This window comes from Amblyraja radiata, chromosome 6 (assembly GCF_010909765.2).
Source record: "Amblyraja radiata isolate CabotCenter1 chromosome 6, sAmbRad1.1.pri, whole genome shotgun sequence".
Taxonomy (NCBI): Eukaryota; Metazoa; Chordata; class Chondrichthyes; order Rajiformes; family Rajidae; genus Amblyraja; species Amblyraja radiata.
The window spans coordinates 87,861,127-87,983,022 of record NC_045961.1 but is presented as its reverse complement, the minus strand read 5'-3'; the positions used below and the strand labels follow the sequence as shown (position 1 = coordinate 87,983,022).

The 121,896-nt window shown below is 45.7% G+C and overlaps 4 protein-coding genes and 1 long non-coding RNA gene across 10 annotated transcripts in view; 3 read left to right on the top strand and 2 right to left on the bottom strand.

Annotated features, from left to right (window-relative positions):
• Positions 1 to 633: 633 nt before the first annotated feature.
• On the top strand, positions 634 to 48,555 carry cars2 (cysteinyl-tRNA synthetase 2, mitochondrial). 4 transcript variants are annotated; one of them, XM_033023137.1, is made up of 16 exons: positions 634 to 900; positions 3,888 to 3,938; positions 7,718 to 7,792; positions 10,813 to 10,930; positions 11,010 to 11,081; positions 12,407 to 12,512; positions 13,481 to 13,564; positions 20,835 to 20,964; positions 24,173 to 24,306; positions 26,360 to 26,427; positions 30,956 to 31,022; positions 31,113 to 31,251; positions 32,652 to 32,775; positions 34,615 to 34,713; positions 41,555 to 41,812; positions 46,934 to 48,555. In XM_033023137.1, the coding sequence occupies exons 1-16, from the start codon at positions 683 to 685 to the stop codon at positions 47,030 to 47,032; spliced, it is 1,842 nt and encodes a 613-aa protein (XP_032879028.1). In that variant the 5' UTR covers positions 634 to 682; the 3' UTR covers positions 47,033 to 48,555. The 4 variants fall into 4 exon arrangements, with proteins under 4 accessions (XP_032879028.1, XP_032879029.1, XP_032879030.1 ...); XM_033023138.1 differs by lacking the exon at positions 7,718 to 7,792; XM_033023140.1 differs by lacking the exons at positions 634 to 900; positions 7,718 to 7,792 and adding an exon at positions 1,751 to 1,858.
• Positions 47,660 to 65,697, bottom strand: naxd (NAD(P)HX dehydratase). 3 transcript variants are annotated; one of them, XM_033023143.1, is made up of 10 exons: positions 65,604 to 65,697; positions 64,417 to 64,567; positions 63,588 to 63,633; positions 62,396 to 62,484; positions 61,080 to 61,188; positions 60,523 to 60,573; positions 59,020 to 59,124; positions 55,889 to 56,009; positions 51,079 to 51,199; positions 47,660 to 48,163 (listed from the first exon to the last, which is right to left on the bottom strand). In XM_033023143.1, the coding sequence occupies exons 1-10, from the start codon at positions 65,647 to 65,649 to the stop codon at positions 48,013 to 48,015; spliced, it is 990 nt and encodes a 329-aa protein (XP_032879034.1). In that variant the 5' UTR covers positions 65,650 to 65,697; the 3' UTR covers positions 47,660 to 48,012. The 3 variants fall into 3 exon arrangements, with proteins under 3 accessions (XP_032879034.1, XP_032879032.1, XP_032879033.1); XM_033023141.1 differs by having other exon boundaries at positions 65,418 to 65,610; XM_033023142.1 differs by lacking the exons at positions 60,523 to 60,573; positions 65,604 to 65,697 and adding an exon at positions 65,418 to 65,559.
• LOC116974554 lies at positions 54,050 to 68,252 on the top strand. The gene is made up of 3 exons (XR_004412387.1): positions 54,050 to 54,236; positions 60,795 to 60,799; positions 68,241 to 68,252. It is a non-coding gene; the product is annotated as an uncharacterized LOC116974554 (long non-coding RNA).
• Positions 68,253 to 78,616: 10,364 nt separating this feature from the next.
• Positions 78,617 to 106,828, top strand: rab20 (RAB20, member RAS oncogene family). The gene is made up of 2 exons (XM_033023135.1): positions 78,617 to 78,876; positions 105,006 to 106,828. Exons 1-2 carry the CDS (start codon positions 78,705 to 78,707, stop codon positions 105,488 to 105,490), a joined length of 657 nt encoding a protein of 218 aa, XP_032879026.1. The 5' UTR covers positions 78,617 to 78,704; the 3' UTR covers positions 105,491 to 106,828.
• Positions 106,829 to 110,153: 3,325 nt separating this feature from the next.
• LOC116974732 (collagen alpha-2(IV) chain-like) overlaps positions 110,154 to 121,896 on the bottom strand; it is a 190,606-nt gene continuing 178,863 nt past the window's right edge. The window contains exons 50-54 of the mRNA XM_033023447.1: positions 121,733 to 121,879; positions 119,840 to 119,956; positions 118,156 to 118,347; positions 115,571 to 115,857; positions 110,154 to 111,845 (exon numbers count right to left, since the gene is read on the bottom strand). Coding sequence (XP_032879338.1) covers positions 111,585 to 111,845; positions 115,571 to 115,857; positions 118,156 to 118,347; positions 119,840 to 119,956; positions 121,733 to 121,879 — 1,004 coding nt within the window. The 3' untranslated portion in view covers positions 110,154 to 111,584. The remainder of the gene's footprint in view (positions 111,846 to 115,570; positions 115,858 to 118,155; positions 118,348 to 119,839; positions 119,957 to 121,732; positions 121,880 to 121,896) is intronic.

Here is a 121,896-nt window from a genome sequence, read left to right as displayed (position 1 = left end):
GCTGGAGTAATTCAGCCGACCAGACCGAATCTCTGGAGAGTAGGGGTGGGTGGCGTTTCAGGTCTGAAGAAGGGGTCTCGACCCAAAACGTCACCCATTCCTTTTCCCCCAGAGATGTCCCGCTGAGTACTCCAGCAATTTGCATCTATTCTACCCTAGGACACAATGGTGCATTCTGTGAAATGGTTATCGTTCGAGTGCATCCCCAGCGACTGCCTCGACGAACCCCATCCCCGAGTACGGATGTGTCGCCTGTGCAGGAAGGAACTGCAGATGCTGGTTTACACCGAAGATAGACACAACATGCTGGAGTAACTCGGTGGGACAGGCGGCATCTCTGGAGAGAAGGAATGGGTGACGTTTCGGGTCGAGAACCTTCTTCACACCTTACCCTTCTATATCTCCTTCTTCTCTGACTCTCATTCTCACTCTAAAGAAGGGTCTCGGACTGAAGTGTCACCCTTTGTTTCTCTGCAGAGATGCTGCCTGTCCCGCTGAGTTACTCCAGCATTTAGTGTGTGTCAGGGGGCGGTGCAGGACGCCCATTTCCGGAAGGTTGGGATTGGGGCGGCCGGTGTGTGTGTGTGTGCAAAGATCCTATAGCAGAGCCCCCCTGTGTGTGTGTGTGTGTGTGTGTGTGTGTGCGCTCGCTCGGCCTGCGGCCTCCTCCGTTTGCTGTGACATGAGCCGACTGCTAGGCCGCTGGCGTAATGTAGCCGGGCTACGGCGCCTGCTGGCCCCGGCGAGAAGGGAGCAAGCCCGAGGCCTGTGCTCGGAGCGGCCCAGCGACGGCGGCGGAGCCGGAGCCGAGAACGACCAGGCGGCCGTCTTGCGAGTCTACAACGCCCGGTCACGGAGCAAGCAGCCGCTGGTCCTGGCCGAGCCTGCCATCGCCTCCTGGTACCTGGTGGCGCGGCGCGGCGCTCCCTCATCCTCTACCCCGGGCCCTCCCACAGCGCGGCGATCCCCCACCAAAGATACTAGAGGAGCTGGTATCTTTGATCCCCCCTCTCTCTCCCCCACCCCCCACCCTCTCGCCCCCCCCACCCCCTCTCTTCCCCAACCCCCCACTCTCTCTCCCCTCCACTCTCCCCCCACTCACTCTCTCTCCCCTCCACCTCTCATCCCCCCACTCACTCTCTCTCTCCCCCCACCCCTCTTCCCCCCCTCTCTCCTCCCCTCCACTCTCTCGCTCTCTCCCCTCCACTCTCTCTACTCCTCTCCCCCCACTCACTCCTCCCCCCCCCTCTCATCCTCCCCCCCTCTCTCAATCCCCCTCTCTCTCTCCCCCCATCTCTCTCTCCCCCCTCTCTCTCTCTCTCCACCCCTCTCCTCTCTCTCCCCCCCCCTCTCTCACTCTGCCCCTCTCTCTCTCTCTCTCACTCTCTCTCTCTCTCTCCCCCCCTCTCTCTCCCCCCCCCCCTCTCTCTCTCCCCCCTCTCTCTCTCTACCCCCCTCTCTCTCTCTCTCTCCCCCCTCGCTCTCTCTCTCTCCCCCCCACTCTCTCTTTCCCCTCCCTCGCTCTCCCCCCCACTCGCTCTTCCCCCTCTCTTTCTCCCCCTCGCTGTCCCCCTCTCCCTCTCTCTCCTCTCCCCCTCTCTCTCCTCTCCCCCCCTCTCTCTCCTCTCCCCCCTCTCTCTCCTCTTCCCCCTCTCCCTCGCTCTTTCTCCCCCCTCGCACTACCCCTCTCCGCCCCCTCTCCCTCTCTCTCCCCCCCTACCTCCACACGGCGCGGATCAGCGCTCCCCCGGCTATTGATCCTAAATAGAATAGTGAGTTTAAGTGAGTGGGAATAAAGTTGGCAGGTGTTGGATAATGCGGGGGAAGAATGAAGAAAACAAATTGCTATTTAAATATTGTGAGTAAATTGTGGGACGTTGAGAATTCTGGAGCATGTAAGTAAGGAAGCTTTGAACATTTGGGATTGCTGATCAGACAGCATCCGGTATATTGTGTGCAGTTATGGTCACCTTATTTAAGGAAGGATGTGCTTGTGTTGGAGGCAAAACAGACAACGTTCCTGGGTTAATTACAGAGATTAATGTTTTGACTTTTCAAGAGAGGTTGGTTATACCTGCTGGAGTTTAGAAAAAATAGAGATGTTATTGAACCATCAAGGTTTGTGAGCGACATGCCAATACACATGCCGAGTCAGAGTGTTTGTAACTAAATGCAGTTTTTAAAATAAAGAAGAAATTGCACTATTTTTTGACAGTCCCACATCTTTGTAACTCATTACTCCAAATGATTGTTCTTGTGCAAGTGAAGCCATTGAATAAATTCAAGGTGGAAGATAAGGGGAGAGAAAAGGTAAGTGTTGTAGGATCAAAAGGCTGGATCAGTCATGACTTTATTAAATAGCCGAGAAGGCATATTGGGTAGCTTCGCCTATATCCATCTGTACTGCCTGTCTGGTGCAGAGTAGGTTATTGGCAACCAGGTATATGATGTGTTTACATTTCAGAAGGCTCTGGATAATGTACCACATAAGCGATTGGTAAAGAAGGTTGGAGTGTGTGAAATAGGTGGTATGGATTGAAAATTGGTTAACAGAAAACAAAGAGTAGGAAGAAACTGCCTTTTCCAGCATGGTAGGCTAGGCTGTGACTAGTGGGGTACTGCAAGGAACAATGGTTGGCTAAAGCTACTCTGAATCTGCATCAACATTTTGGCTGAGGGAGCAGGTGATGCAGGTGTCAGAGGTTATGGGGAGAAGGCAGGAGAATGGAGTTGGGAGGGAGGGATAGATTAGGGATTGCATGGCAGTGTAGACTTGAAGGGCCGAATGGCCTATTTCTGCTCCTCTCACTTACGATCTTATGATGACTATATCTCCAAGTTTGCTGATAAACCAGGTAGGATTGCAAGGAGTGAGGAGAATGTGAAATGGCTTCAAGGAAGTATACAGAAGGCAGATGATAGAAAATAATGTGGAAAATTGTAAGGACATCAAACTTTGCGCAAACAAAAAAGCTTTTGAACATGGAAGTTTTGGAAATATTGATATGCACAGGGGCCAAGATGTCCATGTATAAAAGGTGCATAGCTAACGTGCAGACGAAGTAAGCAATTAGAAAGGCTAGTGGTCTGTGGAATGAAAGATTCTTTTATTATAGTAATTATAGGGCAAGTTTTGGTTCCCTTACCCGAAAGATATACTTGTCAAAGAGAGAGTAACAAAAATGTATGAGATTAATTCCAGGAGTGTCATGTTTGTTCTATGGGGAGAGATTGAGTTGAATTTAAAATGAGAGGTGATCTTACTGAAGCTTACAAAGTTCTTGATAGGCTGTGTGTAAGGCAGATGTATCCCCTTGCTGGAGAGCCCAGAACTGGGCAGTGTACAATTAGGACTATGATGCAGAGGCAGTTCTTTGCTCTATAGTAAATCATCGGAATTTTTCTCCCAAGGAGAGCTGTGGAGGATTAGCCATAGTTTTAATTCAAAGTAGAGAATGACAGATTTTTGGATATTAGGGGATACATGGATAGTGCAAGACAACGAGCTGAGCTAAAAGGTCAGTTGTGATGTTGATGAATGGTGGTGCACACTAGCCCTGGAATTATGGCATGCTCCCAAGGATTATTCTTCCCTACACTGGCCCTTGCCTCTAGGACAATCCCTCCCTGCACATCCCCTCCTGCCAATAGAGCAATTCCTCTGCCCCCTGCCAGTGGTGCCTTCCTTCAGTGCTTATACCCTTCCATTAATGCCCCTGGTGGTCCCATGCCTCCCCCTACATTAGTTGGAAATGATCATCAGAAGAAATGTTAAACGTGATAATGTTTATGCATGTAAATTGTGAGTCTCTTTTTGAAGTTTGTGCTTGAAATAGTATTTGGCTTCTGCTGTTTTGGAAATGGTCTTATTGTGGGTTTTTTGACAGGTATAGCTGTGGGCCGACAGTCTATGACCATGCGCACATTGGACACGCAAGGTAAACAAAAAAAAAGACAGCTTATTGTGGAAATTCAAATTATTCCGTTGAGAAATCTATAAAGTATAAACCAGGTAGTCGGAGATTCAGGCTCAAAATTAAGCACTGTACGTGCTGGAGCTCTGAAATAAAGTGTCTGGAGAAAAGGGAAAGGCCAGTGATGGAATAGGAGGCAGGAGATGGAGGTCTAAATGATAGTCGTAAGCAGCTCTGGAAACTGAAAATTGGTCTGGAAGTGGTGTAAGTGGGAATGGTGAAATTGAATGATCTGAAATTGTTGAATTGTAAATTAAATCTGGATTACTGACAAACCTCCGGGGGGAAAAAATGAGGAGCTGTTGCTCAGGTTTACAGATTATAGGACACTCCCTGGTTCATCATTTATCCCTGCTTTCTTCAAAATGTCCAACTTATTCTGAAATTTTGAAACAAAGGTTTGCAGATGGACAAAAGGACACAAAATTCTGGGGTAACTCAACAGGTCAGGCAACATCTCTGGAGAACGTGGATAGCTGACGTTTCGGGTCGGGACCCTTCTTCAGACTGATTGTGGAAGAAGGCTCCTGACCTGAGACATTGCCTGTTCATGTTCTCTGTTTTCTGAAATTTAGAGTTTTCCCTCAGCTGATCCCAGATGAAAGCCTTTTCCATTGAGAAGAACAAGCTCGTATTTATTTATTTTTAAATATTTTTATTTATTAGAAGTACAGTAAGTTACAGTAGTACAAGCCACATAAATCTTATTACATTTATTGTACCCCTTCATTTTTTAAGCTTTAAGGAAAGATAAATATAAAGAAAGTGAGAGAGAGTTATGTTAGTGAAAGAGTGATCAAAAAGAAAAACCCATTAAACCAATAGTTAGAGAAGAAAGGTAAGAAATAGGCCAAAGAAAAGAAAGAAAGAAAAAGAAACACAAGCTCTATTATGAAAACCGCGCAAAAAGGGATATACCAACTTCGTATTTTTCATCCCCCCCCTTACCAGATCCTGACACCATTTCTTTTTTAAAGTACTGTTGCACCTTATACTTGTAGTAAGTCGATAAATGCAGACCACGTCTTTTGGAAGTGGTCTGATTTGCCTGCAAGGAGGAGTCTCATATCTTCCAGGTGTAATGTTTCAAACATATTTGAAATCCACATATCTGGAAAAACACTCCAACAATAAATATGTGGAAGCTCGTATTTATAAGTAACCAAAGTAAGAGTCCATTCAGGAATTAAAGGAAAGAAAAAAACACCATAGTAATCATCACTTTAAAGTTGTGAAAACACAGGAATGGGATGAAAATGCTGTAACTTTTTTAAAAAATGGTTAATCGTATTTGACAGAATTGATTATTTTTGGCAGGCGGTAAAACCAGTATGTGTAGTGTATTAGATTTAGATGAGTTTATTTACATCTACACCACAACAATGAAATCCCATTGTTTGTGTGAAGCTCTCAGAGCAAGCAGCATACATGGTAATTATAGGTACAACAATAAATGCAATGATGAAAGCAAAACAACAGATCACTGCTGGGATTGTAGTGTAGGTAGATTTTTTTTAAAGTACAATAGAATATGTGACAGCATTTCTTGGAAGGGGTTGTGAAATAAATGATTGGTTTAGGAGTTTGATAGCAATGTGGAAGAAACTGTTCTGTAGTCTGGACACCCAAGCTTTCAAGCTCCTGTATCTTCCTACTGAGGAAGATCGGGGTCAATGCTGCTATTTTCTTCTCTTTCTGTCTTTAACCCTACACACGTAGAAATTGTAAATTAAATGATTCACAAATCACTTGCTTGTCAGTACAATATTCGCAAACTTGCCATTCACCCTAGAATTACATTGTTGATAAGCAATATTACCGTGTGAATTTATTCAGAACTTTTCACAAGTCCTATGTTCAAAAAACGTTGAAAAATACACAGAAAATGTCTCCCAAGTGAATGGGCTGGTTTGGTCAGCGGTTGTGGAATTTACCCAAAGGAGTATAATGCTGTGGGGAAGTGGCAGAGAGAAGCATTTGAAACCTACGACAGATCGACTCTGATTATATTGAATGATTGCGGGGAGGGGAGGGTTTGGCTTGAGAGTCAGGTGGCCTATTACTATTTTGGACATCCAAGATGCCCTCATTCTTTAGGGAACAGGGGTTCCCATCTTCCATCATAGATGAGGCCCTCACACGTGTCTCCTTCGTATCCTGCAGCTCTGCCCTTGCTCCCCCTCTCCCTAGTCACAACAGGGTCAGATTGCCCCTAGTCCTTAACTTTCACTCCATCAGCCGCGCATGCAATACATAATCCTCCAACATTTTCGCCACCTCCAACAGGATCCCACCACATATCTTCCCATCTCCATCCCTTTCCGCCTTCCGCAGAGACCGTTGCCTCTTCAACTCCCTTCCCACCCAAATGGTTAACTCATCCCTTCCACTCAAACCACCCCCTCCCCGGGTACCTTCACCTGCAACTGCAGGAGATGCAACACCTGTCCCTATACCCGATACCTCCTCCCTCCAGGGACCCCGACAGTCTAGGCAGAAGTTCACTCGCATCTCCTCCAACCTCATCTACTGTATCTGTTGTTCATGATGTGGACTCTTATACATGGGCGAGACCAAACGTAGACGGAGAATATTGATTTCTCCAACTTCAAGTAACCTCTGCATTCCCTCTCTCTCCATCCCTCCCCCACCCTAGTCATACCAGCTCCTCATTCTCACCTAACAAACAGGTAACAATGGCCTGTTTCCTTTATCATCATTCCTTTCTTGCATATAGTTATTTCATTAGTTCTATGTCTCTCTACATCACCATCTATATCCCACATTTCCCTTTCTCCTGGTTCTAGTCTGAATAAGGAAATGTTAATTGCTCTGAAAATAAACACAAAGAGTATGTAAGAAGGGTCTCAATCCGAAACGTCACCCATTCCTCTCCAGAGATGCTGCCTGTCCGGCGAAGTTACTCCAGCGTTTTGTGTCTATCTTCGGTTTAAACCAGCATCTGCAGTTCCTTCCTACACATTCCAACTATTTTCTTGTGTACTTGTGTGAAAAGTAGTGCATCTTGAACTAAAAGTATCTCAGAAAGTAAAACTTCTATTTCCTGTATGAAAATTAATTGGAGTGAAAAACAAAAGATGTGAATCTCTAGTGTCCTTCACAACTGTAGTTCATCTCAAAGTCCTCCACAGCTGATGAAAAATATGAACTGTAGTCACCGTTGGACATCATAAACTCCCATAATTAAAAATTGCTCATGATTAGAAAATCTTTTAACAATTCAGACTGGGCCACTCGTTTTGACATTGGAAATTGGAGAGAGCAGCCTTGCTGTTCTTCATAAATAAAATCATAAGAGTCAGAGAGCTGTACAGCACTGAAACGGGGCCCTTGTCCAAACACGTCCATGCCGACTAAATTGTCTGACTGAGTTGGTCACACTACCTATGCATGGCCCCGTATCCTCCCAAATCTCTCCCATCCATGTATCTAAGTGTCTTAGAATACCCTGAACAGGACCCGCCTCTACCACTTCAGCTCGAGAATTCCTTCAGCACTGCCCCTCTTAAATATTTACAAGTCTGTTGGTAATCCTTGACTTTCAGTGTAGTCTGTGTAGACTGAGAAATAAGCTGGTGGAAATTCCCATTGTCTGGTGTGAGAAACGGTTAACATTTTAGGTCCATCAGTTTAAATTGGATTTTGAATGCACTGTTTGACTAGGTTTGCTCATTTCAAGTAGCAAGTTACAAACTGATACTAAGTTTTGAATTGTTTTGCAGTTGTGCAGAGCAGTATTTATGCTTCGAGTTTATCAGCAGGAAACTTGGACTCGAAGTTTGTGCGGCACGAATAAGGTTTGACAGCCCAAACTGTGCAGAGTCTTATTGTCCTCCAGGTGGAGCCCCAAGTCTTATTTAAAGTTGCTTTCACACAAACTACAGTGCCGGTATCAAACAAAATTAATTTTCTTGTTAATGCACCTTAAACGAAATATGACCTGCTGATTGAGCTATCTCTGGTGTCTCACTCCCTTTGTACTGTCACTGGAGTGTTGGCCTGAATCATGTGCTTAAATCTGTGCAGTGGGATCTGAGTTCTGTGGCCCATGACTTGGGAGCAATGCAGCCAGTACAATTTATTAACTAAATTAAAACAGTTTTACATTAAATTAAACCATAATGTATTTCCCCAAAATATTGGTGAGTGAAAGCGGCAGATTTGAATTCACCGCCAACATGGACTACTGTTTCACTAATTAACACATTTCTCCAACACTTCCGAAATAAGTAGACATTAATGTCATCAGTCAGTTACGGCACTTAAAGCTGTTATGAAGTATTGATCAGGTTAATATAGGGTTTTTCTGCTTAATGTGAAGTCTAATGAATCTTTATTGACCATGGGTATTGTATGCTGCAGGGCAGAGATACAGTGCCCTCCATAATGTTTTGGACAAAGACCCATAATTTATTTATTTGCCTCTGTACTCCACAATTTGAGATTTGTAATAGAAAACAAAATCACGTGGTTAAAGTGCACATTGTCATTTTTTTGTTTCACCATGTAGAAATTACTGCAGTCTTTATACATGGCCCCTGAATTTCAGGGCACCATAATGTTTGGGACAAAGCAGTGTCACGTTAATGAAAGTAGTCATGTTTCCACATTGTCCTCATCGATCAACCTTTGGAACTCTTTATGTTACAACTGTGCAAGACACTGGTGATTACAGCCTTTTTCTCAGGGAAGTCTAAAACAAGAGAACACAAACATTTAAATTAAAAATGATATTTAAATAGGATCTGAGGGGCAACTTCTTTATACTGTCTAGTGGGTATGTGGAGCTAGCTGCCAGTAGGAGTGGTAGAGACGGATACAAGTACAACATTTAAACGATACTTGGACAGGTATATGGAGAGGAAACATTTAGAAGGATATTGATCAAACGCAGGGAAATAGGACTAGCTCAGGTGGGCAACTTGGCCGAATAGGATGCATTGGGCTGAAAGGCCTGTTTCCATGCTGTAAAGCTCTGGCTCTATTCAGAGGATTGCGGAAATTCAGAGAGCAAGGGAAATGGAGAATCTGGGAGAGCGGATCAGCCATGATCTTAAAGAAGGAAGCCAGTGGCCCATTGCTGCCTTGTTTAATGAATGTAAAGTATAATAAAAAATAAAGGGTTGTCTGTCTTTCTGATTTTCTTTCCTCTCATGCCCTACATCAGGGGTTCCCAACCTTTATCGTCCCGTTTACCCCAGGTAACTTTTTGAAAGCAAATTTACCCCCACACTGTTTTATTCTGTAATTTGAGTTTACACTTCTACCATAATAAAGCAACCGACAAAGGGGAAAATATAAAATACTGTTTTTAACAAATCCAGAATTGACAAATTTACCCCCTTGGTAGGTGAGATTTACCCCCTGGAGGCAAATTTACCCTAGATTGGGAACCTTTTCCCTACATCTAAAAGAAAGTGATATGGCAAACAGAACCTGCCTTTTGGGCATCAGCTGGGTCATAAAATAATAAAGCATCACAGTCTTGTCAACTGGTATAATCCTTCCTTCTCACTCCTGATTTCTTGTGACTTATCAATGAAATCCAGTGAAATAACTATTACATCTTCAAATAAAGCACATCCAGTAAAAACAGCACAACGCTCTTTGCAATTGTGTCTACCAACAGATCAGTTGTTAGTGGTGATTTTTGGGCAAAACTGGGAATAATGCTCCAGAAAACCTAGCTTCAACATAACACGTAAGATTGGCTGAAACCAAGATTCTTTTATCCTATTATTAAGTTCACTTCACACAATACGAAGTCCCAGTCAGAGCAAATCTTCAACAGTACTCCAGATATAGTGCTGAGATGACTTGTGGACTGGGATGAGTGCACTGCACTTGCTGAGCAGGTGCAACTCACCTTTCTCACTGCAATTAAACTTTTTTTGCGTATCTAACCCTGATATTTTCAAATTAGACTATTCTTGGCACCGTGAATCAAAAATGAATCATATCTCATATCAGTCTAGGTCTTCCTAAACCCTCTACATTATCATATGAAACATTTTATTTTAGCTTGCGTACATAAGGCAAGACTGACATTCCAAACAGTTCGAGCTCATTTGATTTCACCTGGAAATGTGCAATGTGCCTTCAGGCATGGTAACCTGCAATAAAGCAAATTGGCTTGTTTAATCAATATCTATAGACACATCAAGCTTCCACAAGCAATAACAGGAGAAATAACCATATCAGCTGTTAAAGGATAAGCCGTGGACTAGGAGTATGACTACAATGGTGGCGCAGTGGTAACGTTTGCTGCCTTACAGCACCAGAGACCTGGGTTTGATCCTGACATCGGGTGCTGTATGTTCTCCCTGTGACCGCATGAGTTTTCTCTGGGTGCTCCAGTTTCCTCCCACCATCCAAAAACATGCAGGGTTGTAGCTTAATTATCCCTAATATAGTCCCGGGTGATTATTGGTTGGCGTGGACCCAGTGGGCCGAAGGGCCTATTTTCACGCTGTATTTCTAAAACTAAACTCTTCTCATAACTAGACCAAGATTGAAATTCTCTCCATAGTGAACATGACAACTCAGAGAGGCCCATTTGTTGGAGCCAGACAAATTGTGTGCCCAAATCAAATCCTAGTACCCAAAGCAATTCCAAGTACCTTGTGTGAGCTGCATCCTGAGCAGAACTGAACCTCCATACTGAAAATGAACCTGAGGTTTAGTACTTGAATTGAGTCCCAATACTTTGACCAACATCTCATACTTGGAGAGATCAATGTGATGTTTATACCCTGTACAACATATCTAACTGAACATTGTTAACAACAACTTCTCAGGGCTCTGCTTTATTTTTTAGCTCGTATGTTAGATTTGACATAATAAGAAGAATATTGACCAACGTCTTTGGCATCGATGTCATCATGGTGATGGTCATCACAGATATTGATGATAAAATAATAAAGAGATCGAGGGAGGTAAATAACTGAAAAGGTCCTTGCATTTAAAACCAAGCAATTGTAATGCCATGGCTGACTTCTTATTTCTTAATTGCAGTTGAATATCTCCCCGAAGGTACTTGCTTCTATATACGAACAGGATTTCAAACAAGACATGGAAAGCTTAAAGGTAACATTTTATAGCAAGTGCAGAATGTAGTTTTGGTTAGATATTTACTGTTTTTAAATGTTTCTAATCCCGGTTTCAGTTAAATGGAGAGATCAGAGAAGATGGCAGTATTCACTTCCAGCAGATATAATAGAAGTATTCAAAATTATACATGGCTTTCAAAAAGAAAACATTACAGTTGTTGATGGGATGATAATCAGCGAACACATATTGAAAGTAATCAGTGAAAGGATCAGGTTGACCTGATAAAACGCACAGCAAGTTATACCCTAGAATTGTCTGACTAGAAAAATGAACGTATGTTTGATTGTAAGATGTCTGAGAGGATGCCATGTCATGATGCCCACCTTGACAGCAACCCTTGGATGGTGCCGTGTTCCCTCATATTCCCTCCCCCTGGATGGTGCGCCGCCGCCCACCCCTCCCCCGACAGTGAAAGTCCACCTCAGATCTCACTAAACATTAACAACTTACAATTTCTCACCATTTAAAAAAAAAAATCCTGTCTAAAGCAGATGACCTCTCACTTTTCACATATTTCCAGCAGTCATGCCCCTGTCATATGCTGAGAGAATGGAGCGGCTGTGCTTGTATACTCTGGAATTTAGAAGGATGAGAGGGGATCTTATTGAAACATATCAGATTATTATGGGTTTGGACATGCTAGAGGCAGGAAACATGTTCCCGATGTTGGGGGAGTCCAGAACCAAAGGCCATAGTTTAAGAATAAGGGGTAAGCCATTTAGAACGCAGATGAGGTAACACGTTTTCCACACAGAGAGTTGTGAGTCTGTGGAATTCTCTGCCTCAGAGGGCGGTGGAGGCCGGTTCTCTGGATACTTTCAAGAGAGAGCTAAAAAGGGCGGAGTCAGGGAATATGGGGAGAAGGCAGGAATGGTGTACTGATTGTGGATGATCAGCCATGATCACATTAAATGGCGGTGCTGGCTCGAAGGGCCGAATGGCCTACTCCTGCACCTATTGTCTATTGTCAAATAGTTTGTCCATATCTCCCCGAAGCCTCTGCATTCTCTTCATAGTGAACATTGTCGAGATACTTTGTATCATCAGCAAATCTGCATATATTACTCTTGATTCCTTCCTCTTGTAGAATTGTAATTCGCCTTCTCCAATATATTTTCATGGCTTTGCTATCTCGGTGAATGTTTTAAGTGAATGAATTGTCATTCATGGTGTTAGCCCTGGTTATAGTTCATTTATTCGTTTCTGTGCCTATCAGGGTGATTATCATTCTAGCATCTTCGAAGCATGTGCTTTTAAAAATTTATTTGAAATACTTTCCAATATTTTCGATGTTGCTGCAGGTTCTTCCACCCACAGCATGTATGAGAGCGACTGATAATATTCCTCAGATTGTGAAATTCATAGAGAAAATCATTTGCAATGGCCATGCCTATTCTACCTCAGCAGGTGAGTATATGCATCATCAGTCAATTTTGGCTGTATCACTGAAAGGATTTCTTAATTTTTTATATTAATTTTAATAACAAATACATAGCTCGGTGTCATTACATTAATGGTGGTCTTTTTGGAATGTCAGTCTTGCCTGATGTGTGTGCTAAGATAAAATATTGCATATGATATAAAAATAGATAAAGTGTTAGAATAACTCAGCGGGTCAGGCAGCATCTCTGGAGAACAATGATAGGTGACACTTTGGGGTAGGGACCCTTCTTTAGACATCTACAGTCTGAAGATGGGTCCTGACCTGAATTGCCACTTTTTTTTAGTAAACCAGCATCTTCAGTTCCTTATTTCAACATTTTTGCATATTATATCATTTGTAAGCAGTTTAGGAGGACATAGACTATTATGAATTATGATGACAGAGTACCAGTAAAGAGCAATAATCTTGTTTCTAATTTTTTTTTGTGGAGAGATTTATTAGAAGCAAGTGGGACTAGCTTGTTGGACAACTTTGTCATTATGGATGAGTTGGGCTGAAGGGCCTGTTTTAATACCATATCACTCTACGACTCCAAACATCAACAGAGGCAGCTCACATTTGCTATTGGAAAACATTGAGTCTGCAGAAGGCTCCCGTCCCGAATGGTCAATTATCCATGTTCTCCAGAAATGCTGCCTAACCTGCTGAGTTGCTCCAGAGAACACAGATTTAAGATGACTAGCAAATTAAATCAAACAGAGCAATTAACTTTTTTCTGCCGACCAAATTGCCATTACCAGGAGAGCTCTATCAAAGAGCTAGCACAGGCATGATGTGCCCAATGGCCACTATTATCTTATGAATTTAATAAAACTGCACTTCAATATCATATTGCCTAAGTATTAAATATGTGATATACAAATAAATTATTAGCCTAGCCTGCTGTGATTTTAATTTACTTAGCAAGTACTTTTTCAAAAATATCTTTCAGGAAATGTGTATTTTGACATCCAGTCAATTGGTGATCGTTATGGAAAGTTTGTCAAAATAAATGATGACACCGTTGAGGAAACAAGTATGTATTTGTTTTTTTTTTACTGTTTGTTACTATTTTAAGACTTTACCTGCAGCTTCTTTCTTGGACACATGACTGTGAGCACATCGAGACCTACTGGTTATTATCCTTGCACTACAAGGGTCAGTGGTAGTTATGATATCATTTTACTTGATTGAAGTTATATGTGGGAGATTCCACACTCTCCAGACACCAGAAAATGGAGAAATAAAGTTTGGTTAAATCACCAGACAGACTTACCTGAAAGTAAAACAACACACAAATCCCACAATTAAACAAAGGAATCCTGCTCCCAATTAGCACCTGTTCAAAAGGACATTGCACATAACCCCTGCAGCATATCTGAGCATGTTGCGAAATAATCCCAATGGAATAATGTTACTCCCAGGCACGGAACTCGCTATCAAAATATGGAGGGGACCGGGGGACAGGGGAACACCATTTTTTGGCGGCTGCGCGCGTATGCGCATACTCACAAACACATGTGCGAGGCTTCGGAGACTAAATCCAGCGCTAAATGCAGCTCAACTCTGCTTGTCTCGCCGGGTTAACCTACATGCCCTGACTGGACTGACGGGATACCAGCGCTGCTTCTCCGCGCTGGTCATATTTCCCGCAAGCCCAGGCAGGTTCACCTGGCGGGACAGGCAGAGTTGGGCTGGGTTTAGCGCTGCTTCTCTGCGCTGGCTGTGGGCCTGGGGGTACAACTCCCGTCTGACTCCCGACCTCTCTGGCCACCCGTGGGGGGGGGGGGGGGGGGCACTCAGGACAGCGCCGGAGAGCCGGCCGGGATCGATCCTGGCTGCGGTCGAGGCGCAAGTCTGTGCCACGTCACCCTCCTCCAATCACCGCACTCTATCCTCAGTCCCATCCCCCCCACTCCTCCCTCCTCCAATCATCACGCTGAATCATCATGTCCCGTCCCCATTGCCTGCTGACTGACGTCTCTCGTCCAATCGGCGCCCTCGATCAGCAGACCCACCTCCACTGTCGCAGAAAGCGGAGATTTTAAAATCCGGATGACAAAAACTTGGGGGGGATGTCCCCCACCTCTCAAAACATGGGGGGGACGTGTCCCCTCTGCCCCACCCGGGTTTTCCGCCCCTGGTTACTCCAGCATTTTGCGTCTATCTTCGGATTCAACCAGCATCCACAGCTCCTTCCTACTACAAACTACTTACTCTGATAGACAGGCCTGTGGCAATTTCTGTTCTTGAATGGAAGAATTTCGTCTCCTTGAGCCTTACTGGATTTTTTAGGGGTACACTACAGCATTATAAGAAAACAACCCTATAGCTCACCTAATTTGTGCTGGCAGTCAGTTTCCTTGTGTCTCCTCTCTATACTCATCCCATTTCTCAGTACGTACCCCTTCTAGGCCACGGTGTTTCAAGTGCTCATCTAAATATTACTAACATTTTGTGACAGTACACAAAATGTGTCTCCACCAGTACTTCAGGCAGTGGATTACAGATTTAAACCACAGTCCCAAACTTCCCCTGTCCCTTCTTCAACCTCTGACTTTCTTACTGTATTGCCCTTTGCTTTTTATATTTCTATAGTGCCTCGCCTATTAGTTCTCTAAACCTGCCATAAGCTATAATTTATTTATCCAATCCTGAATACCCCTTGAAATCCAGCGTTCCATTTGTCATGCTTGCCCTTCACCCTTGTGGGGTCTTGGAACCTGATCACAATTTCACTTTTGAATGTCTGTTATCTTATCTGCAGTATCTGTTCCCAGTACAATTTTGCTAGTTCCTGCTTTTTGAAATCATATTTTTCCCAATGTAGCGCCTAATTACTGGTCTATCCTTGGTCTTCTCCATAACAACCATCAAACTTATAAAGTAGTGGTCAGTCACTGACACCCTCAGCACTTAGCCAGCTACATTCACAAAGATTAGATTAAGTAACATTGGACTCAAAAAGCTGTTGGATACACTTTATATTCCCTCGAGGCCTTGTGTACTAAAGCTCTCAGTTAGTTGGGGTGATATAATTATTACCTTGTTTGTACACTTTAAATAAATTTGCTATGTAAGTCTTCTTGCTGCTGTAGATTTAGAGGACTGTAGAGCCATAGCCTCAGAATTAGTTCCTTTAAGAGGAGACGAAGAGAAATGTCTTCAGCCAGAGGGTGGTGAATCTGTGGAATTCATTGTCACAGAAGGCTGTGGTGGCCAAGTCAATGAATATTTTTAAGGCAGAGATAGACAGATTCTTGATTAGTACGGGTGTTTGGGGTAATGGGAAGAATGGGGTTGTGAGGGAAGGATACATCAGCCATGATTGAATGGCGGAGTAGACCTGATGGGCTATAATGGCCTAATTCGGCTCCCAGAACGTGTGAACTCTGAATTTATAAAAGAATGATAACGGTACTTCTCTCCGTTCACAAATGCAAACACCCCTTCATTGCTAAGCATTACCCATATGATTTAGCTTGAATGATTTTTTTCCCATGAAACAGTTTAGAGGATTTAACTTGGCACTTATCACAGTTAACCCATTAGCTGGTTTAGCGCCTATCACTTCCCAGTTAAATTGATTCTCAGATTTAACAGCAGCTTGTATTATTAGGCACCACTAATAAAGAGAAATATCCTAAGAGAATGTTAGACCCTGAGGAACAGAAGGAGATATTAAAACAGAGGATCAAAAGCTTGGTTTGGGAACTATAGGGAATTCCCAAACTTAGGACTTAGGCTGCTGAAGGTGCTGCTGCCACTGGTGGCACAATTAAAATCGGAGGGGTTTGGGGTGTGATGATGCTAGAATTTGGGAGAGTATTGTGGGGGCAGCGTTTCTAAGTGGGAGAGAAATGAAAAGAAAGTAAAATAGAAAAGATGAGTTCATGTTCAGAGCTTCAGTGAATTACAGAGGTTATTCACATAATCAATAACTGAGACTACCCCAAAATGTGAATAAAATTGCAATAGGCAAAACTTTATTGCAAGTAAAGAGGGCTCTTATTCTGGCAGCCACTTACCACAATGACTAAATGGGGCAAGATTCCCTATGAATATCTATATAATTAAAAGTGTCATCTTGACCACTTCCTGTTTGCACTGTGCTTTGATCTCAGTCCTCCTCCGCTGCGCAGGCCCCGAGGATTTTTCCCATTGATGAAAAATAAAAGGCTTATTAGTGTTTAAAAAATCTTGAGATTCTCTCTCCTGGCAATCACTGCCGTGAAGGCCACGCCCCTTCCGGTGGTAGAGGGGGAGGGACTATAAAACCCGGAAGTGTGGGTGTGGGTCAGTCTGTCTGCAAGATTGCGAGGGAGAGGTCACGACTCTCTGTCTGAGCTGGGAAACTACAGAACACTGTGAGTATGCAATGTACTTGAATAAATGATTTGGTAGCCCTTAATGAAAATGAAATGAGTTGTTTGGCCTGCACTGTGCTTGAAACTGCAATGGCAATGGAAATGAAGTGAAAATGCAATCAGCTGTTTGGCTTGAGCCTGCCCTGTGCTTGAAAGTGCAATGGCAATGGAAATGAAGTGAAAATGCAATCTTCTGTTTGGCTTGAGTCTGTCCTGTGCTTGAAAGTGCAATGGCAATGGAAGTGAAGTGCAAACGCAATGAGTTGTTTGGCTTGGCCTGCCCTATGCTTGAAACTGCAATGGCAATGGAAGTGAAATGAAATTGCAATGAGCTATTTGGCCTGCCCTGTGCTTGAAACTGCAATGCAATTGGAAATGAAATGAGTTGTTTAGCCTGCCTGAAACCACTAATTTCGGCCCACAAGGCCCCTATTAGCCGAGAAACCAGTCCCCTTTGCCCAAAATGCCCGTATTAGCCCAGGAGGAGCATTTTGGCCCAAAAGGCCCGTGCCAGGCCAGGAAAAGTCTAGAAAAAGTGCCTTTCACAGAGATTTCACTCCGATTTTTTTTTTAAGAGCCTTTTCGGCCCATCAGGCCTGTACTAGCCCAGTAGTCCCTTTGTCCCATCAGTAAGTATTCCCCCTGCAAGTATTAAACCTCGCCCCAGTATTTTTCTCCCTCCCTTCATTTGCTCCCTGTGAGATCCAGGCCAGGATAGACTTTCCCTCTTCATTGCTGTGATCTGCAGAAAAATATTAAAAATGTCTAAAATTGATTCTCCACCCTGTCCCCCTCTCTCACAGAGTCTCTCACCTGTTTTGGGCAGAATTTCTGGCAGTTTCTGAGCTGCCAGCCCAGCAGGCCTGAGTGACTGAGCTGCCAGCCCAAGAATCCATTTGGCCCACAATGTCCATACTAGCCCTCTGGAAACCAGTCCCTTCGGCCCACAACACCCATACTAGCGCTCCAGAAAGCCCTCCCCCACCCCCACCCCCACCCCCACTGGCCAGCAACATTGTAATTGGTGGAGGTGGAATATTGCGTTGGGGGACCAAGCCTCACGTGTGAACATGGGACCCAATGGGTCCCACTTAGTCTAGTATAGATTAAATCCGATTGCAAACTGCAAGCAATGTGTATTGAATCGCGCTGGTTTTCTTACAATCCTCTCAGATGTGCACACAGAATGCTTTAGGGGCTGGAAATCTAATGTGCAAACAGTATGCTGTAAGCTCTCAGCAGATCTTCTTTCATTGATGAAGGGAATAATTTAATGTGTATTTCTAAGGAAAAATTGCACTTGGAATGTGGAAATTACTTTCAAAGCCCACACCTACTGCCCATCTTTATTGACCTTTCAGAAGATGAGAGTGAATGGCTGCCTTGAAGTACAAGTATCTGTGCCTTGGTTAGGATTTTAACACAAAGATGAAGAGGAAACAGTGAATATATTTCCAGGGAAGAAGATGTTAGGACAGCCTGGCTGGGGAAACAGAGCTAGAGAGAACGAGGAGTGAATCCTGCAGGTGAACACTGAGTCCCGTCAGCACACTGCCAGTGTTGTTGAAGGTAGTTGACCTTGTTGCTTTGAGAAATGCTATCAGGAATACCTTGTCAGTTCCTGTGAATACTGCAGTCACAGTGTAATGTGGAGCAAGTCAACATTTAAGACTGACCTTTTATTAGAGAGAGATTTAAAAGTTTATATTTGCTTAGGAAGAAAAGTAAAGAGCAAAAAAAGGTCAGCATTAAATTAGAACACAGGACTGCTATTTTCCAGCTGCTTTTATCTCTCAGATGCCTTTCAAAATTTACAATATGTTAAAGTAACATGCATCACAGCTGCCCCCTTCTCAATGATCAAAGAGAATTAGCTGGTTCGGTTATTTGGTATCATTCTTAACAGTTATTTGAATTATCTAATTTAACGTGAAATAACTTATTAATTTGGTCCAAATAGAGTTGCTAGTGCACTAATTATTCTTCTTTTATTTAAATTCAGTAACCTAGAAAGGACTTTCTTTAATCTTCACCAAAATACTGTAAAAATGTTTGACTCGTTTCACTGGCTGATATGAGCTTCTAATTTTTTGGCTGTACAGCAAGTAATTATATGATGGATGTATTGAAGTAGTTTATTATTGTCTATGTGATAACATTGTTAAAGTGGGTTGGGAATGGTGTAATCTGTTGATTTGGACCTTAATCATGTTATTTCATCTGACGGCCTCCATCTCTTCCTCTTGTGCCTCACCCAATTCCCCCATTTGTTACCCTTCTGAACCTCTTCCTGGTGCTTCTTATCTCACTTTTCCTGACACCAGCTCACTTCCTCTCCTGCTTGAGATAGCATCGTACCTCTTTCCCTTCTTATGCCTTGCCTCTTTGCTCTTTACTCTCACCATTATCCCAACTCTTCCTGATACAGTTGTTTAATTCGGAGGATGTCCTGATATGCTGCTGACAAAGCAACTTCTTCAAGACTCAAGGGAGCGATAGCGAACTGGATAGAGAATTGGCTCCATGGAAGGAAGCAGAGAACGATGGTGGAAGGTTGTTTTTCAGACTAGAAGCCTGTGACTAGTGGTGAGCCTCAGGGATATGTGCTGGGCAGATTGCTGTTTGTGGTTTACATCAACGATTTGGATGAGAATGTAGAAGGCATGATTAATAACTTTTCAGATGACACTAAAGTGGGTGGTATAGATAACGAAGATTGTTATTAAACATTATAGCAGGATCTTGGATCAGGTGTGCAAATGGCCTGAGGAACGTTTAATGGAGTTTACTGCAGATGTGTGAGGTGTTGCATTTTGGGAAGTCAAACCAGGACAGGGCCTTCACAGTGAATGGAAGGGCTGTGGGTGTGTTGCAGAGCAGAGGGATCTAGAAGTGCAGGTATATAGTTCCTTTCAGGGTATTCAGTATAGAAGTTGGAATGTAATGTTACAGTTGTACAACTATAACATTGTTGAGGCCATATTTGGAGTATTGTGTTCAGAGTTGGTCAGCCTGCGATAGGAAGGATGTTGTTAACCTGGAAATAGTGCAGAGAATATTTATGAGGATATTGCCAGGACGTGGGCTTGAGCTGTAGGGAGAGGTTAGGCAAGCTAGGACTGTGTTTCTTGGAGCACAGGAGAATGAGAGGCAGTGCTTCCACACCTCAAAAAAAAAAGAATTTCTTGCGTAGAATCCCAAATTTCTTGGAATTTGATGGTATTTCCTGAAATTTTCTAAGCCTTCCCCAACTGTGCATGTGCGACTGCCGCCCCAACTGTGCATGCGCAGATACCGGGCCCACTGCGCGCGTGCGGGTAGACGGCGTCATTTTGCGTCCCTACCACGTTATGGGCGCCATTTTCAACTGTGACGCGGCTGACTGGCCTCCCCAACTGCTCAGGCGTGGATGGTCGTAAATATACTTATTTCCCCGAATCATCCCGCGGGCCGGATTGGACCCCTTCGTGGGCCGGATGCGGAAATTTCCCGAAATTATTATTTTCCGAAATTATTATTTCCCCCTAAAATTACCCGAAGACAACCAGAATTTCCCGAATTTCGGGTAATTTCCTTCAAAGTGGAAACAAGGATGAGAGGTGATCTTATTGACAAGTATATAACCGACCCTGTGTCGGGTTGGTTCATGTGGAGAATTCAATAAATTCAGCAACACAAAGCAATGCGTTATCACCTTTATTTGTAGCATTCACAGCACAGAAATGTACCATTTGTCCTCTGCTTATTACAGAGAAATGGGGTAGAAAACAGGGGCACGACCATGGGAAGGGGAGGGAAGGCATCACAGAAGAGAATCCCCCTCATTAGTGCATTGATGTGCAAATGAGCTATGATGCAATGAGCAGAAAAAGAATTAATTCTCTGCAAATCCTTAACTATTTAATGACCTCTGCGTCTTTTTTAATCTTGAATTTCTAGGTGAAAATGATAAAAGACACAGAAGAGACTTTGCTTTGTGGAAATCATCAAAACTATTGGAGCCATTTTGGCCATCGCCATGGGGAAATGGCAGGCCTGGCTGGCACATTGAGTGTTCAACAATTGCAAGGTTAGCTCATCATGTAAGAGTCCTGGAGCGCATAAGCACAACACAGAAGCACTTGAACAAGGGCAATTTCCACTTTAACATTAATTTTCCGGTCTCGTCATGGGACTATCACCAACAGTTCTGCATTTGCAGTTCAGAGGCGATGCATTAACTGATTGAAGTTCCAGAATGAAAAGAGTAAAATTAAATAATGTGGCCTTCAGAATTTTAGAGTTAATTTCTGATATGTAATCACTTGTGTTCACTTTCTGTCTCCTGTTGGGTTTATGCATGTTCGCATTCAACAGATTAGATTTATGCAACACATTTCATGTAAAAAGTAGGTCTATGGATATAAAGGATAAAGGATGTATGACACAGAACCACATAGTGTTAGTTGTTAAGGAGATGTTAATGTGGAGCGAAGGGTTCAGAAATGGAATTCTGACATGACAATCTTGCCAGCTGAAATGTTACGCACCAGTAGGGGAGCAATGGGCGCCTTGAGTATTAGCGCGGCTTGAGTATTAGAAAGGCACTATATAAATCCCATCCATTATTATTATTAATGGAAATCAGATCTACAGTGCCCTCCATAATATTTGGGACAAAACCCCATAATTTATTTATTTGCCTCTGTACTGCACAATTTGATATTTGTAATAGAAAAATCACATGTGGTTAAAGTGAACTTTGTCAGATTTTAATAAAGTCCATTTTAATACATTTTGGTTTCACCATGTAGAAATTACAGCAGTGTTTATACATAGTCCCCCCATTTCAGGGCACCATAATATTTGGGACGCAGCAATGTCATGTAAATGAAAGTAATCATGTTTAGTATTTTGTTGCATATCCTTTGCATGCAATGACTGCTTGAAGTCTGCGATTCATGGACATCACCAGTTGCTGGGTGTCTTCTCTAGTGATGCTCTGCCAGGACAATATTGCAGCCATCTTTAGCTTATGCTTGTTCTGGGGGCTAGTACCCTTCAGTTTTCTCTTCAGCATGTAAAAGGCATGCTCAATTGTGTTCTAATCGGGTGATTGACTTGGCCACTCAAGAATTGACCATTTTTTAGGTTTGTAATAATCCTTTGTTGCATTAGCAGTGTTTTAGGGATCATTGTCTTCCTGTACAATGAGGCATTTGTAGCAGTCCTCTGAGCAGATAGGATGTGTCTATATACTTCAGAATTCATTATGCTACTACCATCAGCAGTTGTATCATCAATAAAGATAAGTGAGCCAATACCTTCAGCAGCCATACATGCCCAGGCCATAACACCCTCACCACTGTATTTCACAGATGAGGTGGTATGCTTTGGATCTTGGGCAGTTCCTTCTCTCCTCCATACTTTGCTCTTGTCATCACTCTGATATAAGGTAATCTTCGTCTCATCTGTCAACAAGACCTTTTTCCAGAACTCTGTGAAAAGTACTCTTTTAAGTACTTCTTGGCAAACTATAACCTGGCCATCTATTTTTACGGCTAACCAGTGGTTTGCATCTTGCAATGTAGCCTCTGTATTTCTGGTCATGAAGTCTTCTGCGGACAGTGGTCATTGACAAATCAACACCTGACTCCTGAAGAGTGTTTCTTATTTGTCAGACAGGTGCTGGTGGGTTTTTCTTTATTACAGAGAGAATTCTTGTCATCAGCTGTGGAGGTCTTCCTTGGCCTGCCAGTCCCTTTGCGATTAGTAAGCTCACGTGCTCTCTTTCTTCTTAATGATGTTCCAAACAGTTGATTTTGGTAAGCCTAAGGTTTGGCTGATGTCTCTAACAGTTTTCTGAGACTTGTTTCTCAGTCTCATAATGGCTTCTTTGACTTTCATTGGCACAACTTTGATATGTTGATAAACAGCAATACAAGTTTCCATAGGTGATGGAAAGACTGGAGGAAAGACTAGGCGCTGCGCTCTCTTATACCTGCATTAAGGAGGCAATTAAACACACCTGAGCAAATACAAACACCCATGATGCCATGTGTCCCAAACATTATAGTACCTTGACATGGGGGGGGGGGGGGGGGGGGGGGGGGGAGTATGTATAAACACAGCTGTAATTTCTACATGGTGAAACCAAAATGTATAAAAATGACCTTTATTAAAATCTGACAATGTGCACTTTAAATACATGTGATTTTTTTCTATTACAAATCTCAAATGATGGGTCTTTGTCCCAAACATTATGGCGAGCACTGTATGGGTCCAGTAATAGAGCCATGTAGCGCATGGTAGTGCAGCGATAGAGTTACTGCCCTACAGCGTCAGAGACCCATGTTCAATCCTGACCACGGGTGCTGTCTGTACGGAGTTTGTACATTCTCCCTGTGACTGCGTGGGTTTTCTCCCGATGCTCCGGTTTCTTCCCACATTCCAGTTTGAAAGTTAATTGGCTTCGGAAAGAATTGTGAATTGTCCCTAGTGTGTATAGGATAGTGCTAGTGCATGGGGATCACTGGTTGGCGCGGACTAGATGGGCCGAAGGGTCTGTTTCCGAGCTTTATCAAAACCAGGGGTCGGCAACCTTGTTCTGCATAGGGGCCTGGACGCATGTCTGTATACACATCTACCACGTGTACACATGGATCCCGCCCCCATCCCGCCCAAATCTTATTTGATGAGCAGGCATCAAATCATGTGTTCACAGAAGGTAGACAAAAATGCTCGAGAAACTCAGCGGGTGAGGCAGCCTCATGCAATCCTTGCATGTCTCACCTGCTGAGTTTCTCCAGCATTTTTGTCTACTTTCGATTTTTCCAGCATCTGCAGTTCTTTCTTAAACGTGTTGACAGAAGGTGCTCGGCCGTGCCGGCGGCTTTGCGCAGGATGCTGTACATCCAGAGCTCGGTGCTCCGGCAGGCCCGGATGATTAAGGGGGAAAAAATCCGCCTGCAGGCTGGATGATTTAGGGTTCTGGGCCGCATTCGGCCCGGGGGCCATAGGTTGCTGACCTCTGCTTTAAACTAAACTAAACTTAAAAAAAAAACTGAACTAGAGGTTCTGAAGGGAGAAAGTGGGAGGGATATGCCCATGGAAGGACTTTTTTTTAAACACATGATTGCTTGACAATGGACCTGTAATTTGTGTACACTAAGTATTATAGATTGACCCCTTATATATCAATCTTCAGAGTCCTTTTAGATTGCGGCACACTGGTGATTGGAAAATAACTTTACTTTCCCTGTGAAGCAGATGGGGAGCTAACTCTGTGGCATTTTCAGCTCTGTGTTTGGAAATAAACTGGACATCCATACTGGAGGAATAGACCTGGCCTTTCCCCACCATGAAAATGAGGTTGCTCAATGCGAGGCCTACCACCAGTGTGAGCAATGGGGAAACTACTTTTTACACTCTGGTATGTATCTGCAATGCTCAGGTGAAAGTCACTCCATGACTGGAAGTGAGAAAAGTGGTTGGTTCTAATTGCTAACATGCAGTTATTGTTTACTCTGCGGGTAGTTAGCTCAATATACGACTAAATAATCCCACACATCACAAGCTTGCCTTGCTGTCTACCTGCAACCCATTTACAAATGACCAATTAAGTATTGGCAGACTTTTGTTTTAGATTTACAGTTCTTCAGTTCTAAACATTTAGGTTACAGAGGTTCCTGTGCTCACTGCTGGAATTATGAAATGTTCCCCTATTTCTTTTGTTTATTCAGTTTTACACCATTACTGACACTACTGTCAATGTTTAATCAGGAAATACAGATACACAAACTTTTGGTTTCTTTGTGCTTGTGCTGATCTGATATCCACCTTTTGTTTTCCTTGCTTTCTCATTGATGGTAACAAATTATGGGAGAGAGGATCTTAAAAACATTAAGATTCCCTCCCATAATCAGCTTGAAGATACATGGGATAGAAATTTTTGGTTAGAGTTATGTATAGGCTCTCAGACATTAGAAAGACTGCAGGACATGGTATAAAGCAGGATAATAGAGCTGTGTGTAACCAAGGGGAAAATAATCTTTGTTTCTGTATTAACTGAACAAACCAAAGTAACTTTCATAAAGTGGACGGTGAATGAATGGGCATGTAAAATATGATTTTCTAGATCAGTAGGTTGAGGAACTAATTAAGGAGTAGACTATTGTAGATGTAGTATTGTGTAATGAAAAAGGGTTAATGATCTGATGAGGGGCCTTTTGGGTCATCATAATACATTAAAATTTTATATAAAACTTTGAAGCAATTTTTGTTCAATCCTAGACCAGCGTTTTAAATTTAAACAAAGAAGACTATGAAGTCATGAGACATGAGCTGGCTATGGTAAATTGTAAAGCCACATTTTTGAAAGTCAATGAACAATCTTGTTTGTTAGCCCTTATTGCAAAGAATATTGGAGTAGGAAAAGTGGGTTCGTATTACAGTTGTACATGGGGTTGGATGTCTGTTTTGGTCCCTTATCAAAAAAAGAAGACACTAACATTAAAGACAGTCCAAAGAGGATTTACCAGGCTAATTCCAGGGTAGTTCTGTCAAGAGGGGCTGGACAGTTTCTGTCTACATTCCTTGGAGTGTATAAGGATGAGGGGTGACTTTATTCAAACATAACATTGCAAGAGCGCTTGACAGGTTTGATATTGGGATGTTTTCACAAGTGGGAGAGTCACAAACAAGGGGACATAGCTATAGGGCAAAGGGCCAGTTATATAGAGAAGATCAAGAATTGAGGTTTATGGGGAGCTGGTACCAAAGAGAATTGAGACCAACATAGATACCACACGGAAACAGGCTCTTCGGCCCACCGAGTCTGTGCCGATCAGCGATCCCCATACACCACCACTATCCTACACACACTGGGGACAATTTACAATTATACCAAGCCTATTAACCTACAAGCCTGTATGTCTTTGGAGTGTGGGAGGAAACCGGTGATCCCAGAGGAAACCCACGCAGGTCACGGGACGAATGTACTAATTCTGCACCGACAAGCACCCGTAGACGGGATCGAACCTGGGTCTCTGGTGCTGTAAGGCAGCAACTCTACTGCTGCGCGACAGTATATTCTTGTTTATACAATTTTTGTTATCCTTTTTAGAAACTCCCTTAGTGGAATCAGGTAATTGATTCTGAATCATGTCACCATGTATGGCCATGCATTCTGTACTGTGATTTGTTGCTTCAAGTATTCCTAAACATTCTGTTTGTGCATTGAGCACTTAAAACAAAATCAGGATTTGGTTGGTGTTGGCTGTCTTTATTGACATTATTAGAAAATGGATGATATATGCTTGATCAATCCTTTCCTATCCCTGTAGACGGCTTTCAAGGTAAAAAGAATGTAGCGTTGCAATTGTCATCTCATTGTACTATTCATGAACATTTTCAATTGCCTTAATTTCAGTTGCTTAACTCTGAAAATAAACTCTCTTTAATGTGTGTTTCTGCTTTTGTTTCAGGACATTTACGTTTAAAGGGAAGTGAACAAAAGATGTCAAAATCACTGAAAAACTACATCACAATTAAGGTAACTATGCACTTGTGCCTCAATACCCTTTTCCCTTACTTTGTTCTTATTGGAAAAAAAGAGCTCTTCACTGCTTGCTGTACCTGCATGCTTACTTTCAGTGACTGATGTACAAGGACCCCCGGTTCTCGTTGCACCTCCCCTTTTCCCAATCTAACACTATGTGAAGCACTTTGGGGTCAATGCAAGTTGACTTAAAATGTGCTATATAAATAAAGTTTACTTACTTACCATCCAGATAATAATCTACCATCCTGTTCTTATCACCACAGTGGATCACATTTATTCACATTATACTGCATCTGGCGTGCATCTGCCCACTCACCCAACCTATCCAAGTCATCCTGCAGCCTCATAACATCCTCCTCGCAGCTCACACTGCTACCCAGCTTTGTGTCATCCGTAAACTGGGAAATGTCACATCTAATTCCCTCGTCTAAATCATTAATATATATTGTAAATTTGATTGATTGATTGATTGATAGACTTTATTAATCCCCTTATTCAGGGGAAATTCAGATGTCCTTGCAGCACACTAATAAAAATACAACACAGTATTCATAAAGAAATTCAACACCAAAACATAAAAACATCCCCCCACAGTGATTCCCACTGTGGGGGAAGGCACAAAGTCCAGTCCCCATCCTCTTGTCCACCCATAGTCGGGCTTATTGAGGCCTCCACAGTCGCCGCCACGGCACCCGATGTTCTCGCCGGGTGATGGTACTCCGGCGTCGGGAGAACCCCCAGCGGCTTGGGTGCCAGGAAATAACTGGGATCCTAACACCGAGCCTTGCGGCACCCCACTAGTCACTGCCTACCATTCTGAAAAGGACCCATTAATTCTCACTCTTTGCTTCCTCTCTGTCAACCAGTTCTCTACATAACACCACATCCACTGACTCTCCCTTATCCATTCTACTTGTTACATCCTCAAAATATTCCAGATTAGTCGAGCATGATTTCCCCTTCATAAATCCATGCTGACTTTGACCGATCCTGTCACTGCTTTCCAAATGCGCTGCTATAACATCTTTAATAATAATCGATTTAAGCATCTTCCCCACTACCGATGTAAGGCTAACTAGTGTATAATTCCCAGTTTTCTCTCTCTCTCCTTTCTTAAAAAGTGAAGTTACATTGGCTACCCTCAAGTCCACTGGAACTGATTCAGTCGGGGGAACACTGGAAAATGATCACCAATGCACCCACGATTTCTAAGGTCACCTTCTTCATTACTCTGGGATGCAGACCATCAGGACCTGGGGATTTATCTGCCTTCAGTCCCAACAGTTTACCTAATACCTCATTACCTGACCAATGTGGATTCCTTCAGTTCCTCCCTCCCACTAGATCCTCGGTTCCCTAGTATCATATTGAATGGTGGTGCAGGCTTGAAGGGCCGAATGGCCTACTCCTGCACCTATTTTCTATGTTTCTATGTATTTCTGCGAGATTGTTTGTGTCTTCCTTCATGAAGACAGAACCAAAGTACATGTTTAACCGCTCTATTGAACCTGTTCATAAATCAATTGATTAATGAACATCTCTCAGAGAAGGGAGTGTCCTGCAATCCCCACGTCTGAACTACGAACTGCGATCACTTTGCAATGTTCTAGCAGCTTTAGTACTGTTAGAGAGGGATAATGTAAGATGCTTGGATCCCAAGAACAGGCTTTCACTTGCTAATGTTTCTACAGCAGGTGTCCTTCATACATTTTACTAACAGAAACCAGATGCACAAGGTCGTCACCATTGAATGCTCTTTGAATTAAAGAATGTGATTGCACTAACAAGGGTACAGAGGATATTCATCAGGATGCTGCCTGGAATGTTTTAGCTAAGAGGAGAGACAGGTTGGGTTTGCTTTTCATGGAACAGAGGAGGTTGAGAGGAATGTTTGGGGAGCAAAGATAAAGGAGGTAGAATATTTCCCCTCAGCACAGAGACGGCACAGTGGTGCAGCGGTATAGTTACTGCCTTACCGTGCCAGAGACTGGGGTTTGATCCTGACAATGGGTGCTGTCTGTACGTAGTTCGCACGTTCTCCCTGTGATCGCATGGGTTTTCTCCGGGTGCTCTGATTTCCTCCCACATTTCAGGTTCCCATGTTTGGAGGTTAATTAGCTTCTGTAAATTGTCCATAGACTGTACTAGATGGTACTAGTGTATGGATGATCATTGGTCGGTGCCGCCTCAGTGGGCCGGAGGGCCTGTTTCCATGCTGTATCTCAAAACTAAACTAAAAGGTACACAAAAATGAAGAACGGTTTTGGCCCGAAACGTTGCCTATCTCCATCGCTCCATAGATGCTGCTGCACCCGCTGAGTTTCTCCAGCATTTTTATGTACCTTCGATTTTCCAGCATCTGCAGTTCCTTCTTAAACTAAACTAAACACAGGTATGTATAACCAGAGGGCATAATTTTGAAGTAAGAGATTTAGAGGGGAATTGAGGGAGAATTTGTTTTCACTCGGAGAGAGCAGAAACTCAGCACCTGTGGATGGAGTGCTTCGAAATAGTGCAGAAAGATACGATGACTGGCAATGATATATTGGCCCAATTGACCTACTTCATAAGTGATAGGAGCAGAATTAGGCCAATCGGCCCATCAAGCCTACTCCGCCATTCAATCTCCCTCCCAACCCCATTCTACTGCCTTATCCCCATAATCCCTGACACGTGCACTAATCAAGAATATATCTATCTCTGCCTTAAAAATATCCATCAACGGCCTCAATAGCCTTCAATAGCAAAGAATTCCATAGATTCACCCACTAGTGGAAACATCCACGCTTTCCAAGTCTTTCACTATACGGTAAGTCTCAATGAAGTCCCGCCCCCCCCCCCCTATCCTTCTGAACTCCAGCGAGTACAAGTACAGTGCCGTCAAACGCTCATCATATGTTAACCCACTCATTTCTGGGATCATTCTTGTAAACCTCTGAACCATCTCCAGCACATCCTTTCTCAAATATGGTGCCCAAAACGGCTTGCAATACTCCAAATGTCCAGAACCTTATAGAGCCTCAGAATTACATCCCTGTTTTTGTATTCTAGCCCTCTTGAAATAAATGCTATTTTGCAATTCCATTAGTTCTATGATATATAATCTTATGACATTAAATAGATAACATGTTTCTTCAAAGCCGCCTTGAAGCTGTAGTTACAAAATCTTGCTACACAACTATCAAATCACCGAGTCAGGTGAATATATAGTAATGATAGATGTTTGAAAAAGTTGTACTCTACCCATTCTCTACAGTGGGAGCCCCTCTACCCTTGAGTATGAACATTCACATTGCTATCTCCTGAAATGAAGGGCTCTCTCTGGAATTGCATATGCTGGAAATTATACATGCTGAAATATGATTTCCCCATTTCGCAAAAGCTAGGAATTCCGTCCTAAATCGTGGTTTGTTTGAAAATTTGGAGGTAACATAATTTCTAATTTGCAATTCCTTATGGTTTCAAGTTATAATGCAAGTTATCTATTTTAATTCAATATATATCTGTGCCAAGATAACCTTGTTCAATTGCTGGGTGAGAAAATATTCTAAGAGTGAATATCCAAAGCATGTCTTAAAGGGGAATATAATGCCCCTGGAGGCTTTGTGCTTGTGATCAAGTTCAAGTGAGTTTATTGTCATGTGTCGCTGATAGGACAATGAAATTCTTGCTTTGCTTCAGCACACAGAACATAGTAGGCATTTACTACAAAACAGATCAATGTGTCCATATACTATAATATAAATATATACACACATGAATAAATAAAATGATAAAGTACAAATAACAGATAATTGGTTATTGATAATCAGAGTTTTGTCCAAGCCAGGTTTAATAGCCTGATGGCTGTGGGGAAGTAGCTATTCCTGAACCTGGTGGTTGCAGTCTTCAGGCTCCTGTACCTTCTACCTGAAGGTAGCAGGGAGATGAGTGTGTGGCCAGGATGGTGTGGGTCTTTGATGATACTGCCAGCCTTTGATGATACTGCCAGCCTCATACCACAGTTTATAGGTCTCCTGGAATCTATCCAGGCTTTGTTATGATGGGCACCCCAGAACAGTAGCCAATGCAAACCCTGTATTAAGGACACATTCTAAAACAAGGGACAGGTAGGCAAACCCATTGCAACTTGAAAGACACAGGTCTGAATGGAAAGGCGTACTGGGTCAGTTGAAGGGACATGTCTCTCATCACTAGTTGATTGGAAGCAGTCTGTTACTCACCCCTTAAGCACATCAAACATTAGGACATCACTTGCCTTGTCCTGCCCTCAACTCTCTTTAAACTTTCTCCCATCTGCTACACTCAGTCTGAAGAAGGGTCCTGTTCTAAAATGTCGCCCATCCATGTTCTCCTGAGATGCTACCAGACCTGTTGAGTTACTCCAGCATTTTATGTATTTTATTGTAAACCAGCATCTGCAGTTCCTTGTGCCCAAATTGCACAGTTGCGTTGGCTGTATTGTGGGCTTAGTAGTGCCTCAAATGTTAATGTACCATTTCTTCTGATCATTTACCAGGATCTCTTGGAAAAATTCTCCGCCGATCAGTTCCGAATGTTTTGCCTTCTGTCAAAATACAGATCAGGTCTGACCTTCATAGCTTTATAAGTTTGAATAAAGATGTTGATGTGCAATGGTTGAACCTTGCTGAATCTGTGTTGCTTTTGAATTGTAGCAATGGAATTCAGCGATGCCAACATGATACAAGCCGGAATCATTCTCCACTCCATTTCTACTTTTATTCACGATGCCTCTGCTTATATGAGCGGACAGTTGAAATGCCCATCGGTTGATGAAACGTTGTTATGGGAAAGGTACATGTGAAATAAATTATATTTATACTATGCTTTCCTTGGACCCAACACGTTCTAAAGCACATCATGCCAGTAAACCTTTCTTAAAGTGTAAAGAATTGATAACAAAAAGGGGATATAAAATGGCTATTTTTCCATCCACAAATAACAATGTGATAATGATCAAATCACATTGAGTGCAGGATAAATATTGTCCAGAACTCCTCTGCTGTTCAGATGGCCCGATGGGATCTCTTCCATTGAAGATAAACATAAAATGCTGGAGTAACTCACCGGAACAGGCAGCATCTTGGATAGAAGGAATGTGTGACGTTTCGAATCGAGACCCTTCTTCCATAGAAACATAGAAAATAGGTGCAGGAGTAGGCCATTCGGCCCTTCGAGCCTGCACCGCCATTCGATATGATCATAGCTGATCATCCAACTCAGTATCCCATCCCTGCCTTCTCTCCATACCCCCTGATCCCTTTAGCCACAAGGGCCACATCTAACTCCCTCTTAAATATAGCCAATGAACTGGCCTCAACTACCTTCTGTAGAAGAGAATTCCACAGATTCACCCCTCTCTGTGTAAAAAATGGTTTTCTCATCTCGGTCCTAAAAGACTTCCCTCTTATCCTTAAACTGTGACCCCTTGTTCTGGACTTCCCCAACATCGGGAATAATCTTCCTGCATCTAGCCTGTCCAACCGCTTAAGATGTTGGTTATCCATTGATGTTGATTTAATGTCTCGTTTAAAAGAAATGTATGAGTGCGCAGGACTGCCACAGTGCTGTTCCTCTGTGCAGTGTTGCTCACCACCCCACTGACAACACAGCGCACCTTCTGTATTGCCCCATAGACAATGCACCATTCAGTCAGCACCTCATGTATAATAGAGCTGTCCCTCCAACCGTGCAGCACTGCCCCACTGCCGTCACAGTTCCTTGACCTAGATTTTTCGCTAACATTTTGAAGTGGGACTGAATCTACATCTTTTGACTCAGAGGTGAAAGTACCATCCATTCAATCATTTTTCTCTCCAGCACTGACATTGTGATCTCTTCAGCATATCTACTGTTTAAGGTTGTAGGCGTGATAACTGGCCATGGGGTGAAGCGAGGCGATTATGTGATCGGGTGTTTGCAGTTGGGGAGCATGCCCTCGGAGTGCCTTTATTTTCCTATTTCAATGAACATAATGCCACTGTCCAAGGCTTCCTAAAATCCTTGCTGAGAATTGTGGACCACACAATTATCTGTGTGGTTTCATTCCATAATAGCACCAGGTGCTGTCATTAATAATCTTTTCATTTTTTTATGGTGCCTTTGATGTCATATTTCAATGATATATTGATTTTTCTTGCACTCCGTTTAAAGGTTAAATTGCACCTTCTTTGCTTTCTTTGTTTTACATCCAGGTTAAATGCTACCAAAGACGCTGTAAAGGCTGCCTTCGCTGATGATTTTGACACTCCAGGGGCCACTAATTCAATTGTAAATCTTATTCACCATGGCAACAGACAGCTTCAAACAGTTACCAAGGTAACCCATTAGGATTTTGTGCATTGGAAGTGCATTATTCAGAGTAATGCCATGATGAGTGTATTACATTTTATGAAAGCATTATTGTTTGTTGAGATGAGGCCGAGGTTTGTACTATGATGGTGTCAGAACTCCCCTGGGATATGCCAGAGTTGAGAGAGAGACATGTGTTAGGTTTCTATATGTACCCTAACCCAAAACTAGCTCATTATTTTTTCGGAATTAAACCCCATTTTATGCGAAATGCGATTTGACTGAGGAATGCTGTAATCCGCAGGCATTCTCTGCAGAAGTATTTATTAAGGGGGAAATACCCGATGTGGAATTGGGGAAGAGCTCCTGAACTCCCCATTGAAGGAGCATCATGGGATCTTTCACATCTGCCTGAGAGAGTGGACAGCCTCTGTTGAACGCCTCTTCTAGAAGACACCATGTCTGACACATTCAGTACTACCTTGGACTTGCCCCTGTGTCAGTGCCACAAATTCAAGCCCCGCTCCTCTAAAACTGCAGCACTCTCCCAGTACTGACTGGCCAAGCATAAAAAAGGCACAAAGAGCTGGAGTAACTCAGCGGGTCAGGCAGCATCTCTGGAGAACATGGATAGGTGACGTCTCGGGTCGGGACCCTTCTTTAGTCAGTCATTCTCCAGAGGTGCTGCCTGACCTGCTGAGTTACTCCAGCACTGTCTTTTTTTGAAAATCAGCATCTGCAGTTCCTTGTCTCTAAAGTATAGGACTCTTTTCAGTTTAGTTTATTGTGACATGTACCCAGGTACAGTGAAAAGCATTTGCCGTGTGCTAACCAGTCAGCGGAAAGACAAGACACGATTACAATCGAGTTATCTACAGAGTAACATCACATGATAAAGGGAATAACGTTTAGTGCAAGATAAAATCCAGTAAAGATTAATTAACGGTAGTCTGAGGGTCTCCAATGAGGTAGATAGTAGCTCAGGACTGCTCTCTAGTTATTGGTAGGATGTGCTTGGTCTGTGTTTTCTGTACATTCTCCCAGATAATGCTTTGTCTCGTGTGTGCCAAGCTCAATCATTGTAAAATATCATGCAGTGCTTCTGTGGTAAAGTACTGTGCTCTTAGATAAAGTGGAGAAAGACCATTCAGGATTCCATTGAACCACAAATCCATGCTTTGGAAGCACACACAAATCCAGAAACAAGTGCTATGTTGATTAGGACATCTTTCTTTGTCTCTCAAAAGATGGTGGTTCTTCCATAGCCCCTGGAGGTGATGTAAAATACCAGCCACGATCACGATGAATGGCAGTGCAGGTTATAAAATCTGAATGGCCTACTTCTGCTTATGTTCTGACCACGTTCAGTAGTTGAGGGTTTGTCATATGAGGAGTGAATACGCAGACTGAGCCTGTGCACTTTAGAGTTTAGAAGAATGAGCATGATCTCCTTTAAAATAACAAAGTTCATATGTGATTTAACACTGCAGATGCAGGGCTGAAGTACACCTGCTGGCATGCCTAGAAGCAGGGATCATGGTCTCAAAATAAAGGGCCATCATTCAGGATTGAGGTGAGAACCTTCTACACCCAAAGGCTAGAAAATCTTTGAAATTCACTATGCAAGAGATTCAGGACAGATTGATAAACATTAATAACATCTGCATGTTTAAGAAGGAACTGCAGATGCTGGAATAACATCTGGATATCATTAGTGTCAAGGAAAATGAGAGCAGGGAAATGATGCTAAGGTTAAAGTTCAGCTGGGATCTTATTGACTGGCAGAGCAGGCACCATGCAGTGAGTGGACTACTGCTTCTATTTTATTATTGTCTTATATAACAATCAGCCTTTTATTTATGCCAGGAGGAAGATTACCCGAGGAGCCCGGCTGTGTTTGGGGCAATAATTGCATACATTGAACGATTCCTGGATGTTGTTGGTATTTCTCGTGATCGTGGTCAGGTGAGTAAAGTTGGTTTCCTTTTTTTAAAGAGTTGATTTAGTCTTTGCGCATTGTCAGTTAACAAAGATAATACCAACACTGACTTCCAGTCAGTGCTGCAACAGTGAGGTTGTGTGGGCCTTTTTACAGCTGCTATATTCTGCTGCTTGATGCGGGAAGAGGTGGCTGATGGAGTCCCCGTCTACACTTGCTATTTTTAATGCTGATGTGCAGTTTCAGTACACTCTGTACTCTCTGGATGGGTGAATGAACTACTGTTAACTAATGCAGCTTGAAAGACAGTGGATCCACAGGAGATAGATGACAGAAACACTGGTGATGCATAAAGTGCTGCAAGACGCTTTCTTACATTAGGACCACGTGGATCTTGGGACACCCAATGCAAAAAATTGTAGCTGAAAACCTGTCTTTTGGAACTTAGTGCTATTAAACCACGTGGGTTTAGGCGACGTTTCTTGATTCACTTGGTAATCTATGGAGATACATTATTCGCCTAGGCTGGAATTTGGTTAAGGTATATTCCATTCTCCCCACTACCCACATATAACAATTAAAGCATGGAAACAGGCCATCTCGGTCCTTCTAGTCCGTGCCGAACACTTAATCTCACCTAGTCCCATCTACCTGCACTCAGACCATAACCCTCCATTCCTTTCCCGTCCATATACCTATCCAATTTATTTTTAAATGATAAAATCGAACCTGCCCCCACCACTTCCACTGGAAGCTCATTTCACACAACTACCACTCTCTGAGTAAAGAAATTCCCCCTCATGTTACCCCTAAACATCTGTCCCTTAATTCTCAAATCATGTCCTCTTGTTTGAATCTTCTCTACTCTCAATGGAAAAAGCTTATCCACGTCAACTCTGTCTATCCCTCTCATAATTTTAAAGACCTCTATCAAGTCCCCCCTTAACCTTCTGCGCTCCAAAGAATAAAGACCTAACTTGTTCAACCTTTCTCTGTAACTTAGTTGCTGAAAGCCAGGCAACATTCTAGTAAATCTCCTCTGTACTCTCTCTATTTTGTTGACATCTTTCCTATAATTTGGCGACCAAAATTGTACACCATACTCCAGAATTGGCCTCACCAATGCCTTGTACAATTTTAACATTACATCCCAACTTCTATAATCAATGCTCTGATTTATAAAGGCCAGCACACCAAAAGCTTTCTTTACCACCCTATCTACATGAGATTCCACCTTCAGGGTGAGATTCCACCTACCCCATTGAAAGGCTGGTTCCCTGGAACAGCCCTGTGACAGGACAGCAATTCCCCTGGGATGTCATTGCAGGTAGCACTCCCTCTGGGCCGGTCCACCCAGTCAGCCCTTAACAGTGTGACACTGCCTGCACTAAAGGACACAAAGTGCTGAAGTAACTCAGCGGGTCAGGCAGCATCTCTAGAGAACATGGATAAGTGACGTTTCACATCAGGACTCTTCTTCAGACTGCTTTTATTATTTACATAATTTTTAAAACTAAATGTGTGAGGCACTTATAGTCTGAGCAGTTATTACCAACCAGACTTTTTTAAACGTGTAACTTAGTTGTTACTTCAACAATTTTTAAAAGTACACTTAAGGAGGCAAGGGGCTGAAAGATCTTAAGAGTAAGTTCTCAGCTTAGAGCATCTGCAGGTGAAAGGACAGTGACTGGTGGCCGAGTGATTCAGTTTGGAAATGAGCAAGAGACACAATTGGAGGAACACTGGCATCATTACAGCTAGAGGAGGTCAAGGACACGGTGAGAAGATGGCGCTCGTTAGGCTTGAAACGGAGGTGTTGCTTAACCATGACCAGTGCGTGTGCAGGAGTCCAGGAGTAGTGTAGGTCAGTGAATCCAGGAGTAGTCGTCTTCTTCTTATCGAGCCCACACACAAGATTAGAAGTTGTTCAGCCAGAGCTGGACACACTTCTCGGCATCTGTATACAATGGTGTCTGTCTTGCGCTTCTTGTGCATGCTGGTGGAAAGATTGGTGTAAACAGGGCTGCGACGTGAATGCTCTTTCCTTGACCCCTCCAGGAGTAGTGTGGGTCAGTGAATGCAGGAGTGGTCCAGGAGCAGTGCAGATCAGTGAGTCAGGAGTCCAGGCGTAGTGTAGGTCCATGAGTACAAGAGTCCAGGAGTAATGGATGACCTGAATATAATGGGAAATTAAAATGGGGAACCCAGCTGGACTTGCAATGGAATAGTTAAACTATAAGGTACTGTTGTGGATGTCAGCAGCAAATGAGTGAAGACAGTGGCATTGTTACTGAGTTGGAAATATGCAATACTTAATGAAGATGTGGAAATGTAGTCTGAATCTCCTGCCTGGGTGACGCATCACAGCAAGGTTGTCAGCAATCTGGTTTGGCTTCAGACAGTAGGCAGTGCGTGCAATGCATTTAATGGCTGGTGAAATTAGTTTGTGAAGTTAGCTGAAGTAATGAGCTTTGGCCTCCCTACACTTGGTTGGTAGAAATGAAATCCTTACACAGGATGTTAATTCTGCGTCGAAGGTCACTGATAACAACAACAGAGGTACACTATTGAGAGGACGCTATTAATGTAAGCTGGCAATTTTCCCAGAGAAAACGGCCTCAGAGTGGGTAATGAAGAAGGTATTCACAGGAGGCTTGATCTTCAAGGTGTTATTTTTCATGTTTATTGCAGAAAGCTAGTTTTATTTTTAATCTTGAATGAAAGAAAATGAAAAACAAAGATTTGATGAAAAGAAAGTTTTGAAGAGGATGTGTTTTGGAGTTGACCTTTATTACAGTCTACATTTATAGTTTTGATTTACTGCAGTGAATGGAGTACATCATTGGGACCAGTAGTAAGTGCAATGAAGTATGACATTAGAATGTGATGAGACACAGTCTGCAATAGCAATTATAATTCAGATATTTGATTTTTTTTGCAGCACAATTGATGTGGAAAAGCTCAGCTATTCTGATAATATACTTGGTCACCCATCCTTGGTGCCTTCTTTCCCTTAATTTCAGTCATATATTTTGCTCGCTTTTATGCACATTTTATCCTGTGTTTTTACCTCTGCACTCACCTTTTTGTGTTTCCTGCTCATCTATTCAGAGTTAGATTTAACCCTTAGGGCTAACGGAATCAAAGGATATGGGGGAAAAAGCGGGAACGGGGTACTGATTTTGGATGATCATATTGAATGGCCGAATGGCCTACTCCTGCACCTATTTTCTATGTTTCTCTTCTACTTGTGCTTTGCCTTTCAGTGTTTGTATACTTTTGTATGCTCTTTTTCTTGTATATAAGAAAGCCACAAGTACGTGTATTCTGACAGACTGTAGTAGCCTATTGTGAGAGCTTGCCACTTTCTGATTCAGAAACTTCAGGGGTGAGAGAGTGAAAGTGTGGTGTTTAATTGATGACCTTTCAATGGATACAAGTATTACAAAACCAAAATGGTAGGTGGGGTAAAGGTGCAGATCATTTGTGATTCATTTGCCTGCTTTGAGGGACTGTCTTGGACTTTGAAGAACGTTGCGACTAATGAATCCTGAGATGGTTAGGAGAGTCGATTAAATGGATACATCCTCTCTGACCATGTTAGTGAGCCTGAGTGCAATCTCCAGGGTGTGAAGGTTTGGTGAAACTGATGTACATCAGTTGCCATGCTTGCTATCCCTCACAACAAACGACTTTGTTAGCTGAAAACAATCCTGCGAATGCACAGCAGGTCAGGTAGCGTCTGTGGTGAGAGAAACAATTGATTTTTCAAGTTAATAACCTTTCACAATTGGGAAAAGTACTGACATTCCCAGTTGAGATGAAGGGCCATTGGCTGGAAATATTGACACAATTTCTCTCTCCACAGATGCGAGCTGACCTGCTGTGATTTCCCCAGGATTTTCTGTTTTTGTGCTTCAAAACTTCCAGCATCTACAGTTCTTAATTTTTTCAAACCTTACTTCTATGCTGGGCGGATTTCTTTGTATTTGCAATTAAGATCGCACTGCCAAAATTAAGTATGAGAGAAAAGCGGCATTATATATTAATACAAAGAGCAAGAACATCTATGTACTAGTAGAAACAAGTAACTGAAGATGCTGGTTTATACCAAAGATAGTGCTGGAGTAATAACTGTGCGGCTAAGGCAGCATCTCTGGATAAAAAGGATGGGTGATATTTCGGGTTGAGACTTTTTGGTCTGAAGAAAAGTCCTAGCTCGAATCGCTATCCATCCTATTTCACCAGAGATGCTGCCTGACCCGCTGAGTTACTCCAGCACTGTGTTTCTATATTTCGTTTATGCATTACATTGTCAAGAAATGAGGAAGACAAAGAGGAAATCATGGCCAATTTAATTTATTACCTGTTGCTGGCAAGAGTGAGTCTATAATCAAGGACGAAACAGCTCGTTATTTAAAGAAGTTGAATACAATTAAACCGAACCTTTATGAAAGCAATATCCTGCTTGACACATTCACTGGAGCTCTTTGAGGATGTAACAAATAGGGTGGGGGGGGTAGATGTAATGCACCTTATTTCCACAATACATTTGACAAAGTACCACATAAGATAAAAGCACAGCTCCCTCTCTTTCTATCACTACTATACTTTCTCTTCATGGTGCTCCAGCTTCTTCCGTTGCTGCATGAACTGTTCACTGAGTGAATTAAATTAACATCTCTGTTTACTGGAAACGGCCGCAGAAGAAAGCAGATGGAGAAGAAACCTTTTCCTGTCCTTTAACCTGTTCTGGTCTCTCAGTCATGAGTCTTTAACCCTGGGAAAATTGTTAAGGTGACATCGTGGTACCCTGGTTGAGTGACTGATAGTGCTGTTTTGAATCTTCTCGTTACGTCACTTTAAATGGCCAATAATCACGTTCAGTAAAGCATGAAAATTATTCTACCATGTTTCCAATTTATTACTGAATACATTCAAACTTTTAAATGCGTATCACCATTTTTGCACTAAAACAAAGATATTTACTTGAGACTTACCGCTCTCTATAAATAAATAGAGCATTGAAATATTGAGCGGACTTCTAGAGTTGGAAGTGTAATGTTGGAATCGGATAATAAATATCATTGGGTTAGGTGCAGGTGTTTATGAACAGGCTGTGCTGCTGGGGTTGGTAGTCCATACGATTGTGGCATTTAAGAGACTTTTGGATTGGCATATGGGTACACCTGGAATAGAGGGGTACAGTTTATGTGCCTCTATGTCATGTTCAGCACAGACATTGTGCCAAAGGCCCTGTTCATGTCCTGTACGATTCTATGTTCTCCAAGTCTATGGGCCTCTAGTCACTATAATGTTGCTGCCCTCCCTGTACTCCATCCAAATGTCTTCTTGTTTTTCATGCACTAACTGGAGAGTGGTGATTAGAAACATAGAAAAATAGCTGCAGGAGTAGGCCATTCGGCCCTTCGAGCCTGCACCGCCATTCAATATGATCGTGGCTGATCATCCAACTCAGTATCCTGTACCTGCCTTCTCTCCATACCCCCTGATCCCTTTAGCCACAAGGGCCACATCTAACTCCCTCTTAAATATAGCCAATGAACTGGCCTCAACTACCTTCTGTGGCAGAGAATTCCACAGATTCACCACTCTCTGTGTGAAAAATGTTTTTCTCATCTCGGTCCTAAAAGATTTCCCCCTTATCCTTAAACTGTGACCCCTTGTTCTGGACTTCCCCAACATCAGGAACAATCTTCCTGCACCTAGCCTGTCCAACCCCTTAAGAAGTTTCTATAAGATCCCCCCTCAATCTTCTAAATTCTAGCGAGTACAAGCCGAGATTGTTGAACATCAGCATGTGAGACTGCTGCAGATTTATAAAAATAACTCCTGCTAGTTTCCAGTGTTCCTTCTGGTTCCACACAGCATTTGGGTTGGTGCGCAGTGCAGCCTCATCCAGCTGATACCAGGACAAGAGCTGCAAATAGGACAGGTTTGGATCATTGATTTAATTTCACTGTTTAACCAAGGATCCGATGTAGGTTTTTTATTACTTTGAGAGTTAACAGCAAAAAATGTTGCCCATTTGCTGTCCATTCAGTTCCAGGAATGAGAGACTGAGAAGGTAGACAAAAGTGCTGGAGAAACTCAGCGGGTGCAGCAGCATCTATGGAGCGAAGGAAATAGGCAACGTTTCGGGCCGAAACCCTTCAGAACAGAAAATTAAACAAAGACAAGATATTTTCATATCAAGGGTTCTAAAACCTTAGAAAATAGAAAAAGAACTTGGGCTATTGAAAAAGACTAACATCATTTTCAGATTGGATCTGGTTCTGAACAGAGAAAAATATAAAAGGCACAAATATTAGTATTGCTGTGAAACCTGGTCAATGGTAGCAGCGGTGTGATGGGCTGAATGGCTCCTATAGTTCCTGGTCTTAGTGTGTTGTGCTGTGACCAGAGACTACAAGACTACTAAACAGCTTCCTGCCACAGGCTGTGAGGCTGCTAAACAGTCACTCTGTACTCACAGTCACCTGATTCTGCGGCTTTGCACTGACATTTTAATAACTCTGGCACTGGCCACTCAAATCAGCTGCCCTGGACATTTTAATGATTGGTTTACTGTATTTTAATGTTGCTGTTTTACCTGCTTTTAACTATTTATACTGTTTCATCAGGGACTGGATTGTTTTTTATTGTTATTATGTGTGAAATGTTTTAAGTTTCATGTGCGATGCTCCGGTATTCGCTGGGAAACGTCTTCTCATTTTGCACTGTGCAACTGTTGCTTTGCAAGATGACAATAAAGGGTGATTTGATTTGAGATCCGTTAAGCACATGCAAAGTATATAGAACGTCTTCACTCTGCCATTTTGCTCATGTTGGCTCCTTGTTTTCCAGCTGCCAATCGCAGACACGTCTTCAGCTGCTCTTTACAGTGTTGCTGAGCAACTAGTGGGTTTTCGCCAGGAGGTCAGGAACTACGCTCTGGCAGTGAACGAGCAGGATTCGGGCTCTGGTGGAGGCAGCGAGCCGAGCAAGGAAGAGGAACAGCAACAGAGGGAGCGCAGGAGACAGCTGATGGTCGAGCGGCAGCCTCTCCTGCGAGCCTGTGACTCACTGCGGAAGGACCTTGAAGCTATTGGAATAAATATCAAGGTAAGCGAGAGGAGTGGTGACACCAGGTGGTAATTGGAATGGGGATGGTAACTTCCCTGACTTCCCTGATGCACATTAACCATGAATACACAGACCAAAACCAGAATGAAAAAACATCTCCTAAACCTAGAGAAGACAATAAGATGAAATACGTGTTCCATAGAAAAGCCTCATACACCAGAAGATAGACATTGGTGTTGGTGGCCTTTAAGTGCATAAAGGTGGATAAGTTCCCAAGCCTGACCAGGTATATCCTAATATATGGTGGGAAACCAGGGAAAAAATTGCCTGGCAAAGATATTTGCATCATCTTTAGCCATGGGTGAGGTACGAAGGCTGGAATTGTGGTGATATTGTGTCTTTATTTAGAAAGGGCGAGGATAGTTACAGATATGGGTGAAAAAATTGCAGATGCGGTTTAATCTGAGTAAATACGAGGGGATGCACCTTAGGAGCCCGAATGTAATGGGAAAGTGTGCAGATGGTGCTTGAAACATAGAAAAATAGGTGTAGGAGTAAGCCATTCGAGCCAGTACCGCCATTCAATATGATCATGGCTGATCATCTAATATCAGTACTCCATTACTGCTTTCCCCCCATCTCTCTTGATTCCTTTAGCCCAAAGAGCTAAATCTAACTCTCTCTTGAAAATATCCAGTGAATTGGCTTCCGCTGCCTTCTGTGGCAGAGAATTCCACTGATTCACAACTCTCTGGGTAAAAAGGTTTTTCCTCATCTCATTCCTAAATGGCCTACCCCTTATTCTTAAACTGTGTCCCCAGGTTCTGAACTTCCCCCAACATCGGGAACATTTTTCCTGCATCTAGCCTGCCCAATTCTTTAAGAATTTTATGTTGCTATAAGATAACCCCTCATCCTTCTAAATTCCAGTGAATACAAACCCAGTCGGTCCATTCTTTCATCAGATGTCTGTCCTGCCATCACAGGAATTGACCTAGTAAGAGACTTTTAGATAGGCACATGGGTATGCAGGGTTTGGAGGGATATGGATACTTGTAGGCAAAACAGATTAATTTGGCATCACATTCAGCACAGACATTATGTGTTCTGTGTTACAGGATGTAAGTCTCGCACTAAACTTATCAATATTGAGGAGCCTCTGTCTGCCCCCTGCTGCCCAAAGTAAGGAGTGCGGACTGTAGTACAACTATTTACGGACATATTGACATAACAATCATTGAACCATAGAAAATAGCTGCAGGAGGAGCCAGCGCCGCCATTCATTGTGATCATGGCTGATCATCCAAAATCAGTAACACATGCCTGCCTCCCCATACTCCTTGATTCCACTAGTCCCAAGAGCTCTATCTAACTCTTAAATTTATCCAGTGAATTAGCCTCCATTGCCTTCTGTGGCAGAGAATTCCACAAATTCACAACTCTCTGGGTGAAAACGGTTTTTTCTCACCTCAGTCTTAAATGGCCTCCCCTTTATTCTTAGACTGTGGTCCCTGGTTCTGGACTCCCCCAACATTGGAAACATTTTTCCTGCATCTAGCATGCCCATTCCTTTTAAAATGTTATATGTTTCTATAAGATAACCTCTCATCCTTCTAAATTCTAGTGAATCCAAGCCCAGCCTTTCCAATTTTCCTCATATGACAGTCCCGCCATCCTGGAGATTAACCTCGTGAACCTACACTGCACTCCATCAATAGCAAGGATGTCCTTCCTCAAATTAGGAGACCAAAACTGTACACAATACTCCAGATGTGGTCTCACCAGGGCCCTGTACAACTGCAGAACGACCTTTTTACTCATATACGCAAATCCTCTCGTTATGAAGGCCAACATTAGCTTTCTTCACTGCCTGCTGTACCTGCATGTTTACTTTCAGTGACTGGTGTACAAGGACACCCAGGTCTCGTTGCACTTCCCTTTTTCTTAATTTGACACCAATGAGATAATAATCTGCCTCCTTGTTCTTGCCGCCAAAGTGGATAACCTCACATTTATCTACATTATACTGCCTCTGCCATGCATCTGCCCACTCACTCAACCTGTCCAAGTCACCCTGCAACCTCCTAGCATCCTCTTCGCAGTTGACACTGCCACCCAGCTTTGTGACATCTGCAAATTTGCTAGTGTTACTTTTAATTCCATCATCTAAATCATTAATATATATTGTAATTAATTGCGGCCCCAGCACCGAGCCTTGCGGCACTCCACTCGCCACTGCCTGCCATTCTGACAGAGACCCGTTTATTCCTACTCTTTGTTCCCTGTCTGCCAACCAATTCTCTATCCATGTCAATACCCTACCCCTAATACCATGTGCTTTAATTTTGCCCTGTGTGGGACCTTATCAAAGGCTTTCTGAGAGTCCAGATACACTACACCCACTGGCTCTCCTTCATCCATTTTACTTGTCACATCCTCAAAAAATTCCAGAAGATTAGTCAAGCAGGATTTCCCCTTCATTAAATCCATGCTGACTTGGACCAACCCTTTTACTGCTATCCAAATGCGCCATTATTACTTCTTTAATAAAAGAAGCATCTTTCCCACCACCACAACCATCATTGTGCTCAGGGTGACTCCTGATTGTGGGTGTCATTCACTTCTCGAAAAGCTTTATTATTCAGGAAAAATTGCCATCATTTTGCTGTCTTGATGCAGGGTCTCCACCCTCATGTCCACCATCTCCTGCCTCCACAGATGCTGTCTGACCCACTGAGTTCCTCATTGCGCTCAGGGTGCAAAATTCTGTGTTTAAATTTTGTGTAAACTTGGTCAGTATGTCTCCACATCAAACCATTCTGTTTTAAAATGCCAGAATATTTCAGCTTAATGTTGGGATGAATGAAAAAGATCTGAAGATATGAAAAAAAAAAATTCCTCTTACAATATTTGGAGAGATGCTCACATAAAAAGCAATTTCACTGGTGATGAGGATCATGTTTAGATTCAGTTGCCACTTAAAGATAATATGTATAATACATTCATTCAACAGTATTCTTCACCAAATGCTGGAGTAGCTCAGCCGGACAGGCAGTCCCGCTGAGTTGCTCCAGCATTTTGTGTCTACCTTCGATTTAAACCAGCATCTGCAGTTCTTTCCTACACAGTATTCTTCACCATATTTCCGAGATCTTACGAGAACTTGGTATCAGAATAAAGACCATCCAGTAGCCTTGAACTGCCTACCCCACATTTGTTACTGAGCAATGATGCGTCAGACAAAATTATAAATGCAAAATATTCTCAGTGTGGCACAGCGCTAGAGACCCAGGGTTAACCCCAACCTCGGGTGCTGTCTGTGTGGAGTTTGCTTGTTCTCCCTGTGACCGCGTTAGTTTCCTCCGGGTGCTTCGGTTTCTTTTCACATCCCAAAGATGTACAGGTTTGTAGGTTAATTAGCCTCTGTAAAACAAATTGCCCCTAGTGTGTAGGGAGTGGATGAGAGAAAGTGGGGTAACATTGAACTTGTGTGAATGGATGATTGATGGTCGACATCGGCTGAAGGGCATGTTTCCATGCTGTATTTTTTTAAAGTGTTCCAATACTGAACCAGGCCACTTGCCCATGTGCTTCTGGCTGCTGTTTCTGCTCCACTCAGGTCTCCATCCCAAATCCGCCCTCCAAGCCTAAACTCTCTAGCTCCTCTTCTTCCTTCTGACCGTATCCCCAGTATCCCTTCCACCATTTCCTGATGATGGACATTTACATTCTAACTGCTGTGCAAATGCCTTTCCTGAATTTGCCTTTGGACTTACCAGAGACCACCTTGTGTTCATGGCCTCTTGTTTGGCCTCCCCCACAATGGAATCATCTCCTTTCACAGCCTTCAATTGGGTCACTCCTCAGCCTTTGCCTATGGGGTGAAGAGCCCCACCCTGTTCTATCATTCTTCACAGCGGTTATCTGGTAATACACTTCTACACTTTATTTGCCAGTGTCTGTCTGTCATTTGTTTGTAACATGGGGAGGAGCACTGGTCACCTGAGTATTCAGCATCTCATTTCTATCACTAGAACTGAATCTGAAATTACCTGCAGTGATCACAAGAGATAGGAGTAGAATTAGGCCATTCGACCCATCAAGTCTACTCCACCATTTAATCATGGCTGATATGTCTCTCCCTCTTAACCCCATACTTCTGACACCCGTGATGATTCCAGAACAAGGGGTCACAGTTTAAGGATAAGGGGGAAATCTTTTAGGACCGAGATGAGAAAAACATTTTTCACACAGAGAGTGGTGGATCTGTGGAATTCTCTGCCACAGAAGGTAGTTGAGGCCAGTTCATTGGCTATATTTAAGAGGGAGTTAGATGTGGCCCTTGTGGCTAAAGGGATCAGGGGGTATGGAGAGAAGGCAGGTACAGGATACTGAGTTGGATGATCAGCCATGATCATATTGAATGGCGGTGCAGACCTATTTTCTATGATTGATTTTGTATCTTGAATCTCTGTGTTCCACCCCATTCAGACCCTTATTTGCAGAGTATATGGCTGTGTGTACTTTTCAAAATGCACACCTTTGATTTGGGAATCCAGAAGTCACTGGCAAGGTCAGCACTTATTACTCATCTTGAACAGTCCCAGAGGAGGTGGGGTGAGCTGCCATCTTGAACTGCTGCAGTGTTGCCATGGGAATTCCTGTTTTAGGCCCAGCGATGATATAAAGAAATGCCAGTGTGGATCTGAATCAGGAATAGGATGACCAAGGGGGCAACCTGCAGCTGGTATTGCTTCCTCGATGTACTTGCCGTTGTGGTAAACATCAGAGATACGAGTGATGCATTCAAAGTGAATAATTGTAGAACATGTTGTAGACACTGTGGTGGAGGGAATTATTGTATCCAGGGTGTGGGGTGCTGATCAAGCTCGGCAGCGCCCCAGGCAGAGTCGAGTGTTGCTACAGCTGCACCCATCCAGGCAAGTGGACAGAGTTCCATCACTCTCCAGACTTATTACCATCGGGTCAGGAGTGGACCAGCTTCCAGTCACTGGAGATTGACAGTGGAGCTGTGTGTGGGAAGCCAGCAGGGTCACGTTAGGGCAGTGTTTGGGTGGGGGGGGGGGGGGGACAAGGATCACTTGACATGGTTTGATCTGTCACACAACTTGTTGTAAACCTACTTGTGACCTCTTACAGGACAGAGGAGCGACTTCATCTTGGGAGCTGACGTCACAACTTGCGAACAAAAGTAAAGGCGAAACCCAACCACTCGCATCTGACCTTAAGGAACCGTGATACGTGCTTTAACAATTTACTGGTAGCATCTGGATGTTAACACTAAAAGCAGCGTTCCATCGACAATACATCGGATAAGCTCAACGTTTGTCGCACTGAATTAGAGGATTGATCAAATTCAAAACAATTCCTAACCTGAGCCTGGATTCTGATTTGCAGAACCTTGTGTGTGTTGATATTTTCTCAACCTGTTACACCGAGCACTACTGTCAATGGAGGAATCATTTCCAAATGGGGGGAGAAAAATAAAATTGTTATCTAACTGGACTGCAGAAAGCTGTGGTGTGCGGCAGTGCTATGCATTGATGTATTAATAAAAGGAAATCAATCTTTGGTAAATTTAACTAATAATTTATAGGTTTAACACTTGTCGAGGGAATGAGTTGGAGAAGACTTTTGGACGTTTCCCATTTATCCAAATGTTCAGTGGCAGTTCATAGGGGAAAGTAAACCTGTTATTTTAAGCAGTTTAAAATATTTGGCTGTGGCCAGGACAGTTTTGTTTCTTGTGCTGCACTCATACAAGAATTTATGAGGAGCTGAAGCCTCAGTTTCTACACCCCTCCCCCTCCCCGAAAATAGATGCAAAATGTCAACTGCTCAATTAGCAAACATATTCAATCACGGTCACATTGAGAATACAACTTTATTGAGGCAACATACTTTAACTCATCCAGCAACAAAGCTAAAAACGAAGAATCTTACAGCGGGAGGATTCTAAATGTTGGATGGCTTCTCCCCTGAACAACTACCAGCCACTTATTTTCAAAATATATTCTTATCAAATCAGATGATTGGAATCTGAATTTCACCCCATGGTAACATCTGATTGCAACTCAAACATCTGTCTCCATTTAAAACATCTGTCTCCATTTAAAACATCAGGAAAATAAATCGGAGTCTGCACCATTACTGCCTGGGAACTGGCGCCAGGCACGTTAGCAGAGCTGGCTTCCTGGTGCCGTTTAAACTTCTTCCAGTCAGCTTTCAAAGAGTTTGTGAAATGCCGTGGAGATCTCTGCAATCATGTCTGTAGTGGTCATCGAACGGTGATGCTTCTGAAAGGCTTGGTTGTTGCACTGTCTCGTCAATGCACATGCTCCAAATGCAGCTACAAGGGTGGGATTTATCCTGGGGGGGGGAAAGAGCAGGAGTTACTGTACGACAGGCGAGCCATGCCGTGACAAACATTTATCAAATGCAACCCAACACAGTGCTCGTATGGTCCTTGACAGTCCTGGAATTTGAAACTGTTTTTCAAGGCCTTGAAAGTCATTGGATTTATCATAGGTCCTTGAAAATCCACTTTTTTATGATAAAAGTATTAATTCATGCAATAATGTAATTTTTTTAATCATCATTTATAATGCGTTTTTTAAATTAAAAGTCGGGAAACATTGTTAGATATATTTGCTAACAACGTTCCCTGTATGAAGGAGGGGAGCTAGAAATTTTGAAATTAAAAACAGCAGTTCCATCCTTCTTAATGAGGTTGCATTAAACTTTATGATTTTGTTGGTTAACCTTGATTGATGGCTACATGTTTTGTTTTGAATATCTTTCATTTGTCTTACTTAAGTTCTTTTTTGAGTTCATTAAACATAAAACTGACATTTCTTTATTTTTTCCTACGTCCCGCAAAAATGTGCCAAATGTGGCCCTCATGCTGAAAGGTTTGGAGGCCCCTGTTGTATGGTATAATTTAAAATAATTACAGTATAAATTAAGGGTAAACAAGCAAATAAATGGTGTCATTTCAAGGCATAATTATCAAAAAATTATCAAAAAAGGCCTGTGTAAAGGATACTTCTCTCTAATTAAACAAGCAATGAACAGGTATCATGTAACAAGTAGGTGTAATATAAAATATTTTCAATATGACTCAAGTGTAAACAAGCAAGGAGTTGGTGTCATTTTAAGGTATAATTATCACATTTTCTGTGTAAATTAAGAAGTGACAAGCAAGTAAATTGTGTTATTTTAAGGTACAATAAAAAATAATTACAGTATAAATTAAGGATAAACAGGCAAGAAAACGGTGTCATTTCAAGGTGCAATTATCAAAAACCTGGGGGGGGGGGAGAAGAGCAGGTGTTACTGTAGGCAGGAGCAGGACTCTGTATAAAGGGGGCACTGCCCACTTTTACCCCCGCCAGGGGTGTTGCCCCGTGGACCCCCATCTCTCTTCAGTTTTTTTCCTGTCTCATGCCTGATGACTACAGAGGACAGTGCGATAGGCGGGGTGGGAGATTGCAACCTTCACGTGGTCCGCCCTGTTTCAACAAATGCAATCAACCCTGCGTGCACAATCCAATAAGATCAGATAGAACAAGTTGTCCAACAACTTTAGGCTGTGCACGCCATACGCAAGAAGAAGTGCGACAGGCCGGTGATAAGACCAGTAATCCTTGTCTTTTTGGGTACAGGGACAATAGTGGAGACTTTGAAGCAGGCAAGGACAGTACAGGTTTGCCGGGACTGGCTGAAAAGCAGTTTTCCATTATGGTTCCAGATTGGACAAGTACGAAATGAGAAAATGGACCATCAGTGCTCTATGAAGTACGAATATAGATAAGTTAATCATCTTGTGTGTAATTATTATGTCGTTTAGGATCGTTCTGTGCAACCTGGACTAATGGATTGACTGATCACCTTCTCAGAGTTCCCTGAAAATCAGTGTCCGTACATTGAAACATAGAAAATAGGTGCAGGAGGAGGCCATTTGAGCCAGCACCGCCATTCATTGTGATCATGGCTGATCGTCCTCTATCATTAACCCGTGCCTGCCTTCTCCCCATATCCCTTGACTCCACTAGCCCCTAGAGCTCTATCTAACTCTCTTAAATCCATCCAGTGATTTGGCCTCCACTGCCCTCTGTGGCAGGGAATTCCATAAATTCACAACTCTCTGGGTGAAAACGTTTCTCACCTCAGTCTTAAATGACCTCCCCTTTATTCTAAGACTGTGGCCCCTGATTCTGGACTCGCCCAACATTGGGAACATTTTTCCTGCATCTAGCTTGTCCAGTCCTTTTATAATTTTATAGCACGGAATCAGCCCTTTAGCCCACGCCAACCAGCGATCCCCGTACACTAACACTATCCTACACACAAGGGACAATTTACAATTTTTAAATCGAAGCCAATTAACCTACAAACCAGTACATCTTTGGAGTGTGGGAGGAAACGGGAGCACAGAGAGAAAACCCACACGGTCACAGGGCGAATGTACAGACAGCACCCGTGGTCAGGATCGAACTCTGGCACTATAAGCAGCAACTCTACTGCTGCACCACTGTGCTGCCCTATATGATGGTATTCATGTAGTCTTTTTGACTGGATAGCACACAAACAAAAGCTTTTCACTGTACCTCGGAAAAATGACAATAATAAATGAAACTATTGCACCGGATTAAAGCCCAGCAGTTACTTCAGTTCAGTTTATTTTATGTGTACTGAGGTACAATGAAAATATTTTGTTGCGTGCCAACCAGTCAATGGAAAGACAATACATGATTACAAATCGGGCTATTCAGTGTAGATACATAATACGGGAATAATGTTTGGCGAAGATAAAGCCAGTAAAGTCCAATCAAATATAGTCTGAGGCACACCAATGAGGCAGATAGTAGTTCATGACTGCTCTCTTGTTGGTGATGGGCTGGTTTAGTTGCTTGATAACAGCCGAGAAGAAATTGGCCCCGGATCTGGAGGTGTGCATTTTCACACTTCTACATCTTTTGCCCGATGGAAGGGGAGAAGAAGAAGTGACCAGGGTGCGACACGTCCTTGATTATGCTGCTGGACTTGCCGAGGCAGCGTGAGGTATAAATGGAGGTAATGGAAAGGAGGCTGTTTTTTGTGATGGACCCAGCACTGCCAGTGAACTCAACTATCACCTCCTCAAGACTATCTGAAAAGGAACAGATCTCAGTGCATAGTTCAAATCCTGCACCTTCGCTTCCAGAGGCAGGACCGCCAGATTGTGATCCTGCATTGCTGGCAATGACAGCGCCAATCAGAATCAGGATGTTAACCATTCTTACCCATCAGTTTTCTCCTTCCCAGCAGCAAAGGCCCAGTGGGCCATCAGTCCCAAGGATCCAGACAGCAGATCTCCCTGGCCACCACACCTACGCCCACTGCCCTTCAGTGAACACACCAGCACTGCATGCGGAGAGACAGGAACATGGTTAGTCATATCATCTGACCGGTGCTCAGGAGTGATCCAATGAGATTAAAACTCCTGTCACTTTAATGAACATTATTAATTAAACCTACAATCAATCTAACATAACAGTTGTGTTGCCACTCAAGACAAGCAGTGCAGCATACAGACATGGAAATAGGAAAGCGTTCAAACACGACAGAGGATGGAAGCCAATAGTCCTCAGGATAATCAGGAATGATGGCTGCCTTGCTGGATAAAACTGGCCATAATGTTTGTGACAAAGACCCATCATTTATTTATTTGCTTCTGTACTCCACACTTTGAGATTTGTAATAGAGAAAAAAAAAAAATCACATGTGGTTAAAGTGCACATTGTCAGATTTTATTTAAGGCCATTTTAATATATATAAGCATCTGGATAAACAGATTCTGAAACAGGGTCTGATTAGGAACAGTCAACATGGATTTGTGCCTGGAAGGTCATGTTTGACTAATCTTCTTGAATTTTTTGAAGAGGTTACTCGGGAAATTGATGAGGGTAAAGCAGTGGATGTTGTATATATGGACTTCAGTAAGGCCTTTGACAAGGTTCCTCATGGAAGGTTGGTTAAGAAGGTTCAATGGTTGGGTATTAATGGTGGAGTAGCAAGATGGATTCAACAGTGGCTGAATGGGAGATGCCAGAGAGTAATGGTGGATGGTTGTTTGTCAGGTTGGAGGCCAGTGACTAGTGGGGTGCCACAGGGATCTGTGTTGGGTCCACTGTTGTTTGTCATGTACATCAATGACCTGATGATGGTGTGGTAAATTGGATTAGTAAGTATGCAGATGATACTAAGATAGGTGGGGTTGTGGATAATGAAGTAGATTTTCAAAGTCTACAGAGAGATTTATGCCAGTTGGAAGAGTGGGCTGAAAGATGGCAGATGGAGTTTAATGCTGATAAGTGTGAGGTGCTACATCTTGGCAGGACAAATCAAAATAGGACATACATGGTAAATGGTAGGGAATTGAAGAATGCAGGTGAACAGAGGGATCTGGGAATAACTGTGCACAGTTCCCTGAAAGTGGAATCTCATGTAGATAGGGTGGTAAAGAAAGCTTTTGGTGTGCTGGCCTTTATAAATCAGAGCATTGAGTATAGAAGTTGGGATGTAATGTTAAAATTGTACAAGGCATTGGTGAGGCCAATTCTGGAGTATGGTGTACAATTTTGGTCGCCTAATTATAGGAAGGATGTCAACAAAATAGAGAGAGTACAGAGGAGAATTACTAGAATGTTGCCTGGGTTTCAGCAACTAAGTTACAGAGAAAGGTTGAACAAGTTAGGGCTTTATTCTTTGGAGCGCAGAAGGTTAAGGGGGGACTTGATAGAGGTCTTTAAAATGATGAGAGGGATAGACAGAGTTGACGTGGATAAGCTTTTCCCACTGAGAGTAGGGAAGATTCAAACAAGGGGACATGACTTGAGAATTAAGGGACTGAAGTTTAGGGGTAACATGAGGGGGAACTTGTTTACTCAAGAGAGTGGTGGCTGTGTGGAATGAGCTTCCAGTGAAGGTGGTGGAGGCAGGTTCGTTTTTATCATTTAAAAATAAATTGGATAGTTATATGGACGGGAAAGGATTGGAGGGTTATGGTCTGAGCGCAGGTGTATGGGACTAGGGGAGAATACGTGTTCGGCACGGACTAGAAGGGTCGAGATGGCCTGTTTTCGTGCTGTAATTGTTATATGGTTATATAATACATTTTAGTTTCACCATGTAGAGATTACAGCACTGTTTATACATAGTCTCCCCATTTCAGGGCATCATAATATGTGGGGCACAGCAATATCATGTAAATGAAAGTAATCATGTTTAGTATTTTGTTGCATATCCTTTGCATGCAATGACAGTTTGAAGTCTGCGATTCATGGACATCACCAGTTGCTGGGTGTGTTCTCCGGTGATGCTCTGCCAGGCCTGTATCGTAGCCATCTTTAGCTTATGCTTGTTTTGGGGACTAGTCCTCTTCAGTTTTCTCTTCAGCATATAAAAGGCATGTTCAATTTGGGTGCAGATCGGGTGATTGACTTGGCCACTAAAGAATTTACAATTTTTTAGCTTTGAAAAACTCCTTTGGTGCTTTAGCAGTATGTTTGGGATCATTGTCTTGTTGTAGAATGAACCACCGGTCAATGAGATTTGAGGCATTTGTTTGAACTTGAGCAGATAGGGCGTGTCTATACACTTCAGAATTCATAATGCTACTACCATCAGCAGTTGTATCATCAATAAAGATAAGTGAGCCAGTACGTTCAGCAGCCATACATACCCAGGCATTAACACCCCTACCACCGTGTTTCAAAGTTGAGGTGGTATCTTTGGATCTTGGCCAGTTTCTTCTCTCCGCCATACTTTGCTCTTGCCATCACTCTGATACAAGTTAATCTTCGTCTCATCTGTCTACAAGACCTTTTTCCAGAACTGTGGTTGCTCTTTTAAGTAGTTCTTGACAAACTGTAACCTGGCCATCCTATTTTTGCGGGTAACCAGTGGTTTGCATCTTGCAGTGTAGCCTCTGTATTTCTGTTCATGACGTCTTCTGTGGACAGTGGTCATTGACAAATCCACACCCCTCCTGAAGAGTGTTTCTGATCTGCCGGACAGGTGTTTGGGGATTTTTCTTTACTATAGAGAGAATTCTTCTATCATCAGCTGTGGTGGTCTTCCTTGGCCTGCCAGTCCCTTTGCGATTAGTAAGTTCACCAGTGCTCCCTTTCTTCTTAATGATGTTCCAAACTGTTGATTTTGGCAAGCCTAAGGTTTGGCTGATGTCTCTAAGTTTTATTCTTGTTTCTCAGTCTCATAATAGCTTCTTTGACTTTCATTGGCGCAACTTTGGTCCTTGTGTTGATAAACAGCAATAAAAGTTTCCAAAGGTGATGGAAAGACTGGAGGAAAGACTAGGTGCTGAGAGCTCTCTTATACTTGCATTGAGGCAATTAAACAAAACTGAGCAATTACAAATGCCTGTGAAGCCATGTGTCCCGTATGGTACCCTGAAATGGGGGGGGGGGGGGGGGGGGGGGGGACCACTATGTATAAACATTCTACACGGTGCAACCAAAATGTTGTATAAATACCCTTTAATAAAATCTGACAATGTGCACTTTAACCAAGTGAGATTTTTTTTCTATTACAAATCTCAAATTGTGGAGTAAAGAGGCAAATAAATAAATGACGGGTCTTTGTCCCAAACATTGTGGAGAGTACTGTATGTATTATCGTGGTTGTTGATGTGGCTCCAAGTCCTGAAGATATTTGTTGTTTAATGACAGGCAGAGTTAAACACATGAATTACTGAGAAACATAATGGCCTCTCCCCCGAGTGTGGCATTCACCCCCACGGGATAAAAGCAGATTTGGGTTTAAGTGGGAAACTGGATTGTGTCAGATGAGAGGATCGAAGGGGATGTACGAGGCAGCTGTGCGGACTCCATGTAACCCTTAATTGGGCTAGTTGTAACCTATACAAACTTGCACCATTCACTCTTGCACAGTGGTAGACGTGGCCATCACTATCACTGATTTGTTGTTTTTAATGTATTGAGAAATTAACTCTTTGAATGTAGAATCTGTCGTTAACGTACAGATCCCAGAAGGTCCTCCGCACACGACTCTCCATGCTCACCCACGCCATGTAAATGCACGCACACTCTTCCCTCTAGACACAAACTCCTGCCCCCTTCCCTGCAGACACAGACACATGCCCTGTCCCCCACACTATCCTGCCCCTTCTTCCTGGACACACTCCTGCCCCCTCCCCAAGATAGACGCATGCCCCCTCCCCTGTAGCCCCACACACACACACACTACCCTTCCCTCTTCCCTGTAGACACACACTCCTGCCCCCTACCCTGCAGGCAGATACCTGCCCCTTCCTTCCCCCCCCCCCCCATAGATGTGCACGCATACCAGCGCCCCCAGTACACACACAATCTGGCCCCTCCCTGTATACACTCACATTCCTTCTCTTCCCCCATAGACACACACGCACTCCTGCCCTCTTCCCTGTAACCACACACTTCTGCCCCCTCCCATCTCCAGTTTAAATTCCATTTGGAATATTTTGGAGGACCAAGAAACCAAGACACGCACACACTCCTGCCCCTCCCTTTTAGACACATACTCCTGCCCTTCCCGTCTAGACACATACTCCTGCTCCCTCCCGTCTAGACAGATACCAGCCACTTCCCCCATAGATGTGCGCACACACACACACCAACCCTCTCCCCTCTAGGCACACAAGCTTATACTCCATTAAGTTGAATCCACATGCTGCACAGCCAAGTGACCAGCACTGCCTGTGTCCATCCAGTGCCAGCACACCATACCCCACATGAAGCCAACTCCGTTCTCTCCCTGGTGATGGGATTTTGGGATGTGGCAGAGGAATAAACTGAAACAAAGAGTGCGGATATGGGAGAAATCCATGATACGAAAGCTAGTGAGAACGCCACCAGAAGAAAACGTTTGTGTGATGAACCTTAGATAGATCATGTGATAGGAGTAGAATTAGGACATTCAGCCCATCAAGTCTACTTCGTCATTCAATCATGGCTGATCTATCTCTCCCTCCTAACCCCATTCTCCTGCCTTCTCCCCATAACCTCTGACCCCCGAACTAATCAAGAAGCTTACCAGTTGTTCCGTCTGATATCAGGTCGTGATGCCCCTTCTGCACGATGGTTACGTTGCCCAGAGCACGGCTGAGTTTGAGCAGTGCTTCGGGTTCATTCTCCATATCCACAGGGGTCTCCAGCTAATCAGAGAACTCGCATGAGCACCACTACAGACTGCACACAGAACTTTCTAAATTTACCATAACATTAACTCCTCTCAACCCAAACCAGGTTCAGTTTGAGCATTTGGAAATTTCACCTCTATCATCGCCAACGCACAGGCACAATACAAGTCAGTGCAAAGCAGAAATGCCCCATACAGTGCATTCAGAAAGTATTCAGACCCCTTCACTTTTCCATTGTTACATTACAGCATTTTAAAATGGCTTAATATTTTTTTAATCATCAATCTACACACAATACCCCAGAATGAAGAAGCGAAAACAGGTGTTTAGAAATTTTTGCAAAGCAATTAAAAATAACTGAAATATCACATTTACATAAGTATTCAGATCCTTTGCTATGACACTCAAAATTGGGCTTGGGTTCATCCTGTTTCCATTGATTATCCTTGAGATGTTTCTACAACTTGATTGGAATCCACCAGTAGTAAATTAAATTGATTAGACATGATTTGGAAAGGCACACACCTGTCTATATAAGGTCCCACAGTTGACAGTGCATGTCAGAGCAAAAACCAAACCATGAAGACGAAGGAATTGTCCGTAGACCTCCAAGACATGAATGTGTCGAGATACAGATCTGGGGAAGGGCATAAAACAATATCTGCAGCATTGCAGGTCCTGAAGAGCACAGTGGCCTCCGTCAATTCTTAAATGGAAGAACTTTGGAACCACCAGGACTCTTCATAGAGCTGGCCGCCCGGCCAAACTGAGCAATCGGGGGAGAAGGGCCTTGGTCAAGGAGGTGACCAAGAACCCGATGGTCACTCTGACAGAGCTCCAGAGTTCCTCTGTGGAGATGGGAGAACCTTCCAGAAGGCCAACTATATCTGCAGCACTCCACCAATGAGGCCTTTATGGTAGAGTGGCCAGACGGAAGCCACTCCTCAGTGAAAGGCACATGACAGCCCGCTTGGAGTTTGCCAAAGGCATGAGAAACAACATTCTCTGGTCTGATGAAACCAAGATTGAACTCTGTCCTGAATGCCAAGCATCACTTCTGGAGGAAACCATGCACCGCTCAACACCTGGCCAATACCATACCTACGGTGAAGCATGGTGGTGGCAGCATCATGCTGTGGGGATGTTTTTCAGCAGCAGGAACTGGGAAACTAGTCAGGATCGAGGGAAAGATGAACGGAGCAAAGTACAAAGAGATCCTTGATGAAAACCTGCTCCTGAGTGTTCTGGACCCAAGACTGGAGTGGAGGTTCACCTTCCAACAGGACAACGACCCTAAGCACACAGCCAAGACAACGTCTGTGAATGACCTTGAGTGGCCCAGTCAGAGCCCGGACTTGAACCCGATCGAACATCTCTGGAGGGACCTGAAAATCGCTGTGCATCGATGCTCCCCATCCAACCTGACAGAGCTTGAGAGGATCTGCAGAGAAGAATGAGAGAAATTACCCAAATACAGGTGTGCCAAGCTTGTAGTGTCATACCCAAGAAGACTTGAGGCTGTAATCGTGCCAAAGTTGCCTCTACAAAGTACTGAGTAAAGGGTCTGAATACTCATGTGATATTTATGTGACAAAGTGATATTTCAGTAATTTCCTTTTAATTACTTTGCACAAATTTCCAAACACCTGTTTTCGCTTTTTTATTATGGGGTATTGTGTGTAGATTGATGATAAAAAAAAAAGAGAACTTAATCAATTTTGGAATAAGGTTGTAACGTAACAAAATGTGGAAAAAGTGAAGGGGTCTGAATACTTTCTGAATGCACTGTATAGATCAGGAACAGAGACCATAAGTTGTAACACTGATCACAGCAGGGCTGACCCAATCCTTACCAGACCATCATGTCATGTTCAAGGGGCTCTGTAGGGTTACACAACAAAAGATAGACATAAAATGCTGGAGTAACTCAGCGGGTCAGGCAGCATCTCAGGATAAAAGGAACGTTTTGAATGGAGACCCTTCTTCAGATCTCTTTCTCCAGAGATTCTGCTTGACCCGCTGAGTTCCTCCAGCATTTTGTGCCGATCATCGGTGTAAACCAGCATCTGTAGTTCCTTCCTATACAACAAACGTCCTGCCACCTGACCCATTGCTCCTGGCCATGGCCAGGATAGCCATTCACAGGTCCAGGCCAAGAGCTGGCCAAAGTTCTACCCGAGTCGATTGCTGCCCCCCTTCCATGCTCACATCTGTGCACGTGTGTCCCTGGAGAGGGAGCAAGCGGTGTCCACAGGGACTTGAGACGTTCTGTGAACGCTGGTTGCAGTGGGCTCAAGTGTGTCATGGAAAAGGTTGGCAATATTGTATACTGATGGACAGTGTTGGCAAACTGCATGAAAAGCAGTTTTGATTCATGCAGAACTTTATAAACTGTGAATAAGTAATTAAAGCTTGCGTTTAAAAAATGTCCATGCTGTGAGTACTCCACTTTTTTCATGGAAAAGGTTCACTTATTAAAACATCCCGTTCCTATTTACAAGTTCCTGCTTTGATGTCTGTTTACTGACCCTCCTGTAAAACGGGAGCAAATCTTGCAAATATTTAAGGCATGGTCAGAAATCAAGCTGGCCGTTGCCCAGGTCCAGGTCTAATGTTACCAGGTCTTTTGTCCAGGTCTGTTACCACAGTACTGATATTTGTCCCAATCTAATGTTACTACCACACAACCCTTTGTTCTGGTCTAACACCATCATAGCTCTAATTGTTGCCCCTATCTAACATTATCATTGTACTCGGAATGAACTGCAGATGCTGGTTTACACCGAAGACAGGCACAAAATGCTGGAGTAACTCAGCAGGACAGGCAACATCTCCGGAGAGAAGAAATGGATGATGTTTCAAGTCGAGACTTCAATTCCTTCTCTCCAGAGATGCTGCCCATCCCGCTGAGTTACTTTATCATTGTACTAGTCCTCTTCAGCACCAGTTCAACAAGCGGTGAGATAGGAATAGATCTAAAGAGCAGGCTGCTGATTAAAGTCCATTATCCTCCCCAAAGACCTACCACAGCCGTATACAGTCTGCCAAACTCCACAACATTCGGCGTCAGGATGGCTTTAGTGTATCCCTGGATCACAGTCGGTTCTTGCGTAATAACCCACAGTCCATCCTGAAGATAGAGGACCCAGAAAACTGGTGAGTCACAGAGAACAGGTCAAGTCACTTTTATTTATATAGTGAAAAACAACTCTCGTTTGCCAAAGTGCTTTACATTGGTGGAGGTACTAACGTTATAGATTAAATACATACATCACCACATACATATAGCCCTCGCTCAGAGGACATCAAGAAAGGCTTGGGAGTAGAGAAGCAACAGCAGAAGGAGAACAGAATGAGAATCCTGTTTGTTCACTCTCCTGATGTGGACGCCACTGCAACGTCCCTGGGGAGGCAGTTCAAAGAGAGCCGCACTGCCAGGTCTGGAGTCACAGTCGCGCCAGATTGGAAAGGGTCAACAAAGCACGAATAGAACAATCTAATACTTTCACAGATACCGAGAATGGCTTTATTTATCTGCTTGATTCCAAGTTCCCCGGTTGAACTTGTGATTCAGCTGTGTCAGAGTTCCAAGACTGGAGATCCTCCCATCCCAGAATTTAGCACAAAAATAAATCCCGGGTGGATTCAAGGTCGCACAGCGGTAGAGTTGCTGCCTTACAGCGCCAGAGACACGGGTTCAATCCTTGACTACGGGGTGCTGTCTGTACAGAGTTTGCACGTTCTTCTTGTGACCACGTGGGTTTTCCCCGGGTGCACCGGTTTCCTCCCACATTCCAAAAAGTGCAGGTTTGTGTGTGAATTGGCTTCTGTAAATTGTCCCCAGTGTGCAGGGTAGAACTAGTGTACGAGTGATCGTTGGTCATTGCGGAGTCGGTGGGCTGAAGGGCCCATTTTCACACTGTATAAACTAAACGAGACTCCCCGAGTGTCGGGTTGAGGGAGTGCTGCACTGTCAGGGGAGGGGAGGATTAAACTGTGGGTGCCCCTCCCCTGAGCGGGTGCTCAGGATCCCACAGCGAGGGGGGCAGATCCCGTCTCATGTCCAAACGTCGCAGTGCAGTTCGCTTTGCGGTTGGCTTCAGGTTTTTATACTCTGCAGCGGGAACTGCACACCGTCGCACTGAGCTTGAGATGCTACAGGGTGATGCCACATCCTGCCCACTGTGGGCACTGAATCTCTGGAATTCTCTGCCACAGAATGTAGTTGAGGCCAGTTCATTGGCTATATGTAAGGGGGAGTTAGATGTGGCCCTTGTGGCTCAAGAGATCAGGGGGTATGGAGAGAAGGCAGGTACAGGATACTGAGTTGGATGATCAACCATGATCATATTGAATGGCGGTGCAGGCTCGAAGGGCCTACTCCTGCACCTATTTTCTATGTTATGGGAATACAAGGAACAGGAGCAGAGGTCCACAGCCAGGCCCCTCAAATGCTCTGCATGGGATCAGAGATCATCCCCTTCCCCTTCCACTTTCCCCAATCCCCAAGTTCCCGGCTTCTACTCACAGCATCCACCACAATCGGCATTCCCCGGTATCTGCACTCCACGATTAAGTCCTGTGGTAAAACAAATCCACATCCGGTCACCCGCACCACTGACAAGTGGCTCCTCTCATCCCCCTCCACACAGTCCACACAACACACAGTGCATGACAGACACAGCCATTCGGCCCCTCTGCGCGCTGCTGCTCTTCCTGCCCCACACACAAAGGGTGGTGGGTGTATGGAACAAGCTGCCAGAGGAGGTAGGTGAGGCTGGGACTTTCCCAACATTTAAGAAACAGTTAGGCCGGTACATGGACAAGACAGGTTTGGAGGGATATGGACCAGACATAGGCAGGTGGGACTAGTGTAGCTGGGACATGTTGGCTAGTGTGGGCATGTTGGACCAGAGGACCTGCTTGCCTGCTGTATCACTATGACTCCACGCACCCTCTCAAACCTCTCCCCGTCTCTGCCACGTTTATCCGGCTTCTCTGCAATCCTGTCTGCGCCCCTTTCACCCTGCCCCCCTCCTCGTGCCACATCCTGCCCACTGTGGGCACCGTGCTACTCATCATCACCTTGGTGTTCTGCTGCACCATCTCGTCTCGGCCCAATCCGGGCCCGATCACCATGGCGTGCAGGGCTGGGAACCACTGCACAATCTCATCCACCGCCGTGTTCTTGTCCCTGCAACGCACACAGCCCCAGCCGTCAGTCTGGCCTGCACAGGCACACCTCACCCACAACACTGTACCACCCCTCACTCACATAGCATTGTCCTTCCCTCACCCACAGTACTGCCCCTCCCCCACAACACTGTACCACCCCTCACATAGCACTGCCCCTCCCTCACAACACTGTACCACCCCTCACTCCCATACCCCCTCCCAGCGCACTGCCCCTCCCTCACAACACTGTACCACCCCTCACCCTGACAGTACTACCCCTACCATAGCACTATCCTCCCTCACCCACAGCCCACCAGAACCACCCCTGCCAGCCCTCACCACTGCAGCTTCATCAATGCCTTGCACCCACTTCTTCTGTGGCCTGCCCCACTACCAAATCAATCCCTCTCAGTCCCTCTCCCATCAATCACCCCATAACCCTACAACAACAACCCCACAGCATCCTCTGCCTCCATCAGCACTGCCTTTACCACAGGCATCGCCGCTCCTCCCACCAGCACCGCCCCCACTACCCCTCCCTCACCAGCATCCCCTCCACCCAACTGCCTCTCCTGTACCACTACCCCACGTTACCCCTCCTCCATCTCCTGCACCACCCCCTCGCTCCACAATCCCTCCGGCCCTGGCACCCCCACTTGAAACTGGCTCACTCAACACCAACATCACCACATCACTTCTTCCCCACATCCCTCCCCGAGGCCATTCAGCCCATTCCACCATTTACTGTCCTCGAGCAGAGATAATGAACCCCCCCCCCTCACAACCAAATTGCTTCACCCCAGTACAGACTCTGCCTCAACAGCGCCGGAGACCCGGTTTCGATCCCGACTATGGACGCTGTCTTTACAGAGTTTGTATGTTCTTCCTGTGACCGCGTGAGTTATCGCCAAGATCTTTGTTTTCCTCCCACATTCCAAAGACGTACAGGTTTGTAGGTTAATTGGCTTGGGTTTGCATACCAGGTACAAGTGTAGATTGTCCCTAGTGTGTGTAGGCTTGTGTTAATGTGCAGGGATCACTGGACAATGCGGACTCGGTGGGTCGAAGGGCCTGTTTCCGCGCTGTATCTCTAAAATGAAATAAAATTAAAAGCCCACCCCTTCGTCCCTCTTCAGTTGCCCAGCTCCTTGACCCAGACCCTGGGTGCAGAGAGGGTCAAGTGGCCACTTCCCCCTCCCCTTGAACCAGGGCAGAACTGAACTCACAGCACAGGATGAACGATGAGGTTGGGGCTGTAGGACTTGATGATCGGTGCGGCATCTGTAGTGCAGAACACATGCGCGAGGTCAGCCCCCTGAAACAGTAAACGTACGTGGTTATTCCTCACACACCGCACACTCCACCCTTCCCCACACCACCTCACACACACCCACCTAATCGACCCAGGCACACTCACATCCACCCACCACATACATACCTCATACATCAGTCTGTGGAAGGGTCCCGACCCCAAAAAGTCACCTGTTCCTTCTCTCCAGATATTCTGCCTGACCCGCTGAGTTACTCCTGCATTTTGTGCTTATCTTCAGTATAAACCAGCATCTGCAGTTCCTTTTGACACATACATATCCCACATACATACAGCCACACAAACAAGCACACACTTCCTCCCCCCTGCCATCTACCCTCACGCACACACCCTCATTATCCACCCCTCCCTCCCACATATGGAAGCTGATATGGTGTACAAAGGCTGAGACAGCATCAAAACACATGCAAGATGTTGGAGTTTTTTTTAAATAGAGATCTAATGCAGTGGCAGGGCAATTATAGTGGAACATTGAGAATTACCGGTCATTAGTATTGGAGGATTGCATCCAATTCTGGTCATCACCCTCCAGCAAAGCCAATGAAGGTCCAAGAGAGGGTGAAGGAGAATTGACTGGAACGGTTCAACAGGCAAGGGACTGAGGCTCCAAACTGGAGAAGCTAGGGGGGATTTCCATGGGTGAGAAAGCTGATATCTGGATTAGTAGAGGGTTGGCCTATGGGGTAAAAACACTGCAAGTGGTTTGCATTTGGCACTTGCTCCTTGGATGCTGAAGGTGGCTCCCATGGGAAATGGATCAGTGCCTGGAGACAAACACTGGTTGCAAGGGAAGTTGATGGTGCTTTGGGAGACTGAAGGACCTTGTGTAATGAAACCGTTCAGCAATTTATAACCGCTGAACATCAGCATCTTACAACTCACAAGCCCGAGGTACAATGCAAGCTTGGAAGACTTTGCACTGCAAATCAGCAGTTAAGATTAATGGTCTCTCTACTTCTCTCGCCCTCACCCCACCTGATGCCATAAACTCTGTACACACTGGTACGATGACCATAAACTCAGCATGAACTATGACATTTGGACCAACAGCTTTAAACAGCAGTTTCCAACCTTAAACAGGCACCCACCACTTTAAGGCTGGCGATCGCAGCAAAGTACGGTGCTCCAGTGTACCTGCACTCGGTGGAAGGAAAATATGGTCAGATGTCGCTGTAGCTCAGGGATTAAAAACAACCGTCACTAAATTCTCTTAATTCATATTTATTTGACCCACGCTTTATTTGCTGACAGTTTAGTCTTTAACCCAGTGACAAGCTGCTACGTCCATGTTGCCCTCACTGGCCCTCTATCCCCAAAATCCATTCCCCTGGTCCCTCTCTTCCTCAGACCACCTCTGCCCCTCTTTTTAAATCCACCCATCCCCGAGTGCATTCCCTCCCCTCTCCCACAGCCCGTGCTCTGCTCGGAGTTACACAGGGAATGAGCTGTGTTACTGATGTGGAGCGGATGTTTCCACTAGTGAGAGAGTCTAGGACCAGAGGTCATAGTCTCAGGCTTAAAGGATGTTTCTTTAGGAAGGAAATGAGGAAGAATGTCTTTAGTCAGAGGGTGGTGAATCTGTGGAATTCATTACAACAGACAGCTGTGGAGGCAGTCAATGGATATTTTTTTAAGGCAGAGATGGGTAGAATCTTGATGAGTACAGGTGTCAGGGGTTATGGGGAGAAGGCAGAAGAACAGGGTTGAGGGGGAAGAGTTAGATCAGCCATGACTGAATGGCGGAGTAACCTTGATTGGCTGAATGGACCAATTCTGCTCCTATCACATGAACTTATGATGCAGTGTTACATCAGGTTGGTGCTTTGCATAGGCACTCAGATCATTAGTTTGCTGCATCAGACAATTTAAACGAGCAAAGTACAGCACAGGACAGAGCATAGAGGAGTTCTCACGTACTCACTGCAACCCCCGATCACTGCGATCCTCCCATCCTGTCCTTTATGTTTTTCTGCAGTTAATGGAGGAACAATATTCCTAACCAGCTGAAGAGTTTCATCCATGCTCTCAGAATCCCTGTGACTGTGAAAGCTGAAGGCTCTGTGCAGAACTGGAAAAACAACATTAACAGTTAGTCTCGGTGCCTCATAGCAAGGTCATTAATCAAATGCTTTTCACATCTATCATCAAGGACCCCACCATCGTTGTCATGTCCTCTTCTCACTGTTATTATTGGGAAGGATGTACAGATGGTACAGAACATCATGTTCAGGAACAGCTACTTTCCTAAAACCATTAGGTTCCTGAATCGCCCTGCACAACTCTAATCCTATCTCAACAACAGAGCACTCATTGCAGGTCTTTTAATCCACCATGGACTTGTTTTTTTCTAATTGCATTCTTGTTTTAAACATACCCTGTCTTTCTATTTACTGTGCAACAGAATTTGTGTAATTATGTATAATTCATGTATTGTGTGTTTGTATGAGACTGGGTGCCTATAATACGTTTGCAAACATTGATTATCATTGCCAAATACCTGCACCTCGCCGTACTTGTGCATTTACTGTAACAATAAACTCGACTTGACATGCTGACACTGGCTTTTGTCAGCCCAAACCTCCCAACTATGGAAACAGTTCATTTCAACTGCAGAGGGGGATTAAAAAAATGTAGACCAACATACTGGGCAAGTGCTGACCCACTCACACAATGGCACAAAAGGAAGCTCACGCTGGCAGAATGCAGTGCCAATTGTGGGCTGTGTTTTGGATGCCAGGGTAAGTGTGGCCCAACGTGGAAGTATTGTAGGTGGGCAGGGAGTTCGGCTTGGATCCTGGAGAACTTTTACCGGCCAGAATCACTGGAGGAGGAACTGGCGCTTGTCACAGAAGGAGACAGCGGCCGCCTCTGCTGCTGCTGCAGTGCAGCCGCCCGGCATCGCTTTCCCCGGGCCCTACCTTCTGTCCGCAGGCAGTACAGCGCGGCCGTGAATGAGGCCAGAGCGACAACGGCGCCGCGGATCAGAGCGCCCCGGGCCCAGCCGGCAGCCCGGCTCCCGGACCCACTTCCAGCCGCCATCCTCCCCGCTCACCCGGGACAACCCGGCCCAGTGGAGTTTTGTTCGGCCCCGGCCCCGCCTTTACCCGCTGCGCGGATCCCGGCCGCCGCCAGCTGTTTGCAGCCGAACATCCACAGGTCGTCTGCAGGCGGCCAATCACACGCCGCTCTCAGGCGGCCAATCACGCACGTCGCATTCAACCAGCCAATCGCACACTGTCAATAATCAGCCAATCACACGCGGTCTTCAACCAACCAATTACATCGCACTAAGACAGCCAATCGCACGCTGTCCTCAGGTAGCCAATGAATCGCCGGTCGCAACCAGCCAATCACACGATGCCTCCAGCCAACCAATCACATGCTTTCCTCAACGGCCAATCACACGCACTGTTTTTAATTAACCAATCACACGCCAGCTGCGGTTAGCCAATCACACGCTGCATTCAGCCAACCAATCAAACGCTGTCGGTCACGGACAGCCCTAACCAGCCAATCACCTGTGCCAAGCGTCACAAAGAGTGGTGGGTGTATGGAACTAACTAGGAGGCAGTGGGGCTATTGCACAGCTTAAAGGACATTTGGACAAGTACATGGATAGGAAAGGTTTAGAAGGATATGGGCCAAAAGCATAGACAATAGACAATAGGTGCAGGAGTAGGCCATTCGGCCCTTCGAGCCAGCACCGCCATTCAGTGTGATCATGGCTGATCATCCCTAATCAGTACCCCGTTCCTGCCTTCTCCCCATATCCCCTGACTCCGCTATTTTTAAGAGCCCTATCTAGCTCTCTCTTGAAAGCATCCAGAGAACCTGGTAACATTTGGTAAAATGTTTAATTGTCCCTAATGCGTAGCATAGTGTTAGCGTATAATTATAAAGTTTCCTTAATTGTCATTCAAACTTTAAGTTTGAACAAAATTGCGTACCTTGCAGTCATGACTGAGGCAGAGAATTCCACAGACTAGTGGAAGGTGGGACTAGTGGGGCATCTTGGTTGGTGTGGGCAAGTTCAATTCAATTCAATTCAACTTTATTGTCATTGCACAAATACGAGTACAGGTACAACGAAATGCAGTTTAGCGTCTGGTCATAATGTAGGTATGTTGCAAAGCGTACCTGAAGCGTCGCTGAAAATCTGTCCCAGCCCGTGTGCGCGATTTTGGCGCCGTTTAGAGGGGGGCGGGTTTAAAACGCGATTTTCTCTAGGCTTCAAATCGAGGATGTTCAGCCTAGTTAATTATTAACGAAAATTCGCTGGCAGATTCCGTCGCTTGAGCTATTATTAGTTTTAAGAGCTTTATATAATTGTTATAGTAGTTTAAAAATTAACCTCTTAAACCCCCGACCGCCGGCAACCGGCCGGATCTCATACAGGGGACAATAGGAGGTAGGCTGTTTATTTTTACATTAAAAAGGGTTTCTTAAGATCCCTTTATACAAAGTTTAATATTGCGAGTAGCTAATTTTGGGCCCATTATATCCCGCAGTATTTTTCTGGGCATTTGAGGGCACAAATCTACCGCAATGTGAACGTTCTAAACCAGCGCGTTCCCAGGATCCCACTAGAAAGCAGATTTAAATGGACTTTAATTTACAGCAATTAAACACTAAATTCCTTCCAGTTGGCCTACAAATTAATGTAAATGAGATTTAAAAATCATGTTTTATTGTGAATTATTTGTGAATATTATTTGGACACTTAGGCTATTTAAAAATGTTAATCATTTATTAAGAAATGGATAGATGTTTAGATCTAGTAATTGAAGTTTGAAATTAGCTACAATTGGGTAACTAACTAATTATATGCTTTAATTTCAGGTCATCCAAGTAAGATTATTTTATATTTGTTTCAGAATGGTTCAATCTATGATAACTGAAAATTTCATTCAGTTCTCTTATTTTTTAAGAAAGTTATGGGCTTTTGACTGTCCACGATCACAGCTTTTTTGTTATGTCCATAGAAAATCAATAGGGAACAAGATGCTAATTTCCGAGTATGAAAATGGCCATAACTTTTTAAATACTTGAGATATGAAAGTGAATTAGGTGTCAAATTAAACTTCTTTTTATGCTTTATCTGATGGGATAAATTGCAGACTTGATTTTTTAAATCTCAAAATTTTGTAACATTGCTACATAATGCAAGATAGTAGAAATAAAAATACTGATTAACAATGTGTGGACTGTGGATGAATTAAACTGGTACATAGGCAAATAAATGTATACAAATGGGAGAGTGTAAAGATAGCTAGCGACGGGACTGAGTTCAGCAGTGTAATGGTGTTGTTGAAAAAGCTGTTCCTCAGCCTGCTTGTGCGAGACCTGAGGCTCCTGTACCGCCTCCCTGATGGGAGGAGGGCAAATAGTCCATGGTTAGGGTGAGAGGGGTCCTTGATGATTTTCCCGACCCGTCTCAGACACCGTTTACGGTGGAGGGCATCCATGGCAGGGAGCGGGGCACCGATGATGTGATGAACGGTTTTCACCACCCGCTGCAGTGCCTTCCTGTCAGCTGTGGTGCAGCTGCTGTACCATACTGTGAAGTTGAGCTGAGGGTCTGTGCAGGGAAACGTCCATCATTTGATTCCTCAAAAGGGCGGCATGGTGGCGTACCAGTAGAGCTGGTGCCTTACAGTGCCAGAGACTCGGTTTCGATCCTGACTATAGGTGTTGTATGTAAGTTTTTTGTACATTCTCCCGAAGAATGTTTTCTTCGGGAGTTCTGGTTTCCTCCCACAGTCCAAAGATGTACAGACTTGTAGGTAAATAGGCTTTGGTAAAATGTTTAATTGTCCCTAATGCGTAGCATAGTGTTAGCGTATAATTATAAAGTTTCCTTAATTGTCATTCAAACTTTAAGTTTGAACAAAATTGCGTACCTTGCAGTCATGACGGAAAATAAAATAATAGAACACACAATGAACACAGTTTAACATCCACCACAGTGAGTCTACCAGGCACCTCCTCACTGTGATGGAAGGCAAAAGTCTTAAAGTCCTTATCTCTTCCTTCCTTGTTCTCCCTCTGCGTTGAGGCGATCCAGGCTTTCGATGTTGGGCCCCCTGCCGGGTGATGCCGAATCCGAGTATGGGGTGAGTCAAGGGACCTGTTTCCTCGCTGTATCTCTAAAGTCTAAAGTCATCAGTTTATTGTCACCTGTACAGAGGTACTGTGAAAAACTTTTGTTGCATGCTATCCAGTCAGCAGTAAGACAATACATGATTATGGTCATAAAGTTGGATGATTCAATGACTACTGCCTGGTAGGTCTGACATCAAATGTCTGGTCAAGCTGGACCCCTTGCAGTTTGCATACAGGAAAAAAACATGCCTACGGAGGACACCATCTCTCTCTAGCATTACAGTCAGCTCTGGCTATGGATCACCTTTACGATAAGAACATCTTTGTCGGGTTGCGTTTTGTCGACTGCAGCTCAGCCTCAGCCTTCAACACACATAAGCCTTCAATACAAAATAAGCTCATTCCTAATCTTCTGGATCTTGGCCTTGGAGCTTCCATCTGCCACTGGCGTCTGGACTTCCTAACCAGCAGACCACAGTTGGTTAGAAGTGGTTGCAAAATCTCCTCCAACCTGTCTCAACACTGGTGCTCCTAGGGCTTGTGTGCTCAGACCCTTGCTCCACTCCTTGTGCACCTGTAACTATGTGGCCATATACATTAATAACCTGATCTTTAAGTTTGCCACAATGATACTGCTATTGTCGGCCAGATCAACAACAATGATGAGAAAAGAGATAGGAACCTTGTGTCATGGTGGTAGAACAGCTACCAAGTCCTTACGTTAGCACCGGGAAATGATTACTGGTTTTATCTTGCACTAAACATTATTCCCTTATGTATCTGTGCACTATGAATGGCTCGATTGTTATCATGTATGGTCTTTCTGCTGACTGGTTAGCAGGCAACAAAAGCTTTTCACTGTACCTCGACACACTTGAGAATAAACTAAACTGAACTGATAAACTAAACTGAACTGAGTTGGCTGTTGACCTAAGGAAGCGAGGGAGCGATTGCAATCTTATTATCATCAATGGTGCTGTTGTAGAGATGTTCAAACACTTCAATTTCAGAGCCATCCATAACACCAGCAACCTAACCTGGTCCCTCACACTGATGCAGTGATGAAGAAAGCATATCACACTATTTACTTTCATATACACCTGAGAATATTTTGGTGTATTCATGCTCGCAAATGTCTCTAGATGCGCTGGAAAAAGTACCCTGGCAGATATTTCTCAACCTGGTATGTCAACTGCTCTGCTGTTGACCTCCTGAAACAGTGGTGAACACAGCCCAGTCCACCACAAGGTCGTCACTTCAGTCTGGTCCATCCTGGTGCATGGCAGAAAGAAGTCTGGAAGTATTGTCGAGGGTGCCTACCATTCTGCCTATTCCCTTTACTCTTCTTCTTTCTAGGAAAATATTCAGGAGCTTGAACTCGCTAGAATTTCGGCTTGTACTCGCTAGATCTTAGAAGATTGAGGGGGGATCTTATAGAAACTTACAAAATTCTTAAGGGGTTGGACAGGCTAGATGCAAGAAGATTGTTCCCGATGTTGGGGAAGTCCAGAACAAGGGGTCACAGTTTAAGGATAAGGGGGAAATCTTTTAGGACCGAGATGAGAAAAAAAAAATTCACACAGAGAGTGGTAAATCTGTGGAATTCTCTGCCACAGAAAGTAGTTGAGGCCAGTTCATTGGCTATATTTAAGAGGGAGTTAGATGTGGCCCTTGTGGTTAAAGGGATCAGGGGGTATGGAGAGAAGGCAGGTACAGGATACTGAGTTAGATGATCAGCCATGATCATATTGAATGGCGGTGCAGGGCCGAATGGCCGACTCCTGCACCTATTTTCTATGTTTCTATGTTGAAAGCTCAGACACCCAGACTTAAGAACAGCTTCTCTCTGGAGTTGTTGCTGTGTACTCTTACTCTCGATTACATCTCATTCTGTTATCCTTCATTTTGGTACTTAGGACAACTTCAGATTGCACTACAGTATTTGAACCATTCTCCTGTTTAGTTGTTGTATTTGTTACCATGTTTAATTTAGTTTATTATTGTCCTTTTTACCGAGATACATTGAAAAGCTGTTCTGCATGCTATCCAGTAAAATCATACTATACGTGAGCACAATCGTGTATACAGTCGTGCGGGTGGCACAGTGGCAGAGTTGCTGCCTAACAGCGCCAGAGATCCGGGTTCGATTTTGACTATGGGTGCTGTCTGTATGGAGTTTGTAAGTTCGCCCTGTAACCGTGTGGGTTTTCTGTAGACTCGGTGGGGCCGAAGGGCCAGTTTCCATGCTGTATCTCTAAACTAAACTAAATTACAACCAGGCACGAATAAAAGAGTGAAACGATTGTAAGTGGATCCCCTTCTGGGTTGCACTCAAACAGTTGCCACGTTCCCCCGCCACCTCGTAACTTCCATTGTCTCAAGTCTCTGAAAATCTAAGCTTGATCTAGGGTGGTGTGCAATTTCCTATTTTCACACCTTAAGTCCTAGTGTCTTGGCAAAACTGGATCGATGAAATAGAGGGGAGCCTAACCCAGCCATTGTAGCTCTGCACAGCCTCTGACAATAGACAATAGGTGCAGGAGTAGGCCATTTGGCCTTTTGAGCCAGCAGCGCCATTCAATGTGACCATGGCTGATCATCCCCAATCAGTTCCTGTCTTCTCCCCATATCCCCTGACTCCGCTATCTTTAAGAGTCCTATCTGGCTGCAGGCTGCCCTCGATCTATGGGGCACATCCGGCTGCTGTAGGGCCTCATGACTCATGACCACCACAAATGTGCTACCTGTCTCCTGCAGCAGCCCCCTCACCTGTCCACTTCCATGTGTCGAGGTACAATCAATACAATACAATACAATCAGTCTTATTCGTCACATTGCACATGAAATGCAAGTTAAATGAATTTGCCAGCAGCGGTACAATGAGAAAGAACACACAAAAACACAATAAAATTTTAACACAAACATCCACCACACCATTCATCACAGTGGTGGAAGGCACAGAAATTGGCCAGTCCTCCTCCATTTTCCCCCGTGGTCGGGACCTCAACCCTCCGCAGTCGCCGCTGCGGGCGTCCAGATGATAAAAGTCAAGGTAAGTCCTGAATCGGTGCCTCCCCCACCGGAGACCGCGGCTTCAGATTGGTGTAGGCCGCAGGCCAGCGGTCGGTGATTTAGAGTTTGCGCTGCAGCCAGAAGCACCGCAGACTACAGGGCCGGCAGTCGAAGTCGAAGCTCCCTAAATAATCAGGTTGTGGATTATTTAGAGCCACTGACTTTCCACTGCTGATGTCGTGGGTCCAAATTATACCATGCCGTGCACTGTTGGAGGGGCAATGTTGTGGGAATGCAACACTGTGAGAGGGCATAACCGAGGGATAGCCAAGTCTACTGTTTATTCTGTGCACGTTATGTAAAGAAGGAATCCCATTGCATCCAGCTTGTGTATGACTGAACTAAACTGATCTGATCTGCTGGAATTCAAGATTCCAAAGGTCACATTATACTGGTGTGTTTGACCACTTCACTGGGCTAATAATAAACATATAACCATATAACCATATAACAATTACAGCACGGAAACAGGCCATCTCGGCCCTAAAAGTCCGGGCCGAACAACTTTTTTCCCTTAGTTCCACCTGCCTGCACTCATACCATAACCCTCCATTCCCTTCTCATCCATATGCCTATCCAATTTATTTTTAAATGATACCAACGAACCTGCCTCCACCACTTCCACTGGAAGCTCATTCCACACCGCTACCACTCTCTGAGTAAAGAAGTTCCCCCTCATGTTACCCCTAAACCTCTGTCCCTTAATTCTGAAGTCATGTCCTCTTGTTTGAATCTTCTCTATTCTCAAAGGGAAAAGCTGATCCACATCAACTCTGTCTATCCCTCTCATCATTTTAAAGACCTCTATCAAGTCCCCCCTTAACCTTCTGCGCTCCAGAGAATAAAGACCTAACTTATTCAACCTTTCTCTGTAACTTAGTTGTTGAAACCCAGGCAACATTCTAGTAAATCTCCTCTGTACTCTCTCTATTTTGTTGACATCCTTCTTATAATTGGGCGACCAAAATTGTACACCATACTCCAGAATATGGAGTCTCACCAATGCCTTGTACAATTTTAACATTACATCCCAGCTTCTATACTCAATGCTCTGATTTATAAAGGCTAGCATACCAAAAGCTTTCTTTACCACCCTATCTATATGAGATTCCACCTTCAGGGAACTATGCACGGTTATTCCCAGATCCCTCTGTTCAACTGTATTCTTCAATTCCCTACCATTTACCATGTACGTCCTATTTTGATTTGTCCTGCCAAGGTGTAGCACCTCACATTTATCAGCATTAAACTCCATCTGCCATCTTTCAGCCCATTCTTCCAAATGGCCTAAATCACTCTGTAGGCTTTGGAAATCCTCTTCATTATCCACAACACCCCCTATCTTGGTATCATCTGCATACTTACTAATCCAATTTACCACACCTTCATCCAGATCATTGATGTACATGACAAACAACAAAGGACCCAACACCGATCCCTGAGGCACCCCACTAGTCACCTGCCTCCAACCCGACAAACAACCATCCACCATTACCCTCTGGCGTCTCCCATTCAGCCACTGTTGAATCCATCTTGCTACTCCTGCATTTATACCCAACAGTTGAACCTTCTTAACCAACCTTCCATGAGGAACCTTGTCAAAGGCCTTACTAAAGTCCATAAATACAACATCCACTGCTTTACCCTCGTCAATTTCTCTAATAACCTCTTCAAAAAATTCAAGAAGATTAGTCAAACATGACCTTCCAGGCACAAATCCATGCTGACTGTTCCTAATCAGACCCTGTTTATTCAGATGCTTATATATATTATCTCTAAGTATCTTTTCCATTAATTTGCCCACCAGAGAAATGCAGAGAATATTAATTCAAGCAGAGTATGACTTGCTGAATTCAGTTGAATAAAAGCTAGTCACAATAAAGATAAGCTTGAAATACTGACTATGGGTGAGGAGATGCTGAGGGAATGTCACATTATTTTTTTTTTTGTTAACCAAAAATAAATGTAATAAATTATTTACAATAGTAATGTGTAGGAAGGAACTGCAGATGCTGGTTTAAATTGAAAATAGACACAATAAGTTAGAGTAATTCAGCAGGACAGGCAGCATCTCTGGAGAGAAGAAACGGGTGACATCTCGGGTTGAGACCATTCTTCAGACTAGTCAGGGGAAGGGCAAATGAGAGATATAGATGATGATGTAGAGAGATAAAGAACAATGAATGAAAGATGTGCAAAAAAGTAATGATGATAAAGGAAATATGCCATTTTTGCTGTTTGGTGGGTGAGAACGAGAAGCTGGTGCAACTTGGATGGGGAAGGGATGGAGAGGGAATGCTGGGGTTACTTAAAGTTAGAGAAATCAATATTCACACCTCTGGGCTGTAAGCTTCCCAGGTAGTATTACAATAGTAATATAATAGTATTACAATAGTAACTTTGTGCAAAGAAGGAATCCCATAGTAACTTCAGAATTCCAAAAGGGAAGCAAAATGAAGGTAAAGAGATGCGAGAGCTGAAGGGACAACAGAGCATTGAGTATAGAAGTTGGGATGTAATGTTAAAATTGTACAAGGCATTGGTGAGGCCAATTCTGGAGTATGGTGTACAATTTTGGTCGCCTAATTATAGGAAGGATGTCAACAAAATAGAGAGAGTACAGAGGAGATTTACTAGAATGTTGCCTGGGTTTCAGCAACTAAGTTACAGAGAAAGGTTGAACAAGTTAGGGCTTTATTCTTTGGAGCGCAGAAGGTTAAGGGGGGACTTGATAGAGGTTTTTAAAATGATGAGAGGGATAGACAGAGTTGACGTGGAAAAGCTTTTCCCACTGAGAGTAGGGAAGATTCAAACAAGGGGACATGACTTGAGAATTAAGGGACTGAAGTTTAGGGGTAACATGAGGGGGAACTTCTTTACTCAGAGAGTGGTAGCTGTGTGGAATGAGCTTCCAGTGAAGGTGGTGGAGGCAGGTTCGTTTTTATCATTTAAAAATAAATTGGATAGTTATATGGATGGGAAAGGAATGGAGGGTTATGGTCTGAGCGCAGGTATATGGGACTAGGGGAGATTATGTGTTCGGCACGGACTAGAGGGGTCGAGATGGCCTGTTTCCGTGCTGTAATTGTTATATGGTTATATTATATGGAAATAGAGGGTGATAGATGAGTTAGACTGACAGCTGGGAGATGTGAAATAGAGGGTGATAGATGAGTTAGACTGACAGCTGGGAGATAAGCGTAGTGAAATATTAATCATAATATGATGAGTTTTAATCTGCAATTTGAGAAGGAGAAGGTTAAATCGGAAGTGGCAGTGATGCAGCTGAACAAAGCGGACTATGAAGGCATGAGAGGGGAGTTGGCCAAGGTAGACTGGAAGGGATCCTAGCAGGAATGACGGTGGAACAGTAACGGCAGGAATTTCTGGGCATAATCCGGGAGACGCAGGATCATTTCATTCCAAAAAGGAAGTAAGATTCTAAGGGGAGTAGGAGGCAACTGTGGCTGATGAGGGAAGTTAGGGATAGAATAAAACTAAAAGAAAAGATGTATAACACAGCAAAGAGTAGCCGGAAGCCAGAGGATTGGGAAACTTTCATAGGACAACAGAAGGAAACAAAACGGGCAATACGGGCTGAAAAGATGAAGTAGGAGGTGAAGCTGGCTAGGAATATAAAGAAGGGCAGTAAAAGCTTCTTTAGATATGTTAAGGGAAAAAGAGTAGCTAAGTCAATGTGGGTCCCTTGAAGGCAGACACGGGTGAAATTATTATGAGCAACAAGGAAAAGGCAGAAGTTGAATAGGTGCTTTGGATCTGTCTTCACTAAGGAAGACACAAACAATCTCCCAGATGTACTGGAGGACAGGGGATCGAAGGAGGAACTGAAATAAATTTTCATTAGGCGAGAAATAGTATTGGGTCGGCTAATGGGACTGAAGGATGATAAATCCCCTGGGCCTGATGGTCTGCATCCCAGGGTCCTCAGGGAAGTGGCTCTAGAAATAGTGGATGCATTGGTGATCATTTTCCAATGTTCAATAGTTTCAGGATCAGTTCCTGTGGATTGGAGGATAGCTAATGTTATCTCACTTTTCAAGAAAGGAGCGAGAGAGAAAACGAGGAATTACAAACCAGTTAGCCTGACTTCGGTGCTGAGAAAGATGCTGGAGTCAATTATTAAAGAGGTAATAATCGGGCATTTGGATAGCAGTAAAAGGATTAGTCCAAGTCAACATGGATTTATGAAAGGGAAATCATGCTTGACTAATCTTCTGGAATTTTTTGACGATGTGACAAGTAAAATGGATGAAGGGGTGCCAGTGGATGTAGTGTATCTAGACTTTCAGAAAGCCTTTGATAAGGTCCCGCACGGGAGACAGGTGACTAAATTTAGAGCACATGGTATTGAGGGTAGGGTGTTGACATGGATAGAAAATTGGTTGGCAGACCGGAAGCAAAGAGTGGGAGTGAACGGGTCCTTTTCAGAATGGCAGGCAGTGGCGAGTGGAGTGCCGCAAGGCTCGGTGTTGGGGCCGCAACTGTTTACCATATATATTAATGATTTGGAAGAGGGAATTAGGAGCATCCTAATGGACGGGAAAGGAATGGAGGGTTATGGTCTGAGCGTAGGTATATGGGACTAGGGGAGAAGAAGTGTTCGGCACGGACTAGAAGGGTCGAGATGGCCTGTTTCCGTGCTGTAATTGTTATATGGTTTAACAGCTAAAGTGCTTGGCAAACATTTCGCGTTTGCTTACTGCATTTCATCAACAGTAAGGCATTATTTGTGTTTTTTCTTGATTCCTTTGGTATCTAAAAAGTTTCAGAAGTGATAAATCTGGCTGTAAAATTTTAAAATCGCCCATGGTTCTGAAGTGGATTTTTACATGCAACAAAAAAAATGCTTCTGAAGCTAAATTTATCATTAAAAAAATCTCCAGACTTATGAGTGGTGTGTGGAAAAGTAAGTTTTCTATCATTATGGTATTGAGATGTATATTTTGGCAAATAATAAACTGTCCTGACAGCTTAAACACCCACTCCCTTTCAATAGGATATTGTCAATTTGCTGAGGTTGATTATGTCCAATTAACAGCTAACAATTATGCCATTCCTTGGCCTGCATCTGAGTAAAATGTAATTCAAAACCCATGTATGGTTTGCGATTTTTTAAAAATGATATATTTTGCTTCAGAGGCGTTTTCTTTTTGTATATAAAATCCCACTTAAGAACCATGGGCGATTTTAAAATTTTGCAGCCAGATTTATCACTTCTGAAACTTTTTAGATGCCAAAGGAATCAAGAAAAAACACAAATAATGCCTTACTGTTGATGAAATGCAGTGAGCAAATGCAATAATTCCCAATATTTTCAATTCGATATCTGCACGGCCAATGTTCGCCATGCACTTTGGCTGTTTTTGTCCCTTCAGCTCTCGCTTCTATCTACCGTAATTTCTCCTCACTTTGGAATTCTGAAGTAGGATAAATGTCTCTCACGCTTATCCCGATTTCCATAATTATTTACAGCGCAAAATTTGACAATTTCGGCGGGTTTTAACGGGCCCGCTACGCTGGAAACAATGGTCAATGCTTACATAGAAACATAGAAAATAGGTGCAGAAGTAGGCCATTCGGCCCTTCGAGCCTGCACCGCCATTCAATATGATCATGACTGATCATCCAACTCAGTATCCTGTACCTGCCTTCTCTCCATATCCCCTGATACCTTTAGCCACAAGGGCCACATCTAACTCCCTCTTAAATATAGCCAATGAACTGGCCTCAACTGCCTTCTGTGGCAGAGAATTCCAGAGATTCACCACTCTCTGTGTGAAAAATGTTTTTCTCATCTCGGTCCTAAAAGATTTCCCCCTTATCCTTAAACTGTGACCCCTTGTTCTGGTCTTCCCCAACATCGGGAACAATCTTCCTGCATCTAGCCTGTCCAACCCCTTAAGAATTTTGTAAGTTTCTATAAATTACCTGCAGTTCATCATGTGTACTCCAGTTGGCGTAGCGTAGCAACAGTACGGGTCATGGGTCGTGACCCGACTGCCGTGCAACCTCCCTATACATGAAACGCGTACTTTCTGACTTGTTAAACCCCGCCGAAATGGTCATTTTTTGCGCTGTGAATAATTGTGGAAATCGGGGTAAGCTTGAGAGAAATTTATCCTACTTCAAAATTCCAAAAGTGAGGCGAAAAGATGGTAGAGAGAAGCGAGAGCTGAAGGGACAACAACAGCTCAAGTGGTTGGCGAACATTGGCCGTGCAGATATCAAGATTGAAAATATTGGGAATTATCGCCTTTGCTCACTGCATTTCATCAACAGTCAGTTTGTGTTTTTGTTTTTTCTTGATTCCTTTGATATCTAAAAAGTTTCACAAGTGATAAATCTGCCTATAAAATTTTTAAATCGCCCATGGTTCTGAAGTGGGTTTTTACATACAAAATGAAAACGCTTCTGAAGCTAAATTTATCATTAAAAAATCTCCAGACTTACGAGTGGTGTGTGGAAAAGTAAGTTTTCTATCATTATACTATTGAGATGCATATTTTGGCAAATAATAAAACGTTCTGACAGAAACACCCATTCCCTTTCAAATAATTCCCTTGCTGAGGTTGATTTTGTCCAATAAACAGCTAACAATTTGGCTCGCATCTGAGTAAAATGTAATTCAAAACACACGTATGGTTTGTGATTTTTTGTAATGATAAATTTAGCTTCAGAGGCGTTTTCTTTTTGTGTGTAAAAACCCACTTGAGAACCAGGGGCGATTTAAAAAATTTAGAGTCAAATTTATCACTTCTGAAACGTTTTAGATATCAAAGGAATCAGGAAAAACACAAATAATGCCTTACTGTCGATGAAATGCGATAATTGCCAATATTTTCAATCTTGATATCGTCTCTGTCGCTCGGCGAGTTTTGAAGTTGGGAAAACTTTATTCCGGGGCGGCCACTTGGGGCGGGCGTTTCCGCTTTGCTCAGAAGGAGGGTTTGGCGGAGAAGTGAGCAGTCGGGAGCAAAGTTCCCTATAGTCTGCCCCGGGGCGGCGGCAGGATGATGAAGCCGGACGGCAAGGTTGTGATCCTGGGCGACGTGAACGTGGGCAAGAGCTCGCTGCTGCAGCGCTACACCGAGCGCCGCTTCCACGACACTGTCAGCACCGTGGGCGCTGCCTTCTACCTCAAACACTGGGGCGCTCACAGCATCTCCATCTGGGACACGGCGGGTGAGACGTGAGCGGAGCCGGGGGAGAGGGGTTGGAGCAGGGGGTGAGGGGGGCAGGGGTTGGAGCAGGTAGTGAGGGGGGCAGGGGTTGGGGCGGGGGCACGGTAGAAGGTGGGGAGACCAGGGGAGGGTTGAGGGCGGGGGAGAAGAATGGGGATGAGGGAGCGGGTGAGAGGGGAGGTGGGATAATGGGGGTGAGGGATGGCAGGCGGAAGGGGGGAGAGGATGGGTGAAGCGAGGGGGCAGAGGGGTGAGGTGAGGGGGGTCGTCGAGGGAGGGGATGAGGGGTGTGGGGGAGAGGGAGTGAGATGAGGGGGAGGAAGGTGAGGGCTGAGGTGAGGGATGGGGTGTGAGAGGGATCAACAGCGGTGGGGTGGAGGGAAGTTAGGGGGAGAGGGGTAAAAAGGATGAGGTGCGGGGGGAGAGGGGTGGTGCAGGGCGGGGGTGAGGCAGTCAGAGGGACGGATTAAATCCCACAAATCTACTTGGACGACCCCTCCCCATCCCCATGTACTCCGTCTCCCTACAACATGTTTTAACCAGGCTGCTATACAAATGCAACTTGAGGCCGGCATCCAAGTGTGAAATTTGACACCAAGCCCGAGCGTACGTGCCTGACCCCTCAGCCGCTGGTCACCGCTTTGTAGGCCAGTGACTAGGGGGCAGCATTCAGGCCGTTCGGCCCCTCTGCTCCGGGCTAGCGTACCCCACGCCAACCCCTCTCCATCTGGCCCGCTCCTACCCATATCTCTCTGGCCGTTTGCGTTGATCCCGTTTCTGCACAAACCCACCCCTGCTCTCTCTCCCCTCGCTCGACCTTTGCCTGTGTGGGGCGAGTTCCCAGTCCCAACGCCCTCGCTCTCCGGGGAGAGAGTTCCCCAACTCCGCCCTGATACGGTACAATTCCCGGTTCTGATTTCTTCCCAAATTGAAACATTAGTTTTAAATCTTAGGAAACTTAAACATTGAATGTAAGACCCTCCCATACACCGTCGCTTATCCGGTCGCCTTTCGTGCCTTGGCTCGTCTCGATGCTTAGTAATTGTTGAGCGCCTCCGTCTCCAACACCCAAGTGATACTGAGGGAGCGCCGCACTGTGTGAGGGATAGTGTCGAGGGAGCGCCACAGTGTGGGAGAATCTTCACCAGTACTGTTAATCAAATGTTGTTTGTGGCTGCCCTTTGGTCGATGTAACAGCCTGGTGATGCTGTGTGTCACTGAAGGGGTTGCCTCGGTCTATTGCGACTACCGGTGCGGTCTGTACGGAGTTTGTACGTTCTCCCCGTGATCGCGTGGGTTTTCTCCGGAAGCTCCGGTTTCCTCCCACAGTCGAATGGCGTACAGGTTTGTAGGTTAAATGGCTTAGTGTAAGTTGACCCTAGTGTGTAGGACAGAGCTAATGTACGGGGTGATTTTTGGTCGGTGTGGACTCGGTGAACCAAAGGGCCTGTTTCTGCGCTGTATGTCAAGAGTCAAAAGTCTCCCCTACTGTGGTCTGGGTTTGCAGACCAGGGTCAAACCTCTGGGCCAGTCTCGCCAGTATAATACTGGAGCACTGGAAATCCTCAGCGGGTCAGGCAGTCGCCGTGGAGAGGGAACCAGAGTTAAATGTCTCGTGTAAATGAACTTTCATCAGGCTGGTGCACTGAAGGTTTCTCAACCGGAAACATTGACTCCTTTGGTTGCTCCTTCCACAGATGCTGCCTGACCTGCTGAGCACTTTCTGTTTCTATCTGGGTTGCTCTGTCACACTATTTGTAGCTCACCCACACTTGACCAGCCAGTTCCTGGAAAGTAGCTACTTTCCCTTGCTGTGAAGTTATTTCAGGCTTTACACAGTCCGGGGCAGGCACGGGTGCTGCTTGTGGAAGATGTGGCTTTGTTGGGTGCTGAGTTTGTTCCTTGTTGCTGAGTCACCACAGCACTTTGCATCTTTTGTTGTTGTTGTAAACCCAGCGTCTGCAGTTCCTTGTGTCTGAGGTTTAGAGTGACTGCTATGGGCCGAAAGTGGGCTAAATAGGACTATCTTAGACGGGCCATTTTGATCGGCATTCATGAGTTTAGCCAAAGGGACTTTTTTTGTGCTGTTTTACTCTGACTTAGTGAATCAGGGTTGCATTTAAACCCTTGCTTCAGGGTGAAGTTGGGCTGGAGAGATAACAACAACTTGCTCCTGTGGCATCTGAACCATTACACAGAGCATCATAGCAATGTGGTCAGAGATAATTTACCATCAATGTATGAGATACTAGGGTAGGTAACTAGAAGCTTGGGCAAGAAGCAATGAACTAGAGAGGTGGACAGATTTATTGAGAGTTTTCTGGAACTTGGTTATACATTATTTCGAATAGACAATAACACAGGAGGAAATGGCCCATCTGATCCATGCTAGTCTCAGAGAGGCAATTTTATCTATCCCATTTCCCCCTCCGCATTTCCCTATGGCTATTCCCTCTCACACACCACCAATTCCCCATTGATCCTTTTGACACCCACTACACTAAACCACCCAACACATCTCTGGGATGTGGAAGGGAAACGGTAGCACCCGGAGGGGACTCACGCAGACACAGGGAGAACGTACAAACTCGGCACAGCTCCCTGCTCGAGGTCGGGATTGAAGCTGGGGCTGGGAGGCAGCATTTCCCCTTGCTGTGCTACGGCTGGGAAGGGTGCCTGCCGGAGGGTGGTGTGTAGAGTTGGAGTTGGCGATCTCAGTGTGGACGTGGTCTGTAGCTCATCATGACCACAATGGGCTTAGAGACATAAAGCACTGCTGATAAGTTCATAGGCTATTGGAATAGAATCAGGCCATTTGGCCCATCAAGCCTACTCTGCCAATCAATCATGGCTGATCTGTCTTTCCCTTTCAACTCTATTCTCCTGCCTTCTCCCCATAACCCCAGACACCTGTACAAATCAGGAATCTGTCAATTTATGCCTTAAAAATATCCGTTGACTTGGCCTCGACAGCCGTTTTGTGGCAATGAATTCCACAGATACACCACCCAGTGACTAAAGAAATTCCTCCTCATCTCCTTTCTAAAAGCACTTCCTTATTCTGAGGCTAAGGTCTTGGGTCCTAGACTCTCCCACCAGTGGAAACATCCTCTCTACGTCCACTTTATCCAGGCCTTTCACTATTCGTTAAGTTTCAATGAGTTCCCCCCCTCTTCCTTCTAAACACCAGCGGGTACAGGCTCAGTGGCATCAAACACTCATCATATGTTAACCCAAACATTCCTGGGATCATTCTCCTGGTAAAGGAGGCAGGGGGGATTTCTAGTGTCGGGAGCAGACTTTGTGATGGAGACTGGACATGTGTCCAGTTTTCCTCGAAAATAGACACAAAAAGTAACTCAGCGGGACAGGCAGCATCTCTGGAGAGAAGGAATGGGTGACTTTTAGGATCGAGGCCCTTCTTCATACCTTGTCCAGTTTTCCTGACTTACTCATGTTCAACACCTTCAAGACAGAGGTTCCTGTACCACACATCCTTAGCCGTACCACGCAGGAACCTCTGACAATCAAGGTTCAAAACGAGATCTTGAAAAATAGTCCACTTCCCACACTTTGGAGTTCTCTCTCAACAAAGGCAGTTACTCATGAAGAAATTCACCATGGCCTTCAGTGTGCTGGGTCAGCCTTTGTCCAACTGAGAAGAATAAAGGGGAGGTCATTTAAGACTGAGGTGAGAAAAAACTTTTTCACCTAGAGAGTTGTGAATTTATGGAATTCCCTGCCGCAGAGGGCAGGGGAGGCCAAGTCACTGGATGGATTTAAGAGAGAGTTGGATAGAGCTCTAGGGGCTAATGGAGTCAAGGGATATGGGGAGAGGGCAGGCACGGGTTGTTGATAGGGGACGATCAGCCATGATAGCAATAAATGGCGGTGCTGGCTCGAAGGGCCGAATGGCCTCCTCCTGCACCTATTTTGTATGTTTCGAAGTAAGAAATCGTCATATGATCATCATAAGACATTGGAGCAGAATTTGGCCATTTGGCCCATTTAGTCTGCACAGTCATTTGATCATGACTGACCTATTTTTCCCTCTCAACCATATTCTGCTGCCTTCTCCCCATAACACCTGACGCCCTTAGTGATCAAGAACCTACCAGTCACTGCTTTAAAATACCATAATCACTCAGCCTCTACAGCCATCTGTGGCAATGATTCCATAGATTCGCCACCCTTGGTCTAAATAACTATTTCCTCATCTCCATTCTAAAGAAATGCCTTTCTGTTGTGAAACTATGACTGTCCCACTACTGGAAATATCTTCTCCACATTCACTATTTGGGCCTTTCATTAGATTTCAATGAGATCCTCCCTCGTCCTTCTAAACTCCAGTGAGCACAGGCCCAGAGCCATCAAACTCTCCTCATGGGTTTGAAGACGGATGCCTCAAATCATCTGTGAGTTCAGTCTATTCAGACAGCACTGATCCCTGCCGTCTTTTCCTCACAGAGAGTGGTGAGTCTGTGGAATTCTCTGCCTCACAGAGGGCGGTGGAGGCCGGTTCTCTGGGTGCTTTCAAGAGAGAGCTAGATAAGGCTCTTAAAAATAGCGGAGTCAGGGGATATGGGGAGAAGGGAGGAACGGGGTACTGATTGGGGATGATCAGCCATGATCACATTGAATGGCAGTGATGGCTCGAAGGGCTGAATGGCCTACTCCTGCACCTATTGTCTATTGACTTGAATGGTTCTGGGATTGGATTAGTGAGAGTAGACATCTGAAGGCACTGGAGAGATGTCACAGAATCCAGGGGAAGGGCTGGTGAACCACTGTGGGTGCCCTCTGCCAGCCTAACATCCCCAGCATTTGGTTCCTGGCTCCCGACTTCTATCAGGGGATTGCTTGGCAGGCAGGCAGATGTGCTCGGAGCCGCCTTTGAAAATCCAGCAACTCAATGATTGAATGAAGAAGCGTTCAATGTGGCACTGAGATCCTGGAATGTTGGTTCAAGTTCAAGTTCAAGTGAGTTTATTGTCATGTGCCCCTGATAGGACAATGAAATTCTTGCTTTGCTTCAGCACACAGAACATAGTAGGCAGTTACTACAAAACAGATCAGTGTGTCCATATACCATAATATAAATATATACACACATGAATAAATAAACTGATAAAGTGCAAATAACAGATAATGGGTTATTAATAATCAGAGTTTTGTCCGAGCCAGGTTTAATAGTCTGATGGCTGTGGGGAAGTAGTGGGCAAAGGAACTTGGGGTAAATGGATGTAGGAATACACCGTGGGCGGTGCAGCTGGTAGAGCTGCTGACTCACAATGCCGGAGACCCGGGTTCAATCCCGACCTCTGGTGCTGTCTGTACGGAGTTTGCATGTTCTCCCTCTGACCGTGTAGGTTTCCTCTGTGTGCTTCGGTTTCCTCCCACATCCCAAAGACTTGACGGTTTGTAGGTTAATTAGCCTCTGTAAATTGCCACTAGTGTATAGGCAGTGGATGAGAAAGTGGGGTACCATAGAACTAGCGTGAACAGGTGACCGAATTGGATAGATTGGAGGGCTCATCTAGGGAGGCTATTTGGGTGGAACTGAGAAGTGGGAAAGGTGTAGCGACACTTATAGGGGTTTATTATAGACCGCCAAATGGGGATCGAGAATTGGAAGAGCAAATATGTAAGGAGATAGCAGATATTAGTAGTAAGCACAAGGTAGTGATTGTGGGAGATTTCAACTTTCCACACATAGACTAGGAAACACATTCTGTAAATGGGCTGGATGGCTTGGAGTTTGTAAAATGTGTGCAGGATAGTTTTTTGCAGCAATACATAGAGGTACCTACTAGAGGAGGGGCAGTGCTGGACCTCCTGTTAGGAAATGAGATGGGACAGGTGGCGGAGGTATGCGTTGGGGAGCACTTTGGGTCCAGTGATCACAATACCATTAGTTTCAATATAATTATGGAGAGGGTCAGAACTGGACCTAGGGTTGAGATTTTTAATTGGAGAAAGGCTAACTTTGATGAGATGCGAAATGATTTAAAAGGAGTGAACTGGGACATTTTGTTTTATGGGAAGGATGTAGAAGAGAAATGGAGGACATTTAAAGGGGAAATTTTAAGAGTACAGAATCTTTATGTTCCTGTTCGATTGAAAGGAAACAGTAAAAATTGGAAAGAGCCCTGGTTTTCAAGGGAAATTGGACATCTTGTTCGGAAAAAGAGAGAGATCTACAATAATTATAGGCAGCATGGAGTAAATGAGGTGCTTGAGGAGTATAAGGAATGTAAAAAGAATCTTAAGAAAGAAATTAGAAAAGCTAAAAGAAGATATGAGGTTGCTTTGGCAAGTAAGGTGAAAGTAAATCCAAAGGGTTTCTACAGCTATATTAATAGCAAAAGGATAACGAGGGATAAAATTGGTCCATTGGAGAGACAGAGTGGACAGCTATCTGCAGAGCCAAAAGAGATGGGGGAGAGATTGAACAATTTCTTTTCTTCGGTATTCACCAAGGAGAAGGATATTGAATTATGTGAGGTAAGGGAAACTAGTAGAGTAGCTATGGATACTATGAGTTTCAAAGTAAAAGAAGTACTGACACTTAAAAAAAATATAAAAATGGATAAGTCTCCAGGTCCTGACTGGATATTCCCTAGGACATTGAGGGAAGTTAGTGTAGAAATAGCCGGGGCTATGACAGAAATATTTCAAATGTCATTAGAAACGGGAATAGTCCCCGAGGATTGGCGCACTGCGCATGTTGTTCCATTGTTTAAAAAGGGTTCTAAGAGTAAACCTAGCAATTATAGACCTGTTAGTTTGACTTCAGTGGTGGGCAAATTAATGGAAAAGATACTTAGAGATAATATATATAAGCATCTGGATAAACAGGGTCTGATTAGGAACAGTCAACATGGATTTGTGCCTGGAAGGTCATGTTTGACTAATCTTCTTGAATTTTTTGAAGAGGTTACTAGGGAAATTGACGAGGGTAAAGCAGTGGATGTTGTCTATATGGACTTTAGTAAGGCCTTTGACAAGGTTCCTCATGGAAGGTTGGTTAAGAAGGTTCAACTGTTGGGTATAAATGCAGGAGCAGCAAGATGGATTCAACAGTGGATGAATGGGAGACGCCAGAGGGTAATCGTGGATGGCTGTTTGTCGGGTTGGAGGCAGGTGACTAGTGGGGTGCCTCAGGGATCTGTGTTGGGTCCTTTGTTGTTTGTCATGTACATCAATGATCTGGACGAAGGTGTGGTAAATTGGATTAGTAAGTATGCAGATGATACCAAGATAGGGGGTGTTGTGGATAATGAAGAGGATTTCCAAAGTCTACAGAGTGATTTAGGCCATTTGGAAGAATGGGCTGAAAGATGGCAGATGGAGTTTAATGCTGATAAATGTGAGGTGCTACACCTTGGCAGGACAAATCAAAATAGGACGTACATGGTAAATGGTAGGGAATTGAAGAATACAGTTGAACAGAGGGATCTGGGAATAACCGTGCGTAGTTCCTTGAAGGTGGAATCTCATATAGACAGTGTGGTAAAGAAAGCTTTTGGTATGCTAGCCTTTATAAATCAGAGCATTGAGTATAGAAGCTGGGATGTAATGTTAAAATTGTACAAGGCATTGGTGAGACCAAATCTGGAGTATGGTGTACAATTTTGGTTGCCCAATTATAGGAAGGATGTCAACAAAATAGAGAGAGTACAGAGGAGATTTACTAGAATGTTGCCTGGGATTCAACAACTAAGTTACAGAGAAAGGTTGAATAAGTTAGGTCTTTATTCTCTGGAGCGCAGAAAGTTAAGGGGGGACTTGATAGAGGTCTTTAAAATGATGAGAGGGATAGACAGAGTTGATGTGGACAAGCATTTCCCTTTGAGAATAGGGAAGATTCAAACAAGAGGACATTACTTCAGAATTAAGGGACAGATGTTTAGGGGTAACATGAGGGGGAACTTCTTTACTCAGAGAGTGGTAGCGGTGTGGAATGAGCTTCCAGTGGAAGTGGTGGAGGCAGGTTCGATGGTATCATTTAAAAATAAATTAGATAGGCATATGGATGAGAAGGGATTGGAGGGTTATGGTATGAGTGCAGGCAGGTGGGACTAGGGGAAAATAATTGTTCGGCACGGACTTGTAGGGCCGAGATGGCCTGTTTCCGTGCTGTAATTGTTATATGGTTATATGAGTTGCGTTTGACTAAATATACAGTGGCTGACAGTGAAATTGTTAGAATTTGCAGCAAGAGAAACTGATAAAATCCTCTCTGGCCTTTCCCTGACCAAACTGATGAAGCCGGTCTCAGTTTACTTCAGTACAAATCCTTACAGAAATCTCTGTTCAGACACAAATCTGGTGTCAACTCATCTGATTTTGTTCTGAGTCATGACTGCAATGTTAATTGTGCAATGCTCTGACTGATAGAGAATGTGGAGCCACAGATTGCCTGGAAGCTGTTGCTCCACCTCTGATCTGGTCACAAGCCACGGCTTGCGCTGTTTTATTTGGCAGTAGCTTGTTACAACATCCTCACAAGACTCCTGCTCCTACTTGGCCTGTGCTGTGAAATATAATCGCCCTTCCCTCTCCCCCTCTTATCAATGCCAGGGAAGACAGGCAACGGTGCGAAACTGAGGCAGGGGAGCCCAGGGCTCTTTGGAAGCCACACGTGGAAATCACTGGGACGGGTGGCAAGTGAAAACTGGTGGGGTGAGAATGCAGAAGTACGAGATGTTGCAATTCTCCGGGCCGAGCCGACTGGGACCTTGTCTTGTGCCCATGCCCCACAAGCCTCAAACTATTATTCCCGTGACTCTAGTCACTGTGGACTCTGAGCATTGCCAGTGGTTTGGTTTAGTTTATCGTCACATGCATTAAGGTAGAGTGAAAAGCTTTTTGTTGCGCGCTATCCAGTCAGCGGAAAGACAATACATGATTACAATCCAGGCATTTACAGTGTGTAGACACATGATATCCATTGATGGTCTCCAAGGGCTGAGGAAATGAATTCCACAGATTCGGCACACTCTGATGTAAGAAATTCCTCCTCATTCCCTTTCTAAAGGCACGTCCTTTTATTCGGAGGCTATGGTCTCTGGTCCTAGACTCTGCCACGAGTGGGAAACATCCTCTCCTCATACACTATATCCAGGTCTTTCACCATTCGTCAGCTCAGAGTGAAGTTTTAGTTCAGAGATACAGCGCGGAAACAGACACTTTTGGCCCACGGGGTCCGCTCCGACCAGCGATCCCTGCACATTAACAGTATCCTATACCCACTAGGGACAATTTTTACATTAACCAAGCCAATTAATCTACATACCTATATGTCTTTGGAGTGTGGGAGGAAACCGAAGATCTCTGAGAAAACCCACGCAGGTCACGGGGAGAACGTACAAACTCCTTATAGACAGCACCCGAAGTCAGGATCTAACCCGGTTCTCTGGCGCTGCATTCGCTGTAAGGCAGCAACTCTACTCCTGCACCACTGTGCCATCCTTTTTTCTCCACAGGTGTTCTGCAATCTTGGACACTGGCAGCATCAACCCAACTCTCATCTCATCATATCCCGGGAAGATCTTGTGTTCAGCTCCTCCACAGATCTTTCTGCCCCTTTATTTGGACCATCAATGGGTGGATGTGAAATGGTGCCTTGATTACGTCTCCAGCCCTGGAAAGGGGTTCTGCCTTCACCATACTCTCATCCAAGTTGTATCCTCTCACACGGATAGTGGAACTGTAGCCATTCTAATGAGTTTAGTTTATTGTCACGTGTACTGAGGTATAGTGAACAGCGTTTGTTGTGTGAGAAACAGTCAGCGGAAAAACAATACATGATTACAACCGAGCCATCCACAGTGTACAGATATATGACAATGGGAATAAAGTTTAGGGCAAGATAAAATCCAGTAAAGTCCGATCAAGGATAGTCCAAGGGTCTCCAATGAGGTAGATAGGAGCTTGGGACTGCTCTCTGGTTCTTGGTACGGGGATTCAGTTGCCTGATAACAGCAGGGAAAGAAACTATCCCTGAATCTGGAGATGTGCGTTTTCACTCCCTTGCCTGATAGGAGAGAGGAGAAGAGGGAGTGGCTGGGTGCGACTCGTCTTTGATTATGCTGGTGGCCTTGCCGAGGCTGCGTGGGGCGCAAATTGGGTCAATAGAAGGGAAGTTGGTTTGTGTGATGGTCTGAGCTGCATCCACAATTCTCTGCAATTTCTTGCGGTCTTGGATGGAGCTGTTCCCAGACCATGCAGTGAGGCATCCTGATAAAATGCTTTCTTGTTCGACGCCTGCGTCGTGGAAGCAGTTACAAGCCCACCTGACCCATGGTCTGCTTCAGTGGGGCCATTGCACCCCATAGCGCCAGTGTCATCGAGAGCTGCCACTGCCCACTGCTGTAGTTCTCTGAAAAGCAGCCCCTCTCTCTCCAAGTGATTCCGTCACTCAGTGCCCACAAAGCTGGCACATTACTACGGGAAGTAATAGGACCCACTGCACAGCTAACCCAATACTCCATTGACAATAGGTGCAGGAGTAGGCCATTCGGCCCTTTTGAGCCAGCACCGCCATTCAATGTGATCATGGCTGATTATCCCCAATCAGTACCCCGTTCCTGCCTTCTCCCCATATCCCCTGACTCCGCTATCTTTAAGAGCCCTATCTAGCTCTCTCTTGAAAGTCCCTTTCATCCTGCCTCCACCGCCCTCTGAGGCAGAGAATTCCACAGACTCACCACTCTCTGTGAGAAAAAGTGTTTCCTCGTCTCCGTTCTCAGGGCCGGTTTTAAGCCGATTTGACCGATTGCTCCCAATTGGGCCCCGCGCCTAGGGGGGCCCCGCACTAATGTTCCGTACTTCGTATGGAAATACGAATTCTCTTTGTTAACTAAAGTTTTTTTTAATTCGCCATCCGGATTTTTTTTTTAAACGAACATGTATAACCAAAGATCTTCTAGCAGAGCTCCACTATAGGATCTTTGTGTATAACAACCGCTGCACGGCCATCAGACACAAACGATGTGTTAACTAGTACTGTTAACTAGTACTGTTAGCACTTCTTATCAGCAAGTACTTAACTCGTTGTTATACAATCATGTCATCAATGCATCCATCCGCCTTCCTCAGTCAATGTTATTGTGTTTTGAACAAGTATTAATAACGTCGTGTTCCTTTGAATAAAATTCACGCGGCGTCATTAATACTTGTTTAAAACACAATTACATGTAGATGTAATGTAGATCGATGACACGTTGAGAATTTCTTTAAACTCACCATCATGAGTGAGGGCCCCGGAGCGCGAGAAGGGGCTTCTTCCTGGTGTGCAGGTTAGTCATTCACCTACCGACCCACGTTGTGTCTCTTTGTGTTTTGCTCTCTCCCTCCCTCTCTCCCTCTCCCGCTCCCCATCTCGTCTCTCTCTAGCTCTTTCACACTGTCGCCTCGGCATTCCCGGAATCATTGACGTTTTGCGGTAGACAAAAATGCTGGAGAAACCCAGCGGGTGAGGCAATCGCCTGGCCCGCTGAGTTCCTCCAGCACTCTGTGTTTTTTGTTTGGCTCTGAAGTTGAAGGTGGCTCAACGGGACGCGCAAGGGCTCTGGGGAGAGGGTTGCGTTTCTGGTCGAGACCTTTCTTCAGACAATCACAACTAATCTCACCGACGAGAGTTCAGTTTAGTCTGAAGAAGGGTCTTCTCTCTAAAGTCGCTGCGCTGCCTGTCCTGCAGAGTTACTCCAGCTTTATGTCTATCTTCAATTTCAGAGAAATACAATTTCTCACGGGGGGCTTATAACGTCTCTAAACCCCTCTGGGACCCTCTGAACACCTCTAAAACTCCTCTAGCCCCCCTGTTTCCCTCTATTCCCCTCTAAACAATTGTAAACACACCTGAACCCATATGAAGCCCTCTAAACATCTCTAAACCGTTTAAACCCCTCTAAACTAGGAGGCTGCAAGGTGACTTGGATAGGCTGGGTGAGTGGGCAAATGCATGGGAGATGCAGTATAATGTGGATAAATGTGAGGTTATCCACTTTGGTGGCAAAAACAGGAAAGTAGACTATTATCTGAATTGTGGCCGATTAGGAAAAGGGGAGATGCAACAAGATGCAACGAAAAATGCTCACGGCAGACCAAACGTGTTAAACAGAAATTGGTCAGACATTGAGCTTTACACAGTGAGAAATCATGTGAAATAAGCACTGAATTTAATTTTAAATGAATGTACCTGCATGTTATACTGTTTAGTTTGGAGATACCACCAGATAGTCTGGTTGATACAACCAGATTAGTTTGGAGATACAACCAGATTAGTTTGGAGATACAACCAGATTAGTTTGGAGATACAACCAGATAGTCCACTGAGTTCGCACCGACCAGCGATTTTTGTTTCAGATTTGACAAATTTATTTGGCGGCCAATCAAACGCTGTCTCTAAGGGGGTTGCATCCAATCACCAACCAGCTTGCCTTAAAATTCCCGAAACTACACGAAATATAAACATACATAAATTTTTACTTTTCTAGAGTAGGGGCCCCGCCATCAGTTTTCTAATTGGGCCCCGCAATTCCTAGCACCGGCCCTGTCCGTTCTAAATGTCCTTCCTCAAATTAGGGGGCCAAAACTGCACACAATACTCCAGATCTCCTGTTTCAATGTCGCCCCTTGTAAGGGACTGAATTTCATTCCTCACCAACAGGGCAACCCCCACCCCCTCTGCCCACCTGTCTGTCTTTTCGATAGGAGGTATATCCTTGAATATTCAGTTCCCAGCCCTGGCCCTCTTGCAGCCATGTCTCAGTAATTCCCACAACATCATACTTGCCAGTTTCTAACTGAGCCTCAAGCTCGTCCACTTTATTCCTTATACTTCGCGCATTCATATACAGCACTTTGACCTCCGCATTCACTTCCCCACTCACACCGCTCGCAATTGGCCCTGACCTTACTCTGTTGTCCATTCTCGAGCTTTCCTTCCCATTAATTTGAGAATCTTTTGTAATTTTTCCTGTAGTCACTTCCCCCTCAACTCCATCTTTATACTCCCAATTTGTCAATCCCTCCCCCCCCACTATTTAGTTTAAATCCACACGTGTAGCCCTAGCAAACCTGCCTGCCAGAACGTTGGTCCCCCTCCAGTTAAGTAGTTCATGATTCATTGAGGAGTTCATGGTTGTGGAGACCCTGCAACAAAGGAGCCCAACGCCACTTTATTCTCTGTATCAATACAGTGCACTCAAGGTGTTTCTAGAGCACGTCTGCCCTATAACAGCCTGGCAGTTGTATAGAATAAACAGCAGTCACAGGGTTCTCAATGACACACGCTGCTCCATTGTTAAAACCCTTCAACATCCACTTTCAGTTCCGCCGTAAGACCTTGGTGCTCTCTGTGGATTTCCTGGATCTCCTTGTCCTCGTACTCAGTTGCTGCCTTGCGACTCCCTTGTCACCAGCGTGGTGTCCACAGCTTTTGTCTTGTTCTTTGGGAAGCCAGCTGAGGAGCAGAGTGCAGCGTGGACACGTGCCCTTTGGCCCACCGAGTCCACGCCGACCATCAATCACCCGTACACTAGTGCTATGTTATTCAGCTTTTGCACCCTACACACTCCGGGGAATTGACAGAAGCTAATTAACCTACAAACCTGTACGTCTTTTGAATGTGGGTGAAACCGGAGCACCTGGAGAAAACCCACACCATCACTTACAGATGGCACACGTGGACAGAATCGAACCCGGGTCTCAGGCGCTGTAATGCCCCTGTCCCACTTAGGAAACCTGAACGGAAACCTCTGGAGACTTTGCACCCCACCCAAGGTTTCCGTGCGGTTCCCGGAGGTTGCGGGTGGTTGCCGGAGGATGCAGGTAGTGGAAGCAGGTAGGGAGACTGACAAAAACCTCCGGGAACCGCTCGGAAACCTTGGGTGGGGCCCAAAGTCTCCAGAGGTTTCCGTTCAGGTTTCCTAAGTGGGACAGGGACAGGGACAGGCAGCAGCTCTACTGCTTTGCCACCTTTGCTGTTCTTTACTGGGGACAGTTACCGCTCAATTGACAGTGGTGCCAGTACGCAACTCCCATCCCACAGTACGTACAGTTTTTAAAGGTGCACTCCTCATCGAAACATACAGAATAGTGAAAGGCTTGGATAGAGTGGATGTGGAGATGGTGTTTCCACTAATGGGAGAGTCTAGGACTAGAGGTCATAGCCTTAGAATTAAAGGATGTTCTTTTAGGAAGGAGATGAGGAGAAATTTCTTTAAGTCAGAGGGTGGTGAATCTGTGTGATTCTTGGCAACAGAAGGCTGTGGAGGCTGTCAGTGGATATTTTGAAGGCAGAGATAGATAAATTCTTGATTAGTACAGGTGAGGGGAGAAGGCAGGAGAATGGGGTTAGAAGGGAGAGTTAGATCAGCCATGATTGAATGGCGAAGTAGACTTGATGGGCCGAATGACCTAATTCTACTCCTATCACTTATGACCTTCAATTTATTAATATAGTTGATGAGTGGAGCAGAGTGCGCATTTCTCAAAGGGTTAATTTCTGAGGATTTGTTGCACAGAGCAGTCCTGCATCATCTTGAGTTTGGAAGATTAAGGGCAGATCTAATGGAGACCAGGGTGTCTCATGGAGTTGACTGAGTGGATGGAATGAAACAGATCCCTCTGGAATGGAAATGCCCTGAAAATGGAGAGAGAACCTTCAAATTGGTGACAAACACTTTGGAGTAAACCTGGGTCATGGATGAGAATCTACAATGTTCCCAACAAAGTTCTTCATAAAATGATTGAAAATTTGTGATGTGAAGGGAGGCCATTTGGCCCATCATGTTGGTGTTGGATGATTAAGAACTCGCCAATCCAATCTGACCTCCCAGCACCAGGTCCACAACCGTGAAGGTCATGAATCTTCAGGGTCACATCACGTACTCTGGTTAAATGTGGAAATGAGATCTTTCTCCCCATCATAGCTAGCATGTCCCGGACTCCTACACCCGAGTGAGAACATTTGTCCTCCTCATCTCTCTACTCCTACTAATTGTGTTCAATTTGTGTCGCTGTGGTTTTGAAGCCTCTGCTGAGGGAATTTGATCCTCTATTTTATAGAACCCTCCTTCGATCTCCCCTTCCTGTCTTGTAAGGAAAACTATCCAAGCCTCGCTAGTCGGAGCTAAAATATTCCAGGCACATCATAAATCTCGGCACCTTCTCCAGTACAATCCGATGACTGGGCTGGCAATCCATTGGAAATGTCGGATCTGGGAATGCTGGATTGTGTCCTGGGATTAATGTTTTGGGATAGGGTGATGGTACAGACTAACAGTCATCTCATGCACTGCAGTGTTGTATCCAGTGCAGAAACAGGCCCTTCGGTCCACCGAGTCCATGCCCGACTAATTCTGAGGAAGGACATTCTTGCCATAGAGGGAGTACAGAGAAGGTTCACCAGACAGATTCCTGGGATGTCAGGACTTTCATATGAAGAAAGATTGGATAGACTCGGCTTGTACTCGCTAGAATTTAGAAGATTGAAGGGAGGTCATATAGAAACTTACAACATTCTTAAGGGGTTGGACAGGCTAGATGCAGGAAGATTGTTCCCGATGTTGGGGAAGTCCAGAACAAGGGGTCACAGTTTAAGGATAAAGGGGAAATCTTTTAGGATTGAGATGAGAACAAACATTTTTTACAGTGGTGAATCTCTGGAATTCTCTGCCACAGAATGTAGTTGAGGCCAGTTCATTAGCTATATTTAAGATTAGATTAGATTTAGATTAGATAGCCTTTATTGTCATTCAGACCGAAGTCTGAACGAAATTGCAGCAGTCATACATACAATACAATACAATAAAAAACAACAATAAACACATATTAACATCCACCACAGTGAGTCCACCCAGCATCTCCTCACTGTGATGGAGGCAAAAGTCTTTAGGTCTGCAGTCTCTTCCCTCCTCTTCTCCTTCTGTGCTGAGGCGATCCCCCACCGGGCGATGTTAAAAACTGTCCCGCGGCTCAATCACCGCGCCCCAGGGTGGTCGAAGCTGCCGCCCACCAGTCCTGCTGACGCAGCCGCTGGCCCGCGGCCGAACCCCGGATTTAGGCCACCACCGCCAGAACACCGTCCCAGCCACCCTCACGTGAGTATCGTGCCGTCTTCAGCCTCGGGCTGGGCCGTACCTCCCTCGGGCTGGGCCTCCCCGACATGGGCGCCGTACCTCCCTCGGGCTGGGCCGTACCTCCCTCGGGCTGGGCCGTACCTCCCTCGGGCTGGGCCGTACCTCCCTCGGGCTGGGCCGCCCCGACATGGGGGCCGTACCTCCCTCGGGCTGGGCCGCCCCGACATGGGCGCCGTACCTCCCTCGGGCTGGGCCGCCCCGACATGGGCGCCGTACCTCCCTCGGGCTGGGCCGCCCCGACATGGGCGCCGTACCTCCCTCGGGCTGGGCCGCCCCAACATGGGCGCCGCTCCTCCCTCGGGCTGGGCCGCCCCGACATGGGCGTCGCTTCTTCCCCGGGCCGGGCCGCCCCGACATGGGCGCCGCTCCTCCCTCGGGCTGGGCCGCCCCGACATGGGCGCCGCTCCTCCCTCGGGCTGGGCCGCCCCGACATGGGCGCCGCTCCTCCCTCGGGCTGGGCCGCCCCAACATGGGCGCCGTACCTCCCTCGGGCTGGGCCGCTCCGACATGGGCGCCGCTCCTCCCTCGGGCTGGGAACGCCATACCTCCCCGAGCTCGGCCACTCCGACGGGAGCACCGTTCCTTCCTCGGGCCAGGCTGCCCTCCCGGGAGCGTCACAGCCCCTCACGGAAGCACTGTTCCAGCCCCGAGCCGGGCCGCCCTCACGGGAGCGAGTCCTGGCGGGCTCTGCCTCCTGAGCCTCGAGGTCGCCAGCTCCGCCATTAGGCCTCAGCGCAGACGGAGGCAGAGAAGGGGAATATGACAAAAAAGTCGCATTCCCCCGCAGGGAGAGACAGCAAGCCCCGTTTCAACCACCCCCCCCCCCCCCAAACACAAACTAAAAACCAAAACTAGACTAACCAAAAACGAAATAAACAACACAAAAAACACAAAACAAACAGGACTGCCGGGAGTTAGATGTGGCCCTTGTGGCTAAAGGGATCGGGGGTATGGAGAGAAAGCTGGTACAGGAAGGATACTGAGTTGAATGATCAGCCATGATCATATTGAATGGCGGTGCAGGCTCGAGGGGCCGAATGGCCTACTCCTGCACCTATTTTCTATGTTTCTATGTTTCTATGACTATCCCTCATTTACCTCAATCCCATTTATTGTCACACCATTCTTGATTAGTAAGGGCGCAGGAGTCATGGGGAGAAGGTAAGCAGAATGGGGTTGAGAGGGAAAGATAGATCAGCCAAGATTAAATGAAGTAGACTTGATGGGCCGAATGGCCTAATTCTGCTCCTAGAACTTTTGTCTCTCCCCGTGTTAACATTGTGCTGCCCAGAATACTCCTGATGGCCTGAACAGCCCATTGCATTGGACAAGGAATACTGAGCATGCTAATATGTGTACATGTGAGGCAGAACAATGTTTGATTGTTCTCTCCAGTCTGGGCTAATTGTTCTATTATTCTTGCACAGGCATTCACGGATGTTTAACTAAAGCCACTTGTCTCTAGTTGAGTAAGAATTGGTTTCTGTGCAGGCCCTTAGCCCAGTTAAACCTGGGGATCAGGTGACTGGGGAGTGGTTGAGATTTAGCTCAGGTTGTGTGCCTTTGAACAGTTGTTTGTGTGGACACAGTTTAAGGTTACAGCGAACTGTAAATATCGCTGGCTGCCTATTACAAGCTAACAAAAGTGCAAGCTAGCTCTGCATTGTTGAGGATAAAGATTTGAATAGTGAAGCAGCCTCAGGCTTGAAAGCCATTGTTGATTAAACGTCAGGATCAGATGTTCGCGGGACACAGATTGTATTAACCTCCCAGTTGGGGTGGATATCCAATCACGGAGAGACCACACTTCAATGAGAATGTCCCAACCTCAGAGAGGTTTACTGGAGCAGTCCCAGAGTGGGACATCAGTTCCACAGGTAGGCTGGAGAAACTGGGAGTGTTCTTTAGTTTAGTTTAGTTTAGTTTAGATACAGCGCAGAAACAGGCCCTTTCGGCCCACCGGTTCCGCGCTGACCAGCGATCCTTGCACATTAACACTATCCTTTACCCATTACGGACCATTAAAAAAAAAAAATTTACCAAGCCAATTAACCTACAAACCTGTACGTCTTTGGAATGTGGGAGGAAACCGAAGATCTCAGGGAAAACCCACGCAGGTCACGGGGAGAACGTACAAACTCTGTACAGACAGCACCCGTAGTCAGGATCGAACCTGGGTCTCCGGCACTGCATTCGCTGTAAGGCAGCAACTCTACCACTGCGTCACCATGCCACCCTAGCAGCAGAGAGATTAGGGGAGATTTAACAGATACGTTCAACATCGGACGTGTTTTGCCTGAGTGAGAGGGATGAAACTGTTTCCTGAGGCAGGAATGAGGGGGGACCACATTGAAACATACAGAATAGGGAAAGGCTTGGATAGAGTGGATGTTTTCACGAGTGGGAGAGTCTGGGACTATAGGCCATAGCCTCAGAACTAAAGGATGTTCTTTTAGGAAGGGAATGAAGAGAAATGTCTTTAGTCAGAGGGTGGTGAATCTGTGGAATTCTTCGCCACAGAAGGCTGTGGAGGCCAAGTCAGTGGATATTTTTACGGCAGAGGTAGATAGATTCTTGATCGGCATAGGTGTCAGCAGTTAAGGGGTGAAAGCAGGAGGAAGGTGTTAGGAGGAAGAGATAGATCAGCCATGATTGAATGGTGGTGTAGACTTGATGGGCCGAATGGCCTAATTCCAGTCCTATCCTTTATGACCTTATGAATGTGAGTGCCCAGAGGACACAGTGAAGGGGATGGGAAAAGAACCAGAGTGGAGAGAAGGGAGAATGTGTATACATAGGGCGGACAGCAGTGATCCGGGGCGTACTGCCTGGACTGGCGGAAGAGGCAGATTCAACAGGAACTTTCCAAAGGGGACTGTGGGGGGAAATGGACGGGGGCGCTCTCACGGGGCTGTGGGAGAGAGTATGGGGAATGGGTTAAATGGACAGCTCCCATGGTCCGCACAGCTGGCTTGCTCTGGTTCTGTTGACTTTCAGCTCTAAAAATAAGCACTCACCCGAGGGTAAGAATATCTTTGAAGTAAAACATTCTTGGGTGCAGTTTTTAGAGAGGTTGGAGTATAGAGATTTAGAGATACAGCATGGAAACAGGACCTTTGACTCACCAAGTCCACACGACCTTCGCATTAGTCCTGTTATCACACTTTCACATCCATACACACTAGCGGCGATTTACGGAGGCCAATTAACTTACAAACCCACGTGTCTGGGATGCGGCAGGGAGCTGGAGGAAATCAACGTGGTCGCAGGGAGAAGGTGCAAACACCACACAGACAGCACCCGAGGTCAGGATCGAACCTGGGTCTCTGTGAGGCAGCAGCTCCACCAGCTGTCCCTTGATACTTCCTCAAAGCGCTGTGGGTTGAGTGAGAGAGTGGCAACATTTCAACGGGTTAGGACGGAGATTGGCTGGTTCTAGGTATCTCCTGGTTGTGGCTGTCCAGTGAGGAGCACTCGCCATGGGGGAGATGTGAGCGATGACCTCTTTGACTGTGTGGAGTTTGTATTTTGGGGCCTCAGCGCCCGTCAGCTGTCACTTCAGAAATGCACTTGGTAACGTGAGTAGATAAAAACGCTGGAGAAACTGAGCGGGTGAGACGGCATCCAGGGAGAGAAGGAAAAGGTGACGTTTCGGGTCGAGACCCTTCCTCAGACGTGAGGATGTGTTTAAAACTGCCTTGCTCTGGTGCAAGTGGGTGGGAGTCAGTGACCCACAGAGAGCTGTGGCAGTGAAGGAGCCTTGATGCTGAGGTAGATAGGCGTGGTGCCCAGCACTGTGGTCAGTCAGCCCACTAGCAGGAGGCGGGCTCAGCTGTGTCTTGTACACCATTCGGTGGGACGGGTGGTGGGTTTTGGAGATCTCTTTGATGTCCTGTTCCTGCTGAACCCACCCTGTGTTGCTCCCGGTCTGGCAACACCTCAGCAAACATGGGCCGATCGCTTCAGGTCCTCCCCAACTCCGGGCCCCTCACAACCGTCTAATCTCACTGTTTACGATCCTATTGACTTCTCTACGGGGCCCATGGCTCCATCATCCCTCCATGGCATTCCCTACAAACCTCTCCACAGTCTCTCCCTTTAAACCTCTCCACAGTCTCTCACTCTTGAAAGTATCCAGGTATCTTTCAAGTATCTCGAAAGAGAACCGGCCTCCACCGCCCCCTTGGCCTGTGCCCCGTCAACTCGCACAGTTTACCCACGGCCTCTCGGAAGCCAGGGATCCCTCTCTTCTGCGCCCAGCTACAGGGTCCCACATTATTGTTCCCCAAGTGTACAAATGCATCCAAGTGAATCCACGTGGCTGCTTGTGTTCTCCCACCAGTCCCATTGCCTCCACAGATGCTGCTTGACCCGCTGAGCTCGTCCCAGAGGTTTACCAGGAATGTTGCCTGGGACGGAGTTATGAGGAGAGGCTGTGTCTGTCCTTATAATTTATTGAGGTGCACCAAAGGTAGATAAACCCCGAGGATATACGTTTGGGGGCAAAGGGAAGAGATCTGAGGAGGAATGTCTTCATCCAGAGAGTTGTGAGCGCCTAAATTAAACTAGCAGACGGTAGTAACAGTATTAGAGGTGCTTAGAGTTTAAGAAGTGCCCAGATGAGCTCTTGAATCTCCAGGCATAGAACGCTATAAGCAGAGCTGGACGTTGGAAGTGATATGGATGAGTGTGGACGTGGTGGGCCGAATGGCCTGTTTCTACGCAGTTTGACAATGAAATGTTCCATGCCTTTGTGTGCAAGCTCTCCGCTGTGCACTGGAAGCTGTATTATTATGATTATTATTATGAACCCCTTGCTAACCCCTCAGCTGATGTGCCCCATTCCCTAGTGGTCGGGGTCGAAATGGCACTCACTCTGGGATAGAACAGAGAGCGTTCTTGATTGTTCTTGAAGAGAGAGCGGGTATGATATTTGAAACACATGTTGGAGGTGTAATTGCCAACAACTGGATGGGTCAGCATTGAAGATAGACATAAAATGCTGGTGTAACTCAGCAGGACAGGCAGCATCTCTGGAGAGAAGGAATGGGTGACGTTTCGGGTCTGGATCCTTCCTCCGACTGGTGCCCGTGGGGGTTTTAAGTCCGACTCCCAGCCTCTGCTCTCGTCTTTGATGTCTCACTCCGTTTACAAACATCTGTAGCTTCCTGCGGAGAACATTTCTGCGGGATTAGCTGTCCTATTTTCGGATCTTTTCACTTCTCGAAGACCAACTGACAGAGTGAAGTTCGTGAGGTTCACATTGGTTCCGCTGCAGCTTATCCCTAGGGCGAATGCAGCAACTCTGGGGGAGGTTGGATGCTGGAGCCAAGTGTGTGTGTGGGAGGGGGGGGGGGGGGGGGGGGGGGGGGGGGGGGGAGCTTTGGAGAGGCCACTGCTGGGAGTGAGCAGTTGCAAGAGAGATATTGCCGACAGGGAGTGTTTGCAGAAGGAGCTTGAGTATTAGTGCGTTAATCTGTTGCAACTAACCAGCAGGGGATTGTTGACTGAAGTTAAACCCAACATCTGCCTGCAGCATTGCATCGAAAATGAACCAGCCGTTGATGGTGGATTTAAAATATTTTTCATGGGAAAGTCAGCGCCTAGGGTGAAGTGTTCAATCCCACTGCAGGGAGCAGAGATTACGGATTGCAATTTATTTCAGTGCATTGGAAAACTCAAAGGGGATCGTCCCAGTGTGGGAGGGATCTTACTGAAGAAGCGTTCCCAGTGTGGGAAGGGTGTTGCCGAGGGCGCACCGAACTGCGGAAGTGGCATAATGTCCCTGTCCCACTTAGGAAACCTGAACGGAAACCTCTGGTGACTTTGCGCCCCACCCAAGGTTTCCGTGCGGTTCTCGGAGGTTCCCGGAGGTTTTTGTCAGTCTCCCTACTTGCTTCCACTACCTGCAACCTCCGGCAACCTCTGGGAACCGCACGGAAACCTTGGGTGGGGCGCAAAGTCTCCAGAGGTTTCCGTTCAGGTTTCCTAAGTGGGACAGGGGCATTATACTGAACAAACGCCAGGCTGTGGGTAGGATCTTGCTGAGGGAATGTCCCAGTAAGGGATGGATAGTACTGAGGGATGTAGATACAGATATGGGCTGAGAAATGGCAGACGGTTTAATCTGAGCTAGTGTGAGGAATTGCGTTTTGGGAGGTCAACTGTAATGGGAAAGTATGCAGTTAATAGCATGACCCTCAACAGCATTGATGTCGAATGGGTTCTTCGGGTTCAAGTCCATAACTCTCTGAAATAGCCAACAGGGCAGCACAGTGGCGGAGTTGTAGAGTTGCTGCCTTACAGCGCCAGAGAACCGGATTCAATCCAGACTATGGGTGTTTGTATGGAGTTTGTATGTTGTCCCTGTAACCGCGTGGGCTTTCTTTGGGATCTCCAGTTTCCTCCCACCCTCCAAAGACATCCAGGGTTGTAGGCTAATTGTGTATGTAGGATAGGGTTATTGTGTGGGGGGTCGCTGGTCGGCACGGACTCGGTGGGCCGAAGTGCCTGTTTCAGCACTGTATCTTGAAACAGGTCGATAGCGTGTAAGAAGGAACTGCAGATGCTGGCTTAAACTGAAGACATGACTCAAAAAGCTGGAGTAAATCTGCGGGTCAGGCAGCATCTCTGGAGAGAAGGAATGGGTGACGTTTCGGATCAGAAAGAATGGTAAAGAAGGCGCATGCTATGCTTTCGTTCGCAGTTCAAGGGATTGAGTACAAGTCATGGTGCAGCTTTTGGTCACCCCAATACAGGAAGGATGTCACATTTGGATTGTTTAGTGCAGTTTTGCTCACCCCAATACAGGAAGTATGTAGAGGCTTTGGAGAGGGTGCGGAAGAAGTATACTTGCCTGACTTAGGCATTACCTACAAGTAGAGATATGAAAAAGTCAAATTATTTTCTCTAGAGCACCAGAGACCTAATAGGAATTTGTAAAAATATGGGAGGCATGGGCCAGGTGGACAGTCTGAATACAAAGTGTTGGCGTAACTCGGCAGTTCAGGCAGCATCTCTGGAGGACATGGAGGTCGGGACCCTTCTTCAGACTGGATGTAGTGGGGGAGAGAAAGCTGGAAAGGAGGTGGGGCGGGACAAAACCTGACAAGGAGGGCTTGTCCCATCTGTTCCACTTTCTCTCCCGTACTACAGATGTCTGAAGAAGGGTCCCAACTCAAAATGTCGCCTGTCCATGCCCTCCTGAGTTGCTGCCTGACACGCTGAGTTACTCCAGCACTTTGTGTTCTTGGCAAGATTCCAGCATCTGCACTTCCTCGAATCTAGACAGAACCTTCCCCCCCCCCGAGGGTGGAAATGTCAAACACTTGAGAGCAAAGCTTTAAGGTCAGTGGTAGAAAGTTTGAAGTCTGTACTCATTGTGTTTCATACAGAAACAAACTGCCTGGAGAGGCGGTGGAGACAGATATGGCATTTAAGAGGGTTTTAGGCACGGATATGCAAGGCAGAGGTGAGGTTAATTTGACATCATTTTTGGCACAGACATCGTGTGCTGAAGGGCCTGTTCCTTGGCCAGAACAAGGGGTCACAGTTTAAGGATAAGGGGGAATTCTTTTAGGACCGAGATGAGAGAAAAAAAAATTCACACAGATGGTGGTGAATCTCTGGAATTCTCTGCCACAGAAGGTAGTTGAGGGCAGTTCATTGGCTATATTTAAGAGGGAGTTAGATGTGGCCCTTGTGGCTAAAGGGATCAGGGGGTATGGAGAGAAGGCAGGTACAGGATACTGAGTTGGATGATCAGCCATGATCATATTGAATGGCGGTGCAGGCTCGAAGGGCCGAATGGCCTACTCCTGCACCTATTATCTATGTTTCTGTTTCCTGTGCTGTAATATTCTTTGGTGGAGTGTGGTGGGAGGGGCAGTGATGGGGGAGTGCCGCACTGTGGGAGGGGACAGTTCTGGTATCCTCTGACTTTGCCCCTTGTTCCCTGTGGGGACAGTTGATCCCCCCCCCCCCCCCATCGACTGTCATATGGTCCAGAACGCAGCCGCCCGACTCATCACCCACACCAAATCCTGGCATCACATCACTCCAGTCCTCAAAAAACTTCACTGGCTTCCCATCTCCCACCGGATCACCTACAAAATCCTGGTCCTCACCTACAAAGCCCTCCACCATCTGGCCCCCACATATCTCACTGACCTCCTCTCCCCCTACCAACCCTCACGGTCCCTCAGATCCACATCAGCCGGTCTCCTCTCCATCCACAAGTCCAACCTCCGCAGTTTTGGGGACAGAGCCTTCTCCAGGGCAGCTCCCAGGCTCTGGAACTCCCTCCCCCAACTGATCCGCAATTCCGTGTCCCTCCCCATCTTCCAATCCCGCCTCAAGACCCATCTCTTCACCTCTGCCTATCCTTAGCCCCACGTCCGCGTCCCTTTTCATCTGTGCATTAATTGCCTCATGCTGTGTTTTGTATTGAATTCTGTCTTTACTTTGTGTACTAGTCATGTCTCTACTATTTATTTCATTCCCCTTACATGTTTTTCCTATACATGCTCAATTTTTGTAAGGTGTCCTTGAGACTCTTGAAAGGCGCCCATAAATAAAATGTATTATTATCATTATTATTATATGAGGAAAGATTGAAAAGACTAGGCTTGTATTCACTGGAGTTTAGAAGGATGAGGGGGTATCTTATAGAAACATATACAATTATAAAAGGACTGGACAAGCTAGATGCAGGAAAAATGTTCCCAATGTTGGGCGAGTCCAGAACCAGGGGTCACAGTCTGAGAATAAAGGGGAGGTCATTTAAGACTGAGGTGAGAAAAAACTTTTTCATCCAGAGAGTTGTGAATTTATGGAATTCCCTGCCACAGAGGGCAGTGGAGGCCAAATCACTGGATGGATTTAAGGGAGAGTTAGATAGAGCTCTAGGGGCTAGTGGAGTTGAGGGATGTGGGGAGAAGGCAGGCACGGGTTATTGATAGGGGACGATCAACCATGATCACAATGAATGGCGGTGCTGGCTCGAAGGGCCGAATGGCCTCCTCCTGCACCTATTTTCTATGTTTCTATGTTCACTGACATTGCTCCAATGGTGACCTCCTCCTGCCTGTTCTAGCTCCTCTCTGTTCCTGCTGTGCTCTGTGACCTTTGACAGGAGATGACACTCCTGGTAGCAGAGGTCAACCTTGCCCTTTCCACGTCATCCTCTGGGCACATGCATGGGCATGGAATCGGTGTTGACCCTGTGACCTCTCGGGATGGTCTGCACTCGCCCCTGCCCTTTATGACCCGTTGGGGCCTTCTAGATGGTTCGTGTTCAGGACCCATATCTCCACATGCAGGGATCCAAATATAAATTGTGCGGCTTTCCATCGGGAACTTCCCGGGATCCCATTAACTGGACATCAGTCGGGAGGCCTCCAGCTGCCCGCTCCTTTGTCTCTCTGCCAACAGAGAGGAAAGGTGGGCAGCAGACTGGGCCATCAGCAGAGTTGAAGGCTGAAAGGACTCTTGTGTTTGATGTCTGAGGAATTCCAGCGCTGATCTCCTCATCCTCCTCCAGCCCTCGTTGTGCATTCCAGACTCAGCCCACAGTCTTCTCCACATTCTGGAAAGTTCTGCAAGTTTCTGAGTGAAAGGAAGCCTCTGTTCTGGTGATGTTGGGGTGGGGTGGAGAATGCTTGGTGCCCCTGGGTGTTATTCTCCTTCCCCTTCCCCCTCCTCGCCATTCTTCTCCCTTCTCCCCTTCTGTCCACTCCTCTCCCCCCTCTCCCTCTCTGTCTCCCTCCCTCCCCTGTCCCTCCTCTCTCTCCCCCTTTGCCCCTCTTCTTCTCTCCCTCTGTCCTCTCCCCCCCCCCCTCTCTCTTCTCTCCTGTCCTCTCCTCTCCCCCACAGTGAACCAGGAGTAGTGTGTGTCCTGCTGTTCCTTCACTTCTCCCCCGTTCCGGGGTGGTCAGTGGGCTGGGATGGTGGCAAGGCTAACGTTGTCTTTCCCCTGCAGGTCGGGAGCAGTTCCACGGCCTGGGCTCTCTGTATTGCCGGGGTGCGGCTGCGGTGATCCTCATGTATGACGTGACGTGCCGGCAGAGCCTCTGCGAGCTGGAGGACCGTTTCCTGGCATTGGCCGACTCGGCGCTGCCCGACTGCATCTTCGCTGTGGCCGGCAACAAATCTGACCTGACCGCCGAGAGGGCAGAGCCGGGAGCTCGGCCAACCGCGCAGAGGCAGGTGACCAGGGACGATGCCATCCGCCTGTACAAGCAGCTGCTCAAGTACCGGATGCTGGAGGAGAGGGACCTGCCTGTGGCGGAGAGCGTGTGCTTCGAAACCAGCGCCAAGACAGGCCACAACGTGGACCTGCTGTTTGAGACCGTCTTTGAGCTGGTGTTGTCGGGGATCGTGAAGAAACCAAAGGAACCGTCCCAGACTGTGGATCTGGGGCATGGCATGAAGTCGAAGCATAGCCGAGCGGCCTGCTGTACCTAGGGGAGGCCCGTCGGCAGCCAACCGTGTGGCACAGGGCTGTGTGTGCGAGGGAGGTCCAACATGGAGGACAGAGGCCAATCGCCGGCCTACAGTGGAGTTGTGCATCCTAGAACACAGGGTATCTGGGACACGCACGTTCCAGAATGCACGCAACCAAGACTCAGCGCCTTCTAGCATACAGACAATCAGGGACCAATGGGTTCTGGAACACGCAGCCAAGGAACACTATGCTGTGGAACACACAGTCAAGACACAATGTGTTCTAGAACAGGCCTCAATGTTCTAAATCGCGGTCAAAGACATACCTTGTTCTAGAACACCCACCAAAGACACGCTGGGTTCTTAAACACACAGCAAAGGCCCGTCATGTTCTCGAACACACATCAGAGCCGCGTTGTGTTCCAGAACATGCACCAGTGACACTGCTCTAGAACATGCACCTAATACTCGTGTATTCTAGGACACATAGCAACGACATGTTGTATTCCAGAGCACAGAACCGACACTTTGCATTGTAGAACACACAGCAGAGGGCAACATGTTCTTGAGAACACAGCAGAGCCGCGGTGTGTTCTGTAATCCCCCCCCTGTTCTAGAATGCACACAGCCAAGACCACGATGTGTTCTGGAACTCACACGTCCAAGGCCACGTGCCTTCAAGAATATGCCGAGTTGTGTGGTGTACTCTTAAATGCGTTGGGACTGTGTTTAGGTTTGGAAGCGGCCTGGGACAATAGTGTTGCAGAATACATGTGAGTAAAGTACGACACACTGTAGAGCGCACGTTCTCCAAGACCTGCCTGGGCCACTGGGAATTGAAATACACATGATCCACGTCATTGTTCTCAAATACACGTGGGGCTCTGCGTTCGGGAATAGCAGAGGATGCGATTATCGTTGCTGCGGTACCAAGTGCTGGATCACTTGTGGATGTAACTGTCTTGAGCTCTCACCCGATGCAAGTGAGATCTCCCATTTCTGATCCTCTGTAGCCAGGACTAAATGCCCAGTTGCCAGCCTCATAGGTTAATGCAATAAGCAACTGTTGCTCACTTTTCTACGTGGAATTGCTTTCCTTGAATATTTGGGGTGCATTCTGATCTGATTTCCGCCACCTTTATTTCAGTGGACTGAAACTGCAGTGTGCAGATGATCAGACTATAATTTATCAAAGTGGCTTGCAGTAACTTAATTACTTTTAAAATGATCAAAAACACAATTTTGTAATGTGATTCCATTAATGTGATGAAGTGTTGTCAACAGTTCCATGAAAAGCATTTTTAAATGACTGTTACCAGAATTATATGCATTAAATTCACCAGTGCCTTTGAAAAACAATGTGCTAACAGGCTGGTTCTCAGTGTGTTAAAGGGTATATTTTCTGAATACAATTTGTGCTCACTGCCTCAATGTAGATAATACTTTGTGAAGTAGCCATAGGGGGGAGTGCCATTTACCATAATTTACTCATATTTGGGCGGCACAGTGGTAGAGCTGCTGCCTCACAGTGCCAGCGTGCACAGGGTTCTATCCTGACCCTGGGGCTGTGTGGAGTTTGCATGTTCTCACGGTGACAGCGTGGGTTTCCTCCAGGTGCTCTGGTTTCCGTCCACATCCCAAAGACGTGTGAGTTTGTATGTTAATTGGCCTCTGTAAATTACTCATAGTGTGTAACGAATGGATGCGAAAATGGGATAACATAGAAATAGTGTGAACAGTCTGTGTGGAAGGTCCTGTTTCCCTTGTATATCTCTAAACTAAACTTGCCATGGCTCTCTATTTCTGGCTTTCATGTTAATTGCCACATTGGTTTCAAGCATATTAGTAACTCATCAACAGTTCGATCCTAATCCATTGTATCTAAGCCCTGTATCTATTGTATACCTTATTGCCCTCTTTTGCTTGGGCAGTCTACAACCCAGTGGTGTGAATATTGACCTCTAACTTCAAGTAACCCTTACTTTCCCTCTCCACCCTAGTTCTCTGACCAGTCTGACTGCCCTTCTGATTACATTTTACATTGTATGACTCGTTGTCACCTTCCCCGAGCTAACAATGATCTATGCTACACTTTATCTGATCCTAATCCCCTTTCATCTTTAGTGTTTACATGTTACCCTGCCATATCTCTCGTTTCCCTCTCCCCTGACTCTGTCTGAAGAAGGCTCTCGAGCCGAAACGTCACCCATTCCTTCTAACCAGAGATGCTGCCTGTCCCGCTGAGTTACTCCAGCATTTTGTGTCCATCCCACAAACCCAGTTACATGGTAAGACAGTTACCCACAGAGATGCTTTGACTACAACTCTAGGCCTTGCACTGTGCCTTAAATGTGGCTAATATGGAATTGAGCTCCCAGTGAAAGTGCTTTAACTGGAATTAAGTGAAGTAAGCTGCAATAAAAAGCACCATGCATCAGCGGTGGTGACTATTGATGGGTTAAAACGCAGTGCTGATGTTCAGGGGAATGGTGCTGCCTGCACCTTGCCTGGCCCTAACACTCTGTCCCTTAGCCACCCTCCGCCGTCCAACCATGAATAAACTGAATGAGTGTTTCATTGTGCGATTGACCTGGGTCTGAGTCGGACTGTACAGTGCAGTCGATCCTCAGAGTCTTCCATAGGTAATCTAGAGATTTGCCCTTTAACACTATAGCATACTTCTGACAGGAATCTATATGCCCACAATTACAATGGCAACTTCCCATGTAAGTGCAATGTGCTGAGGTTTTCCCTTACTACTGTGGGGGCACGTCAGTCTCAGATTGCTGGGTGTGAGGCTCTGTACAAATGGGACTTAGATAGAGACAATTGTTAAAACCACATCGAAGGAGTTCTGTCTGGTAAAATATTTTAATCTGGATAATTACATCGATTGAGAGCTTCATGCCTTACAGTACATATAAAAAGGGATAATTTTGTACAAGTAATCGCAGTTTGAACAAGCATAGCTTCTGTTTTGTTACGACCGTGTGTGCTATAGCGTGACAATTAATTGTGTTACTTTGCTGTCTAACATTGCAGAGTAAGTTGCAGTAAATCAGGTCAATACAGGATGGTAGAAACCTCTCTGGCTGCTATATCTCCATGATGGGGAGCATTGGGCCAATTCTGAAATCCACTTCCACTGGCTAATTTCAACTATAGAAGTAACTTACAGAAGCACTGTCACAGTCCCCCCCCCCCCCTCACCACTCCCTACGCACACTGGCAGGAGTACACAGTGCCCACCTCCTCACACTGGCAGGGTGCCATTCTGTTCCTCCGCCCAACACACACAGGGGGCCCAACATGCCCCCCCTTAAGTGGGCAGAGCGCCACACTGTCAGGGACCAGTAGTCATTTCCCCCTTGCACTGGCTGGGTGTTACACTGGCAGGGGGGTGTCTGTCTTCTTCCCCCCCCCCTCCCCCTCTTCTCCAGTCCTCCTCTCCCCCCCACTGGCTGGATGCCATCCTGTCTTCCTCACACTGGCAGGGGTCATTCCCCCTCCTGCCATGGCCCCTTCATACTGGCACGGGATCAGCATTGCCCTGTAAGCAGGTTCGGGCGGGGGGGGGGCAAACTTAAACGTAATTCCCACTGTTCGACACGGTGCTCTCCTGCTCTTGTCGGGGAATTGCTAGCAACACCTTTTTAGCCCTTGTTAAGCCTTTCAGCTGTCAGTGACACACATTATTGCCAAATCGCATATCATTTGTCAAACTGCCATAAATTAGTGGTGAGGTACGTAGCACTTAAAGCAGCCCGTAACTCGCACAGATTCAAGTACAAACACTGAATTGCTTGGCAAAGAAGTCTAGGGAGAGGATGTACATTTACATAGCACCGTTTGCATCAGTCGGCAATGCACTGTAGCCAGTCGGGTTGGTTTGCAGTCGTGCTTTCCTGCCAGTCCTGCTTTCCTGCCGGCAAATTGGACTGTACACCTCCCCCACTCAGCTGCCCAGAGGGAAATGGAATCTGCAAGGATTTGGTTTTGGTTTTGGTTGTGAATGGAATGTTGGCCGGGATAGCACTCATTTCCCTGAATAACATTGTGCAACAGAATATAGTCTGGGTTTAACTTTTCACCTGAACGACACAATGTCCAGTCATGTTGTGCTCAGTACCATAGGCACTGCCCCCCCCCCCCTCCCCCCGCCCCTCCACAGTGAACTACAGCAGTGAACTAAACCTTTATCCTTCAGTGATACAGCGCGGAAACAGGCCCTTCAGCCCACTGAGTCTGCACCGGCCAGTGATCCCCACACACCAACACTATGCTACACACTGAAATGTTTACAATTTTACCAAGCCAATTAACCCACAAACCCGTACATGTTTGGAGTGTGGGAAGAAACCGGAGCTTCCCGGAGAAAACCCACGCGGATCACAGGGAGGAGAAACAAACTTCTACAGACAAGCACCTGTGGTCAGGGTAGAATGAATCCAGGTCTGTGGTGCTGTAGGGCAGCAACTCTACTGCTGAGCCAGCTCCTGAATACAAACATTTTGAAAGTTGCTGTTAAAGTAATCGTTTTCAGAACTAACAGCTTTATTTGTGTGAAGAAAGTTTACGCAGATGGAATGACCTCTCCTTGGGGGTGAGGACCAACATAATTTCAGCCAAAAACCAATACCTTTTAGTAGAACAGAAACAATTTGGACAAATTTGAGTCTGGGGCGTTATTGCTAAAAAGCTCTGATTGTCTTTATTGAAGCATTTAAATATTTGCTGTTATATACGTGGGACCCCTGTTTATAATGCCAGGGTTCACCTTTATCCTCCTTCGATCAACCCGTTGGGACCCAACGAACCCTCACGGATAAACCTTTGATAGAGTCGTGTTCCTGGCCAGGGCCAGTCCCAGTCCCAGTTGGGGAAAGTTTGGAACTGCAGATACTGGTTTACAAAGAAAAGGCACAAAGTGCTGGAGTAATTCAGCAGGTCAGGCAGCATCTCTGGAGAAGATGGATAGGTGTGGTTACGGAGAAGACACAAAACGGTGGAGTAGCTCAGCGGGTCAGGAGGCCGTGGAACTAGGCGACATGACCCGCTGAGTTACTCCAGCACTTTGAGTATTTGTCTGGAGATTCTGGCTGCATCCATCTACCTGGTAAAATATGTCAGTAACCGTGTGTCCTGTGCTGAGTCTCAGACCAGAGCTCTTTTTCCCACAAGCCACCCACAAGGTCCCACAATTCCGTTTCTTTTTCTCAGGAACAAGGAAACAAGCCTTGAATTTATATAGCGCCTTTTCCCTCCTTGGGGGAGCCTGTCAGGACCCAACAAGCCAACAAAATTAGCAGCCAAGTGACAAGACATCAGGTTCCTACATACAGCAAAGGAAGAAGTGTCGGAAGGAACTGCAGATGCTGGTTTACACTGAAGATATACACAGACTGCTGGGGTAACTCAGTGGGTAGGGCAGCATCTCTGGGGAAATGGAATGGGTGACGTTTTGGGTTCAGATTGATGTGTCTGAAGAAGAGTCTCGATCTGAAACAACATTACCTATTCCTTTTCTCCAAAAAACACGCTGCATGACTCACTGAGTTATCCCAGCAATTTGTGTCTATCTTCGAGCAAAGGAAAACCTCCTAATGTTACTGTAGGTTGATGCATGGGAGGGCAGATTCCCTGGGCAGAGACACAACTCATCACAACGGCAGAATATCCCCAAGATCGGTCTCCATCACCACCAACTCCTCATTGCAATGGGCAGCACTCCCTTGGTGTGAGCCTCCCCTCCAGTGACACTGCGGAACTCCCGCAGTCAGGGCGAGGAGCCTCAGGTGGGATGGGGGGGGTGAGGTTACTAGGGAGGGTGGGACGTGGCCCCAGGTTCTGGGTGTCAGGCGGGAATGGGGTGCAGAGCGTCAAGGCCATTGTCGGCAGGCAGCCCGTGGATATTGAGCTGTGTTGGGTCAGAGAATAGTGTTTGGGTCCAGCAAGCAGGGCATTAGGCGATAGCAAGCAGGGCCCACCTTGAGGAGCGCCACTCAGTCAGGGCTTGGTGAGGGGAGTGACCCGGAAAACCCAAGGGCAACTGGACGGAGTGTTTCCTGTCTCGGCGTGGAGATGGGCAGCCGGGAGTGGTGGTCCGATGGCGTGGTTACAAGTTCTTCATGCAGACCTGGCAGCGGCCCACCCGCGTCAGGAGCTGCCCGGCCTTCAGCGTTTCAGAGGCCGGGTGCTCCTCGAACTGCTGCTCGGGGTCGATGGTGGACAGCCAGAAGCTCTGCTTGTTGGCAAAGTAGTGGCAGGTGCCCCGCGCGCCGTTACACTCCACGAAGGGGGTGGTGCGGAAATCCTCCAGGCAGCTGCCGGGAGAGACCAGTGACTGGCCGCCACCCTCGCTGCCCGCGCCCGTGTGCTGTGGGGGGGGAGAAAGAGCAAAGAGTTCAGGCTCAGTGTCAGAAACAAATCCACATATAAAATCATAAAAGGACTGGTCAAGCTAGATGCAGGAAAAATGTTCCCAATGTTGGGCGAGTCCAGAACCAGGGGCCACAGTCTTAGAATAAAGGGGAGGTCATTTAAGACTGAAGTGAGAAAAATATTTTTTCACCCAGAGAGTTGTGAATTTATGGAATTCCCTGCCACAGAGGGCAGTGGAGGCCAAGTCACTGGATGGATTTAAGAGAGAGTTAGATAGAGCTCTAGGGGCTAGTGGATCAAGGGATATGGGGAGAAGGCAGGCACAGGTTATTGATAGGGGACAATCAGCCATGGTCACAATGAATGGCGGTGCTGGCTCTAAGGGCCGAATGGCCTCCTGCTGTACCTATTTTCTATGTTTCTATGTTTTTAAAACAGCAGCACCAGTCCCCTGTACAATGGTTCGCTCACCATCGAACTACAAAGAAACAGAAGATAGATGCAAAAAGCTGGAGTAACTCAGCGGGTAACTCAGCATCTCTGAAGAAAAGGAATAGGTAACATTTTGGGTCGGGACCCTTCTTCAGAGGGTCTCAAACTGAAACGTCACCTATTCCTTTTCTCCAGAGATGCTGTCTGGTCTGCTGAGTTACTCCAGCTTTTTGTGTCCATCCGGTTTAAACCAGCATCTGCAGTTCCTTCCTGTGCAAGGAACCAGGCTTTGCATTTATATAGCGCCTTTTTTCCCTCGGGTTTCCTCAGACCAGAACTCTTGCTCCCACAAGTTTTCCTCAAGGAACACTTTGCTCAGGAACAAGAAACAAGCCTTGAATTTATACAGAGCCTTTTCCCTCCTTGGGGAAGCTGGTCGGGACCCAACAAGTTCAAGATATTAGCAGCCAAGTGACAAGACAATAAGTTCCGACGTACAGCAAAGGAAGGTGTGTAGGAAGGAACTACAGATGCTGGTTTACACTGAACATTGACATAAACTGGAGTAACTCAGTGAGTCAGGTCAAAGTCCGGATGGAGAAAATCCACACTGGCATAGAGAGGGTTAACCCTAGGAATGTTGCCCGTGCTTGAGGGATTAAGATTCATGGGAATTCTGCCCAGTGTTTGCTGTGGGACAGGAGAATCTGCCAGGCACCAGTCAACAATGATATACAGCTGTGAAATTGGGAGGGGCAGGGATTAGGGAAGAGACCCAGTGGTCAGGCTCTTTAGTTCTGGTTGTCTTCGAGTAGAGACGGCTAAGGAGAGATTTAATGAACAAAGAACAGTACAGTATAGGAACAGGCCCTTCGACCCACAATATCCCTGCAGACCATGTTGGTTATGCTAATCTCTGTGTGCATGAGTCATAACCCTGCATATTCACAAACCTGTGTAAAAGCCTCTTAACTGCCAGAGGCGGCATTTAAAGGAGGTGTTCAGGAAGGGTTCTCAGTTTAGTTTAGTTCAGAGATACAGCGTGCAAACTGGCCCTTCGGCCCACTGAGTTCACGCTGACCGACAATCACTTGTCAACTTCTACCCTACACACTAGTGACATTTTACAGAAGCCAATTAACCTACAAACCTGCACGTCTTTGGAGTGTGGGAGGAAACCAGGGCAACCCAGAGGAAACCCACGCGATCACGGGGAGAACGTGCAAACTCCGTATAGACAGTCAGGATCTTGGTGCTCTACCGCTGTGCCACCGGGCCGCCCTGAGATATGCAGAAATTTCATAGAAGGTGGTCAATCGCTGTCTTGAGGGTGGTGGATGCTGGATTATTCAAAGTGTTTAAAGTGGAGGTGGATAAATATTTGCATGATTGAGGTATGATAGGAGTATGGAGATATCGGGGTGACTAGTGGGGTGCCACAGGGATCTGTGTTGGTTCCACTGTTGTTTGTCATGTACATCAATGATCTGGATGATGGTGTGGTAAATTGGATTAGTAAGTATGCAGATGATACTAAGATAGGTGGGGTTGTGGATAATGAAGTAGATGTTCAAAGTCTACAGAGAGATTTATGCCGGTTGGAAGAGTGGGCTGAAAGCTGGCAGATGGAGTTTAATGCTGATAAGTGTGAGGTGCTACACCTTGGCAGGACAAATCAAAATAGGACGTACATGGTAAATGGTAGGGAATGAAGAATGCAGGTGAACAGAGGGATCTGGGAATAACTGTGCACAGTTCCCTGAAAGTGGAATCTCATGTAGATAGGGTGGTAAAGAAAGCTTTTGGTGTGCTGGCCTTTATAATCAGAGCATTGAGTATAGAAGTTGGGATGTAATGTTAAATTGTACAAGGCATTGGTGAGGCCAATTCTGGAGTATGGTGTACAATTTTGGTCGCCTAATTATAGGAAGGATGTCAACAGAATAGAGAGAGTACAGAGGAGATTTACTAGAATGTTGCCTGGGTTTCAGCAACTAAGTTACAGAGAAAGGTTGAACAAGTTAGGGCTTTACTCTTTGGAGCGCAGAAGGTTAAGGGGGGACTTGATAGAGGTCTTTAAAATGATGAGAGGGATAGACAGAGTTGACGTGGATAAGCTTTTCCCACTGAGAGTAGGGAAGATTCAAACAAGGGGACATGACTTGAGAATTAAGGGACAGAAGTTTAGGGATAACATGAGGGAGAACTTCTTTACTCAGAGAGTGGTAGCTGTGTGGAATGAGCTTCCAGTGAAGGTGGTGGAGGCAGGTTCGTTTTTATCATTTAAAAATAAATTGGATAGTTATATGGACGGGAAAGGAATGGAGGGTTATGGTCTGAGCGCAGGTATATGGGACTAGGGGAGAATACGTGTTCGGCACGGACTAGAAGGGTCGAGATGGCCTGTTTCCATGCTGTAATTGTTATATGGTTATATGGTTATATGTCCACAGAGAGGAGATGAGGGCAGCATAGATTAGCTATGGTCGTATTGCAGGCTGGAAAGGTCTGGTGACCTACTTGTCCCATGTTCTTCAGAGAGGAGGGAAGGTCTAACGTTGATCTTGGACATGTTGCCTGACGGCAGATTCAACCGCAACTTAATGTTTTATTCTTAATGTTTTAATGTTTTATTCTTAATGGTTTACTGTATGTCGTGTTGTTACTTGCGAGTGGAGCACCAAGGCAAATTCCTTGTATGTGTAGATACTTGGCCAATGTACTCGCTAGAATTTAGGAGATTGAGGGGGGGATCTTATAGAAACTTACAAAATTCTTAAGGGGATGGACAGGCTTGATGCAGGAAGATTGTTCCCGATGTTGGGGAAGTCCAGGACAAGGGGTCCCAGTTTAAGGATAAAGGGGAAATCCTTTAGGACCGAGATGAGAAAAACATTTTTCACACAGAGAGTGGTGAATCTCTGGAATTCTCTGCCACAGGCCAGTTCATTGGCTATATTTAAGAGGGAGTTAGATGTGGCCCTTGTGGCTAAAGGGATCAGGGGGTATGGAGAGAAGGCAGGTCCAGGATACTGAGTTGGATGATCAGCCATGATCATATTGAATGGCGGTGCAGGCTCGAAGGGCCGAATGGCCTACTCCTGCACCTATTTTCTATGTTTCTATGTTTCTAATAAACTAATGAATGCATTCAACTTTCCGAGGGGCACTAGGCAGAAGCTTATGTAAATTGCAGGGCTGTGGGGATGGGAGGAAGGATGGTGGAATAGGTAGGAGATTCGTCACAGAGCGCGGAGAGTTCCGATGATGAAAGCCGCAGGTTATTACCATGAGGAAGGAGTAACCGATCCAGAGGCTGCGCCAGCCCAGCGGGCACATGGGGATGGTGATGTCCTGGCTGTGGACGGCCACAGCGAGGGTTGGAGCCTCACACACTGAGCACCGGCTGATGTACGGCTTGATGTCTTCATCGGCCACGGGCATCATGGGGATGGGAGCGTTGGTGGACAGCCAGTACGACTTGTCGTTTCTGCTGGCGAAGTAGCACACTTCGTTGATGTTGCAGTAGACGAAGGGTATGGTGCTGAAGCGAGGCATACAGGAGCCAGCTAGGCCTGGTGGGGGAAAAACAACAGCATCAGTGCACCCGGTAACGGTGAACGGGCACAGCCAGACTCACCGTCTCCATTGCCCAGGCACCTGGGGACAACGTCACCCTCCCCCTGTCCGGTGTGGCAATGGAAGCCGTACCCTCTTCGCAGGGCAAGCTTCACACCGAAGAGGCAGCATGGTGTCGAGGGAGTAACGCGGGGAGGGGTGGAGGAGGGAGCACTGTTAAAAACATTTTTTTAACTAAATATAATTTAATCAATAATTAACAATAATATTTACATAGTACAAAATAAAATGAAACAAAACCCACCACCATAATACAAGTCAAACAAATATACTACATAAACGCTGGAGAGAAGGAATGGGTGACGAAACATCACCTATTCCTTCCTTTCATAGATGCTGGCTGTCTCGCTGAATTACTCCAGCATTTTGTGTCTACCTTCGATTTAAACCAGCATCTGCAGTTCTTTCCTACACATACTAAATAAAATCCTACACAACGATATCACCATCCTTATTGAGGATGATTTCCACCCCACGCGATGCCCGACGGTCCTGGAATTCCCCCAGGGCGCCTGTGGACAGCGTGTAGTCCCTCTCAAGTACCACCCAGGCACGGACGTAACCCCGTAAAAGGGGCAGGCAGCCGGCTCGGGCAGGGCCCTATTCCACCTGGCGCCTTGACTCACGGATAGCCAGCTTGGCCAGGCCGAGGAGCAACCCAACCAGGACATCCTCGGCTCTGCCCTCTCCCCTACGCACAGCGTGTCCTAAGATGAGGCTGGTGGGTGTGAAGTTCAGCCAGAAGGCAAGGAGAGGAGGGAGCACCGTGGGGAGGTGCGGAGAGGAGGAAGCACTGTAGGGAGGCCCCCCCTCAGCCCCAAGGTGACTCTAACCCACTGCCATACTGCGGTCTATTGAACATGGGGAGAATGCCTCAGTCCACCCAGGAATGTGTATGTGTGTGAGAGAGTGTGAGTGACCTGCCTCCAGACAGTGCAATGCAACAGGAGAGTTGGCGAGACTGCAGGGGGAATGTGGCACTGCATCACGAACACTGGGGATAGCTGTCGCTTGTTCCCCAAGTTCCGGAGCATCGTGTGAGGGGACCCCAAGGGTCTTGATAGCCCCTTTCCCAGTGTTACGTCCGTGCCCGGCTGTCCTTTGAGAAAGAACACACAATGTCCATGGGCACCGCCGGGTATTTCTGAGACCACTGGGAACCGCGGGGTTTAACTGTATCCAGGATCAGGATTGTAACATCATTGGATATTTAGTAATACGAATATTTGGTGAGTTTTTCATTTGGTGTTATTGTTTGTTCTGTAAATATTGTTATTGTAAATAAGTGAATAAACTTAGTTTTGATACATTTTAAGAAAGAAGAGAAGAGAAAGCTAAGGGGGGTTGGGACCAGAGATTAAGATCGGACAGAGGAGGTGATCTCACTAGGTCACGGAGTCTGACGGGTGAGGACAGGGTAGATTTTGAGGGAGGACATCCTTGTGATTGAGGCAGTGCAGCGTAGGTTCACGAGATTGATCCCTGGGATGGCGGGACTGTCATATGAGGAAAGATTGAAAAGACTAGGCTTGTATTCACTGGAGTTTAGAAGGATGAGGGGAATCCTTATAGAAACGTATACAATTATAAAAGGACTGGACAAGCTAGATGCAGGAAAAATGTTCCCAATGTTGGGCGAGTCCCGAACCAGGGACCACAGACTTAGAATAAAGGGGAGGTCATTTAAGACTGAGGTGAGAAAAAACTTTTTCACCCAGAGAGTTGTGAATTTATGGAATTCCCTGCCACAGAGGGCAATGGAGGCCAAATCACTGGATGGATTTAAGAGAGTTAGATAGAGCTCTAGGGGCTAGTGGAGTCAAGGGATATGGGGAGAAGGCAGGCATGGGTTATTGATAGAAGACGATCAGCCATGATCACAATGAATGGCGGTGCTGGCTCGAAGGGCCGAATGGCCTCCACCTGCACCTATTTTCAATGGTTCGATGTTTCTAGATACCGAGTGGTTGCTACCCTGGACAGCAGGGTTTGGGACGGGAAGCAGAGTTCGGATGCAAGGTCAGATCTGACGGAACAAGAGGTGGAGGAATTTTTTCACTTAAGGGGTTGCAAATGTCTTGAATTCTGTAGACTCACTGAAGGGCAGAGCATGGTAGAGGGGCCAAATGGCCTCTTCCTACTCCTTTCCCAGGGAGTTGGCTGGTGAATTGGTAGGAAGCGTGTACGTTGCCTCAGTTCACACGCGCAGGAACCCGCTCCCTTCCCCAACATACCCAGGTCCTGGTTGTGGGATTTTTCCTGTCCTTCCACGTAGAGGAGGCTGTATCCGTCCCAGAGCCTGTTCATGCCCAAGGGGCAGGGTGGCACTTGCTCCGCCTGGCTGTGCTTGACCAGGAGATATCCTACGCTGACGCTGCGGCCCGGCATTCCCACCATCCCACGCGATCCCGGCACTCCCGGTGGTCCTGTGAAGCAGAGGTAAGGTCAGACACATCCCAGCAGCAGCTACCGAGCGACCGAGCTTTGCAACAACAGCGGCGGGGAACTCCAGACAATCAGAAACTGCTGGTGGTGCAGCAGTAGAGTTGCTGCCTTATAGCTCTTGCAGCGTCGGAGACCCGGGTTCCATCCTGACTACGGCTGCTGTCTGTACGGAGTTTCTACGTTCTCACCGTGAACGCATGGGTTTTCGATGAGATCTTCGGTTTCCTCCCACACTCCAAAGACGGCTTGGTGTATATGTAAATTGTCCCTAGTGTGTAGGAGTGTTAATGTGCGGGGATCGCTGGTCGGCATGGACTCGGTGGGCTGAAGGGCCTGTTTCCGCACTGTAGCTCTGTATCTCTAAACTAAACTCAACCTTAGAGTGGCACAGTAATGCACCTGTAAACTTCTGCCTCACGGCGCCAGAGACACGGGTTCAATCCTGACCTCGGTTGCTGTTTGTGTGGAGTTTGCACCTTCTCCTTGTGAACATGTGGATCATAGAGTCACAGAGTCATACAGTGTGGCAACAGGCCCTTTGGCCCAACTTGCCCACATCGACCAACATGTCCCATCTGGACTGGTCCCACCTGCTTGCATTTGGCCCATATCCCTCCAAACCTATCCAATTCATGTACCTGTCTGAATGTATCTTAAACATTGCAATAGTACCTGAGTTTCCACCAATTGCTCCCGATTCCTCCCATATCCCAGAGACTTGCGGCTTTGTCAGTTATTTGGCCTGTGTAAATAGCCCCGAGCATGCAGGGAATGCAAGAGAAAGCGGGATAACAGGGAGTGATGGTCAGCATCGCCTCAATGGGCCTAAGGGTCTGTTTCTATGCTGTATCTCTACAGCTAAAACCTGTAGAAGCAAGTCATCTCCACAACCCCCCCCCCCCCCCCACTCCATACGTGACATACAGGGATGCACACATGGAGCTGTGACACACAAAGACACAGACATAGACAGAGAGTCACACAGATATAGAGCCAAGCAGACAAACAAGAACGAACAGATAGAGAGACACACACACAGATGCAGACACACAGGGAAACAGGCAGATGCACACAAACAAAAAGAGTCTTATAGGGAAACAGAGAGATACACAGAGACATTGACAGAGACCTACAGACAGAAATAGAGAGATGCACAGAAGTAGAGAGAGACACAGGCAGAGAAACATAGAGAGACAAAAACACACACACACACACACACATGCACAATGCACAATGCACAAGCATGTGCGCATGCACGAGCACACACACACACACACACGTTGTGGTTCTGATGGGATATCTCTCTCTACGAATGCTACCTGACCTGCTGAGAGACTTCAACCTGGACAGTACTGTGTATTTGTGGGGGTTCCCGTACCCGGGTTTGTGACCTGTGGCATTTAGCCTTGAGTAAATCAATTCTGTTGAAAGAGAGAGATCGCTGCTCTACTCGTTTGCCAGGATGCTTTATACCTTGAAATCCTTGTGGACCCTGTCGTCCGATCAAACCCGGGTCACCGTGCGGGCCTGCCACTCCGGGTGAGTTGAACAGGCCGGGCAATCCTGTTTGACCCTTTGGGCCCTTGGGACCTGTTGGGAGAGAACAGCAACGTCAGAGTGCGTCAAGGAAAATCTCCAATCGAAGACCAGCAAAACCAACCCTGCCCCTCCCATCCCTAACTGTCCAGAACCCTTGACAAGGGGTGGGGTGGAAGATTGCAACCTTCACGTGGTCTGCCCTGTTTCGACTAATGCAATCAACTCGACGTGCACAAACGGAAGATCAAATAGAACAAGTTGTACAACAACTTTAGGCTGTGCACGCCACACGAAAGAAGAAGACAAGGGGTCTTCTCAGGGCAGGTCTGCATTCCTATAGCACCCTGCTCCACCTCAGATTATCACCTCAGTGCTTCACAGCCAATGAATTCCTTCAAAGTTTAGAATTGCTTGCTGGAATTTAGGAGATTGAGGGGGGATCTTATAGAAACTTACAAAATTCTTAAGGGGTTGGACAGGCTAGATGCAGGAAGATTGTTCCCGATGTTGGGGAAGTCCAGGACAAGGGGTCACAGCTTAAGGATAAGGGGGAAAACCTTTAAGACCGAGATGAGAAAAAAAATTTTCACACAGAGAGTGGTGAATCTCAAGAACTCTCTGCCACAGAGGGTAGTTGAGGCCAGTTCATTGGCTATATTTAAGAGGGAGTTAGATGTGGCCCTTGTGGCTAAAGGGATCAGGGGGTATGGAGAGAAGGCAGGTACAGGATACTGAGTTGGATGATCAGCCATGATCATATTGAATGGCGGTGCAGGCTCGAAGGGCCGAATGGCGTACTCCTGCACCTATTTTCTATGTATCTAAAACTGCGGTCTCTGCCACAGCCAATTTTGTGTTCAGCAAGATGCCACAAACAGCAATACGATGATGATGTCCACTGGACGTTTGGTTGCAGTTATGACGGCTGTGGTGAGTTGTCCTCAAGTCCATGAGCCCCACTGTGCTGTTGGGTGGGCATTCTACAATGGGAGAGTACAATATGCCGTCGACACCATGAGACTTGCTGAGAGCGCGGGGAGAAGATGATGCCTCTGACTGGCCTTGTCGATGGGGCACTTCAGGGTTCACTGGATGGATCGGCAGAACATCCTGAGAAGTGACTGGTGCTGATAGATACCAACCAAGGTTCGGGAGGTGAGAAGATTAGAAACGTGGAAACAAAAAATAGGTGCAGGAGTAGACCATTCGAGCCAGCACCGCCATTCAATATGATCATGGCTCATCATTCAGAATCAGTACCCCGTTCCTGCTTTCTCCCCATATCCCTTACTTCCGTTAGCCCCAAGAGTCATATCTAACTCTCTCTTGAATATATCCAGTGAATTGGCCTCCACTACCTTCTGTGGCAGAGAATTCCACAAATTCACAACTCTCTGGCTGAAAATGGTTTTCCTCATCTCAGTCCTAAACGGCCTATCCCTTATTCTTAAACTGTGACCCCTGGTTCTGGACTCCCCCAACATGCTGTGGTGGGATGGATGCCGAGATGCACTCGGTACTGAAGGGGTCATCTCAGATAAGCGAGGACCTGCGTTCTGAAACTGAGAGAAGAAACATCAACCCTCCGGGAATTGTAAATCTTTGGAATTCCCCAGAGGCCGTGGGTGCTCAGGCCTTGGATATGCTGTGGTGGGATTGGTAGACTTCTGGACATGGATCAGAACTTCTGGGGCTGTCAAGGAGCCACTGAAAGATGAAACGGGCTCAATGGACTGAATGGCCTGCCCTGCCTTATACATGTTCTGTGTTCCCTCAATGCCACGCATGTTACTGACAGTTTGGAGAGAAGGTAGATCGCATTCTCACCTTGATCGCCATAAAGTCCCTTTGTACCAGGATCTCCAGGAAATCCATGGCGTCCAGGGTCTCCTGGCAGCCCACGAAGACCTTCCGAAACTGCCAAGGGTTGAGGAACAGCGACTGGGCCCTGAGGACCTGGAAATCCCTTTGAACCTGTGACCAACAAGAAC

Coding starts and splice junctions, on each gene's coding strand:
- rab20 (XM_033023135.1), top strand. CDS start 78,705: ATGATGAAGCCGGACGGCAAGGTTGTGATCCTGGGCGACGTGAACGTG. Junction 78,877..105,005: donor CTCCATCTGGGACACGGCGG/GTGAGACGTGAG, acceptor TTTCCCCTGCAG/GTCGGGAGCAGTTCCACGGC.
- naxd (XM_033023141.1), bottom strand. CDS start 65,538: ATGGCGGCTGGAAGTGGGTCCGGGAGCCGGGCTGCCGGCTGGGCCCGG. Junction 63,634..64,416: donor GTGATCGGGGGTTGCAGTGA/GTACGTGAGAAC, acceptor CACCGAGTGCAG/GTACACTGGAGCACCGTACT. Junction 60,574..61,079: donor TGGTGCAGCAGAACACCAAG/GTGATGATGAGT, acceptor GTTTTACCACAG/GACTTAATCGTGGAGTGCAG.
- cars2 (XM_033023137.1), top strand. CDS start 683: ATGAGCCGACTGCTAGGCCGCTGGCGTAATGTAGCCGGGCTACGGCGC. Junction 20,965..24,172: donor GAGTGTTCAACAATTGCAAG/GTTAGCTCATCA, acceptor TGGCATTTTCAG/CTCTGTGTTTGGAAATAAAC. Junction 34,714..41,554: donor TTTCTCGTGATCGTGGTCAG/GTGAGTAAAGTT, acceptor CTTGTTTTCCAG/CTGCCAATCGCAGACACGTC.